At 43.9% G+C, this 122,305-nt stretch overlaps 1 protein-coding gene and 1 long non-coding RNA gene across 2 annotated transcripts in view; both read right to left on the reverse strand.

The window, feature by feature from the left end:
• Positions 1-8,489, reverse strand: part of LOC120997673 — a 22,773-nt gene extending 14,284 nt beyond the window's left edge. Inside the window, exon 1 of the long non-coding RNA XR_005778209.1 lies at positions 7,350-8,489. This is a non-coding gene — a long non-coding RNA (uncharacterized LOC120997673). The remainder of the gene's footprint in view (positions 1-7,349) is intronic.
• Positions 8,490-9,276: 787 nt separating this feature from the next.
• On the reverse strand, positions 9,277-57,519 carry KLHL6 (kelch like family member 6). Its single transcript, XM_040427879.1, has 7 exons — positions 57,208-57,519; positions 52,116-52,281; positions 42,396-42,845; positions 20,716-20,953; positions 17,775-17,977; positions 13,114-13,327; positions 9,277-9,723 (listed from the first exon to the last, which is right to left on the reverse strand). Exons 1-7 carry the CDS (start codon positions 57,465-57,467, stop codon positions 9,422-9,424), a joined length of 1,833 nt encoding a protein of 610 aa, XP_040283813.1. The 5' UTR covers positions 57,468-57,519; the 3' UTR covers positions 9,277-9,421.
• Positions 57,520-122,305: the final 64,786 nt, after the last annotated feature.

The following is a 122,305-nucleotide window of genomic DNA, read 5'->3' on the forward strand; positions in this document are numbered from 1 at the left end:
GGCCCCGGCACCCAGACAGAGGAGAGAGGTCCCGTAACAGAGATTCAGGCTTCATGTCAGCACAGAATCAGTCTTCATGTCATAGCAGAGAATCAGGCTTCACGTCACCCACCAGAGGAACAGGCCACTGTCACATATTTAGGCCCCGGCACCCAGACAGAGGAGAGAGGTCCCGTAACAGAGATTCAGGCTTCATGTCAGCACAGAATCAGTCTTCATGTCATAGCAGAGAATCAGGCTTCACGTCACCCCCCACAGGAACAGGCCACTGTCACATATTTAGGACCCGGCACCCAGACAGAGGAGAGAGGTCCCGTAACAGAGATTCAGGCTTCATGTCAGCACAGAATCAGTCTTCATGTCATAGCAGAGAATCAGGCTTCACGTCACCCACCACTGGAACAGGCCACTGTCACATATTTAGGCCCCGGCACCCAGACAGAGGAGAGAGGTCCCATAACAGAGATTCAGGCTTCTTGTCAGCACAGAGTCAGTCTTCATGTCATAGCAGAGAATCAGGCTTCACGTCACCCACCACAGGAACAGGCCACTGTCACATATTTAGTTCCCGGCACCCAGACAGAGGAGAGAGGTCCCGTAACAGAGATTCAGGCTTCATGTCAGCACAGAATCAGTCTTCATGTCATAGCAGAGAATCAGGCTTCACGTCACCCACCACTGGAACAGGCCACTGTCACACATTTAGGCCCCGGCACCCAGACAGAGGAGAGGTTCATTCAACTTTGGGTTGCCCCGCAATATAATGGTAAAATGAAAATAAAAATAGGATTGAATGAGGAAGTGCCCTGGAGTACAATAATATATTGTTAAGGGGAGGTAATTAATGTCTAATCTGCACAAGGGATGGACAGGTCCTGTGGGATCCATGCCTGGCTCATTTTTATGAACGTCAGCTTGTCCACATTGGCTGTAGACAGGCGGCTGCGTTTGTCTGTAATGACGCCCCCTGCCGTGCTGAATACACGTTCAGACAAAACGCTGGCCGCCGGGCAGGCCAGCACCTCCAAGGCATAAAAGGCTAGCTCTGGCCACGTGGACAATTTGGAGACCCAGAAGTTGAATGAGGCCGAACCATCAGTCAGTACGTGGAGGGGTGTGCACAGGTACTGTACCACCATGTTAGTGAAATGTTGCCTCCTGCTAACACGTTCCGTATCAGGTGGTGGTGCAGTTAGCTGTGGCGTGGTGACAAAACTTTTCCACATCTCTGCCATGCTAACCCTGCCCTCAGAGGAGCTGGCCGTGACACAGCTGCGTTGGCGACCTCTTGCTCCTCCTCTGCCTTCGCCTTGGGCTTCCACTGGTTCCCATGTGACATTTGGGAATGCTCTCAGTAGTGCGTCTACCAATGTGCGCTTGTACTCGCGCATCTTCCTATCACGCTCCAGTGTAGGAAGTAAGGTGGGCACATTGTCTTTGTACCGGGGATCCAGCAGGGTGGCAACCCAGTAGTCCGCACACGTTAAAATGCGGGCAACTCTGCTGTCGTTGCGCAGGCACTGCAGCATGTAGTCGCTCATGTGTGCCAGGCTGCCCAGAGGTAAGGACAAGCTGTCCTCTGTGGGAGGCGTATCGTCATCGTCCTGTGTTTCCCCCCAGCCACGCACCAGTGATGGGCCCGAGCTGCTTTGGGTGCCACCCCGCTGTGAACATGCTTCATCCTCATCCTCCTCCACCTTCTCCTCATCCTCGTCCTCCTCGTCCTCCAGTAGTGGGCCCTGTCTGGCCCAATTTGTACCTGGCCTCTGGTGTTGCAAAAAACCTCCCTCTGAGTCACTTCGAAGAGACTGGCCTGAAAGTGCTAAAAATGACCCCTCTTCCTCCTGGGCCACCTCCTCTTCCATCATCGCCCTAAGTGTTTTCTCAAGGAGACATAGAAGTGGTATTGTAACGCTGATAACGGCGTCATCGCCACTGGCCATGTTGGTGGAATACTCGAAACAGCGCAACAGGGCACACAGGTCTCGCATGGAGGCCCAGTCATTGGTGGTGAAGTGGTGCTGTTCCGCAGTGCGACTGACCCGGGCGTGCAGCAGCTGAAACTCCACTGTGGCCTGCTGCTGCTCGCACAGTCTGTCCAGCATGTGCAAGGTGGAGTTCCACCTGGTGGGCACATCGCATATGAGGCGGTGAGCAGGAAGGCCGAAGTTACGCTGTAGCGCAGACAGGCGTGCAGCAGCAGGGTGTGAACGCCGGAAGCGCGAACAGACGGCCCGCACTTTATGCAGCAGCTCTGACATGTTGGGGTAGTTGCGAATGAACTTCTGCACCACCAAATTCAGCACATGCGCCAGGCAAGGGATGTGCGTCAAACCGGCTAGTCCCAGAGCTGCAACGAGATTTCGCCCATTATCGCACACCACCAGGCCGGGCTTGAGGCTCACCGGCAGCAACCACTCGTCGGTCTGTTGTTCTATACCCCGCCACAACTCCTGTGCGGTGTGGGGCCTGTCCCCCAAGCATATGAGTTTCAGAACGGCCTGCTGACGTTTACCCCGGGCTGTGCTGAAGTTGGTGGTGAAGGTGTGCGGCTGACTGGATGAGCAGGTGGAAGAAGAGGAGGAGGAAGCTGAGGAGGAGGAGGAGGAGACAGGAGGCAAAGAATGTTGCCCTGCGATCCTTGGCGGCGGAAGGACGTGCGCCAAACAGCTCTCCGCCTGGGGCCCAGCCGCCAGTACATTTACCCAGTGTGCAGTTAGGGAGCTATAGCGTCCCTGGCCGTGCTTACTGGTCCACGTATCTGTGGTTAGGTGGACCTTGCCACAGATGGCGTTGCGCAGTGCACACTTGATTTTATCGGACACTTGGTTGTGCAGGGAAGGCACGGCTCTCTTGGAGAAGTAGTGGCGGCTGGGAACAACATACTGTGGGACAGCAAGCGACATGAGCTGTTTGAAGCTGTCTGTGTCCACCAGCCTAAATGACAGCATTTCATAGGCCAGTAGTTTAGAAATGCTGGCATTCAGGGCCAGGGATCGAGGGTGGCTAGGTGGGAATTTACGCTTTCTCTCAAATGTTTGTGAGATGGAGAGCTGAACGCTGCCGTGTGACATGGTTGAGATGCTTGGTGACGCAGGTGGTGGTGTTGGTGGTGCATCCCATGTTTGCTGGGTGGCAGGTGCCAACGTTCCTCCAGAGGCGGAGGAAGAGGCCGAGGCGGCGGCAGCAGCAGAAGAGGCCGAGGCGGCAGCAGCAGAAGAGGTAGCAGGGGGAACCTGAGTGACTTCTTTGTTTTTAAGGTGTTTACTCCACTGCAGTTCATGCTTTGCATGCAGGTGCCTGGTCATGCAGGTTGTGCTAAGGTTCAGAACGTTAATGCCTCGCTTCAGGCTCTGATGGCACAGCGTGCAAACCACTCGGGTCTTGTCGTCAGCACATTGTTTAAAGAAGTGCCATGCCAGGGAACTCCTTGAAGCTGCCTTTGGGGTGCTCGGTCCCAGATGGCGGCGGTCAGTAGCAGGCGGAGTCTCTTGGCGGCGGGTGTTCTGATTTTGCCCACTGCTCCCTTCTTTGCTACGCTGTTGGCTCGGTCTCACCACTGCCTCTTCCTCCGAACTCTGAAAGTCAGTGGCACGACCTTCATTCCATGTGGAGTCTAGGACCTCATCGTCCCCTGCATCGTCTTCCACCCAGTCTTGATCCCTGACCTCCTGTTCAGTCTGCACACTGCAGAAAGACGCAGCAGTTGGCACCTGTGTTTCGTCATCATCAGAGACGTGCTGAGGTGGTATTCCCATGTCCTCATCATCAAGAAACATAAGTGGTTGTGCGTTAGTGCATTCTATCTCTTCCAGCCCTGGGGAAGGGCTAGGTGGATGCCCTTGGGAAACCCTGGCAGCAGAGTCTTCAAACAGCATAAGAGACTGCTGCATAACTTGAGGCTCAGACAGTTTCCCTGATATGCATGGGGGTGATGTGACAGACTGATGGGCTTGGTTTTCATGCGCCATCTGTGCGCTTTCTGCAGAAGACTGGGTGGGAGATAATGTGAACGTGCTGGATGCACTGTCGGCCACCCAATTGACTAATGCCTGTACCTGCTCAGGCCTTACCATCCTTAGAACGGCATTGGGCCCCACCAAATATCGCTGTAAATTCTGCTGGCTACTGGGACCTGAGGTAGTTGGTTCACTAGGACGTGTGGCTGTGGCAGAACGGCCACGTCCTCTCCCAGCACCAGAGGGTCCACTAACACCACCACGACCATGTCCACGTCCGCGTCCCTTATTAGATGTTTTCCTCATTGTTCCCGTTCACCACAATTTTGAAAATGGCAAATTTGGGAATAGTTTTTCAACCCAGAACAAAAACTGTGCTTTTACGGTCACTACAAATAATTTGACCAGCTAAAACAGTACAGATTTGGTTGAATAGAAATGTGAGGCCTGTTTTTTTTTGCGCTGTGTGACAGGTATACGTTTAATCACAGAATTAGACTTGTATCTGCACGGTAGCGTGTGTGTTAAGTTTTTCTGAATGACACTATCAGCACCTTGAATCTAAGATATCCTTTTTGGGATAGATTTTAAGTAGGCCTGATATAGCATAAACTACTTATTTTGAGAATGGCAAATTTGGGAATAGTTTTTCAACCCAGAACAAAAACTGTGCTTTTACGGTCACTACAAATAATTTGACCATCTAAAACAGTACAGATTTGGTTGAATAGAAATGTGAGGCCTATTTTTTTTTGCACTGTGTGACAGGTATACGTTTAATCACAGATTTAGACTTGTATCTGCACGGTAGCGTGTGTGTTAAGTTTTTCTGAATGACACTATCAGCACCTTGAATCTAAGATGTCCTTTTTGGGATAGATTTCAAGTAGGCCTGATATAGCATAAACTACTTATTTTGAGAATGGCAAATTTGGGAATAGTTTTTCAACCCAGAACAAAAACTGTGCTTTTACGGTCACTACAAATAACTTGACCAGCTAAAACAGTACAGATTTGGTTGAATAGAAATGTCAGGTCTATTTTTTAGGCGCTGGGTGACAGGCTCAACTTGCCCCTGATGTAGTATATGGCCAAAAAATAACCACACTATTGATGGTTAAATGCACTTGGGTGACACAGGCTCAGCCTGCACCTGATGTAGTATATGGCCAAAAATTAACCACACTGTTGATGGTTAAATGCACTTGGGTGACACAGGCTCAGCCTGCACCTGATGTAGTATATGGCCAAAAAATAACCAGACTGTTGATGGTTAAATGCACTTCGGTGACACAGGCTCAGCCTGCACCTGATGTAGGATATAGCAAAAAATAACCACACTATTGATGGTTAAAAGCACTTGGTGGTAGCTTGTGCTGGCGCACCACAAGCCACAAAATGGCCGCCGATCACCCCAGAAAAAAGTGATATAAAAACGCTCTGGGCAGCCTAAAAAAAGTGAGCAATTCGATATTAGCACTTCAATGATCCACAGCTGGAGATCGATCACAGAATGAAGTCTTTTAGAGGAGTTAATCTGCCTAATCTCGCCCTAACGTCGCAGCAGCAACCTCTCCCTATGCTTGAATCAGCAGAGTGACGTGCAGCGCTACGTGACCCAAGCTTATATAGAGGCTGGGTCACATGCTGCACTGGCCAATCACAGCCATGCCAATAGTAGGCAAGGCTGTGATGGCCTCTTGGGGCAAGTAGTATGACGCTTGTTGATTGGCTGCTTTGCAGCCTTTCAAAAAGCGCCAAGAAAGCGCTGAACACCGAACCCGAACCCGGACTTTTACGAAAATGTTCGGGTTCGGGTCCGTGTCACGGACACCCCAAAATTCGGTACGAACCCGAACTATACAGTTCGGGTTCGCTCATCCCTAGTAGGGAGATGATAAGAATTTTTAGATATTGTTTATTTTTTTGTATTTTTTAAAATATTTTTTACACATATCTTAAGCCCCCTCAGGGGGTTTTAACAAGCGATTGTTAGGTCACTTGCCCCTTAGACTGCAATGAATTACCCATGCAGCCTATGGGAGTTGCGCTACGTTTGTATGGAGACTTGCCACCTGAAGACCTCCATAGTGACTACTGCTGTAGTAGCCTCGGTTCATTCAGAGGAACCAAGGCTACTACAAGGAACAAGCAGCTCCCCCAATCGCTAAGTGGGAGAATTGTTTGGGTCTGGGGAAAGCCACCTCAGATGCCATGGTCACAATTTACTGTGGCATATGAAGGGTTAAAGAGAACATGTCACCACAAAAATGCAAAATAATCTGCAGGCAGCAGATTGATATATCGTTTTATGGGAAAACATTCAGTAAAACTTGTATTTCATTCATTTAAATCCTTGCTCATTCTGGTCTTTGAAGTCCAGGAGGTGGTCCTATCAGTGATTGACAGGCTTCCTTCTATGACTGTGTATACGGAGAGAGCTGTCAGTCACTGATAGGACCGCCTACTAGACTTCAAAGCCGAGAATGAGCAGGAATTTAAATTAATGAAAGGACCTGCGTGTTACCAAATGCGTTTCGGGGTTAAGCGACCCACTGAGGAAGGGGTCGCTTTACCCCGAAATGCGTTTGGTAACAACAGTGAGGGATTATTAAGAAAGAACGCTCAAAATTGCATAACTTTATACCTGGGGAAACAGCAACTTTTGAAAAAAACACTCACGTCTAAAGATGGAATGAGGCTCCGCCCGAACTTTCAAATCACTTGACCTAGCAGTGAACCATGTGGGACGCCATGCAGGTCCTTGAAGGTCACAGCGGTGAACAGTGCTAAATTGCTTGAACAGACATCCAGGAGCGGGGAAGCCTTACACACAGGTCCTTGAAGACTACAGCGGAGACACACACCACGCCGTGCAAGCAGACCGGTGATAACAGATGCAGGAGTGGTAAAGTACTATACTAAAAGAGCACCATCTAACTCTTTCTGGTCCTTAGCATATGCGAACACATGATCCTAATGCTTAGTCTAACCAAGTGGACACCACTGTGATATACACCTTGTCTCCAATTGACTTACCCTAACGTATTGGGTCACATTTTCTAGGATACCATCCATCCAAGACTGTGGTGAACAGCCATCCTGCTAATTGCACTTTTTTTAGTGTACTATGAAATATGTTATATTAGTGATGTTGTTTTTTATTTGTTTTTTATTCATTAACTATATAAAGTTTCTATTTTGATATATCTTTGACTCCAGCGTATGCTTGCCAGATATTGAGTGACGCCCAATCCAACTTTTTCCTTCTCTTTCTACTACATCAGCATTCGGGAGTGCTGTGGGGTAGTGCACCTTTCCAGAAGTGGAACAGCGAGTGAGCCACCACCTTTTGCAATTTAAACAAAAATTGTTGCCTGATGTGTCGACAAACACTGTTACACTGAAGTGCCGCGCCATAGTGCCGATATGCCGTCACGCCACAGCAGTGTGACAGTGTCTGTTATCTATCCACTATGAGCTCTCCGGGCTTTCTTTAAATCACCACTCATAGAAAAAGGGTTTAATCCCTAGCTGGCAAATACTTGTCATTAATCTAGCAGTTACCAAATGATCTCTCACACCCCATTAATATGACACATAGCACCCTCTACCCTGTATTAATTAAATCAATTGTTGCACTGTGTACTCGACCTGGTAACCAATAATTGAGTCGACACATCAGGCAAAATGTTTTGTTTGTGTATATATGTGTGCTGACACAATCACTTGATTTTAATGGTTTGAATAAAATGTAATAGTTTTAGCGCCTCACCTTTCCATGATATTTGATTATTGTAGTTGCCATTTTTTATTTTATTAAATTCAATAAAAAAAATTCTGAATAAAAAAGACATTACAAAAAACAAAAGTGAACATCAAAGAAATACAATAGCTTCTTGGTCTATGACACAATTATACAATTTCATATACAGTACATTTTAATCTCACAAAATACATATTTGTGTGTGAGACAATTACATTTTATGGATGTGGTTGGATGTATTACAACATGACATTTACATGTGTTCATGATTGCCTTACCCATATTAGGGATAGGAAGTTACGGCAGACATTTTTGAGGCCATGGAGGTGAGTTTTATTGTCATTCAACCAGTAATACAATTAAAAACAAACCTTTTCCAGTTTCTCATTTATCTTGCACTCTTCTCTCTCCATGTCAGGGAATTTATAATTTATCTGTATATTACTTCTACAGGCAGGCTCGGACTGGCCCACAGGGGTACAGGTGAATCCCCCGGAGGGCCTCCGAACAAGGTAGGTACCTAGTCTACCACCCAGTGGAATGATTGTACTACATAGGCACACAAGTTAGGCAGCATACAACATCTCAACCAGTCTATGGTCATATAAAAAATTGGTAGATTATTTAAGAAAATACCCAGTTTATTATCCTAGATACATCAGGTGGCTGAGATGGCTTCTAGGTACAGAGACAGACCAACCAGTATCCTCTTTTCAGGTGGACCCACCTTCTCAAAGTCGCTGCAGGGACCCTTGTTTGCTGCTGTGTGAATTTGTCACAGTTTCTGGATGCCAAGCGGGGGTCCAAACAAGCAAATCTGCCTTGACATGGTTATTTACAAACAGAGCTAGGGCAGCAAAATTATCTTCTTTCCCACATAAAAGTAATAATAATAGACCCGAAGGTCTAACTAAAGACAGTCCCATGTGGCACCAACTTTGGAGTCAATTACTTACCATTAGAGTCTCTTATGAGTCAGTTCACAAATACTGGTTGTGTAATGATGATAGCAAAGTTTACCATACAGCGGATGTCAACCTGTTCTGTATAACGTAGGGTGGGCTCTCAGAATCATTTCCTCTGATGGGTCCAAGAAACCAAAATCTAACAACATCTTCTTTGTGGCTTTAGTATGGCTACATAATTGCCATGATCACCATGATCATAAGAGCTTTCTCCTCCACTTAGGATTTCTACGGAATCCAAAAAAGTTTAGGAAAAATGCTACAAAATGTGGAAAGACATGCAATTTCTAAATAGAAAACATAATGGGGCAGATAAGACTAGCATTTCATATGCCTAGCTTAGTAAAAACTTCAGTGCAGGTCTCAATAAATTTGTGGCATCTTTAGGATCTGGTGCTGTTTCCCAGGGTAAATATTTAAGAAGTTCGTGAGTGGCACAAAAAAATTAGAAGTCGCAAATTTTTACAAAAAAGGGATTGTACAAAAAAATTTACTTTCTGATACTAGAAAACCAGTGCATGGGACTTGGCAAGTTCCTCCATTGTTTTGATCAAATAACTGGAAATTTTTACAAAAAACATATATAGTCATGAAGACCCGTGTTTATGGCTAAGCTTTCAAATGCCTTCATCCAAATAAAATGTTACCCGTCCTGGCTCCCAATGTTATTTTCACAAATGATAGCAATAAATTAGAAATAATTTAAGGACGAGCCAATGGCCCCTTGGAGATCAGACAGAAACAGCTCCGGCGACGATCCTACGGATGTGAGTGTATGATTTTCTTATAGTGACGCTGCTATGATGGGAAACACCCCGAGGGAGGACACATTCCTCAGTCAGTTTTTCTGTCTCAACGTTCCAGCACATAACAGTAGCAATCACCTCGTTCCTCTCGTCTCGGCCACCCGTGATGAATATTTTATTACAACATGCTGCAATCCCGCAGCTTGCTCGTTCATGGTTAAACTTTGTTACTAAACTCCAGGAGTCATCTAGAGGGCTGTATGAATATAAGGCCTTCATTGCTCCACCTGTAAGAAAAAAACAAGTCACATAGGCATGTTGTATGGAAAAGGATCTGCTTTTTTCATGGGCTGTTTCAGAAATTACAGTGAATGTGGATGAGCTACAGTGCTAGAAAATGCCAACTGATCAGAGTGACGCCGTTTCATGAAGAAAAAAAAAAAGAAAAAAAAACTTTTTTCTAATGTCAACAGCCCCTTTAATGTATGGTCCTTCAACTATTGCCAAAGGGTTTTCCAGTCTCAGATGCAAAATCTGCATTGCTGTTATAATTAAAGAGACACTATCATCACACTATTTTCTCACATATTAACAGCTTATATGTAAATATTCTATTGCATTTTTTTACGAAAAAATGGGTGGATGGTTTTCTGGATATAATTTCTTGAAGTCCCTCCATGTATTCTACTTCCTGTCCTGATTCTTTAACTTCCTCTTTGTTTGTGCATTTTGCCCGGATAGTCTCTCAGTCAGACCATTCACTGTGACCACAGAGGGAAGGAAGATGAGTGACTCCATTAGTACCTCACACATTACACTGATAAGTGCAATTGTCTTATCTGGACATCATTATCTAGTCCTGCCAGGAGAATAATACAACAGTCATACTGTTATCCTAATTCTACTAATTTACTAACAGATGAAATGTTTCACTTACAGCAGCAGTAAACTAAACAATGGGTTACCTAACTATATTGGAATATATTGTATATAGGGTTACCTACTTATATAGCAGTATTTTAAGAGCACCTTTCATCAGTTTGTGCTTTCTAAAATTAATACCTCACGTTGTAGACCAAGATTAGGAGATGTCATTGCGCTCCATTGCCCCGCTGTGCCCCCCATTCTGTTTTGGCGCCCTATATGCTAATCATTAGCATCGGTACTGGGAGGAAGAGATGGCAGCTTTTCTCAGGGGGCATCTCCTTCTTCCTGGCTGTGAGCTGCCCAATCAAAGCAGAGAGCATCACAACCAGGGATAAAAAAAACTGCTTTTCTTCCTGGCTGTGAAGCTCTCCACCACTCACAGCCAGGGAGAAGGAGACGCCCCCTGAGAAATGCAGCCCTCTTCTCCTCCTTGTACCCATTCTATTGATTAAAATACAGGGTGCCAAAACGGAACTGAGGGCACAGTGAGCCAACGGAGCAGTGTATCATTAAAAAAAAAGAGTCCGATGACCTCTAATCTTGACCTACAACCTGAGGTATTGATTTTAGATAGTACAAACTGATGAAAGGTCCTCTTTAATCTTCAATGATATATTACTGATGAAATGAGGAAGAAAAAAAAGGCAATTAAAAAAAAAAATATGTTTTCTGATGGTAGTGCAGTGCCCCACTAGACGCACTAGGGTAAAATAGTTTTTTATGCTAATACATTAATCAGTGCTATTATTGCCTTTTAGTACTTTCTGTCTTTAAAATCAAGTTTTATATCTGAGGATCAGAGAATCCTGTGGATCATGTGACTTAATGGTGCCCCTACCTGGGATTTACTGGTGTCTCTGTGTTCAGAAGAGAGTCACCATCACCTGGCAAGACCCACTTCCAACTGGCTACAAGCATGCATTACTGCGCACTGCTCTCCTCACTGAAAGCCCCTACCTCTGTCCTGGCATCACATTTCGGCACAGGGCAAAAGAGGGAGCATTTCCACTTGTAGCAGAAGAGGAAGATACTCTAAAGATGGCTGCCATACATAAAAGAGAAAAAACTAGTGCAACGCTCCACACCCAGGGCCCTATCGCGTCCCGGGTTTTTAGTGGAATGCCGAGTGGTGTGGGGCGGCCTATATGTGTCACGGTGCTCCTACCTGGATACAGCGGGAACCCAGGCTTAGGCTCCAAAGCATTAAAAGGGGGAATAGTTGATTTAGGGGATGAAGAATGAAGAATAAATAACTTGAGTCCAGACCTTGGTATAAATTTCAACAGCAGCTTTACTTGGGTAAACTTGCATCCAAATGATTCAGGCTCTCTCTTGGTTCCAGCAGGCTTTGGCATAAACTGGCAGGCAAACTTGATAACTCTGCTTTCTTGCTGTCTCTGCTGGGTTGACAGGCTTGCTTAATTACTTTGCTTTCTTTCTCGATTCTGCACTAAACTCTGCTTAGGTCTGGGTACTGAACTTTAGGTCGATTCTGGTATCCTTGGATTGGGGTGCCTTTAACTGTTATTCAACCCGCCCCCCCCCCCCCCAGATGCGCGTCGGGGTTGGCGCCATTCTGGAGGAGACACAGCATGGGTAACCTTTCAATGTCCTTTTGATTGTGAATGAACATGTTTTTTGCACTTGCACTTTATTGTCAATCATATATATATACAGATGGACTGATTTATGGACGTAGTATCGACTGTGTTTATCCTCCAGATGATGTCGCTTTTTCCCTGCACCTATGCTCTTTTTAATCATGTTTGTGAAATATTTGTAATCATGTAATAAAATAACATTAATTTATAAGCGGTCTGGCAGTTATTTGTAGGTCTTATATTATGGTGTTTTGCCATAGGCTTATGCTTGTTATTTACTCTTGGAGTAGTATAAGAATCCCTGGTTGGGGCATATATTGGGTTTTGGCATTTATGGTAGCCCATTAGAGACAGTAGCAGGGTATAGGAATGGTAACACCACTGCGGTGTATTACACTAGTATAACTAATGCCTTCGAAGATACCCTGTGTGATACCTTCTGTTGGTGCCCTTCTTGTGGTGTACTGCACACAATGTATGAAAGACCATACCAAACAGTAGCTAATTATAAACACCATATACTGTGCTGCCCAACGTATACTGCCATACACTGGCCACAAAGCACTTACATACAGATCCCTAAATAACAATGATATGCAGTGATATCACCACCATATACTGCAAAAATAATAGTTCACCATATTTAAATAGCAATGCCACACAATGCATATGTTAATACCACCAAACAGTGCACAAATATTACCAGCAAACAGTGACTAAATGAACAGCTCTGTACATAAAGTAATAAACAGTGCTATAGAATGTCTACATTCAAGGGTCACTAGGCTTTTAGGAAGCTTGTGATATCTCATAGAGACATATCAAAAGTTTTGCTCAGTGGAGATCAGAGTGGTGAGACCCCCTCCTATCTGTCTGTATTGCTTCCTTTCCTCTATGATATATGAAAGGTTTTCTGAAAAATATGCGACCAGTGATCAGATTGGTGGTGGTCTCAAGCCATCTGCAATGTCCCCTTATACAGGGCCAGTCAATGTGCTCTGCTGTCTACCAGGACAGGTTCCTCCCTAAGACTGGCCCTGCCTGGACAATCCCAAAGTAAAGTGACTTGCCCGACACGCTCCTTTGCTTTTCAGAAATACAAGGTGATCTGTCTTAGAAACCATGCTATAAAATTACAAAACAACTTACCAACAACATAGACGTGATCGTGAAAGCTCACAGCATTAATACATTTTGCTTCGATTGGCATGGGTGACTTTATGCTCCACTTGTTGGTAGATGGGTCATAGCACTGAGTTTTATCCGTGGCCAGTTTTCCATTGGGTCCTCCCCCAATAACATAAAGCTTGTTTTTGTGACTTGCTGCAGCAAATGAACTCACACTGATTATTAATGGAGCCACCTGTATGAACACCATGAGAGTCGGTAGAAATTTCAGTGGATTACAAAAGGATCTTCTGCCACAGTTTTGACACGAGAGCTATATTCTTTATGCAGATTTTTATGTAAATGAATGCTATCATGTCAATACCACAACATGAATAAAAATGCAATAGAATAAGGCTAAGAAGATGCATCATACTATAGCTGTAAAAGATAGAACCACAGTGTGTAAGATTCAATAGAAATCAAGATGTTCTACTTGGTATAGCGGTATAGTTCTTTGTTCTGAGACCATTAGCTGAAATAGCTTCATTACTGACTCTTCCATGGCCCCTCTACTCACTCTAGACTCCTGGCTTAGGCTAGTTGCACACTAGCGGCAGAGACCTGGTAGGCTGTTCCCTGCCGGACCTCTGCGCACTCCGACAGGCTCTGTCCAGCCCCACTCACCATGATGGGGACTGGCGGAGATCCGGCCGCATTCTGGCAAACATGCCAAGAGGCGTCTGGAAGAAAACAGCTGCACACTATCTAAATAGGTTTCCACTATTTGCTCTGGTGCCATATTTGTTCACATTGGATTGTTTAATTATACTGGAGAGCTGGTGCTTGTACTGGTTTCCCAAGTCTGATGCCTCTAATGAATCAGATAAACTTAAAGAGGACCTTTCACCTGAAAATGCAAGTTAAACTAAAGCTATACCCTTACTTGCCGGCCCCCGGTGGTGCTTATTCAGTTCTTCATTTTGCACTTAGTGCCCCCGTTTGTCCGCAGTGCCCCCCGCAATATTTCCCACCTTCTATGCTAATGAGCCATTCGGCTCAACTGGGCGGCCCTGCAAAAGTTCTTCCGGGCGTGTCTTTCTTCTCCCTGGCACAGAGTGCATTTAATCAGCGCGCTCCACTCTTAGCCAGGGAGAAGAAGCTTCAGTTCTCGTGAGATTCGCGAGAACTGGAGCGATTTTATCCATCCTGACGCTGCTCCAATGCTCGCCGCGGGAATCCAAGATGGCGCCGGCTCAGGGTGGATGAAATCGCTCAAGTTCTCGCGAATCTCACGAGAACTGGAGCTTCTTCTCCCTGGCTAAGAGCGGAGCGCGCTGATTGGATGCGCTCCATGCCAGGGAGAAGAAAGACACACCCGGGAGAACTTTTGCAGGCCCGCCCAGTTAAGCCGAATGGCTCATTAGCATAGAAGGCGGGAAATATTGCGAGGGGCACCGCGGACAAACGGGGGCACTGAGTGAAAAATGAAGAACTGCATAAGCACCACCGGGGGCCGGCAAGTAAGGGTATATCTTTAGTTTAACTTGCATTTTCAGGTGAAAGGTCCTCTTTAAAGCCTGGCCAAAGCTGATACTTCATAAGCGCAGCACTGATTGGATAGTGTCAGACTGTTCAGGGACACCCCCTCCCCCAACTGGTAACATAGGTATCACTATGTCCCAAAATGTCCGTACAGTTTAAATATGAACATATTTATCCCATACGGTGAACGCTGCAATAGAAAAAAAAATTCAGCACTTCCCCTCCCAAAAAATTTGAATAAAGAGTCATCAAAAAGTCAAACTCAGTCCAAAATGGTATAGTTAAAAAACTAGAGACCGCCCTACATAAAAATGAGTCCTGACACAACTCTGTAGACATGTTAAGGGGGTCAGAATATGGTGATGCAAATAAAAAATCATTGTTTTCAAAGTTTTTAATTTTTATGTGTTAAAACTTAAAAAAATAAATATATAAATGTGGTATTTGTAGTAATTGTACTGACCTGGAGAATGCAGGTTACAGGTCAGTTTTACCACATAGGAAACACAATAAAAACAAAACCCATAAAACAGTTTTTTTTTTTCCAATTCCATAACATTTAGATTTTTTCCCCCTAGCTTCTCATTTCATATTACGCAATATTAAAAGGTGACATTAGAAAGCGCAATTTGTCCCACAGAAATCAAGCCCTCATAGATCCATGTGATTGGAAAAATAAAAAAGTTATGGCTTTGGGAAGGCAGAAAGTAAAAAACTAAAATGCAAAAACAGAATATGCAAGGTCCTGAAAAGGTTAAGCGACTTTTAAAGTTGTGTGCTGGTTGCACCTGTCACGTTATTTGTTGTATCACACAGTTATTTGGTAGAGAATTGCAGATTGCATCACGAGGAAGGGCAGCGCGGTGGCTCAGTGGTTAGCACCGGTGCCTTGCAGCGCTGGGGTCCTGGGTTTGCATCTGACCAAGGACAACATCTGCAAGGAGTAAGTTTGTATGTCCTCCCAGTGTTTGTGTGGGTTTCCTCCGGGTTCTCTGGTTTTCCCCTCCCACACTCTAAAAGACATACTGATAGGGAACTTACATTGTGAGCCCCATTGGGGACAGCATGATGCTAATATCTGTAAAGCGTTGCGGAATATAGTAGGGCTATAAAAGTATGTCAAATAACTTGCGTTAGTATCATTGACGTCACCGCCCTGCAGCATTACACATGGCTAGCTTTAGGGTTAATCCTGATAAATTCTACACAATACACAACAGACAGTGGTGCCAACCACCAATCTCATGAACGTGTAGGATGTAATACCGCCATAAGAGTAGTCGCCCAGCCTTTTAAAATGTTAATAACCCCATCACATCAGCATGACACATTAGGATCTTGGCGTCTGTTTGCTGTACCCAGCAGTGACAGATATGCAGAGGTCTTCAGATGACTGTAATCCTGTATACTCACGCCACTCATGCGTGAACAGCAAACATCAGCACAGATAATAATAGGCACTATAAAACCAATGAACCCGCAGACATAATTACAGAGAATTCTTTAGTCCGAAGCACCGGTGCCTATATTTTATCACTGCCACTTTTACTATGTCTCCACCAGTCTCCTTTGGACAGAACAAACTTATTGGATTTTGCTTTCCATTGTTTAACCCCTTCCTGAGGGAGCAATTTTCCATTTTTGTTTTTTCTTCCATGCCTTCCCAGAGCCCTTTTTTTAATCTCTTTTTATTTTTCCATTAACATCTGCCGTATGAGGGCTTCTTGTAACTTCTAATGACACCATTTAGTATTGCATAAGATGTAGTAGGGAGCTGTAAAAAAATTCCAAATGGCGTGGAATTTGGAAAAAATGCAATTCTGACGTAGTTTTATGGGTTTCATTTTTACGGCATTCCCTATGCGGTAATACTGACATGTTAACTTCATTCTCTGAATCAGTATGACAGAGATGCCATATTTTTCCAGTTTTATTTGTGCTTTAATACTTAAAAAAATTAACTGGTCTATGGAGCTTCGAGAGGGCTTATTTTTTTGTAGGGCAATCATTATTTTTCATTGATACTATGTTGGTCTGTGTATGCCTTTTTAATCACTTTTTATTCATTTTTTGGGGGGGGAAGTAAAGTAACCAAAAGGCAAATTGGCCATTACATTTTTTTACCATTATGCCATTCACTATATTAGATAAATACCTAAATATTTTAATAGCTTTTTTATTTTGGGACCGGCAATGCCTATGATTTTTATTTTTTTATTATTAATTTTTATTTTTGAAATGGGGAAAAGAGAGTGACTTGAATTTTTAGATCTTTTACATTTTCTTTGTATACAAAAAACTTTTTTTTTATACTTATTTCTTGTCCCCCTAGGTGACGTTGACATGTAATTGTCTGATCACTTCTCCCATAGACCGCAATGATTTACCATTGTAGCCTATTGGATATTCAGTATATTCTTATCAAGCGATAGGAACTTCGCTATGGCAGGCCTTGAAGCCTTCAGAATGCCCATGGCTGCCACAACAACCAAACGGCTCTAACAATCTCAGACTGTTCAGATACTGTGGTCGTAATTAAAAGTCTGTTATTGGCATTATCGACAATCATGGACTCCAGATGTCAGCAGGAAACTATAGCACTCACTCAGCTCCTGAGCAGGTGCCAACTTTAAAGGGGTTGGCCCATCTCACACTTTGGTGGCATATATCGCTAGGATATGCCACCAATTTCAGATAGGTGCGGGTCTCTCCTCTGGGGACTTGCGGCCGAATCTGTGACTTCTTCCCCATCCATGCCACGTACGCCAGTTCTAAAAAAAAGGGGGGGCATGGCATGGGCTGGGAAGGGGGTATTTATAATTTTCTACACCTGTTTTAGGAGTAGAAAATGATCTAAATCTATGCCAGCAAGGGAGCTGGCATAGATTTAGGCTGGCGGTGCATACGCCTAAGTTATGTAGAGGCCGGCGCCCCTACATAACTTAGGCGCATCAAGCGTCGGTCTTAATAAATGACCCTTTCATCTTTCATGGCATCCACTCGGTGACACAGTTCTCATATTTGACGGGCATTGCACTTGGAGGTTGTAGCATCATGTGCAAAAGGAATAATCTCTTTATATTTCATTATGAACCTGAACATCACAGGAAAACTGTGAAAGCGATAAAAGTCTACAACAGGAAAGAATAATGACGCACCTCTGTCCAGCAATTGTGGAACGGCTCATACGCTTCTACACTGTAAATCCTTTGGCTGCCATCAAAACCACCAATTGCATATACCTTGCCACATAATGCTGCCATCTTATGTCTCCATCTGCCCACATTTAAATATTCGATCTGTATCCACTTGTTAATAGAGGAATTATATTTCCACACTTCATGCTGCGTTTCTTTTCCACCTATAAAAATATATTTCTTTAGTTTTTTTTTCATAACTTGCATATATTAGCCAAGATTTACCAATTGTAAAGATGGCGTAACCTTAGACCAGCTGTATAGACCTGCACCAGATTTATCACAGTAGCTCAGGCTGGACTCGATAGCAACTATTGGTTGGCTTACTTTGAGAGTTTTATGCCAGAATTGCGCCAAAATTTTGGCCCAAAATTGTGCATTTTAGGCCCACCCACTTTCCTGTTAAGGCCTGCCCAGCTTCCGCTAAGACAAATCCCTTTTCCGAGTTGGAAAAAGTGTAGAAACTCTAGAAGCGCCAAATTGCACAATTTTTAAAAACTTTTTTAGGCAGATTTATGGCTCAGATACATTAGTAAATCTGGGCCATTGTTCCTACAGGTTATAGCAAGACCTTAAAAATATGTGTTCTCATAAATTTGACGGTTGCTACAATGAACCAGTTGTGTGCAAAATATAATAAAAAAATCTAATACTAAAATAAAAATTCTAAACTGACATTTCTTGTAGGATTACTTTTCTAGGACACCAAAATTTTATGATTTGAATCTTGTAAACCAAGGGAATTTTACAGTACAAGTAGATTATATATAACACATAGATTCAAAACCACATCAGAATTCATCTAATCAGGTTTATCAGGTTTAGGCCTCATGCACACGAACGTATTTTCTTTCCGTGTCCCTTCCGGATTTTTTGCGGACCATATACGGAACCATTCATTTCAATGGGTCCGCAAAAAAAAGTGACTCCGTGTGCATTCCATTTCCGTATGTCCGTTCTGAAAAAAAAAAAATCCTATTATTGTCCGCATTATGGACAAAGATAGTACTGTTCTATTAGGGGCCAGCTGTTCCGTTCCACAAAATACGGAATGCACACGGACGTAATCTGTATATTTTTTGAAGATTCGTTTTTTGCAGACCGCAAAATACATACTGTCGTGTGCATGAGGCCTTAGAAATAGTGAAGTGAATAGATGTGGATCTGCGATTAAAGTGTAACTGCCACTTATTTATATGAGAATGCTTGGACTAGGAGAAAACATCTGTATGTGGGTAAGTAACTAGCTCAGTGATAGAAAACAGAGGGTGGTTATTAACGGTACACACTCAGATTGGGTCACTGTCACTAGTGGGGTACCTTAGGGGTCAGTATTAGGCCCTATTCTCTTCCATATATTTATTAATGATCTTGTAGAAGGCTTGCATAGTAAAGTATCAATTTTTGCAGATGACACTAAACTGTGTAAAGTAATTAACACTGAAGAGGACAGTATACTGCTACAGAGGGATCTGGATAGATTGCAGGCTTGGGCAGATAAGTGGCCCATGAGGTTTAACACTGACAAATGTAAGGTTTGGGAACACATGGGAAGGAACAATGCAAGTCACCCGTACATACTAAATGGTAAAACACTGAGTAACACTGACATGGAAAAGGATCTAGGAATTTTAGTGAACAGCAAACTAAGCTGTAGAAACCAGTGTCAGGCAGCTGTTGCCAAGGCCAATACGATAATGGGTTGCATCAGAAGGGGCATAGATGCCCATGATGAGAACATATTCCTGGCGCTTTACAAATCGCTAGTCAGACCACACATGGAGTACTGTGTACAGTTCTGGGCTCCTGTGAACAAGGCAGACAAATCAGAGCTGGAGAGGGTTCAGAGGAGGGCAACTAAAGTAATAACTGGAATGGGGCAACTACAGTACCCTGAAGGATTATCAACAATAGGGTTATTCACTTTAGAAGAAAGACGACTGAGGGGAGATCTAATTACTATGTATAAATATATCAGGGGTCAGTACAGAGATCTCTCCCATCATCTATTTATCCCCAGGACTGTGACTGTGACGAGGGGACATCCTCTGCGTCTGGAGGAAAGAAGGTTTGTACACAAACATAGAAAAGGATTCTTTACAGTAAGAGCAGTGAGACTATGGAACTCTCTGCCTGAGGAGGTGGTGATGGTGAGTTCACTAAAAGAGTTCAAGAGGGGCCTGGATGTATTTCTGGAGTGTAATATTATTACAGGTTATAGTTATAGTTACTAGAGAGGGGTCGTTGATCCAGGGAGTTATTCTGATTGCTTGATTGGAGTCCAGCCAGAGTGCAGAACGGCTACGAGGAGTTGAGGAGTTTCTCATTATGGAGGACCTGGCATGTCTATGAACTACATGCACTGCCTACTTATTTCATTACCGACCATGCAATTCTCCTTTTCCACTGCGGTGGGACTTTGAACACTTGCTGGCTCATTTCTCCACAGATTGCGTCTGATCATTGGAGGTACAATCAACGAATCTGTATGAAGACAAGCGGTCTCTAGTTCCCATACAGTGGAGGTGTTGGCTGCATGTCAATGCAGCTCTCACCTCCTCTAACAAGCAGGCACTTATCAGGAATGAATGGTTTGTTCCCGATAATTGCCTGCTCAGTCAGCTTGTGTAAATGGGCCTTTAGACCTTTATTGCATATTCCATGATTGTCTGATAAGTAAGGGTCCAGAGATCTCTCAACCCTCATTCCGCCACACAAGGCATCAGCATCCAGGCGGAGAATGATTGAAAATGTGGTGACCACAGAAGTACTGTATTGTGGCCCTCTCTATTCAAGTCTAGGGGAGTTAAGGGGGAAAAAAATCCTTTCAGACAATTATTACCCCTTTAACAAAAAAATTGGACCTCAAATAGACTTCATAGTTAACTATCATTGCACATACCTGATATGTAGACCTCATTTTTGAAGGTTATACATGCAAACTCCACCCATTTCTTAAGTTCTCCTTCACCTTCTTGCTCACACATTGGCAGTTTTGCCACTTCTAGGCGACTTCTTCTTAAAGGATCAAGACAAGTAACCTCCGTGACAAACTTCTCATCTTTAGTGCAACCTCCGATTATCATAAACACTTCAGACTGAAATTCATGAATCCGCGGTTTTGTTCTCTCAGAAATTATCTACAAAAAATGTGAATTTTAGTGTTATAAGGTACTCACACAGAGAAGTCTGGGTCATTACAAGAAATATTTTTGAAATGACAGACTCAGCGTACGTTTTTGTTACATTTGGCAATGATCTCTGCACAGTATCCTTTATTATGTATAAAGAGCAGTCACTCTAAACTGTCAGCAGGTGGCGACAAAGGACACTAAACTGCGTATGATAATAGGAATTGACTATTTCAAAACAATAATTGGGCCTCGTCAAAGTCTTCATTCACACCTGTGCCATGGTTTCCCTCATACACCCTGACGCTGTGCCAGATCCATTGCATGATGGACACCAACGCGCTCCATTAACCTACACTGGAGTGTCTACCAGGATCCCCTCCGATGTCCATAGTTTTGATGGGAAAAACAGCGACGAAGATTTGAAAACAGCCCAACCAGAGGAGAGAACCAAGCAACCAATCACAGTGCAGATTTCATTTCTCCAGATCTTTGATTCACTCCCATGGCCAACCATGTCTCCAGTTTTTAATAAATCAGATCTAATTTGTCAATAGTCTTGTAGAATATATGAATTTATGGGTCAGAGAAAATGGCACAAATTGTTCGAAATTTATCAAGATATATTATGCCCGCTGCATAATATGTTTGACACATCTCGCTAGGAATGTTAGATGCTTGTGCCACCTTCTTTGCGCCCATATTTTGCATACAAAAGGAGCACGTCTTTACTAAATTTGGCTTCTTACTTCTTTCTTTGGTCCCTTTCTAGACACTTTTTAAAATTGTCGAAGTAGTCCTAAAAAGTCACTATAAGGCTACCTGCACACATTGCAGATTACGTACAAGAATAGGACATGTTCTATTTTTTTCCGGAGCTGCGGACCGGAAGATTGGGGGCGCGCTCCGGAAATGCAGATACGGAGAGCACATAGTGTGTTCTCCGCATCCATTCCTGCCCCATTGAGAATGAATGGGTCCGCACCCGTTCCCGATATTGCGGAACGGACGCGGACCCATTCCACGGATGTGTGAATGGAGCCTTATGTAGAGTTTTCTCCACAGACTTCAATGGGGTTGTTAACATAAACAGAAAATCTGCACCAAAATCCAGAACAAAAAAAGTTTAAAAAAATGCACAAAAAATGCAGCACAACTGCAATAAATAGTGCATGTTATGTGTGTTTTCATGCAGTTTTGGTGTGGATTTCATGCAGATTTTTTGCATACAAATAAACAATGTGTGCAGGTAGCCTAACACATAGTTAAGGGGGTTGTCTCACAAATAATATTCTACATTTTTCAAACCAGTAGCAGAATCTGAATACTTTGATCCATGTGAGGTACAGGGCTGATTTTAGCTTTTTTAGAAAGGGACTGTCATGTGTATTTTTTACTTTAACCATGGGACAACCCGTTTAATCTGGCACATGTCACATACTCTACTAATCTGTTGACATTTACTACAGAATTGAGTCTCATTTTCCCCGTCGGATATTAAATACTGTAGCTTGTATCTCTCTGATGAAATAGATCCAAGTAAAAACACAGGTGATGTAACAGAAATCAGTCATTATTTTTATGCCTCATGCTGTAAGTGTTGTGCGGTTTTTAAAATCGTGGATCCGCAAAACACAGATCCCAGCTGTAAGCATGCCGCCTATTTTATCCCCCCGTCTAGAGAAAGGTCCTATTCTTGTCCACAAAATGGACACGTTTGTTTTATTTTTTTGCAGCGCCGTGGAACGGACTTACGACTTGTGCTGTCGTCATTGCGGCCCCATTGAGATGAATAGGTCCGCATCCGATCCTCAAAAAACATGGATTGGAAGCGGACTGAAACTACGGCTGCATACATGAGGCCTTAGTAAGATTGAGTGACCCCACTGCAGACCGGTGAAAGGAATCCATGTTCTTTATTATGTCAAAATGAATTCTGCTTTTTGCTGAAGTTTTGTTTCTATGTTAGGTACTAACTCTGATTGCTGTGAAACTAATATACTGTAAGGTTTCTATTCTCTGTAACCCTGAATCTTATCTCTTTGGCACTACTCCCGGACAATATTCCTAATATGGAAGTTCCGTTTTTGTTTCTCTTTCTGTAAACGTAGAATGAAACGTGTTAATATGATAGGTTAAATACATAACATACGATGATATGCTAATAAAGAGGGTAAAGCCCCCTCTATATAACCTGTGTGCATTAAAAATAAACCTTAGAGTGTTCATTCAGTACATCACTGTTGTGTCTTTTGTTACCTACTGAGTGAAGCGCTCTCCTGACGTCAGAAAGGGACTCAAACCAAGCCGATACTAGAAGTTTGGTGCCAGGGGTACCAAGTGGGACTAAGAGATTCCTATCAGTTTGGGGGCTCATCCGGGATCGAGAAGGTTTTCCTCGTGTTCGGTAAGGAAGGCATCTGTTATTGTCCTCTGGCCGATCCGAGGACCACGTCTCGATCTAGTAAGTAGAACCTACAACTTCTAGTATAATTACTGTATCAGGGATACAGGGTACAGACTCTGGGAGTCTGGGGGAGTGACCCGTGGACTCCGGGAGTCCGCCGTGAGGATCACTCAGAGAAAATATAGTGCGCACTACATAATATTGTCTCAGGGAGACAAGGATGGAGCTTGGTTTGACTCTTTTAACGTTGTTTTAAAGTATAAGATTATTAGAGTTGAGATAAGGATACTGATGTCCGGGTGGTAAGTGTACGGACTGAAGTTCACTATTTGCATAGAGTTTTAAGGACATTGCATTGTTGTTTTACTGTGTTGCGGAGGTCTGCAATACGCCCCACCCCCGGCTGGGAGCAATCCATTAACCCGCAGATAGGTGAACACAAGCGGCAGACCAAAGCAACAAATTATATGTTTGATGAGACACTCTGATATTTTCTGATCAGACCTGAGTCCTTTGCCTAGTCGACAGCATTAATTTGTCGAATCCTTAACGCTTCAGTGCAGCCAGTCCTAGGAAAGTAGCATCATTAAAATATCAGACGGAAGGGGGTCACAAGGGTCTAAAACAAATCATCCCAAACCTGAGACGGGAGAAACATGCAAAGTTTATGTTGCACGGTGTAGTCCCACAAATTACTTCCTATTTAACCCATGGGTGGATAACTTAGCTGGATGGACTGAGTTCATGCAAGCTGCTAGCCCCTTTTTCCCAGGGATGGCGATAATAGCCCGTACCACATGGACATGATAAAGGGTCTTTGTCTGGGAGACAAAGAAGCATGGCCACATTTTGACCATGACCCGTCCTAGGATATGGATTACATGATACAAAGGAGTAGGGAATTCTGCAGAGTAAGTGATGTTATATGTGTAATATTATTATAAAAGATAAAAATTGTTCAATAATTTTCTTTCCCCAGCAGTGTAATGTGAGAATCCAGTTTTTAACATGAATTATTATATATGTACAACATTAACTAAGAACACCTGACATATAAAATGATTTGGGTTTAACAAAATGACTTTATGATTATAACATGTATATTGTCTTACAGCGACAGACCATCAGCAATTCTGGGTGTGGTGTGGAAAGCTGTGTTTGTCTGTGCTGCAAGTTTTGGGATGAAACAAAGACAATTGTGTGATTAGGTTGGAAGACAAATGATTCAGTGGAATGTGAATGGGTGTGGCTCTGAGTTGTAGTGGAGTTGAAAGTGTGAAAGAGCCCTAATGGATGCTTTAGGAGAGCTGTGTGTGCAATTCAGTTTTTATGTGTAAGGGCGTGGTTATGAGCAGTTTTGTGAAGATGAGTACATGAAATGTATATGAATGTGTATGGAGTACGATATTTGTTTTCATATAATATGCGCATTGAGAATTTTATTTTATTTTTCTTGGAAGTTTTTGGTTTTTATTGGTGCCAACAGCATTGATCAAGCTGTAAAAAATTTTTATTATTGAAGTCAATGAAAAGTTTTTATGGGCCTTTTGTGCGTTTATGTCTGTATTGTCAGATCTGTTTGTTTCAATGTTTGAAGTTATGTGTTACATGTTAAGTGTTGTGCTTCACATCAGAGCTCTGTTCTCACGGACAGAGGGTGGACCACAGCGTCCGACTAAAAGGGGTGGACTTAGATGACTGAGAGTAGGATTCATGGTAGATAGCAGTGCAACCTCAAGTGTGTTAAGTAAAGATTTGTTCATTAAGCTTGACTTACAAGTGTCAGCCAAAAATCAGGGCATAAGAGTACACTCAGATCTCATTCCAATCTCTACACCAGTGCCACTGATTCTTGCAAACATACAGAACCACCCAGAACTTAACAACATTAACCCTGCATTATGGTCTTCAAATGAATATGACACAGGATTCATAGATTGCACACCTTACAAAGCTACTGTAAAACCAGGTGTCATTTCAGTGTTCCAGAAACAATACCTACTGCCAAAAGAGAAACTCGATGGACTTAGGCCAATGATAAAAGAATTCCTACAAAAGGGAATCCTGGAAGAGGTGATTTCACCCTACAGCACGCCCGTGAATCCAGTGACAAAGGCAGATGGTACTGCCCGCTTTGTACAGGATTTAAGGGCCATCAACAACATCATTGTGCCTATAGCCCCTGTTGTACCTGATGTCACTTAATCATTATCTGCCATTCCAGCAGACGCTGTTTGGTTCAGTGTGATAGATCTGAAAAATGCATTATTTTCTATCCCAGTTGACAAGAAGACCAGACTAATTTTTGCTTTTTCCTTTGACAGATGTCAACTGACCTGGGGCAGAAATGCCTTAGGGATGTGCTGATTCACCCCCCCAAGGTTCCATGTTGTTGCAATACGTGGATGATTTACTGTTGTGCAGTATGTCAGTGGAGGCCAACATTGAGGATGGTATAACACTGTTACAATGGTTGTTTGAATGTGGACACAAAGTGTCATTAGGGAAAATGCAATGGTGTAAACAGCAAGTCGAATACTTGGGGTTTGTCCTGAAAAAGGGGGAAAGGAGGATCAGTCCAGGGAAAGTTCAGTCTGTAGCGGGATTGGTCACCCCGCACTCCAAGAAGGAAATGCTATCCTTCCTTGGAATGATAAACTACTGCAGACAATGGATCCCAGACTGTTCCTACTATGATAATATCTTGAGACAGGCAACACTGCAGGACAAACCTGATTTAATAAGATGGTCTTCAGAAATGTACAATGCATTTGATTATCTGAAATGTTCATTAATGTCAAGTCCAGGATTAGGCCTCCCTGACTACAAACTTCCACATGTTTGCACGACAAAATTGTAAAACCATGGCGGGTGTACTGACACAAGAACACGGAGGCAAGTTGCGTCCTTGTGTATTTTTCTCAAAGGTAATGCCCACCCCTGTTCAAGGGATGCCGGCATGTCTGTGTTCTCTTGCAGCCTGTGCTATGATGGTAGAGTTGGCAACTCCTTTCACAATGTGACGTTACACCATTTTTGCACACTACACATGATGTTATAGGCCTACTCAAGGGCATCCACACTCAACACAGCAGGCAGCTGAGCTCATTGCACTCACTAGAGCATGTATTCTACATACTGATAGATCTGTCACCATTTATACTGATAGTAGGTACGCACATGGGGTAGTGTGGGACCATGGTATGATTTGACAGAGGAGAGGATTCACGGCAGCAGATGGTAAGGATCATGTCTCACAGGGCAATGCGCTGGCAGATAAGGTGGCGAAACGAGTGGCCAAATGCAACCCCACAGGTCCATGTAACCATTGGGAGATGCCATGTTTGGCACCTCCAACCCCTGAGATGTCACAAATGCTTACTGATCTTCAAAGATATTCCACTGAACAGGAACAGCAAGACTGGTGTTATCCAGTATTGCAGAAAAATCCTAAGACAGGATTAGTCTGCAAAGAGGGGGTAGGATATAACAGTATTGAGAATCCTTACAGATACTCATGGGAAGGCCTTTCCCCACCCCCTGGGCAAGACGCCCAATGATAGTGCAGGAAGGTGATCTTGATTTAATAAGGGAAGAATATGTCACCAAATTGATACAGGTTCTTAATAAAACTGAGGAAAAAGTTGCTTGTAAGTCTCCCTCTCTTCCACAGGAACCCACCCACCCATACAGGGTGGGGGATGAGGTAGTGATCAAAACACTGAAGAAAGGAAAATCCCAAGGTGACTTCGCATATGGCCCACCCACTACCGTGGTCGCAGTAACCAGAACAGCTGTGCTGACTGAACAGTCTCCAACTTGGATCCACGCCACCCGAGTGAAGCTTGTGAGAACAAGAGAGGAGGCAGGAACGGAGGCAGACAGCCTTGGCCTTGAATAAGGACAAGAGGTACTAACGGGGGCAGACAGCCCTGACCTCCAACGAGGCCCAGAGGTACTAATGGGGGCAGACAGCCCTGACCTCCAACAAGGCCCAGAGGTACTAACGGGGGCAGACAGCCCTGACCTCCAACATGATGAGCTCCTCACCCCTTTCTGGGAAATGGTTGAATGTACTGACTAAGATTGCTTCAATAATCTTGTTGATTTTACCAATTAGTAGTAAGGGAGAAGTAGCCGCAACTAGCAAGGGCGGCGTCATCACCTTTTGGTATAATTCATCTAACACTCACGTAGCTACCTACACCTTTTGCCTTTGTGATATATTGAAAACATGTTCATATTATAACTATTGTTCCAACGACTATGTAGAAGGACAGGCCTATATATGTGTAACAGACTCATACTGGGGAAAAGGTTGTGGATACTGGGGATCAGTGGGATGGAATACAGGGACAAAATGGGGATATAAACCAGAAAGCGCCCTCAAAAGGAGGGATAAAAATTCTAAGTCCCTTTTGACTAGAATGACACTCCTTGAGAGAGGGACGTGTTATGTGGACACCTCTTCAATGTATCATTGCAAAAAAAGGTCAGCGGAAATGAAGATTGTATTGACAATAGACAACCCTGGTAAATATGATGAAGGAGATTATGTATTAGGATGGTACTTACATAACATGTGGGGAGCTGAGACTTCTCAGGTAACACAAATGTTCAAACTTAGAGATATGTATAAGTCTAAGGAATACCAGCCCATCACAGGTGTCCCCAAAAACCCACTAGCCCCGCATATAGTTTCTCTAAAAAACCTAAGGGCCATATCTAATCCCACATATGAGGATACTTTGGCCATGGGGACGGGTTTTTCTGACGCTAATTTGTGGCTGGAGTGGATGAAGTATAGTGCAGCCTCTGTGAATAAAAGTAACTGTTACATATGCGGTGCTGCCAAGCCACACCTAGGTACCGTACCCCTAGTGTTACCAGAAAGTGTTGAAGAATGTTTTTTGACTCTTTTTGTTAATATGTCTTATAACCACAGTGCATGTACAGAATGGAAATCAAAATACCCTCTTTTGTTAAAAAATCCTCGCCCAGGGGCAGGCATCCAGGTATATCCAGGTAACTACACATGTCACAAGGGGAGTACACATGGGAGGAATGTACAGAATTTCACCAAAGGTTATTGTCACAAATACAGCAATCTGAACATATCCCTCACTCAGAACCAAGTGTACTCCATAGGAGATGTGTACTGGATCTGTGGAGATGGAAAAATAAGATCCAGATTGGAAGGTGCCTGGAAAGGTGAATGTGCGCTTGCCAAAGCTATAATGAACATGCACATTTTTACTGAATCAGATATTATAGACAAAGGGGTGCTAAAGATAAACAAAAGAAGCAGCCCCCTTTCAAGTTTTGACCCCCATGTGTATATAGATGCAATAGGTGTTCCAAGAGGGGTCCCAGATGAGTTCAAAGCTAGAGATCAAGTAGCCGCCGGATTTGAATCAATATTTCCCATTATTACTGTGAATAAAAATGTTGATTGGATAAATTACATATACTACAATCAGCAAAGGTTTGTAAACTATACCAGAGATGCATTTCTAGGGGTAGCAGAGGAACTACAAGCGGACTCAATCATGACATTCCAGAATCGAATGGTGTTGGATATGATTCTTGCAGAGAAGGGCGGAGTGTGCCGAGTATTGATTGATCCAACCTCCTGTTGCACATACATACCAAATAATACTGGCCCCACTGGTAAGGTCACAATAGCTATAAAGAAGCTTGAAGATGTGTCAATAGAACTGAAAAAGAACTCAGGTATAAATGATCCATGGGATCAATACATTGGATGGTTCACAAGTTGGAAACAAGGTCTCATGCAACTAGGGATTGTCATACTAATAGTAATTGTAGTAATAGGTGTAGTAGCATTATGTGTTATTCCCTGTGTGAGACGAATGCTAGAAAAAGGGCTCTCTAATATGTCATTATATCAGACTACTGTACCCCAGGAGGATCGAAGCCCAGATGGGTATAAGAATTACCTAATATCATATAGAGAGAAAAAGGACAAGAAAGGAAAGAACCATGTAGTGTGATCCACTAAAGGTTCTTAAGAGGGGATTTGAAAGGAATCCATGTTCTTTATTATGTCAAAATGAATTCTGCTTTTTGCTGAAGTTTTGTTTCTATGTTAGGTACTAACTCTGATTGCTGTGAAACTAATATACTGTAAGGTTTCTATTCTCTGTAACCCTGAATCTTATCTCTTTGGCACTACTCCCGGACAATATTCCTAATATGGAAGTTCCGTTTTTGTTTCTATTTCTCTGAGCGTAGAATGAAACGTGTTAATATGATAGGTTAAATACATAACATACGATGATATGCTAATAAAGAGGGTAAAGCCCCCTCTATATAACCTGTGTGCATTAAAAATAAACCTCAGAGTGTTCATTCAGTACATCACTGTTGTGTCTTTTGTTACCTACTGAGTGAAGCGCTCTCCTGACGTCAGAAAGGGACTCAAACCAAGCCGATACTAGAAGTTTGGTGCCAGGGGTACCAAGTGGGACTCAGAGATTCCTATCAACCGGTGTACACTTGTAGAGAATCCCACTCAATAACACAGGCAGAGCGCGGTGTAATATCAGTGACTGGATCAATCCCTCCTTCCTTGCAGATTGCCAGCTTAGAGATAGATCCGTGTTTGTGCTGATCAGGCATGAGCTAAACGCTTTCTGGCATCTTTACAGCGGGTCTCATATTTCCCTCCCCACACACAACCCTGGAACAAAACATGATGATTTCCATGGATGGAAAAGAACACCAGTTGTAAGCTGGACATGGAAACAGTTTTGTAAGGATATTGTAATGTTAGCGTTCTCAATGGAAAGCCCACACAGAGCAGTTACAGTGCAGCCATGTGACCGGAATGTGCCGCACTTTTTGGCAGAAATGTGGTCGCATGGGCGTAACTATAGCCAAAGCACTTGCTATGGGGTCTAGAGGTTGGGGGGGGGGGGGGGGGGGGTTGGCTGTGAGGTGCAAGAACATTGTGCCTTTTTGTGGGAAATAACAATATTGGGGCTACTGCTGTTTTAATTTTCTTGCACTAGGTGGTAAGGGCCCATGTTATTTTGCTATGGGGGACCCTTTAAATCATAGTTATGCCCCTGTGTGGCCGCTATGTAAGGCCAACCCTGGTCTGATGTCTATATACCGATAGCGCTGGAGAGGAAAGTGATGCGTGCAGCGCTTTATTAACCGGTGCTATTTGACTTCCACCGTCTTCAGTGATGCGCTGGATGAAGATCAACACTCCCATAGAAAACCATGGGTTCAGTTCTAGCTTCAGTTACCATCTAGCATGTTCTGCACCTTGCCCAGGGTTGCCAACCGTCCGTAGATTTACGGACAGTCCGCAAAAACAGGGTATTTCTTTTTTCTGTCGTCCGTAGCGTCCGTGAACACTGTGTCTCGGTGGAGGCGGCGTGCCGCGTGATGAGGTCTTCATGCCAGAGTGCCCTGGATGACATCATCTCACGCCGTGCTGCCTGTGCTGGGACAGAGCTAAGTAACTTAGGCTGCAGGCTGGCCTGGAAGAGGTGTGCACCCTACATCACCAACAGCGGCATGGAATAAGTATTTCTTTTTTTCTTTTCTGTTCAACACAAAAATACAGATCACAGGGACCGTATGGGGGACTATTCACCCTACTGAGGGACACTACAGGCTATCATACAAACAACTGGGGCCATATAGGGGACCATTTATACTACTGGGGGCACTTTAGGGGACCATTCCTACTACTGGGGCACTTTAGGGGACCATTTAAGCTACCGGGGAACTATAGGGGACTGTTTATACTACTGGGGGCACTATAGGGGACCATTCATACTACTGGGGCACTTTAGGGGACCATTCATACTACTGGGGCACTTTAAGGGACCATTTAAACTACTGTGGGCACTATAGAGGACCATTTAAACTACTAGGGGCACTATAGTGACTTCCGGCAATTTGATGTACTAGTATGTCATGCTGATCGGGAAGCACTGGAGTTGTGCACGCCAAATCAGTGCAGGGGCCTGACAGTCACTGACAGCCGGGCCCCTGCTGTATCCGCCAGCATCACAGTAAAAGCCGATGCAAGTGGATTTAATAAAACCTGGATGTTTTTAATTCAATAAGATGCTGGATTCTTCATTTTTTGTTTCTACTCTGTTCCATCCGCACAGAATCCGTGAACTGTACTATTTCATATGTCTCTCTCTTTCTGCATGTGACTGGCCCTGCGGCAGCAAGGTCCAGGACCAGCACCCAGCACCTACTCAATTACACCTGAAGGAAATGTGGCTCTTTTTGTATATGGGTTTAACATAACCAAAGAAATCTTGACTTATTAGGGAATGATCACATCTGCATTTGAGGCTCCGTTTGGGGCCTCCGTCCTGCATGCAACCAGGCAACTGAACGGAAACCAAACGGACCTCATTATAGTCAATGGGATCTGTTCGTTTGTGTCCGTTTTGCTCCACTAAGAGTAGAACAAATAACTAGTGCTGATGTGAATGCGCCCTTAATGTGTAACCATTATAGGGACCCATATGTTGTTATACACAATGGCTATGATATGCACAAGTAGGCTCTGTGTTGTCTGTGTCTTCCCCAAAAAAAGCATACTACCCCCCACCGTAAAAGATTTTTTATTTTTTTATTAAACTGTCAATAATACTCCAGTTCTTATGGTGGAAATGTATGCTGTCATGTACAACAATGAGCTGCATACAGCTACAGAGTAGTCACCCATTAACTGCATAGCCTGTTACTAGAGAACAACGTGAACATGTGCTGCAAGAAATTATTCAATGGGATTTGGAAGGACTTTGTATCTAGTGTTGAGTGAACTTGTGTTTTCAAGTTCGGCATAAAGGTTCGGGTTATCTAAGAATCCTGCTATGGATTCCGCTACCATGGACCATAACGGAATCCTATGACGGAAGCCTATAAGAGGCATTCTGTATTGCATTCTGTAATAATAGAAGTCTACGCTGGCCTCTTATAAGCTTCCATGGTGCATGCCGTCATAGAATTCGGTTATGGTCCATGGTAGCGGAATCCTTAGATTACCCGAACCTGTACACCGAACTTGAAAACACAAGTTCGCTCAACACTAAGTACAATGAAAATAGTTTTACTTTACTGCCGTTCTCCCTTTAACCAATAAAAATGGTAAATATGTCATTACTACAAGGAGATTTTGAAAAAAAAATTATGGGAACTTATATATATTCAGCCAATTATATGGTTCTGTCGATCTCATCACGGCAAAATCATTGCTGTCTTTTTCAAAACTCTCTGCTTTGCCAATTGTGATGTAACTACACTTTGAAATATTACCTGTGTAAAAGAGGGGTCTGGGGTCATCAGGACTTTTACTTTCACTGGTCAAGTCACCGCTACAAGCCCACCCATCTCAATTTGATAGATATCTGCTTGCCTGCACCACCTCATCTCAGTGACTTCATGAGATAGATAGATAGATAGATAGATAGATAGATAGATAGATAGATAGATAGATAGATAGATAGATGATAGATATGAGATAGACATACATATAGATAGATAGATAGATAGATAGATAGATAGATAGATAGATAGATAGATAGATAGATAGATATGAGATAGACATACAGATAGATAGATAGATAGAAAATAGAAAAATCCAAGGCAGCACAAACCGTAACCAGAGTAAGGAGTAGCCGCAGTTTAGACGCGACCAGTCGTCAAAACATACAAAAGAAAAGGAAAAAACTGCAGCACTTCCAATAAGTGAAAAAATGTGTAGTCCTTTATTCACCCATGTGACGTTTCAGTCCGCTTTCTGGGACCATTCTCAAGCTTGAGAATGGTCCCAGAAAAGCGGACTGAAACGTCGCATGGGTGAATAAAGGACTACACATTTTTTTACTTATTGGAAGTGCTGCAGTTTTTTCCTTTTTTAGATAGATAGACAGAGATATGGTCAAGCTTGAGAATGGTCCCAGAAAAGCGGACTGAAACGTCGCATGGGTGAATAAAGGACTACACATTTTTTTACTTATTGGAAGTGCTGCAGTTTTTTCCTTTTTTAGATAGATAGATAGACAGAGATATGGTCACTTTATTAAAGATCTTGGGCTCTTCATATTGTGTCTACAGGTTCCAATGGGTAGGAAACCTGAGAGGCAATTAAAGGGGTTTTCCACAGTTTAAAAGACAGAAGATTGGCAGCTGCATATGTGATTGAGAGCATCACAATGATGGCCCCTGCATAAGAACACCAGAAACTATTGGTGCTGCTCATTCCTTTGCAGGAGAGCGATCTGCTTGGTCAGAAGCTACAGCAGGTATGTAAGGAGGTTCTCCAGCTTTCTCTATGCTAGCAATACATTAGGGGGATTCATTATTGGAGATAGAGAGAGTGATTTACCCTGCTCCTCCTTCTGTGTCAGTGGCCCAGACCAGAGCCATCTGTCATCCACTGCCCACCAGCAGCGGGTTCAGCCACCAGCATCCCACGTGTCTTCTTCAGGTTCAGGCCTGTGCTTCTCAGTGAAGACCTCCCAGACTGTCTCAAGTGACCCTACACTGACAGGTTCCCTTAATGACATAAAACATCCTTAAAGAGATTGTTTTGCAGCTCAGCATTAGCACTTGCTCTATAAATCTGCGGTTCTCAAAAGTTCCTCTTCGCAGAGTCATGTATTTGGAAATGTTGATGATGTATATGAGATGGAAACAAACATCTACAGATGTTCAATACATCAGCTGCAAGAAAGAGGAAGAGATGGGAGTCTAGACAGTTACACTGTGTACACATGCCCCACACAGGTTACAAATGAGGAAGTGGCAATATTTTTAGAAGAAACAACCTACATTTTTCTATAATGATTGAATGCAGCACATCTTCTAAATATGACAGTTTTATATGATAAAATAATATTCAAATAGTACTGCTCCTCCACATTTCTGTCATGTTGAGGTCCCAGACTATGCCACACCACAGTCACATTTCAAAAACAAATCAATTTTCCCTCAAGAACCTCTCATATCTGTCAGATATATAAATATAATATATTATAATGCATGGACCGATATTGCTTAAAACATTGAATTTGAGACAAAGCATCACTTTGTTTGAGGGGCACTTAAATGATTTGTTCAGCCTTTCACTATCTTATTGGTGGGGTCTGACACCCTACACCCCTGCCAATTAGCTGTTCTGTGAAGCTCCGTCACTGGAAGTCAGGAACTACACTGCACTGTCTACGCTGTAGTGGACAATGGGTGTCGGACTCCACAGATCAGCTAGTGATGGCCTATCCTGAGGATAGGCCATCACTTAAAAAGGCTGGACATTTATGGGACATCCGACTGTGAGAGGGGCATTTAGGTGCATCATACTCATGGGGGTCACTAAGGGAGCATCATACTGTTTAGGGAGGCACTAAGGAGGTATCATACTGTGTCAAGGGCACTAAAGAAGAATCATACTGTGTGTGGGCAACAAAAGTTCACGCTGCTGTGACAGAGGCACTAAGGAGGCCTCATACTCTGTGAGGAGCATCACACTGTCCAAGAGGAATTATTACTGTCTAGGGGGGCACTAAGGGGTATCACTATTGTGAGGTGGCTCTAAGGAGATCTTGTTACTGTGTTGGGGCACTAAGGGAACATCCTTACTGTGTGGGGACATATAGAGATTAGACAGGATTAGAGGCCCCTTAAAGGGTTTGTCCAGCTCTTTTAAATGAGGGCCAATACTCAGGATAGACCATCACAAGCTGATCCATGGGGTGCAACACCCATTGTCTTCTACAGTGTTGACAGTGTATCCACCTGAAAAAAGCTGCAAAGTCATGGCCACTTGGAGTCTCAATCACACCTAATTTACAGTCCACTGACTGTTGTCAGGCAAGATCCATCCCTGGTAACAGGGATGACAGCTGAAAGAAAGTGGGGGTATGTCAGAGCTAGCTGAGCTCCTTAGCCTAAAACAACTGCTTCTGAACATCACAGGAGTGTATATGTAAGTGTGATTTACCATTCTTTATCTGTTCTGTGAACTCCAGAGCTGAAAAAAAGTGAGAAGTGAAGGAAAGGACGTCACAGGAGTACAGTGCCGGAAGAAGGGAGAAGCACCTTGCTTCTAAGTGAAATGCATCTAGCTGAACAGGGAATAACGTGGCTGAAAAAAACATCAGGGAAGCCCAAAAATAACTGTTCCTTTACAGTTATGATTGTACAAAAAAGCACAAACTTTTTAAAAAAAATTCAGGCATGTTTTAAAGGGGTTTTCCGAGATGTTAATACTGATGACCTATCCTCAATGAGGCCCTATTCACTTCATTGGGGCTGAGCTGCGCCTAGGCCACGTGATAGATGAATGTGTTGTCATTTGGCCTAGGAAAAGCAGCGAGAAGGCCGTAGCGCTACTGCGAGCGCAATTGCCTTCTCAAACAGCTGATGGGCAGGGGTCCTGGGTGTCGGAGCGCAACCAATCACATACTAATGACCTATCCTGAGGATAAGTCATCAAGACTAACTTAAAAAAAAAAAACTTTAAACATCTATCTCCCAAAGACATGTGATCCATACACAGTTAATGGGGAAGGTGGGCCAGTGAAAAAGGCAGTGAAGACAGCTAGCCTTTAAAAATACAATAAAGGAAACCTCCAAAGAACCTTAGGTAAATAAGTTCTCTACTCATTAACCTCTTGCCTACTGCCATTAGACCCACAGATCCAGCTGTCTATGACCAGACAGGCTAAATACATTGAAGTAGAGAGCGATATTAGCATAGACTTGATAAGAATCAATTTTGTTAGGGTCAAGTTTCTTCTGTGTGGCTTTGGAGTGACTTTTAGGGTAGTGTACCTATGTTGGGCATACAGTAGCAGTGAAAGAGATATGTTAGGTTCACAAACAGTGTATTGTAGGACACCAAATTTTCCACTCAAGTGTCTGAACAAGAGTTCTAAAAACCTGCTCCTAACTATTTATGTAATATGGGAGGGAATGGTTATTTTATTTGCATACAATAAATGTTATATTATGTATTACACACGAAGGGAAATAAAGCTTTAAATAAAACAAAAATAACCATAGTATTCCAACACTACATAAAATGTCAAATCAATGTTTACTTTTATGTAACCTACTGAAACTTTCACTCCCCCATCCTTTCAAACTTAAAGGGGTTTCTCAGAGACTTTAGAAGTGGTGCCCTATTTCCCTAGGCCGACAACACATTCATCGGTCTCATGGGCGTAGCTTAGCCCCATTCAAGTGACCCCAAGCATAGCCTTTATGCAATGTACAGCGCTGTGCTTGGTGAGCACAGAGAAGGCCGCGGGGCTCACAGGAGCGCTGGTGCCATCTCAAACAGCTGATCGGCAGGGATCACGGGTGTCGGACTAACGCCGATCAGATACTGATGACCTATCCAGAGGATAGATCCTCAGTATGAAAGTCTTTGAAAAACCCTTTTAAAGCAGAGCCCTCGTCTCATGCTTTAGAGGCAGACTGGGTGTCTGAAAGGACCACACCTCACAGTGGGAATTTGTAACACCGCATTGTGAGTACAGAGGAGTGCAAGAGAAGTGCAAGAGAAGTGTTACACCCCATGTCTGGATGCTTGAGCTTGAGAGAAAAGTGCAGTGTTGGAAAGATTAACTCAGTGAGACAATACCTTGGGCCTGTGAACTACCTTCTCAGTCGATGAAACTGTAAGAACTGTTGCATTGCAAAACTGTGCAAGATGTGCTAGTCCATGCAACGTCTGAACTGTGACTACTGCTGTGAGGTCTATACTGGAACTTTAATTGCCAGGAAAAGCATTGTTCTGTGTTCTACTGTTAAACCCACCTCATATTTGCCTCACACCTTAGGGAACCCCTGCCTGGGACCTCAGAATTCATCTACACCAAGGTCACCCCACCTAACAAGCAGGAGCCCCAAGACCGTGAGGACTGCCACCATGAGTAACTACAACTACTGTTATTGCTAAAACCACACCTGTCCTCCACTCCTGTCCTGGACCCGCTTCATATACAGATCTGGATGAAATAAAAGAAAATTGTATATCCCCCGGTCTCCCCTTCTGTGATATAGTGCCCTCAGATAGAGTGGCATCTGAGACAGTTCTTTTCATGCCTTCAAGTTACAGCTGGGTCCTCGCATATAAAATGTTCTGACAAGAACCACTGGTAATTTGGCCCTTCAAAGAGACACTAAAATTACAACAAAGAACTACCTATTGACATCTTAGGTGCCTTTTAAATTATTTCTCATGCACATCTAAAGTAGCATGGGCTACAAGCCTACTATTAGAAAGGATTTGCCCAGAAAAGTAATCTCTGAGAAAGGGCTTCCTGCAGTAGATAAAGTCTAAACAAGTGAAAAAATGGGGTTTAAAAGATTTGGTGAAAGATAAAGTTGGATTGTAAGAGGGTGATAGCACCTATCCTACCAGAAATGCTATTGCAGGCAGTGATTTCAATTAAATATGTTATGTCATTCCCAGGCTCTTTAGAACAGTTTTTATGGTTATAAATAGTATTAGAAAACAAGAAGAAAGTGATTGTTAGCTGCCAAGTGGGAATGAGGGACACCCGCTAATTGGCACACCATCCTAGAGACCTAGTGAGAGGGTCTAGTATGACATCTGGCTAGCAAATGAGACCCTGATTACAGCCGGTATGGAAGATCAACCCACAGTCCCAGAGTGTGAATTGGCTGGGGGAATTACAAGTAAGATTAGTGGTGGGGTCAGGACAGGAGTGCACCACCAATGAGGCCAGGTGAGGCGATCACCTCAGGCAGCACCAGCACCAAGGAAGGGGCAAGAGGGGGGCAGCATGGGCAAGGAACGATTTCATTATGGAAATGCTCATCTCTACATATTCAACTGCATCGCTGTACTCAGAACAGGAATACAGTTGAATGCTGCGATGTCTCCCTGGCCCACCGTTTCCTCTAATAGGCTTTAGTCCTAGTTCCTGTAGCCTATCAGAGGCAGGTGTCATCATTATCGCGGTGCCTGAGCCTGGCGTTTCAGTTTTTGCCTTAGGCAGCAGAAAGGCTAGGTGCACCCCTGGGTCAGGAGATGTGTCACCCAGGAGGAGAAGTACAGAAGAAGGAGCCAGCATGCCTGACAGATGCATAAAGCAGCCCCAGAGGTCCACTTGTCTCAGAAACTGTGGAAAGCCATCATCAGCTGCACCTGCACCCAGTATTGCTGTGCTATAAGAAGGGTGCCCTCAACCTGTGGAGCGAACTGCAACTGCTCTGGTTATGCACATCTCATTAGTACAGCCTGCTTATGTTTGATTCGTACTAACTGTCTGATTATTACCAACACCCTTACCAGATCTGAACTCTACCTGCTGAGAGGGAAACACCCCTTACAGGATTTCTTTCAACCATGCATGGCTTGGTAGACAGCAATATAGTAACCATCAGATAATATTTTGAAGGGGTTCTCTGCATTCAGCAATCCCTACTTGTTAGAAGGCATCCTTGGTAGCAAGCAGATACCAAAGTGGTGCCTCCATGCTGGGAGTCAGAGTGATAAGCTGTGATCTGAGGGGGACCTGGACAGTAGGGGCTCATTCATACAGCAGATTTTGTTTGCAGACTTCCACACTTAAAACCAGTGTTCTCAATGGGAATCTGCACAGCTTTCCATTGCCTTCAATGTAAAAAACTCATGGTAGATTTTTTTCAGCAGCTACTTTTAAAAGTGCTTCAACAGTGACGTTACTTTTTTAAAATCTGATTTGATTGTGGATTTCCATAGAAGTCAATAGGGAAGCAGTTTAACCTCATTCCGAAACTCCTCTGAAACCACCACCAAATTACAAATCTGCCACAAATCACCTGTTTTCTGTTACTCATTTTGCTATTGATTTACTGCTGATTTTCTGCTATGCATTTTGCCGTATAAACATAAGCCTAATGTAAAGATGCGGGCACATTCGTAGCATGCGAAATGCAAAACCACGCCAGAAACCCAAAGGGAAGCCTTCACAGCAGATTTTTCTGGTGGAGAAATCCGCTGTGTAAACATTCACATCACGTTTTTTGTTTCAGGCAAGGAATCAGTTGTTGTTTTTTTGTGAAACTGGATTTTTTCCAAAAACTGATGCAAAGTTTGACTCATTTTTTGAGGACAAAAAAAAAACTGATCAAGTTTTACAAATTTTATCTGGAAACAAGACAAGTGAAGTTCACGATCCTCAGTTCTTGGCTGGTTTAGATAGCACTTAGGGCGCGTGCACGCAAACGTATTTTATGTCCGTGTCCATAAAAAAAAATTTGCAGCTTGTATGCAGAACCATTGACTTCAATGGGGCTGCAAAAAACAGAAATAACTCAGTGTGCATTCTGTATGTCTGCATATCAGTTCTGTAAAAAAATAGGGCATGTCCTATTATTGTCTGTATTACAGGTTAGGACTATTCTATTATCGGCCGGCTGTTCTGCAAAATGCGGAATGCACACAGCCGGTATACGTGTTTTGAGCATCCGCAATTTAAAGACCGCAAAACAACAACGGTCGTGTGCATGAGCCCTTAGGCTGAGTTCATATCTGCATTGAGCTTTCCGTTCTTCTGATCAGTCAAGTTAAGAGTACATTCATACGTATCTCCAGTGAATGTTTCACCATATCGGGCATTGCTGGATTCAACAGCTCACATGCCGGAAATAGGCTGGATCACCGCTGGATCCCATTATAGTCAATAGGGATCCGGCATCCATATTGACTATAATGGGATCCAGCTAATTTCCGGCATAAATGCCAATTTTCAGCCGGACAAATACCACTATTTTTTCTGTTCTTCTGACGGATGCAAACTGATTTCCATTCAAACAAATGGGGATTAAAGCTGATCAGTTAAGCCTCGTTCACATCTCCATTTGTGGACATGGCAGGCTGTTCAGGCATAGAGCAGCCTGCCAGATCCTCTATTTCACCGCCGGATCCTCATTGACTGCAGTGGGGTCCGGCGGAGATCCAGCCGATTTCAGCCAGAAGAAATCAGTTGCATGCAGTGGTTTATGTCCAGCCGAAACTCGGCATTTTGCCATAAATCGGCCATATTACTACCGGACCCCATTGCAGTCGATAGGGAACTGGCGGTGAAATATAGGATCCAGTAGGCTGCTCTGTCCCAGAACAGCGAGATGTGAACGAGGCCTTTGTTATGGTGATCCAGTTGCCTGATCCGGCGCAAATGCCTGCTGTCGGCCAGACAAAAAAAGTTGCATGCAACAGTTTTTGTCCGGCCAAAACTCAGCATTTATGCTGGAAAGCGGCCGGATCACCGCTGAACCTCATTGCAGTCAATGGCGATCCAGCAGTGAAGTAGAGGCCAGCAACGCCAGAATCTGAGATTTGGAAGGCTGCTCTGTGCCAGATCAGCCCGCCAGATTTCCTAACGGAGATGTGAACGAGGCCTAATTTTTCATTTTTCTGTTCTTCTGGTGAATTAGAAAAATGAAAATCTCTATGTAGTTGTGAACAAGTCACAGACTGAACTGCAGGGGGTACCCACCTCTTCCCTCTAGTAGTGACATCAGTGCTCTTACCAGTTGTCACAGCAGTGTCCTCCTTTCCCTAGTAGTCACAACACAACTCCCCCCCCCCCCCCTAAAAAAAAATCTGCATCCTATTGCTTCCAGTGTGCAGAATATGCAGCAACATGTTGCCTTCAACCTCTTTCTAAAGTCACCCCCCCCCCCTTTCCCGAATAGCCACAACAAGTCTCCCCCTGTCCACAGTAGCAGCAAACCCCATCCTCTTTTCCACCATAGTTAGTGCTGGCAGGATCTTTTTATACTAGCAGTCACAGCAGGGCCTTCTGTTTTTGCTAGTAGTGTAGTGTCCTACTAGGTAAAGGTGGGCACTACACAAGGGTTAATATGATCATTGTAATTGATATGAGGTGTTATGTATGTTTTTCCTGTGTTATCTGGGTATCAGGCCTGTTAGAGTGCAGTTCCTCCTCCTAGACGTTAGAGGGAGCTAGGGAACCCCAGATATATATAGTTAGGCCCAGACAGGAAAGAGTAGTGCAGTCCAGGAGGCTAGTAAGTGCAGTCTAGCCTGCCTGAAGTTCCTGAGTCTAAGTTTAGCTCAGAAGATTCACCCCAAGAGAAGAGTTTGCCTCCTGGGAGAAACCTGCAGTTCCCTAACCAGAGCAGAGCCAGTGTTCCAGCTAAGCCAAGTAAGCTGAAGGGCAGAAGGATCATTAACCTAAAGCAAGGGATATATACCTGAGGAGGATTGCTACCAAGGATAAAAGCCAGCATTAGGGCATACGGGCCTTGGGATAAAGACAGCTAGGATATCTGAGGAAATAGTGCAGCCTGGTCTGTGAGCGTTGATTTTACCCTCTGAGTATCTTGCAAAGAACATTATGCCATTGTTGTAAGAGCCTGCTATTGATTAACGCTGCAAAGAGTAACTGAACCTAAATTGTATAAAGTTTGAACTGTTTCCAGTAAATAAAAGTTTGGTTCACCACAACACTGTGTTCCTCACTTATTACAACTATAAATTGGTGTGCCACCGTTACCGGCACTGGCGTCACGAACCTTAAAGGGACCCTGCCCTAGGCACATTAAACATCTGCAACATCCAGGGAACCTCATCCACCATCAGGCCTGGTCCCTATATACAGAGAGTGCCCCAGAGGACTACTGTGCCAGCCTCTCCATCACTGCTATATGCTGCCCAGGGTCATCCTACAAACTGTGAGCAACCCATAGCAACCCTCGTTTGCCTAAGTAACCGTGACCTCACATCGCTATACCCTGCAGGCCTGCGTACTGCAGTAGTCACAGCATAGCCATAGGTACTGTATAGGTATAATGTTTTTGACTGTGCATCAGGTTGAAATATTTTTCCAAAGGCTAATACTCTTGTGGTTGACAGTACAAGTGCTTCTTCGGTTGTGTGACACATTCATACTTGTCTGGGAGAAGGACTACATGACTTATCAATGCATCTCAGTAGGCCTCCATAAATGTATGAGGGTAATAAGAAAGTTGGAAACTACTTTCTGCAGATTTACTCACCTCATTACCAGTCAGATAATACATGCGTGCTTCTTGCATTAAATTGAACACATCGGGACACCCTCTAATCAGTTCATTAGTTTCTACCGTACCAACGAGATACCAGGGATCCAGTAAGGGCAGGCGGACACACTCTAACATTTTTGGTAGAAGAGAAATCCTCTCTGGCTGCTTATACCGCACCCATTTTATGACCATCTCAAAGACTTGTGCTTCCTCTGTCACATACAGCTCATCGCTCTTTAGAATATGATATAGAATGTCAGATGTCAACTCGAGGAATTCTTCATGATTTAAAACCTGAGAAAAGTTTTGGATGATATAGTTCTGGACCTGCAACTTCAAAAAGTCCAAGCAGTGGGCATCTGCAAGTCTTAAAATTCCAACGCAGTTTTCGGGGTGAAGAGCTTCTGTAAGGAAACTGGAACAGGCGTCCACCATGCGGAGGAACTGAAAGAAAACCAGGAAGTTGTGAAACTTCAGCATCTGTGTACAATGGAGACTACAGCAGGATGTGCTGGACACCACATCTACAGAGATACAGAATGAGATAAGATGCCATAGTCAGGATATAGTGGCTGATGGTGCCCGAATTTCATTCTAAGGCCTCATGCACACGACCGTGTTTTTTGTTCGCATCCAATCCAATTTTTTTGCAAATCGGATGTGGACCCGTTCACTCCAATGGGGCAGCAAAAGATGCGGACAGCACATGCAGCGATCTCCTCCCCAGCATGGGGAGGAGTGATCTCTATGCCATCGCTCGTCCCCATGCTGTATAGTGGTTCGCCGGCGGCAGATTGTTCTTAGAAACCACAATCTGCCACCTGCAAACGATCATTTTTTAGCATGTCAACATGTCAGGTCGTGTGCATGAGCCCTATGTATTTTGTGGTCCGCAAAACATGGATCCGCAAAAAAAAAAATGGATGACATCCATGTGACATCAGTTTTTTTTTTGCGGATCCATTGTAACTATGCCTGTCCTTGTCCAAAAAACGGACAAGTATAGAACATGTTCTATTTTTTTGCAGAATGGAATTGCGGACATATGGATATGGAATGCACACGGAATAATTTACGAGGTGTTTTTTTTTTTTGCGGCCCACATTGAATTCAATGGTTCTGCATACAGGAAAAACGGAACGGACACAGACAAAAAATACGTTTGTGTGCATGAGCCCTAACAGGTAGGACAAACCGGCTAGAAGGTGGTGAGGGGACTGCAAAGAGTTAGGAAGGGCGATGAGTTTGTTCCAATTTAACCCAAAGTGGAGTATTGGTGGGCTTTTTCTGGAAGATTTTGGGGTGGCATCCCATGAGTAATGAAAATCATATTACATAGACATGACAATGTCTTTCTAAGGCTACTTTCACACTAGCGTTCTGCTGTCCGCTCGTGAGCTCCGTTTGAAGGGGCTCACGAGCGGAGCAGAACGCTTCCGTCCAGCCCTGATGCAGTCTGAATGGATGCGGATCCGCTCAGACTGCATCAGTCTGGCGGCGTTCAGCCTCCGCTCCGCTCGCCTCCGCACGGCCAGGCGGACAGCTGAACGCTGCTTGCAGCGTTCGGGTGTCCGCCTGGCCGTGCGGAGGCGTGCGGATCCGTCCAGACTTACAATGTAAGTCAATGGGAACGGATCCGCTTGAAGATGACACCATATGGCTCAATCTTCAAGCGGATCCGTCCCCCATTGACTTTACATTGAAAGTCTGAACGGATCCGCTCAGGCTACTTTCGCACTTAGAAATTTTTCTAAGTTATTAATGCAGACGGATCCGTACTGAACGGAGCCTCCGTCTGCATTAATATGATCGGATCCGTTCAGAACGGATCCGATCAAGCGCAAGTGTGAAAGTAGCCTAACAAAGCCAGAACCAGCCCTGTACCGCACATGGATCCAGAGATCTCCCCATTCATTGCTCTAATTGTCAACACTACTAGACTTATGTCAAGCTGGCAGCTCGGGGGGTATGTCCTTTCTCAGGTGACGTGTCCTTTCTGCTGCAGCTCTCTTCCTGTAACTGTCATAGCTTCTAACAGTTAAATGATGGAACTTAGCATGTGCATCCACCACAGCGATGTTACTGAGGTGGACAGAGAAATAAGGAAAAGAACAAACAGCAGGTGGCACTATGCAAATCTCTATGAACTCTATTTGCATCATTTTTATTTAAATGCAATGTATTCAGGTGCTGTTTTAAAAATTAAAATATGTTTCATGGGACAACCCCTTTAAAGTCCCACATTTTCTGGTCTTAAGGTATGCGTTAAAGGGATTCTGTCACCAAGTTTTGGGCTATAGAGCTGCGGACATGCACGGCTAGATCGCCGCTAGCATGTCCGCAATATACCGGTCCGATAGGGCTGTGTGCGTTTAATTTCTTTAAAAAAGGATTTTATAGATATGTAAATTAGTCTTGTAGGTGCCCAAGGGGCTGTACGAACCTTCCTGGTGCCCAGCCACGCCTGCCTGTGAAGGAGCCCAGCACCGCCTATGTCCTCCGAATCTCCTCCTTTCATCAACTATAGATTGCCGTAATCTCGCGATGCGCGAGCTCGCGCATGCGCAGTTCTTTCCCTGAGGCTGATGCCAGCACAGCACGCTTCCCTGACCATCCTATAATCCAACACTAGAAAAGTTGAATTTTTTTTTTTAACAAGGTTTACCTCCATAATAACCGGGCGATTTTCCAATTTTTTATTTTCGTTTTTTAATCCCAGCCTTCCCAAAACCATAACTTTTTTATTTTTCCATTTACATAGCCGTATGAGGGCTTTATTTTTTGTGGGACAAGGTGTAATTTCTAATGGCACCATTTACGGTTGCATGAAATGCAGTGGGAAGCGAGAAAAAAATTCCATATGGGGAGGACTTATAAAAAAACAACACAATGCCGCCACAGTTTTATGTATTTTTTTCTTACAGCATTTCCTGTGCAGTAAAACTGACCTGTTAGTTACTTTCATTCTACGGGTCAGTATGATTACAATGATACCAAATATGTATAGTTTTTCTTGTGTTTTAATACTGAAAAAAATTAACTTTGGAAAAAACTAATTTTTTTCTTTGCATCACCATATTCTTAACCCCATACCTTTTTTTATTTTTAGGGTGACTTCACACTTCAGTTATTTCCAGAGCACGGCCCCGATCTTCCGGTCTACAGCTCCCGAAAAAAATAGAACATGTTTTATTCTTGTCCGGAATTGCGGACAAAAATAGGCAGTTCTATGGGGGTGCCGGCCGGGTGTATTAAGGATCCGCAATACACTACGGACGTGTGAATGGACCCATAAGGTATAAGGCTACATGCACATGAAAGTTGTTTGTTTCCGTGTTTGTTCAGTTTTTTTTGCGGATAGGATGTAGACCCATTCATTTCAATAGGTCCGCAAAAAATGCGGACAGCACTCCGTGTGCTTTTCGCATCAGTATGTCCGTTCCGTAGCCCCGTTCCGTTTTTAAGTATAGCATATACAGTATACAGTAATTACATAGAAAAAATTGGGCTGGGCATAACATTTTCAATAGATGGTTCCGCAAAAACGGAATGGATACGGAAGACATACGGATGCATTTCCGCATGTGTTCCTTTTTTTGCAGACCCATTGACTTGAATGGAGCCACGGAACGTGATTTGCGGGCAATAATAGGACATGTTATACCTTTCAACGGAACGGAAAAATGGAAATATGGAACCGGAATGCATACGGAGTACATTCCGTTTTTTCCCCCGGAACTTTTGAAATAAATGGTTCCGTATACAGACAGTATACGGAACTCAAAAAACGGCCCGTAAACGAAAAAAAAAAACGGACGTGTGCAGGAGGCCTGTCGTTACTCCGAGGGGCTCTGCTTTCTCTGGAACTGCCGTGCCCTCTCCACTTTGACGGGGTCAGGCAGTGTAAACATGGTCACACCTGTCTGGCCCTGTCAATCAAAGTGCAGAGGGTTCGGCAGTTGCAGAGAGAACAGAGCCTCTAGGTGTAACGGCAACGCCCCCATTGCTCCTAGAGCCTCATTTGCATATATTAAAACATAATTTTGCAGACACATATGAACATGGGACCAACACAGATGTCTTCAGCTGCCAAGTGCACATGTAACAGGTCAGCAAGTGTCATGTCTGCTGACAGATGCCCTTTAAAAAATATATATAGTTTTTCATGAGTCGGCCATTAAACTGCAGATTTTATTTTGACTATAATTCCCCAACATGGTTGCAGCCCTATACATGGATATATCTGTGTGAGCTGTTTTCCTATTGTTTAGGCTTATCCCCCCAATGACACAGCCAATACAGATAAGACAGTCGGCTGAACACACACAGATAGCGGGATAAAGAGGACAGCTACAGGAAGTGACGCAGCAAGAAGTCTACACATCTTCTGTGGGTTCTGTCTGTAGGACTGTGGAAATTTCACCCAATTGTCTGTTTAAAAAGATGTCATAATCCAGAAGAACGTTAAATATTTGCAATGATCCAAAGCCATCGTCCTATAGAAATAAGAAGCAGAAAAAGTAGCACCCATCAGGCTATGAAGCAATAAGCTACCATGGCTTCCGCCCTTCCACATGTTCCAAATTACCATGTTGTAATTCAGTCCTTAAAAAGTAACTAAACTTTTAATGATTTTTTTTCAAATGTCCCAAATGCCCTAATAATAATTTTTCTAATAGTAACATAGTTTGTAAGGCTGAAAAAGACATCTGTCCATCCAGTTCAGCCTGTTATCCTGCAAGTTCATCCAGAGGAAGGCAAAAAATGTATATTATCAATGTATTTTATATTTCTACTAGAGCTATTCCCCCCCTAAGGCCTCATGCACACGACCGTGGTGTGTTTTACGGTTTGCAAATCGCGGATCTGCAAAACACGGATGGCGTCCATACGCGTTCCGCAAATTTGCGGTACGGCACGGACAGCCTTTAATATAACTGCCTATACTTGTCCGTAAAGCGGACCACGGAACGAAGCAATGGATGCAGACCGCACATGGAGTGCTGTCCGCATCTTTTGCGGCCCCATTGAAGTGAATGGGTTTGCATCCGAGCCGCCAAAACTGCGGCTCGGATGCGGACCAAAACAACGGCCGTGTGCATGAGGCCTAAAGCGCAGACTTCCTGCGCGCATTAAATTCACTTTTCTGTACACTGCTGACTTCTCAGCGGTGTACGGAGTCTACACTTTATGAAAGTGGCCGCAGCGCAGTGAGTACGGGCAGGAGCGCATATTGCCCCCCGGAGGTTTACTAACTCCTGGCATAGCATGTGTCTGCTCCGCTAAGCTGAGAGTCCTGCATGTCAGCTCTTAGCCTAGCGAAGCAGGCATAGACAGGGTACCCATGTGCTGTGCCAGGAGTTAGTAAACCTCCAGGGGGCACGGGCAGGAGAAGCAATATGCGCTCCTGCCCGTACTCACTGCGCTGCGGCCCCATTCATAAAGTGTGGACTCTGTACACCGCTGAGAATAGTGAATTTAAGGCCCACAGGAAATCTGCGCTTTAGGGGGGAATATGTCTAGTAAAAATACTAAATCCATAAATAAAATACATGACAAAAATTATTATTAGGGCATTGGGGACATTTAAAAAAAAAATATTAGGTTTGGTGGAAGCCCCGTATTCTGCAACTGACTCCAAAAGTATAAAGGTCAGTACCGTCAGTATGTGATAGTCGTATGTCTTATTCATTTGTTTTATCTTTTTACTGCTGTCTTATGATAACCACATGATTTTCACCTTGTATTTGGGTAATGGGGGCAGAATTATTTTTTTATTTGGATTAATATTCAACTGATACCTATCTTCCTTGACCGCCTCATAAACATGTTCATTCCTTTAAAGAGGACCTGTCCCCTCTCTTGACTTGTCAGTATAAGGCTACTTTCACATTAGCGTTTTTTGCGGATCCGTCATGGGTCTGCAAAAATGCTTCCGTTACCATAATACAACTGCATGTATTCATCATGAATGGATCCGGTTGTATTAGGTCTTCTGTAGCCATGATGGATCTGTCATGAATACCATTGAAAGTCAGTGGGGGACAGATCCGTTTTCTACTGTGTCAGAGAAAACGGATCCGTCCCCATTGACTTACATTGTGTGCCAGGACGGATCCGTCTTGCTCCGCACCACATTGCGGACAGAAAAGAGCTGCTTGCAGCTTGTAGCGTTATCCTGTCTGCGATGGGGACACAACCAAACAGAACCGAATGCATTCTGGTAACTCTGTTTCGTTCAAGTTCAGTTTTGTCCCCATTGACAATGAATGGGGACAAAACGGAAGTGTTTTCATCCGCTATTGAGATCCTATGACGGACAACAATAGCAGAATTGAAAACGCTAGTGTGACAGTAGCCTTAGTAATTACTTGCATTCCCCATGCAATAACAATTCTGAAGCATCTATTCTTAAGATCTATGTTGGAATAGTCCTCTTTTATTCCCCCTAGAAGTTCATGAATGAATTGCTAGCATCCTGCAATAAAGGTCCATGGGGGTGTTGACAATTGGGGAAGGGGGTCCCTGCACAGTTTGACACTGGCAGCGCTCAGTGGATAGTGTCAGACTGTGCAGGGACACCCCCAAATGTTAACATCCAGTTGGACCTTTACTGCAGACTGCTGGTAAATCATTAATAAACTTCTAGTAGGAATAATAGAAGAATGGCACTAATATAGAGTTCTATGAAAAGATGCTCCAGAATCATTACATGGGGAATGCAAGCAGTTACTACAGACATGTCAGAAGAGGTGACAGGTCCTTTTTAACCCCTACACAACAATCGTCGCACATACGTACATCCGTTGTTGGCACTTTAAAGATGTTCACATAGCACTCATATGGCTACGTTAGAGGAAAAATAAAAAAAATGTATGGTTCGGAGAAGTGGGGAGTACAAAACAAAAATGGAAAATTGCTGCATCATGAAGGGGTTAAGCAGAGGAAGATAATTCCCTGTAAGACACTCCTGGCAGCCTTTACGGCCTAACATAACAAGGATCAGCCATGTTGTAATCCAACATGTTCAGTCCTTGTTTGATTTAACAGGAGACATAAGGTGACGTTCACACCACCTTTGGCCGCTTTCAGACGAGCGTATTTGCAATGCGTATACAGTCCGGGTTTAACGTACCAAAATCCGCTGCTAATGTTAATGAATAGAGCTATTCACACGGGCGTATAATTTACGTCAGTATTTAAAATATTTTTTTTTACAAATACGCACATTACAGGCAGTGCATAAATAATGAAGGAAAGAAGAAATACGCATTGAAATCCTGAATGTATAAATCCTGGTATATCATCAGGATCCTGAGCCAGAATACTGACGGATTTCGATACGCTCGTCTGAAAGATGTGTCAACGACCACGCTATGAATGAGCAAACATTCATTCATTGGGTGATCGGACCTTTTCTGGCCTGTACCCAAAATTATTATTTCTAGGCAGTAGATTGTCCTTAGGGATAATTACTTGTTCGCATGTTAAACTGTATTACCATATTCTTTGGACTATAAGATGCACTTTTTTAGCAAGAAAAACAATCTTGGTAAAAAGTGCCTGCCCTTATATTCTGCAGTCAGGGTGCTCCAGCAGTGCCAGACCTCCCCGACTGCTTCCTTAATAATCCAGCAGATCGCTCATACAGCGATCTGTTGTATCAGTGAGAGAGCTGTGCGGCACTGATCTCTATGAGGAGAGGATGGAGGGGATTATTAGAAGTACAAACCTCTCCATCTTTAAACTCTGATTAAACTGCAGCTGAAGGACCTTTAATGATGTCACAACTGGGCGGGGCCAAACCAGGAACACAGTCCAGTGCTTAGTGTGTGTATGTGAGATAGAGATGTGTATGTAGCAGGGCTGTGTGTGCATATGTCAACTGTGTAGCAGAGCTTTGTTTGTCATTTGTGTATACAGCAGAGCTATGTGTGTCTATTTCATCAGTGTAGCAAAGCTGTGTTTGTCAGGTGTGTATGTAGCAGGGCTGTGTGTGTATATGTCATCTGTGTAGCAGTGATGTGTTTGTCAGGTGTGTATGCAGAAGGGCTGTATGGGTATATTATATATAATGTATTTGCATGTATGTTTAATATGTGCATGTATAATGTGCGTACTGCACTGCTCTGGGTGTATAATGTCTATACAGCATATGTGTAATGCAGAGCTGTGTGTGTATAATTTGAATGCTGTAGAGCTGTGTGTGTATTTGTACAATGGCATGATCATGAAGAGTAAAAAAAAAATACCAAACAAATCTAGCAGAAGAAGCATGGCAAGACACCGCGGGGCAATGACAGGAGACACATTTACCTGGATAGGCACATTTAATGAGCTGACAACATGCACCATGGCTGTTTGTTATAATGGTCAACAGATGATGCACTAAGGTTAACAGGAGCTCACCAAAACTATTAACCCCCTCTATGCTGGACCCCAAAGTTAGTGACCTGGACCCCTCCACTTCATTAAAACCACCAGGAAAGGTTGAATTACATTTTCGAATTTTCTGTTGAGCGTCTTATAGTCCAAAAAATTAAGTTAAATTCTTATGTAAGAATACCAACCCAGGATTTTCTTGTGCCTAAAAATCTCTTGCGTTTCAAGCCTCCCTGACACGGGCCAGCAGTATGTATCCATTGTGCAACACAGAAACCAGAAATGAGGCAATAGTTGCTGTTTTTCCCACAAGTGCCCTTCTCAGAATTGACCAGTACATAACCTGCCGATTCACTCTGTGCATAACCCATCTGCTCCAGCGTGCTCTTGGCTTTCTGCAGCTGCAGACCCACATCCCAGTCTGGTACAGCAGCTGCCGTGTGTGACCACCGCTGACAAAAATGCCCACGCCTCTAAAGGTGTATTTAAAGAAGCTTTGTCATAGCTTTTTCATATTTCTCAAAATCACAGCAAAACTGCTGCATCTCTGAAATGCTGAAAAAAGTCTCTTAAAAAACATTCTTAGGATCAAATTATAATTTTTACTTTAATTTCCACAATGGAATTTTGTTGTAATTTAGTTAAAAAAAAGTAGATAATCACATTAAAAAAACACAGCAGGACTGCACCGTGCGAACAGATGTGTACACAACTTGGGCTTGTTCCGGCACAGAATGGCGGTAATCAGCCGGACAAAAACCTCTGCGTGCAGCAGCAGTATTTCTTCAGCCGATTCTCTGCATATTTGGCGGATTGCGGCTGGATCACTGCCGGACCTCATTATAGTAAATAGGGCCAGGCGGCATTTAGGTAGCGTCTGGCAATGCCGGATCCGACAGGCTGCTCCCGGCCGTAACAGCCTGCCAGATCGGCAAACGGAAATGTGAAAAAAGCTTTAAAGGGATTTCTAGGATTTTACTATTGATGGCCTATCCCCAGGATATCTGATCAGTAGGGGTCCAACACCCCACACCCCCGCTGATCAGCTGAACAGGAGTAGTTCTCTCACTGTAAAAAAAACGTCCTGAAACTACACAGCTCCATCCCTTGTGTAGTGGCCAAAGCTGGTAACTGCAGCACTGCTTCCATTCCCTTCAATGGGAGAAGCGCTGCAGTAACCAGCTCCATCCACTATTACACAATCTGGTATTGGTGGCCTATCCTAGGCCATCAATATAAAAATCCCTTTACTTGCATGCACACGCTCCAATATGAATTGAATGACTAGTGATCGTTATTACAATGCGTGCACCATGTTACTCTGGCACTTACCTGGAATAGACTGGCGGCCTCTAATATTTTCTGCACATTTTGCTTTGTGATGACTACTTTGCTCGTGTAAGTATAATCTAAGATGGTCTGCATGGTTTCTGCTTCCACTCCCTGGATTATAATCTTGTCTTCGTACTTTTCTTTGAGATCATTGCAGAACATGGCTCTAAGGAACAAAGACACAGCTGTGTCAGGAAAAGCAGCATCAGCGCATATTGTAAAAAATGTCGACTCTGATGTCCAGGGTCTGCAAAAAAAAACAGTGGATCAACTGGTATCATCCCTCACATGTTATACCGCAGAGGCTGCTTCTGGGTTATGTAGTATTACATGGCGCCCACTCGTATACATAGGTGGCCAAGTAATACATGGCTGGGTAAGAGTATGGGTGCCACTCTTTCCTATATTCCGCTGCCCTCCATTCATTTCTATGTGCCTCCGTTCTAGAGATGCGGTGCGGGGTCCTAACGATATGTTCCCAATGTATGATATGTGCCAGCCCCTTTAAGGCTCTATTATACTGAGCAATCATCGAGACACTCATTCCCGATAATTGCCCTTATAATCGTGTTGTTGATCAACGAGCAAACTCTCATCGTGTGACTGATTTGCGTCTTTCATCAGGATGTCCGATTATTGGCAGCAGGTCTACCTGTGTAATCAGGGGTGTGCTGCCGATAATCAATACTAGGATAGACTGCGGAAGCAACCCCCCCCCCCCCCCATTCACTTTGCATCGGCCTGTCAAATAGGTTGGGGAAATAAGCGCCATTTGACGTGTTAATTATCAACTGCCGCTGATGCCTGAAAATCCAGCGGTCTAATAGGGCTTTAAGAGCCAAGCTTATGCATGTCTTTAAAAGGGCTCATATAGACGGCCGCAAAAAATGCAGATCCGTTTTTTTGCGGATTAGATGCAGACCTATTCACTTCCTTTTCTTCTGTTCTACGGCTCCGCAAAACAAATAAAACATGTCCTATACTTGTCAGTGAAAATCAGGATGTGGCCACATTAAAGTCTATGGGTCTGCGGAATGAAATCCGTTTTTTTTTTTGCGGACATGCTGAACTGTCCGCAAAAAAACGGATTCGTATTTTTGTGGACAGCATAAGGTCGCCTGAATCTAATGTAGATTAGAGAAGTGCTGGTAGAGTGTATGGCTGATGAGCGGGCGTCTTTTTCCTCTGACGTATATGTGTAGTATGTAAGGACCCAGCCCCTTGTCACGTGCACAGCGGCCATAGATGTAGTATAGACACGTGCAGGCGTGATGATTGTGATGTTAGATAAGCAGCCACTGATGGCTCAGCAGGTCGGGTTTGTCTATGGTCATCAGTACGTTATCTCCATAGTACAAGACCCGGAGACCAGACATATACTGATGACCGCTCTGCCACGTCATTGCTGCAGATCTGCCAAGGATTCCTATCGGTTCTTTCCATATAAAACTATTGGCAGCAGCTGTTGGGAAAAATATTTTGTGGATTTTAACGAAATGCAGTAAATTAATAGCAGAAGTCTGTGCTGTTTCTTTTCTATTAGCGCCACATTCCAGTTGTTCAAACTGTGGATAGGGGATAACTTTTAATAACTGGAATACCCCTATGGAGTACCGTCTCGCCTATATAGAACATATCACAAGGGCACCATAGCACGTAAATGACATAGGAGGAATCACATGTCAAATAATGTCTAATTGTATTTGTCGCTTCTGTGGTGGGATGGACAAACTGTGTCCCTTTAGTCATATGTTTACAATTCACTCAATGCAAGCACGGGTAACATCCCAGCTTTTTAGGGGCCAAACATGTTGTTGAGCACTCTTCTGTAAACCTATGTCATTATTCACCAATCTATCCTTCAAAGGACGTGGTCTTCTATAAGACATTAAAGGGGTATTCCCATCACAGACAATGGGGGCTTATCGCTAGGATATGGCCCCATTGTCTGATAGGTGCGGGTCCCAGAGAACAAGAGCTAGGACCTGCACCTACAATGAGAACGGAGCGGGGAAATGGACGGAGGGCGCACTGCGCATGTGCAGCCGCCCTCCATTCATTTGTATGGGGCCGACGAGAATAGCCGAGCGCTGACTCGGCTATTTTCGTCTGCCCCAAAGAAATGAATGGGAGCAGGGGCTGCACATGCGCAGTGTACTCCCATTCACTTCTATGGGAGCAGCAGGGAGCAGCACTTGGTGGTGGACGGACCCCTGGGTCCTCCAGCCACAGCTCTCCCTGCTCCGTTCTCGTTGTTCTCTGGGACCCGCACCTATCAGACAATGGGGGCATATCCTAGCGATATGCCCCCATTGTCTGTGATAGGAATACCCCTTTAAGGGTTTTGATTTATCCGTATGGTTTCTGTATGCGATCCGTTTTTTGTGGATCGGAAAGGGAAACAGTAACTTATTAATCACCAAACACATGAGCAATATGGGCTGGGCATAGCATTTCTACAGTATGGATCCGCAAAATACAGATGAAATACAGATGACATACGGATGTGTTACGTTTTTGTTTTTTTTGAGGACCCATTGACTTGAATGGGGCTTTAAACCGTGATTTGCGGACAATAATAGGACTTGCGCTACTTTTTTGCGGAATGGAAATACGGAAACGGAATGCACACAAAGTACATTCCGTTGTTTTTGCGGACACATTAAAGTGAATGGTTCTGCATGCTGTCCGCAAAAAAAACCCAAAACGGAAGCGGAAAGAAAATACATTTGTTTGCATGAGTCCTAACTCTGATAGTGTACCTTTTCTTGTTCTCCAACTATTTATTTTGAGCTATTTAATTATACGGAGTTGATGTTAAATGTGATATAGGGGATTTCATCTATCGTTACTTGTACGCCTGCAGTAAATATAGGATAAAGTGCTGCTGGGTTATTCACACTTTCGCTCCGTTTTTCTGCAAGTGTTAAAATAGGTTCCGTATCTGAATACCTTATTTACCATGTTTACGCTATGATCCTGGCTCAGCCCTCGGCCGCTATCACAGGGTCACTGGTTTGGTTGGTGAGTACAGTACATGACGGGTAGAAGAACACTCTCTGCCATGTGTACACACCGCCATTGGGTACGGGTAAGTGCGCGTGACTGTAGCATTGCCCGTCCCTCAGTGTTTCTATTTCCCTTGATGAACGCTCTGTTTCCAGGTCTCCTACACTTTTATAATACCCTACTAATTAGTTATTTTGTTTAATTAAAGAAGTTACTGTGTTTATTTTGATCATGTGACTGACGCGTGCTGACATGCGCAGTATGTCTCTATACACGCCGAGTAGCCATGGTGATTGATTTCGGCTTTGAGCGCTGTACAGGTGAGCGGACCTAAGGTACCACAGGCCACTATGGAAGATGCCGTGGTCTTTTTTTTCTTTAATTAAATTTTTATAGTGCTGCTCTGACCTGCATTTATATACAGTATATATATACTGTATATATATATATATATATATATATTTTGCAGTTAGAGTATATAGAGAGAGAAAATGTTATTTATATATAAAAGGTATGCTTTCAGTCAGCACGATCATCCCTACCAGACATTATGCCTGGTTTAATAGGGTTGATTCTGCTGACAGGTGCTCTTCAGGTTATGCACGTTACCGCCAGTACCTTATCCAAAAATAATATATTACAAAACAACCCAATAAACTGACATCAAAACGGAATTTAAAGAATTCCCTTCATAATCTAACTATACTATGTGCCCCAGGTCTTACTTTATACAGATACAGTATACAGATATATAGGTATTGCCCCATTTTGAGACCCCGCTTTCTGACACTCACTCACAGACCCTATGGACCAGCGTTAGAGGTTTATCATTCAAGCCTACTTTATAGATCTCTCCTGCCGATAAGAAAACTCAAATGCCCTCATTAGATTCAGGCCTCATGCACACGACCGTTGTGTGTTTTGCGGTCCGCAAATTGCGTATGCGCAAAACACGGATGGCGTCCGTGTGCGTTCCTCAATTTGCGGAACGGCGGGGACAGCCATTAATATAACTGCCTATTCTTGTCCGCAAAACGGACAAGAATAGGAGAGGTTATATTTTTTTGCAGACCACGGAGCAACGGATGCAGAATGCACACAGAGTGCTGTCCGCATTTTCTGCGGCCCCATTGAAGTGAATGGGTCCGCATCCAAGCCGCAAATACTGCGGCTCGGATGCGGACCAAAACAACGGTCATGTGCATGAGGCCTTACTGAGTACAATTTTGGTACTTTCATGATGAAGGTGGATTAGATATTTTAGGCTTTGATCCTCTGTATAACACTTTGGCAGACGGCTGGGCGCGCTCCTGCAGAAGAGGCTCCTCAGTTTCCCAATGGTTATGGTTAGATATAATATAATGTAAATGATTGTAGATTGCATCCAGTATACATAATCCAAGGTATGAAGCAATTATGGGCACTCTGCCATATACTATACCATGCATATGATATTCGACTGCACTGACCTATCAGTATATTTTTGGATAAAGGTGAAAGGAAATAATCTTAGTGCATCTGACTATATATTATTGTGAATGATATAGATATTATCCATATTAACATCCATCTCAGATGAAGTTTTGCAATTGACTGGATAATGGTCATTGCTATGTATCAAGTCACACTAGGTGCTGTTCACACTTGCCTTTTCCTCTTTCTATTTAGGGTTCTGGGATTCTTGAAGGCAAGAACATTGCAGTCTGTAGCGCTCCATCCAAAATACTGGAGTGAAAATGGAAACTTAACAGAGCCCAATACAAGTCAATGGCACCCGTCAGAATTTGATGGGATCCATTCTAGTTTTCATGGGTTCACTCTGAATGATATGAAGTGTGAACAGACAGTGGATTATTTTTTTGAATATTTTTATACATTTTTTATAAATTAAATTTTTAACTACTGTTAAACAAATCTTTTTGGCCAATAAGAAATAACATCAATTATTCTAGGCAGCAACATCCAGAAACTTCATTATAATAAAAAGGGTCATCGTGTCCATCATTATTAAAAATTAAAACTGAACGCTAGAACTTCTCTTCTCTATTCTCATCACAACTTAGCAATGGGGTCAGCATCTTACCTAAAGTAATTGCTGGCGGCCGCCAGTACAACGCGGTGGCATGAGAATGCGCTATTGCCGACAAGCAGCACTACATCTGTCAGCGACTTCTCCAACCTCAGGTTTTCGAGCCCATTCTGAAGAGACAATGTAAATCCAGTGTCATCAAATCTTCGGACATCTCCACTGGATTTTTCAATGAGTTCCTCCAATTCTTTGGGACATTCCCTGTTAAGTGAAATGATAAAGTCATCAGTGCTGTTTTCCACTGATTCTCCCATAATTGCGCCCTGTGGGTGGCTCGGAGTGACTACTACTGTGCTTCTGATGCCGTTAGGTCACACTTAGCAAGTGGAGCGGATTTCCTGCCCATGACTCTAAACTTATCTAAAACTGTCACACGCAAAACAGGAAATCTTACACTTTCTCAGTTGACAGTCAAAATAGATTAATTGTATGGGTTAGTGCAGTTTGTGCCGGGTGTAAAGCACAGCAACGTACACCAGCAGATAACATAGGAAATAATACAGACTGCCTTCGTAAAGATGAATACACAAGAATTCAAGGAGGCTATCCAGGATATTTTTTTTATGTCCCTACCTGTTAAGAGAGCTATGCTTACCCGCTCCAGGCCAGTGCGTTCAGGCACAATGGTTTCCGGACCGTAATGTAATCTTTGTGCATGGAAATGGTCATGTGCGCTGCTGCAGCCAATGACTGGCCTCAGCAGTGATATGTCCCCAAGCAGCACATCACTGAGAACTGCGATAATGAATACAGTGTTGTCACAACTAATGACTAAGGAGTGGACCATAGTGATGTCACCATACAAGTACATTAACCCTTTCAAGACTGGGCGATTTTCCGTTTTGTTTTTTCTTGGTTTAATTTTTTTACTCCCAGCCCTCCCAAAGCCATAACTTTTTTATTTTTTCATTCACATAGCCAATGGCACCATTTACGGTCGCATACACTGAGGGGAGCAGGAAAAAAATTCCAAATGGCATGGAATTATTTAAAAACCAAAAACAACATTCCGCCACAGTTTTATAGCTGTTGTTTTTTTTACACCGTTTCCTATGCCGTACAACTGACCTGTTATTTTTATTCTCCGGGTCACCACGATTACAACGATACCACATATGTATAGTTTTTCATGATTTTTTAATACTGAAAAAAAAAAATTAAACTTTGGAAAAAACTATTTTTTCCTTTGTATTGCCATATTCTGACCCCCATAACTTTTTTATTTTTTGTGTACTGAGCTGTGTGTGGGGGGGGGGGGGGGGGCTCAGTTTTTGCAGGATGATCTGTACTTTTCATTGATACCATCCTGGGGTGTGTAAGATTTTTTGATCACTTTTTATAAAAAAAATTTGTGGGAGGTGAAGTGACCAAAAAAATGGAGAATTGACCATTTTGACCTTTTTTTCCATTTCGCCATTTGCCGTATGGGATAAATATTTTTATGTTTTAATAGTACGGGCGTTTTTGCATGCAGCGATGCTCATGATGTTAATTTTTAAAATTTTTTATGTATTTTAATTTTAATTTCGGGCAAAGGAGGTGATTTGGATTTTTATATTTCTTATATTTTTCAAAACTTATTTTTTTTTACACTTTTTAATAGTTCCCCTAGGTTACTATAGCAAGAAATTATCAGATTGCTTCTCTAATAGACTCCAGTGCATTGGAGTTTATTAGAATTAGGGCTCATGCACACGACCGTATGTATTTTGTGGTCTGCAAAAAACGGATCCGCGAAAAATACAGATGACGTCCGTGTGCATTCCGTATTTTGCGGAACGGAACAGCTGGCCCCTAATAGAACAGTACTATCCTTGTCCGTAATACGGACAATAATAGGACATGTTCTATTTTTTTGCGGAAAATAAATATGGACATACGGAAACGGAATGCACATCAAATAACTTACTTTTTTTGCGGACCCATTGAAATTAATGGTTCCGCATACGGTCTGCAAAAAAATGGCCTCCTGCACACAAACGTTTTTTTTTTAGATTTACGTTCCGTTTTTTGCGTTCCGTATACGGACCGTATACGGAACCACTCATTTCAATCAATCCGCAAAAAAAAACAGAAGGTACTCCGTATACCTTCCGTTTCCGTATTTCCGTTCCGTTCAAAGATAGAACATGTCCTATTATTGTCCGCATAACGGACAAGGATAGTACTGTTCTATGAAGGGCCAGATGTTCCGTTCCGCAAAAAAAACGAAATGCACATGAATTTCATGCGTATTTTTTGCGGACCGCAAAATACTGAAAAAGCCATACGGTCATGTGCAGGAGGTCTTACACTGTGTTCCTGTTAGTGTTGAGCACTATTTATCGCGAATATCGCAACTTCGAGAATTCCCAAATATTTTGAATATAGTGCTATATATTAGTTTTTTAGAATATTCGTCATTTTTTTCCATCTGAAGTTATGATTCCTCCCTGCTTAAGTTGCTTGACAAGCAACTTAAGCAGGAAGGAATCATGACTTCAGATGGAAAAAAATGGCGAATATTCTAAAAAACTAATATATAGCACTATATTCAATTTAGTGCTTGTTGAGGAAGGGTTGAGACGTATGCATATATATATATATATATATATATATGCATGCAAACACGTGCATGCATGTATAATATATATGCATGCATTAACAGCCACATTATAGGATGATGTGCGCAGATGTGCCCAGCATATGCGCACATCTGCCCTTAGTGGTCAACAGGGGCTCATTGTGACCCCTGTGGGGAATATGTGCCCCCTTATATGTCCCTTTTTATATATATATGTGCCCCCTCATATGTGTCCCCTTATAGTATAGGCCCCATTGATGGGAAAAATGTCACCAAAACCAGAGGTATCAGTGTGAATGTGCCCCAAGCATTCACACTGATGCCTGCTGGTTAATTGCATCAGAATGACCAAACAAGAGTCCGGTCATCCTTAGGCTTCAAAGAACTCCTATTCAATAGAATCGGAGTCCTTTGTATTAATTATCTCCAGCGCCGCTGAAGATAATTATGCATAAATAGGAAGAGGGGAGAAACCTCCCCTCCTTCTATTATGTGCATTCCGGCAGCGCGATTACTATCGCGCTGTCCGGAATGCGGAGTGTTGCAGGCGGGAGATCAAAGGTTTCTCCTGCCTGTAGATATCCAGAAAAATAAAAAAATGGAGACAGCACGTCCAAAAGGTGCAGAAGGTTTCTCCTGCCTGTCAGGTGGCGCGGGCCCGACACGCTCGTCCGGGGACGTGCGGGCTAGCGCAGTGACGTCATCTCACTGCGCTGGCCCACGTGTCCATATATCCGGCGGCCCGCACTGCCGCATGCGCCACAGTGTGGGCGGTGTGGCAGTGCGGGCCGCCGGATATAAATATCTGGCGGCCCCTGCACTAAGGTAGAAGAGCCGAGCCACCCCCCCCGAGGAGGTTCACCCCTAGACGAACGAGCATCCCCTAGACAACGAGCGCTGAGTATCATTAACCCCTATACCACCAACGATATTTACCCTTACCTTCTTCCTATACCACCAACGATATTAACCCCTACCTACCCTATCCCACCAACGAATACCTACCCTATCCCACCAACGGATCACCCTGATTACCCCCTACCAACCCTATCCCACCAACGGATCCCCCTGATTAACCCTTACCAACCCTATCCCACCAACGTACCCCTCCATATAACCCTCACCAACCCCTATCCCTGACACCTGTACCCCTGCTACCATTAACCCCTATCCCATTGCCATAAATCCCTATCCACTGCTACTATAGTCATCTCCCTGTAGGGATAGTTTTAGTCCAGGTTGGGTGGTCTGTTAATGTATGTGTGTGTGTGTACTGTATAGTTAGTTTGTGGGTGGAATTTGGGATTGTGTAGTGTAGTTTAGTACTGTATTTTTAGTACTGTATGTATTGTTAGTGCATTGCGTGCGTTGTGTACTGTAGGTGTTAATAAATACTGTGTGTTATTTGTACCTACTGTGTAACGTGGGGTTACTAGCGGTGGTTAGTAAGGCGCATGCAGCTAGTTTAGTGATTAGCGTAAGGTAAAGTGAAAGTGTTATTAATTTATAAAGGTATAAATAACATAGTACATAAGGCCGAAAAAAGACATTTGTCCATCCAGTTCGGCCTGTTATCCTGCAAGTGTATCTAGAGAAAGGCAAAAAAAAAAAAACTGTGAGGTAGAAGCCAATTTTCCCCACTTTAGGGGAATACAAAATTCCTTCCCGACTCCAATCAGGCAATCAGAATATCTCCCTGGATCAACGACCCCTCTCTAGTAGCTATAGCCTGTAATATTATTACACTCCAGAAATACATCCAGGCCCCTCTTGAATTCCTTTATTGTACTCACCATCACCACCTCCTCAGGCAGAGAGTTCCATAGTCTCACTGCTCTTACCGTAAAGAATCCTCTTCTATGTTTGTGTACAAACCTTCTTTCCTCCAGACGCAGAGGATGTCCCCTTGTCACAGTCCTGGGGATAAAAAGATGATGGGATAGATCTCTGTACTGACCCCTGATATATTTATACATAGTAATTAGATCTCCCCTCAGTCGTCTTTTTTCTAAAGTGAATAACCCTAATTTTGATAATCTTTCAGGGTACTGTAGTTGCCCCATTCCAGTTATTACTTTAGTTGCCCTCCTCTGAACCCTCTCCAGCTCTGCTATGTCTGCCTTGTTTACAGGAGCCCAGAACTGTACACAGTACTCCATGTGTGGTCTGACTAGCGATTTGTAAAGTGGTAGGACTATGTTCTTTTCACGGCTATCTATGCCCCTTTTGATGCAACCCATTATCTTATTGGCCTTGGCAGCAGCTGCCTGACACTGGTTTTTGCAGCTTAGTTTGCTGTTTATTAAAATTCCTAGATCCTTTTCCATGTCAGTATTACCGAGTGTTTTACCATTTAGTATGTACGGGTGACTTGCATTATTCCTTCCCATGTGCATAACTTTACATTTGTCAGTGTTAAACCTGCCCAAGCCTCTAATCCATCCAGATCCCTCTGTAGTAGTATACTGTCCTCTTCAGTGTAAATTACTTTACACAGTTTAGTGTCATCTGCGAAAATTGATACTTTACTATGCAAGCCTTCAACGAGATCATTAATAAATATATTGAAGAGAATAGGGCCCAATACTGACCCCTGAGGTACCCCACTAGTGACAGTGACCCAATCTGAGTGTGTACCGTTAATAACCACCCTCTGTTTTCTATCATTGAGCCAGTTACTTACCCACATAGACGGCTCCTCCTATTTATGAATATTAATTATTGATATTTGCATAAATATTGGTAATTAATATTCCCCCTTTACAGTGCTATATATTAGTGTTTTTGAATATTCATCATTGACTGCTGGCTTTCTTCCTTCGGCGCAGTGAGGAAGCCGGTGTCACGGCTGTATGTGAGCAACAATAGTATACACAGTAAAAGAGCTACTGACCGGACCCAAACTAGGGAGGATAAAGGGTGACCCCTGTCCGACCCTCAAAGCTCTCCCTATGCTGCTAAAGCACATGCCCGGATCCAAATGGCGGAACGAGGCATGCCCACGTGCCTAAGACTGATGACCACTGTAACCCCTACAATAGTGGAAGGGGCACGGCCACCGGTGCCCTACTCAGTATATGGAGGGAACCGTGGCCACCTCAGATCCTGTCAGAAAATAATCAGGTACACAACAATATCTGTACACTTAGCTGAAGGTGTTGCAGCCGCAGAGAAGACGGATCCAAGGACAGCTGGCAATATCCGGAGCGCTTGCAGCAGCAGAACACAGGTCCAGTGAACTGATAGCTACAAGTGAAGATACTAAAGCAAGAGCTACAACTGAAATGAGAAATATAATCCACGCCCTACAATAGGAGGAGGGGTGATATAAAGAGAGGGAAATCAAACGCATGAGGAACAGCTGGGAGGAAGGAAACCAAAAGTAAACAGAGGAGTGAGAACTCCTCCCAGCTCTAGTAGTGACATCATCACAGGGGTGGAGAAACAGAGCTGTGAGAACGTCCCAAAGCTCTGGTAGTGACAGTACCCCCCCTCTACGGGTGGACTCCGGACACCCAGGACCCACCTTCTCAGGATGAGCCCTATGAAATGCCCTGATGAGGCGAGTGGCTTTAATGTCCGACACCGGAACCCACATCCTCTCCTCAGGACCATAACCCTTCCAATGAACGAGGTACTGAAGAGAACCGCGGACAATGCAAGAGTCCACAATTCTGGAAACCTCAAACTCCAGATTGCCATCAACCAAAATCGGAGGAGGAGGCAAAGAGGAGGGTACCGTGCGCTGGACATATGGTTTTAAGAGAGATCTGTGAAATACATTATGTATCTTCCAAACCCGTGGAAGATCAAGACGGAAGGCAACAGGATTGATGACTGACAAGATTTTATAAGGCCCAATAAACTTGGGACCCAATTTCCAGGAGGGAACCTTCAGTTTAATGTTTCTTGTAGACAACCACACCAGATCACCCACATTCAGGTCCGGACCAGGCACACGTCTCTTATCAGCCACACGCCTATACCTCTCACTCATCTTTTTAAGATTACTCTGAATCTTTTGCCAAATGGTAGACAAAGACGAGGAAAATCTCTCCTCCTCAGGTAAACCAGAAAGAGCCCCTCCCGAGAATGTCCCAAACTGCGGATGGAACCCATATGCACCAAAGAATGGTGACTTATCAGAAGATTCCTGACGACGGTTGTTCAGAGCAAACTCAGCAAGAGGGAGAAATGAACACCAATCCTCCTGGTTCTCTGCCACAAAACAGCGCAAATATGTCTCCAGATTCTGATTGAGGCGCTCAGTCTGACCATTCGACTGCGGGTGAAAAGCAGAAGAGAAGGACAGCCGAACCGCCAGGCGAGAACAGAAAGCCTTCCAGAACCTGGACACAAACTGCGTGCCTCTATCGGAAACAATATCAGAGGGAATGCCGTGCAATTTAACAATATGGTCGACAAAAGCTTGCGCCAACGTTTTAGCATTGGGTAAACCAGGGAAAGGTACGAAATGAGCCATCTTGCTAAAACGGTCCACCACCACCAGGATCACCGACTTCCCCGAGGAACGAGGAAGATCCGTGATAAAGTCAATGGACAGGTGTGTCCAAGGACGGGAAGGTATGGGTAACGGGAGAAGGGAACCTGAAGGCCGTGAACGAGGGACCTTAGCGCGAGCGCACGTCTCACAAGCAGCCACAAAACCCTCCACCGACTTACGAAGAGCCGGCCACCAAAATCTCCGAGCAATGAGATCTACCGTGGCTCTACTCCCGGGGTGACCAGCAAGAACCGTATCATGATGCTCCTTAAAGAGTTTGTGACGTAGCTCAGGAGGCACGAACAACTTCCCAGAAGGACAACGGGCAGGTGCCTCAGTCTGGGCAGCCTGGACCTCGGCCTCCAAATCGGAATATAGAGCAGAAACAACTACCCCCTCCGCCAAAATGGGACCCGGGTCCTCGGAGTTTCCTCCTCCCGGAAAACAGCGAGAGAGAGCATCAGCCTTCACATTTTTTTATCCCAGGTCGGAATGTAACAACAAAATTGAATCTGGAGAAGAACAGAGACCATCTGGCCTGTCTCGGATTCATACGCCTGGCCGACTCCAAGTATGCCAGATTCTTATGGTCGGTAAAAACGGTGATAGGGTGCCTGGCCCCCTCCAACCAATGGCGCCATTCCTCGAAAGCCAACTTGATGGCCAACAACTCCCTATCTCCCACATCATAGTTTTTTAGAGAAAAAGGCACAGGGTCGCCATTTGGCAGGAGAAGGGCCCTGGGACAAAACCGCACCCACACCCACCTCGGAAGCATCCACCTCAACAATAAAAGGTAAGGAAACATCGGGATGCACCAAGACGGGAGCAGACGCAAAACTCTCTTTAATCTTAGAAAAGGCTGCAAGCGCCTCCTCCGACCAAGAGGAAAAATCCGCGTCAAACGCGCGTTTACTATTGCAAAAAACGTGCATAAAAAAACGCGCGACAAAAACGCGCGTTAAACGCGCATATAAAATGCGCTCAAGTGTGAACCCAGCCTTAGGGCTCTTTCACACTTGCGTTGTTCTGTTCCGGCATAGAGTTCCGTCGTTGGGGCTCTATGCCGGAAGAATCCTGATCAGGATTATCCCCATGCATTCTGAATGGAGAGAAATCCGTTCAGGATGCATCAGGATGTCTTCAGTTCCGGACCGGAACGTTTTTTGGCCGGAGAAAATACCGCAGCATGCTGCACTTTTTGCTCCGGTCAAAAATCCTGAACACTTGCCGCAAGGCCGGATCCTGAATTAATGCCCATTGAAAGGCATTAATCCGGATCCGGCCTTAAGCTAAACGTCGTTTCGGCGCATTACCGGATCCGACGTTTAGCTTTTTCTGAATGGTTACCATGGCTGCCAGGACGCTAAAGTCCTGTTTGCCATGGTAAAGTGTAGTGGGGAGAAGGGGAGCAGTATACTTACCGTCCGTGCGGCTCCCGGGGCGCTTCAGAGTGACGTCAGGGCGCCCCACGCGCATGGATGACGTGATCGCATGGATCACGTCATCCATGCGCATGGGGCGCTCTGACGTCATTCTGGAGCGCCCCGGGAGCCGCACGGACGCTAAGTATACTGCTCCCCCGCTCCCCACTACTACTATGGCAACCAGGACTTTAATAGCGTCCTGGCTGCCATAGTAACACTGAACGCATTTTGAAGACGGATCAGTCTTCAAATGCTTTCAGTTCACTTGCAGTGTTACGGATCCGGCGGGCACCTCCGGCAAATGGAGTACACGACGGATCCGGACAATGCAAGTGTGAAAGAGGCCTTAATTACTTTACACAGTTTAGTGTCATCTGCGAAAATTGATACTTTACTATGCAAGCCTTCTACAAGATCATTAATAAATATATTGAGGAGAATAGGGCCCAATACTGACCCCTTAGGTACCCCACTAGTGACAGTGACCCAATCCGAGTGTTTGTACGTACCATTAATAACCACCCTCTGTTTTCTATCACTGAGCCAGTTACTTACCCACATACAGACGTTTTCTCCCAGTCCGAGCATTCTCATTTTATATACTAACTTTTTATGTGGTACAGTGTCAAATGCTTTGGAGAAGTCCAGATATACGACATCCATTGATTCGCCGCTGTCAAGTCTAGAACTTACCTCCTCATAGAAACTGATTAAATTAGTTTGGCATGACCGATCCCTCATGAAGCCATGCTGATATGGCGTTATTTGTTTTTTTTCGTTGAGATGCTCTAAGATAGCATCTCTTAGAAAACCTTCAAACAGTTTACCCACAACAGATGTTAAACTTTCCGGCCTATAGTTTCCAGGCTCTGTTTTTGGACCCGTTTCGAATATTGGCACCACATTTGCCATGCGCCAATCCTGTGGGACATTCCCTGTCAGTATAGAGTCCGCAAATATCAGAAATAAGGGTCTGGCTATGACATTACTTAATTCCCTTAGGATACGGGGGTGTATGCCATCCGGTCCTGGCGATTTGTCTATTTTAATCTTTTTAAGTCGCTGTTGTACTTCTTCCTGTGTCAGACAGGACACTTTTATTGGGGAATTTATTATGTCATCTGACAGTTTATTTTCCTCAGTGAATATATTGGAGAAAAAGATATTTAATAGCTTTGCTTTCTCCTCGTCAATGCTTCTGTGCTACCCTCCTGTTTTAGTGATTTACATGCTTTATTTTTGTCATTTATTGCTTTCTTTACAGTTCTATTTATCCACATTGGTTTCTTTTTGTTCCTTAACCTTTTATTCTCATTTTAGGATGCTTTTAAAGATATCACATTTTGTGGCTGTATTTTTATTTTTGAGGACTTTGTCCCAGTTAGTTAGGCCTATGGCCTCTCTTAGTTGGCTAAATTTTGCTTTTTTGAAGTTTGTGAGGTACAATACTCTCTATGCTCACCAGAATGAGCAATGTAAATGCCCAATGCACTTGATTTTTCTGTTGAAAAAACAGAGTGTCACATGTGTGGAGTATGAGGAGCCTGATGAAGGTGACGGACCGGACAGTTTGTTTGTTCTTTTTTTGTATATTTTTTCACTTCTCTAGCAACTTGTAACGGCTGCTGCTCTCACTGTATGGTCCCGAGCTTCGGATCCACATCAACATAAATAAAAGAACAGATTGTGGAGCACTGCCACTCCATAAAATACAATTTATTAAAACAAGTAAAACAAAATAATACAACCTGTGTGATTTCACTAGAGGACAACTGGCAAAACGCATCACACAGGTTGTATTATTTTCTTTTATTTTGTTTTAATAAATTGACCCTCACTCTTTCCTATTTTTTTGGGTTTGAATTCATATAATGATATCACAGTAGAAATATAATATACAGACAGTGATGTCACAGTACAAGAGTAACAAACAGTGATGTCACATTACAGAGATAACAAACAATGATGCCAGAGTACCTGCTAATAAACAGTGATGTCACAGTACAGGGATAATAAATAATGAGGTCACAGTACAAGGATAATATACAGTGATGCATAAAAGGCATATACTGTATTTTTGGACTATGATATGCTCTATTTAGCAAGTGTCTTATAGTCCGCAGTCCAGCAGTGCAAGACCTCCCTAACTGCTTTCTTAATGATCCAGCGCTCTGCTGGATCAATGAGAGAGATATGCATCTGCACCCTTCTCTATCCCCTGCCCCTGTATGATCAGTGCAGGCAGGAGAGGAGGTTGAGCGATCATGGAGAGGACTGTGAGAAACATAGCCCTCTCCATCCTGAAGGTCCCCAAGATGCATGGCGGTGTCTAAATCCTATGAGCACTTATTTTTTGCAGGATAAGTTGTATTTTTTATGGCACCATTTAATGCCTTTTACTGGAAAATGGGGAAAAATTATTTGTGGAGGGAAATTGAAAAAAAACCCACTATTGCTACAAGTTTTTTTGATTTTTGATATTGAGGCATTCACTGTCTGCTAAAAATGACATGATATATATTTATATAAAAAAAAATCACATGATGTCCTTATTACAGCAGTACCAAATTTGTAACGAAAGCCATTTTCAGACACCAATAACTTTTTTATATCTTGGGGTACATACGACTTTTTGATGTTATTCAATTCTTGAGGGGGGCAAGGTGCACAAAAATGGTGAATCATGTTTTTTCCATTACGGTATACACTGCACAGAAAAAAATATTTTTATATTTTAATAGTTCAGACATTTTTGGACATGGCGATACTTGTAATGTTTATTTTTTTAAATTGTTTATTTTTAGATGAAAAATTGGGAAGGAGGGGTGATTTGAACTGTTAATATGTTTATTTATTTGTTATTTTTTTACTTTTTTTCGTACATAACTTTAGGCCCCCTTAGGGTCCTGGAACCTGCGATCTTCTGATAATCTCATAGACCATAATAGAGAACTATTATGGTCTATGGAACTCTGACACTCTGCCTTCTGATCTGTGCCTCATGCACAGCTTTATAGGCAGGTTACCATGACAGGCCTGGGAACATTCAGCAAGCCCAAGCTGTCATGGCAATTGGTAGGAAACCCGAGATTTCACTGTGGGGGCTCTGATCAGAGGTTAGAGTGAGCCCCCTCCCTCTTCCTATCTCCACAGATGCCGTGATCGCTATTGACCTTGGCATCTGAGTGGTTAAATGACCACTTTGCAGACAAGTTTGTCAGTTGTGTCAGCAGCCCAAGAAGGATATATATAAAGTTGCAAGAAAAAGTATGTGAACCCTTTGGAATGTTATGGATTTCTGCACACATTCGTCATATGAATCTGATCTTCATCTAAGTCACAACAATAGACAATCACAGTCTGCTTAAACTAATAACACACAAAGAATTAAAGAACTAGCTGACTGCCTCAATGAATACTTCTGTTCAGTTTTTACAAAGGAAAATGAAGGAAAAGGACCTCAGTTAGGAAGGAAGACTAATAAATCTTTTGATGCATGTGTCTTTACAGAGGAAGAGGTTCTAAGTCAACTGTCTAAAATTAATACAAATAAGTCACAGGCGCCTGATGGGATACACCCAAAGCTATTAAAAGAGCGGTGAACTAGCAAAACCATTAACAGATTTATTTAACCAATCACTGGTAACAGGAGTCGTCCCAGAAGATTGGAAATTAGCAAATGTGTGCCCATTCCCAAGAAAGGTAGTAGGGAGGAATCGGGCAACTATAGGCCAGTAAGCCTGACATCAATAGTGGGGAAATTAATGGAAACCATACTTAAGGAGAGGATTATGGAACATCTAAAATCCCATGGATTGAAAGATGAAAAACAGCATGGGTTTACTTCAGGGAGATCATGTCAAACTAATCTTATTGATTTTTTTTATTGGGTGACTAAAATAATAGATGGCGGAGGTGCAGTAGAAATCGCTTATCTAGACTTTAGTAAGGCTTTTGATACTGTCCCACATAGAAGGCTTATCAATAAATTGCAGTCTTTGGGCTTGGACTCCCATATTGTTGAATGGATTAGGCAGTGGCTGAGGGACAGACAACAGAGGGTTGTAGTCAATGGAGTATATTCAGACCATGGTCTTGTTACCAGTGGGGTACCTCAGGGATCAGTTCTGGGACCCATATAGTTTAATATCTTTATCAGCGAAATTGCAGAAGGCCTCGATGGTAAGGTGTGTCTTTTTGCTGATGACACAAAGATTTGTAACAGGGTTGATGTTCCTGGAGGGATACACCAAATGGAAAAGGATTTAGCAAAACTAGAGGAATGGTCAAAAATCTGGCAACTAAAATTTAATGTTGATAAGTGTAAGAGAATGCACCTGGGGCGTAAAAACCCAAGAGCAGAATATACAATCAGTGATACAGTCCTAACCTCAGTATCTGAGGAAAGGGATTTAGGGGTCATTATTTCAGAAGACTTAAAGGTAGGCAGACAATGTCATAGAGCAGCAGGAAATGCTAGCAGAATGCTTGGGTGTATAGGGAGAGGCATTACAGTAGAAAGAGGGAGGTGCTCATGGCACTCTACAGAGCACTAGTGAGACCTCATTTGGAGTATGGTGCTCAGTACTGGAGACCATATCTCCAGAAGGATATTGATACTTTGGAGAGAGTTCAGTGAAGAGCTACTAAACTAGTACATGGATTGCAGGATAAAACTTACCAGTAAAGATTAAAGGACCTTAGCTTGGAAGAAAGACGAGACAGAGGGGATATGATAGAAACTTTTAAATACATAAAGGAAATCAACAAGGTAAAAGAGAGAATATTTAAATGAAGAAAAACTGCTACAAGAGGACATAGTTTTAAATTAGAGGGGCAAAGGTTTAAAAGTAATATCAGGAAGTATTACTTTACTGAGAGAGTAGTGGATGCATGGAATAGCCTTCCTGCAGAAGTGGTAGCTGCAAATACAGTGAATGAGTTTCAGCATGCATGGGATAAGCATAAGGCCATCCTTCATACAAGATAGGGCCAAGGGCTATTCATAGTATTCAGTATATTGGGCAGACTAGATGGGCCAAATGGTTCTTATCTGCCGACACATTCTATGTTTCTACCATGTTTTTTTTTTACACACCATGTAAACATTCACAGTGCAGGTAGAAAAAGTATGTGAACCCCTAGACTAATGTCATCTCCAAGAGCTAATTGGAGCAAAGTGTCAGCCAACTGGAGTCCAATCAATGAGATGAGATTGGAGGTGTTGGTTACAGCTGCCCTGCCCTCTAAAAAAAAAAACACACACCAGTTCTGGGTTTGCTTTTCACAAGAAGCATTGCCTGATGTGAATGATGCCTCGCACAAAAGAGCTCTCAGAAGACCTACGATTAAGAATTGTTGACTTGCATAAAGCTGGTAAGGGTTATAAAAGTATCTCCAAAAGCCTTGCTGTTCATCAGTCCACGGTAAGACAAATTGTCTATAAATGGAGAAAGTTCAGCACTGCTGCTACTCTCCCTAGGAGTGGCCATTCTGTAAAGATGACTGCAAGAGCACAGCGCAGACTGCTCAATGAGATGAAGAAGAATCCTAGAGTGTCAGCTAAAGACTTACAAAAGTCTCTGGCATATGCTAACATCCCAGTTAGTGAATCTACGATACGTAAAACACTAAACAAGAATGGATTTCATGGGAGGATACCACAGAGGAAGCCACTGCTGTCCAAAAAAAACATTGCTGCACGTTTACAGTTTGCACAAGAGCACCTGGATGTTCCACAGCAGTACTGACAAAATATTCTGTGGACAGATGAAACCAAAGTTGAGTTGTTTGGAAGAAACACACAACACTATGTGTGAAGAAAAAGAGGCACAGCACACCAACATCAAAACCTCATCCCAACTGTGAAGTATGGTGGTGGGGTCATCATGGTTTGGGGCTGCTTTGCTGCGTCAGGGCCTGTACAGATTGCTATCATAGTAACATAGTAACATAGTACATAAGGCCGAAAAAAGACATTTGTCCATTCAGTTCGGCCTGTCATCCTGCAAGTTGATCCAGAGGAAGGCAAAAAAACCCTGTGAGGTAGAAGCCAATTTTCATCACTTTAGGGGAATAAAAAATTCCTTCCCGACTCCAATCATGCAATCAGACTAACTCCCTGGATCAACGACCCCTCTCTAGTAGCTATAGCCTGTAATATTATTACACTCCAGAAATACATCCAGGCCCCTCTTGAATTCCTTTATTGTACTCACCATCACCACCTCCTCAGGCAGAGAGTTCCATAGTCTCACTGCTCTTACCGTAAAGAATCCTTTTCTATGTTTGTGTACAAACCTTCTTTCCTCCAGACACAGAGGATGTCCCCTCGTCATAGTCACAGTCCTGGGGATAAATATATGATGGGATAGATCTCTGTACTGCCCCCTGATATATTTATACATAGTAATTAGATCTCCCCTCAGTCGTCTTTTTTCTAACGTGAATAACCCTAATTTTGATAATCTTTCAGGGTACTGTAGTTGCCCCATTCCAGTTATTACTTTAGTTGCCCTCCTCTGGACCCTCTCCAGCTCTGCTATGTCCGCCTTGTTCACAGGAGCCCAGAACTGTACACAGTACTCCATGTGTGGTCTGACCAGTGATTTGTAAAGTAGTAGGAATATGTTCTCATCACGGGCATCTATGCCCCTTTTGATGCAACCCATTATCTTATTGGCCTTGGCAGCAGCTGCCTGACACTGTTTTTTGCAGCTTAGTTTGCTGTTTATTAAAATTCCTAGATCCTTTTCCATGTCAGTGTTACCGAGTGTTTTACCATTTAGTATGTATGGGTGACTTGCATTATTCCTTCCCATGTGCATAACCTTACATTTGTCAGTGTTAAACCTCATCTGCCACTTATCTGCCCAAGCCTCCAATCTATCCAGATCCCTCTGTAGTAGTATACTGTCCCCCTCGGTATTAATTACTTTACACAGTTTAGTGTCATCTGCGAAAATTGATATTTTACTATGCAAGCCTTCTACAAGATCATTAATAAATATATTGAAGAGAATAGGGCCCAATACTGACCCCTGAGGTACTCCACTAGTGACAGTGACCCAATCTGAGTATGTACCGTTAATAACCACCCTCTGTTTTCTATCATTGAGCCAGTTACTTACCCACATACAGACGTTTTCTCCCAGTCCGAGCATTCTCATTTTATATACTAACCTTTTATGCGGCACAGTGTCAAATGCTTTGGAGAAGTCCAGATACACGACATCCATTGATTCGCCGCTGTCAAGTCTAGAACTTACCTTCTCATAGAAACTGATTAAATTAGTTTGACATGACCGATCCCTCACGAAGCCATGCTGATATGGCGTTATTTGCTTATTTCCGTTAAGATGCTCTAACATAGCATCTCTCAGAAAACCTTCAAACAGTTTACACACAACAGATGTTAAACTTACCGGCCTATAGTTTCCAGGCTCTGTTTTTGGACCCTTTTTGAATATTGGCACCACATTTGCCATGCGCCAATCCTGTGGGACATTCCCTGTCAGTAAAGAGTCCGCAAATATCAGAAATAAGGGTCTGGCTATGACATTACTTAATTCCCTTAGGATACGGGGGTGTATGCCATCCGGTCCTGGCGATTTGTCTATTTTGATCTTTTTAAGTCGCTGTTGTACTTCTTCCTGGGTCAGACAGGACACTTTTAATGGCGAATTTATTTCAACATTCAGCATTTCATCTGACAGTTTATTTTCCTCAGTGAATACATTGGAGAAAAAAATATTTAACAGCTTTGCTTTCTCCTCGTCGCTCTCTGCGACTCCCCCCTCATTACTCTTTAAAGGGCCGACACCTTCAGATTTATACTTTTTAACATTTATATAATTGAAGAACATTTTAGGGTTAGTTTTACTCTCTTTGGCAATTAATCTCTCGGTCTCTAGTTTGGCCGCTTTTATTTGTTTTTTACATGTTCTGTTTTTTACATTGGTTTCTTTTTGTTCCTTAACCTTTTATTCCCATACGGTATGTACCTCTCACAATGAGATTTTAGGATGTTTTTAAAGATATCCCATTTTTTGGCTGTATTTTTATTTTTGAGGACTTTGTCCCAGTTAGTTAGGCCTATGGCCTCTCTTAGTTGGCTAAATTTAGCTTTTTTGAAGTTTGGTATTTTTGTTCCTCCCTGTAGAAACGCTCTTTTGAATGATAATTGGAAGGTTATTACTTTATGGTCACTATTTCCCAGGTGTCCCCCAACCTGCACGTCTGTTGTTCTGTCAGGTCTATTGGTTAATATTAAGTCCAGTATGGCTATCATTGAAGGAAAAATGAATTCCCAAGTTTATCAAGACATTTTGCAGGAGAACTTAAGGCCATCTGTCCATCAGCTGAAGCTCAACAGAAGATGGGTTTTGCAACAGGACAACGACCCAAAGCATAGAAGTAAATCAACCACAGAATGGCTTAAACAGAAGAAAATACGTCTTCTGGAGTGGCCCAGTCAGAGTCATGACCTCAACCCGATTGAGATGCTGTGGCATTACCTCAAGAAAGCGATTCTCACCAGACATCCCAAGAATATTGCTGAACTGAAACAGTTCTGTAAAGAGGAATGGTCAAGAATTACTCCTGACCGTTGTGCACGTCTGATCTGCAACTACAGGAAATGTTTGGTTGAAGTTATTGCTGCCAAAAAGGTTCAACCAGTTATTAAATCCAAGGGTTCACATACTTTTTCCACCTGCACTGTGAACGTTTACATGGTGTGTTCAATAAAACATGGAAACATTTAATTCTTTGTGTGTTATTAGTTTAAGCAGGCTGTGATTGTCTATTGTTGTGACTTAGATGAATTTGTGCAGAAATCCATATCATTCCAAAGGGTTCACATACTTTTTCTTGCAACTGTATATATATATATATATATATATATATATATAAAATCAGTTCTGTATGTAGCAAAGGTGTGTTTGTCAGCTGTGCATGCAGCAGATCTGTGTGTATATACTGTGTCTGTATAAGGCGGTATCATGATGGATGAGTGAAGCACCACCTGTTGGCAGCAACCTAAATACAGGTTGTGTGTGTAAATACAGAGCTGTCTATGTATGCACTGTTGTGTGTTGGTATGTATTTGTATAATGTCATGATCATGGAGAGTAAATAAAATACCTAAAAAATAACTACCCTAGCAGAAGAAGTATGGCAGGACACCGCAGAGCAGGCAGCACATTTACATAGATAAGTACATTTAATGAGGTGACCACACTAAGATTAACAGGACCTGACCAAAACTATTAATGCCCTCTACACTAGAACCCAAAGTTACTGACCTTGAGCTTTCTACTACATTAAACTACTAGGAAAGGTTTAATAAGTGGAAAGAAAAATGTCTAATTTTCTGTTGTCTAAACCTGGGGTGCGTCTTATAGTCCAAAAAATACGGTCTTTCACGTTGAGAGATGCTGTTTTCAGCAATGCCCACTCTGGCTAAGAGAGGCTGCTCCCTAACAGATCATATGGAAAGAGCCAAGGGTTTTCAGGGATTTACATATTGATGGTCTATCCTCCAACTCCAAGTACACCAGCCAAACTGATTATTTGACTTGATAATTAACTTTATAATTTTTCAGAATCTGTGAGCCCAAGTTGGTGGACCACCACAATTGGATTATTTTACCCAAGCAGGTAAAGAGAATTTATCCTGAAGTAGCATTTTTATTCTCGTTTTTGTCTTCTCTATCATTATATACCCAGAGCTTAGTGTATGCAGTAAGAGGAAGCAGAAGTGCTGTAGACACTATTGTCCCTAGCAGTGACCTGATCTCTGGGACATCTGTGATGTGTCAGAGCTGCTGGGTCTACCTAAATGTATATAAATTAGAAAATTGTGCTTTATTGCATATTTATGGCCAATGCCGGGGAAGGGGGGGGGAGTGGGGGGAGGCAGCAACGAACCTCAGTATTAGGGGTTAAGTGAATAAATTACAGCTTTGATTCTGTAGTTGAAGTGGGTGGATTTATACACTGAGTTCTTATCACAAGGACATGTGTTTGGCTGCAACAGTTGTCACCAAAATCTGCCATGTAACCCTAATTCACATTCAGCTTGTAAGAGCTTGTATTAACCAGTGTATAAATAGAAGTGCACGGTTCACATGATGTACTCTGCCACATGGGGCTGAATATCAAATACTACTAATGCCACTTCAAACAGCACTGCTAGAATGCTAATCCTCCACAATCCTAGCCAGAGAGCGAGCATGGACACATTCACTACCGACGTGGTCTTATTAGCCGAAGGCAGCAGAGACACATATCTCTCCCGACCTCCCCATACTAGCTTATTAGCTTACTTGGCTTATCTCTCCTGAATACAAAAGGATCAGGCCTGTTGAGATCCAACTGCCTGACTCATATTCTCTTGGGGAAAGTCAGAAAGCCCCCATACACAGTTAATCTAATGTGGATAGCCATCTTAAATTCACAGACATTATATTGGTTGTGGAATGGGGATTTCACATGCAGCATAAAAAATTCCCCAGTGCACGGTAGGCAATGTGTAGAAACCAAAGTTGTAGACTTCGCTGCCGTTTTCAACCATTGTAATGCCAAAGCAAAATCCACGTAGTGTATCTAACTCCTTAGAGTGTAACTGACATTCTATTTTTATTTGTGTAATGTGTAGAAGGAAGTGATACTGACCATTTTTGCAATAAACTTTAATTACTGAAATCGTACATTTCTATTAGAAAAATAGCTCTAAAGTGGCCCATTTTGAGCCTTAGCAACACTTCTCTGTCTTCTGTTTACATAACTGTGGAGACTTGCTAACACTGACTGTATTATGTAAACAGAAGACAGAGGAGCGTTGCTAAGGCTCAAAATGGGCCACTTTAGAGCTATTTTTAAATAGAAATCTATGATTTCAGTGTACCTGTACCAATAATTTTGTGACTACAGTTGGGAATTACATTTATGCTCTGTTCACACCTGCATCGGAGGCTCTCATACAGAGTCCATCATATTTTATACGTTTTTTTTTTTTTTTTTTTTACTTTTCTTTATTGAAAGAAAATGACATTGACATGCTTCAAAGATATGCATTTTCTTTTACATTATATTCATTATTTTCTTTTTTTTTTCTTTTGCAATTTCCCCCCCTCCCCCACCCTCTCATCTCGACTCTTATTAAGGAAAAGATTTCAATAATGCATACAATGTCAACCATCAATTGATGGAGTCCTATTTTTGGACCATTCAGTGTCTGAGGTCCCTAATTTCAAGAACCAATCTGTTTGGACAAAGGGGGTAATAGTTGTTAAGATCTCTTCATCTGCGAAAAAAAGCCTCCATATATGGTCTCCACTTTTTGAAAAAAGGCGTTGCCAGCTCCGATTTACAGCTTCCCGCATCAATGCGTTCTAGCATCAAACAGTGTGTGGTTAATCGAAAGGCTTCATCTATACTTGGTACATTGGAACGAAGCCAATGAGATAGTATACTTCTCTTGGCCGCTAATAGAGTCACATGTATTGCAGCTGCTAGTCGTGATCGAGTTTCCGATCTCCCCACATGGAATAAAATTAATTCTGGATCCATTGGGATCTTCGCCAGGCATTTGGCATTAATCGCGCCGCCTGCCAGCCTCTGATAGGCTGCAGGCACTAGACCGGCAGCCTATCAGAGGAAGGGAAAGGGACACACCTCTCCCTCCCCTGCCGCACAGCCATCTGTATCGCTGTCCTGAGGACATCTCCGTGTGACTGTCCTGCCTAAAGTTAGTTGCGGGCCGGCGCGGGGGGGCCCCTAAGGACTCGGGGGCCCGGGAGCAATTGCCCCCCTTGCCTCTATGGAAGCGCCGGCCCTGTGACCTTTGATATACCCTTCTGCGCCCACTGTACAAATTGTTTATTGGTTGTGGCAGCTTCAAATTCAGGGTGACCCCATAACATCATGTTTTTTGAGATCCCACACGGAAGGTCAAAAATTTTCCTGGTTGCTCTCCAAGTCGCGATAGTATCCCTAAGAAGGATACTCTGTTTTACAGATGGAGGCAATCGAGGAAACTTAGTATGTAACAGTGCGTTCAGTCTCCAGGGTTTAACTAGTTCTTTTTCCACATGGAGAACTGAATAATAAGACGTGTCCTGCATCCAATCCAGACCATGTCTCATCAAACTGGCTAAGTTATATTTTCTAATGTCCGGGAAACCCAATCCCCCTCTTGACTTAAGTCTAATTAGTGTCCGCATAGATATTCTACTCCTCTTAGTCTGCCAAATAAAAGAGCGAAATGCCTGTGATAGTTGGTGGACGTCAGTATGTTTCAGAAGGAGTGGCAAGGTCTGCATGGGATAAAGGAGCTAGCTGAAGCTCCTCGTTTTTATCATATAGCACCTGCCCAGAAAGGATATAGGTAAATTCCTCCACGATGTCAGTTCTGCTACAATTTTCTTAATTAAAGGAGGGTAGTTTAAGGAATAAAGCGTATCCGAAGTTCTACCAATCTTTATACCCAGGTATTTGATGTATTGGGTAGCCGTCAATACTTGAACCTCCATCTGAGCGGCCTCCTTCTTGCTCTAAGGAGGGGACAAGTCTAGCAATTCAGATTTGGTCGTATTAACTCTAAAGCTGTCACGAGGGTGTCGAGGACCACGCCTGACTCCGTTATACCCGGGGTCAGGAAGTCGCAGCGGTTGGCTGCACGCTCTATTTAAGATAGGGCTGTTTTCCTTATGGTAGCTTTCTGGGTTTGCTTAGCAAACCCTTTTGGCTCACTCAGGGATCCGTAGCTCCTTCTCCTCAGCTGTTCCTTGTCCAGCACTCCCAGACCTCCTTATATTTCTCTCTCACACTTCTCTGGTTGCCAGAGATAGAGCTTCCTGCCTGGACATCTATTCTGACCTTCTGGAGCTGTGTTGCTGCGTTCGCTGGTAGTTGGTCCAGTACGCTACCCTCCAGATCCCTGTTGGACCTTTTTGGTTTATTGTGGTCGCCCACCTGGGTGTATGTGTTTGTATGTTTTGTCTGTCCTCTCCCTGGTGTTTCCCTCTTAGTGATAGTGGTGTGGACTAGCGATCCCACCGGCCTGTTCACTATCCAGGGCTCATATTAGGGAAAGCCAGGGTTTAGGCACGCGATCGCCGCACGGGTGAGGAACCCGTCTAGGGACGTCAGGGCAGTCAGGTGCCAGCCGCAAGGTGAGTTAGGGGTCACCACCTTTCCCTCTCCCTTGGGCAGGGCTTTCCCTGTTTTCCTCCCTGTGCGTGTCGTCGGTCATTACAAAAGCCTGATAATCGGCCAAAATAGAAGAGGAGATCGAAGAGCACCGGGCGTCAGATCTGGGATGGGCTAAGAACACCAGCAAATCATCAGCAAACAACGCATGTGTTAGGGTCTGGGAGCCTATAGATATGCCTCTGATTGAAACGTTTGCTTGCAGTGCTTTCGAGAGTGGTTCCAATGCGATATTAAAGAGCAAGGGAGATAAAGGACACCCTTGTCTGGTGCCTTTTTGTAACTGAAAGGGAACTGATAAGAAGCCCGGAATAGAGACCCTAGTCATCGGTGCACTATATAGGGATGTTATATATGTGCGGAATTCTCCTGAGAACCCCATGACGTCTAGCACCTCATCCAGCCATCTCCAGCTCACATTATCAAAAGCATCAATTGGCATCAATAGCTAGTAGAGCTGGAGATGGGTGAAGTCGTGGGTTGGCCCTAATGTCATCTAATAACGCCATTACTGTTCTTATGTTGTAAACAGCTGATCTTCCCTGTACGAAACCTACTTGGTGGGGAGAGATAAGCTTTGGTAGGAAATTTGCTAGCCTGTCTGCTAGCAAATTTGAGAGGTATTTTAGGTCATTGTCTATAAGAGAGATGGGAAGATATGACGATGCTAGCATACTATCTTTACCCTCTTTGGGTAAGACCTTTATATAGGCTGTATTCATATCAGTGGGTATCTGCTGTCCTTGTAATATCTCATTATATAGTTGTGTAAGTGCTTTGGTTACGTTCGGGGCCATAACTTTATAAAATTCATTGGTATAACCGTCGGGACGTGGGGCCTTCTCATTGCTCGAACTCCTAATTACCTCCAGGACCTCTTCTTCTGTGACAGCTCGGTTCAGTGCTAGTAGATCCTCCTGCGATACCCTTGGCAAGTTCAAAGCTTTCAGCCATCCCACGCCTTGTGTATCTTTATTCTCATCTCTAGAATAAAGGGTTTTGTAAAATTTACTTAATATATCTACTATCTCGCGCGGTTGGTGGCATAGGATCCCCTGATCGTTCTTTAGACCCGTTATATGTGTGGATGGGCGTATTCCCCTTGCTAATGAGGCCAGCATTTTTCCAGACTTATTACCATATCTAAAGTACTTTGCTTCACGTCTTCTACCCTCTAGCTCCTCTTTTTGTCTCAACCAGTGTCCATATTCTAACTTCTTTTCCTGCCAGTCCTTCTTAGTGTCTTTTGAGGGTTTCCTCTGGTGGGCAGTGTAGGATCCCCTTAATGCGGAGGACAATATTTTTAGTTTCTGTGCTGTAGTCTTCCTGAGTCTATTTACGTAAGCTAGAATGTTACCCCTAAGGACTGCTTTTCCCGCTCTCCATACCAACTGTATATCTCCTGAACTTGAGTTTGTCTCCCAATATTCCATCCACCAGTGTTTCAACATTTCTGTAAATTTTTCATTTGAGGCCAGGTCCGATGGGAATCTCCACAAGAAATCCGTCCCCCTTGTGATACTATCCGTAAGATCCATAATCACAGGGGAGTGGTCAGATATTACTAGCTCTCCTATTTCCACCTCTCGAGTTCTGTGTAGTACCGATTCAGAAACCAATAGGTAGTCCAAGCGGGACCAGGAATCGTGTACTAGGGAAAAATGGGTATATTCCCTATCTTATGGGTGTTTGACTAGCCAGGTATCATAAAGCCCCAGATCCTCTACCACTTTACTCAGGGTCTTATCCCTATGACAGGGTTTTATATATCTCCCCTTTGTACTACGTCTATCTTCCTCATGATACATAACTGTATTCATGTCCCCTGCAACAATTTTATGGGATATCGTGTCCTGTAGGACTATGTTTCTTATGAACGAGTAGAACTCTGCATTAGCTTCATTAGGAACATATACATTATATATGCTAAAGGATTCTGTCGGGAATTGCAGAACCACATTCAGCCACCTTCCCTCTTTATCTTCCATCATGGAGGTAACCTGGCATTTCAGATTTCTATGGACTAACAGCAACACCCCTCCTTTATTGCCCGCTGGTGGAGAGCCCAAAACCTGCATGCGAGGGAAGTCTTTTCTGTCTAAGTGAGTCTCTTGGAGTAGAGCTATATCTATCTTTAAGCGTTTGAGGTGTCTGAGTATCATCATACGTTTTTGGGGAGACCTCAGCCCTTTAACGTTCCAAGTAGCGATCCTTGTCATTTTGCCCTGTCTAAGCTACTTGGCTGATACATAATACTATAGCAGTCGAGATGAGTTAATCTTGAACTAAGCGTAAGTTGTTCCGACGGGAACGATTTTCCAGATCTTCTATCTTGGCCTTCATCTGCTTGTTTTCCAACTGAAGCAGAGAGCCGGTAGCCTTACTGTCACGACTGCTACCCCAGCAGCAGTCGTGTCGCACCAGATGGAGGGGAAGGGGGACCCTTATCTACGGATGAGAAATAGAACGGCCACCCCTGATTAACCCTAAGCTGGCACCTGTCTGCCCTGATACCCTAGACGGGGTGTGAACCCGTGCGGCGAGCAGGATGCCTAAACTCTCAGTCACCCTAACAAGACTAGACTAGGGAAAGGCAGATGGGAGCACTAGTCACCATTACTCGTGTCTAGGAGAACAACAGGGGAAGACAGCAACAAACAAACAGTCTACAGCAGAGATAGACTTATCCAGTCACGAGCAGAGAAGGTGATCCCAATGACGACAGTCCACGCCAGACAAGAGCTCCACAGCAACACCGTCAAACGATCTCCTTCAAAGGTCAGAATAGCATTGGAAGTAAGGACTATATCTGGCAATAACTGCAAGTGAAACTGAAACTAATATAGTAGCTGGGAGTGGCAGACAGGACTCACCTGAGAAGGATGCCTACAAACTCCCAGTCAGGACAAAAAGGTTCACAAGGCAAAACCCCGATGACATACCCTGAACCACGGAGCAAACTCACAAGCTATCGCGAGTAGCAAGTCGCTGCGACCTTCTCCTCCCAGACCTGTCTGGATCAGTCATAGTCGTGACACTGACATTGAGCCTGTGCCTCTTCCAGCGTATTGACTCTCTCCTCCACCGAGTCGATACGACGGCCTTGTTCTGCAATATCTTGGTGGAGGTGCGCCAGGGAGGCCGAGTAGTAGCTAATGATTCTTGTAAGTTCGGCAAAATTCGCGCCGCTACTTCTAGCGCCAGACTTTTATAATCTATTACTGCAGACGGCAGTTTTTTTTCTCCCTCTCCATTCGGAGTGCAGGTGGGTCATGATTTGATAGTGATTGTAAGGAAGGCGGGTCCGCCATTTCGCGCGGTACCGCCAACGGCTGTGCTGCTTTCAGTTGTTTTTTTTGCTTGTTTCTGCTCCCCATGGTCACCAAAAACCGGTCCATGCACCCCCGGCGGGAGATGAGGTACCGACAAGTTCGGGTTCTGACGGGATTGCAATCCGGATAGCCAGGGAGCAGAGATTTGCAGAGCATCACTCAGTGCTTCCGACCATGCTGGCGCTGGAACCGGAAGTCATATTTTATAAGTTTTTCTTGTCAAAAGGATGGACAACAAAACAGAATCAGATGGACCCCGTGTACAAGTCAATAGGGGGTACCGTTGCTATTAAGACCCCGCACTGTGTCATGGTTTCTGTTATAAGCAGAGGCTACTGCTGTGAATAGAACATTTGACCAAGGGCATGAATCTATCTGGCTTTGGGTTCAAGGTGTCGGGGGGTAATAATTCAATTAAGAATTATTAATTATGGTCATAAAAATAATTAACCATAAAAAAATAAAATTGATAAAATTTGTCATAAATTCTTAAAATCATGACCTGGTGAATTGTAGACAACCTAATTGATACAATTCACATCTGAGTCCGACTATTTCCTCAGATAAATAAGATCTTTTTGACGTGAGATGACGTTAATGATAAAATGTAGTTCTGCATTATACAATAATACACAGGTATTATAAAAATATGCAGATTTATTGGTTGCAAGGTTATAAACATATATAAGTAAATAAACACAATGATACATGCAAATGAATATATATAGCGTTAATATAAAGCATTACAAGCTTAACAATACATGTGAGTGGAAATAACTTGTCACATTATAACCAAGCTATTATTAGGTTAGGATATCAAAATATGAACATAAGTTATATACATTACTTCTGTTCAGAGAAAACCTCATGATATCAAGATGGGCATGTCTAATCCTAGACATCATTATAGAATGCTAAATACATTCTGCCCCCCCTAACCAACTACACATCACATGACTTCAAGATGGGCAAATCCATTCAAGGATATAACTTAGAAGAGACAACTATCTTTTCCTGACACTTTTAATTACCTATATCCTGGACTTGTTGGAGTTGACTGTCTTCTCCTATCTTTTTGAAATATAGGTTGACTTGATGAAAATTTTATATAGCGGCTTTGATGCTTGGCATCGGAACTTGTACATTTCACTTATCTACATCCATGAATAACTATTGTTTTGAAATAACATTTACTCTTCCCAGAAATCCAATTAACATAAACGTACTTGTTTCTGTACCTTCTACAATACCTTCTAAATGGTGAATACATGGTATAACATATATATAAATCGATACATTGTTACACATAGATAACACATTATATGAATTATTAACATATGTTGTAAACTAAATATACCATGCAGAGATATACATAATATAATTATGAATATATAAATTGAACCTCATACAGCAGGTGTGCCTCAAGGATATGAGTCCTTATCAAGTAACCTTGTTCCCTCCAGACAGACATGTCTTAGGAAGTTGGCTTAGTCCTTACAGATAGTCCCATATCTTTAGCAATAACTTTTAAATACAATGTCCGTTTATGTTCACAATTATTTTTATATAAACTGAACTTGCCATGAACTCATCTTGGCTTCCTCAGCCACATAATAGAACTTTGGTTCAGGCTGATTTTATTCTTAAAGGCAATGAGATGAGCATACATTTTGATTATAATGTCATTAGATAATATTGTATACGTATGAAAATGCACAAGAAAGGGAATGGAGAATAAAAAATTCTGTAGCCTAACAAGCAATGGTTTCCAAAAGTGTGATGAGAGACTTTAGGACAGCAGGGGACAGAGGACATCATCCCTCATCTCCTGACCATCAGGCTGCTACCTGACACCTCTGGCGATGGCTTATCTCCTTTCAGAAAAAGTAGTAGGCATGTTGAAATTTAACAAATCAAATCCTTCTTTCTGTTGTGGTGGTGGTCTGTGCATTTAGAATCTGATAGGTCTGGGTGGTCTTTGTTCTACACCTGCAGCCTCTCCTCTCCCTGTGGAGTGCCTCTTGGCATCTTAAAGGGCCAGCACAAGCTCCCTCAGCTGCTCCCAGCCTCTGGCAGAGTGTTTTGGGTATATAAGGCACTCTCCTACAGGGAATGGTGCCTCAGCAACAGTTTTTCTAGCTTGCTAAACCCTGCAAAAGTACACCTTTATTCTGTTTGACTACTCCTGCTTGACCACTGCCTGACTACTGGATATTGAAATTAGAAAAAAATGTACACATGGTGCCACGTAGCGCATAAATCATGACTGTAGAGAAGGGATGGGGGAGCTGCTTATTTTGTAGAGTTGTGTAATTGAGGCCCAACACTGAACAGACATGTAGTATAGAACGGGAATCTTGAGCTGCAGCCAGGAGTACAGTGGAGAATCCGTGATAACCGTTGGATTAATGTAACAATTCATACAGGAAAAGGAATTCCAGAATTTCCAATTATATTACAGAAAGGACACACGGCGATGCATTTTGGGGTATCAAGATGCTTATGGCCTGAGGAAAATGTGATGCACACATCGAAACATGTTGCCATGTGTCTTTACTATAATAAAATCGGAAATTCTGGAATGTCAGCAGCGCTGGCCTTTTTTCAGTATGAATTGTGACTGGATATGACCTTCTGCTGTCTGACCTGAGTTCTCCCTGATTCCAGGATTTGTACCTGTACCCCACATTTTGCTATAGGTTCCGGTAATTCTATGCAAACACAACTGCCTGTACATATCCTATGTTCTTTGTTTTCATCATGTCCACCAAAACACATATGTACTACGTTGTGAGGTGGGAGCTGCTTCTTCAATTCAATGGTCGGCTGCTTTCTACAAATGTCCCTATGTGAACTTGTGAGTTGTGAATACGATTCCATTAAAAAGCAGATGAACGCTTGTACCACAGCTGCTTTCACAGTGAACTTGGCCTAATGACAGAGGAATGGGTAATGAGGGATTCATTGTTACAGCAGATTTACACTGACATGGAATGTGCTTTTTATTTTTAAAAGAAAAAACTTTGGAAGCAATGATGTTGTCCAGTATCCATCCCTGACATCTTCATATCTCTGCTCTATCTCAAGAAAACAAATGGAAAATAAGACACAAACATTGTACAATAACTGGGAAGACCTGGCTAAATAAATGGAAAAAAACACAAGAGAAAAGGAATCAAACACAATGTCAAAATGTCCAAATGTTAAACAATGTTCTCAACCAAGAAAGTCAAAATTGTCTTAAAAGGGTTGTTCACCCCTGAGGGCTTTTCAGGCAACCTTCCCCAGAGGGGTCAGACCTGCAGAGGGAATCATACTTACCTGATCCCTGCCGCTGCGTTCCGGCCCCTTCGCTCCCCTAGCGCCACTGCCGATCTCTGGTTTCCCCAGGTCAACATCTGGTTTGATGTGAATCATGTGGCCGCTGCAGCCAAAGACTGTTCTTAAGGCTATAGTCACATGAACGTATTTTGTTTCTGTGTCCATTTTGGTTTTTTTGCCAATAGGATGCGGACCTATTCATTTCAATGGGTCCGCGAAAAATGCGGACAGCACACCGTATGCTATCAGCATCCGTATGTCCGTTCCGTAGCCCCGTAAAAAAGATAGAACATGTCCTATTCTTGTCTGTTTTGCTGACAAGGATAGGCATTGAGACAATGGATCCACACAAAAAAACGGATGCCATACGGAAAGTCACCATTTTTTTTTTTTGCGGATCCGCAATTTACGATCCGCAAAACACATAAGGTCGTGGGAATGTAGCTTAACAGTGATGTGCCCAACGGGCACATATGAACACAGTACCAACACAGATGTCTTCAGCTGCCACGTGCACATGTAACAGGTCAGTGTCATAGGAACAAATCTGCTGACAGATGCACTTTAATGGTACACATCTGAACATACAAGATCTTACAGGTGGTTTATGAATCCACCTAAAAGTAATAAGCCCTAGTGGTAGGGGCTCATGCACACGTAATGCCCCTGTAATGCACGAGTACTGTCCCTGTGCAAGCAGTTTGCGGTTGCGTACCCATTGACTTGAATGGATCCGCGATCCCTAAGAGATGGCCCGCTCTGCAAAAAAAATAGGACCTGTTCTATATTTCTGTGGTGCGTAGCCACGGGCCAAAATCCCATGGAAGCGCTTCATAGTGCTTCCAATCTGTGCCTCTGCTCGGCACCGATCCATATCTTGAGGATTGCAGACCCATTCAAGACAATGATACAGAGTGCACACTGCCGATGCCCGTATGTTGCGGACCCACTGTTTGCAGTCTGCAATACGAACAAGGGGCACACACGCTCGTGTGCATGAGCCCTAAGAGATTGGTCCAAAGTCAGTTGCTAATTGGGTTATGTTTGCAGGGATTTTGGAACCGTTTTGTATAAGGCCTCTTTCACACGGGCATCGCGTGTAAGGGCTGGACAAGATGCAGGAATATGCGCGATTTTTCCACGCAAGTGCAAAGCGTTTTAATGCATTTTGCACGCGCATGAGAAAAATCTGCATGTTTGGTACCCAGACATGAACCCGGACATCTTCACAGAAGTTCGGGTTTGGGTTAGGTGTTCTGCAGATTTTATTATTTTCCCTTATAACATGGTTAGAAGGGAAAATAATAGCATTCTTAATACAGAATGCTTAGTAAAATGTCCATTGAGGGGTTAAAAATAATAAACTAATTTAACTTACCCCATCCACTTGGTCGCGTAGCGGATCTCCTCTTATTTCTACTTTCTTCAGGACCTGGCTAAAGGACCTTTGATGACGTCATCACAGGTCCTTTAGCCAGGTCCTGAAGAAAGTAGAAAGAAGAGGAGATCCGCTACGGATGTGAATGTGGTGAGTTAAATTTGTTTATTATTTTTAACCCCTCAATGGACATTTTACTAAGCATTCTGTATTAAGAATGCTATTACAGTCCTGATCAAAAGTTTAAGACCACTTGAAAAATGGCAAAAAATCTTATTTTACATTGTTGGATCTTAACAAGGTTCCAAGTAGAGCTTCAACATGCAACAAGAAGAAATGAGAGTGAGACAAAACATTTTTTGAGCATTCAATTAATTGAAAATAACGATTAAGCTAGAACAGGCTGTTTTTCAGCTGATCCAAATTTTAGGACCACATGCCTTTAAAAGGCCAAATCTGTGCAAAGATGTGGATTCATTGTCATTTTCTGTCAGGTAGTCACACGTTGTGATGGCAAAGGCAGAAAAAACTCTCCCTTTTTGAACGTGGTCGGGTTGTTGAACTGCATAAGCAGGGTCTCTCACAGTGCGCCATCGCTGCTGAGGTGGGACGTAGTAAGACAGTCATTTGGAATTTCTTAAATGATCCTGAGGGTTATGAAACAAAAAAGTCAAGAGGAAGACCCAAAACAAGTTCATCAGCACTGAGCCAGAGGATCCAATTGGCTGTCCGTCAAGACACTGGACGATCCTCGACCTAAATTAAGGCCCTTATTGGTGCTGACTGCAGCCCCATAACCATCAGACGGCATCTGAGACTGAAGGGCTTCAAAAACAAAAAACGTCTTTAAAGACCTTGTCTCCTTGAACGCCACAGAACTGCTCGTTTGGACTTTGCAAGAGAGCCCCAAACATGGGACATTCAAAGGTGGAAGAAAGTTTTATTCTCTGATGAGAAAAAATTGAACCTTAATGGTCCTGATGGTTTCCAACGTTACTGGCATGACAAGCAGATCCCACCTGAGATGTTTTCTACGCGCCACAGTGGAGGGGGCGCCATAATGGTCTGGGGTGATTTTTCCTTCAGTGGAACAATGGAGCTTCAGGAAGTGCAGGGGCGTCAAACGGCTGCTGCCTATGTCCAGATGTTGCAGAGAGCATTCCTCATGACTAAGGGCCCTCGTCTGTGTGGTAACGACTGGGTTTTTCAACAGGACTACGCTACAGTACACAATGTCCGCAGGACAAGGGACTTCTTCCAGGAGAATAACATCACTCTTTTGGCCCATCCTGCGTGTTCCCCTGATCTAAATCCAATTGAGAACCTTTGGGGATGGATGGCAAGGGAAGTTTACAAAAATGGACAACCGTTCCAGACAGTAGATGGCCTTCGTGCGGCCGTCTTCACCACTTGGAGAAATGTTCCCACTCACCTCATGGAAATGCTTGCATCAAGCATGCCGAAACGAATTTTGGAAGTGATAAACAATAACGGCGGAGGTACTCATTACTGAGTTCATGTTTGGAAGTTGGATTTCTGTTTTGGGGGGGTTTAGTTTTTTTTGGAGGTGTGGTCCTAAACTTTTGATCAGCTGAAAAACAGCCTGTTTCAGTTTATTCGTTGTTTTCATTAAATTGAATGCTCAAAAAATGTTTTGTCTCACTCCCATTTCTTCTTGTTGCATGTTGAAGCTCTACTTGGAACCTTGTCAAGATCCAGCCATGGTAAATATGATTTTTTGCCATTTTTCAAGTGGTCTTAAACTTTTGATCAGGACTGCTGATGGGCCAAATGGTTCTTATCTGCCGACACATTCTATGTTTCTATGGCCTCTTTCACACTTGCGTTGTTGGGATCCGGCATGCACTTCCGTTGCCGGAGGTGCCCGCCGGATCCGGAAAAACGCAAGTGTACTGAAAGCATTTGAAGACGGAACCGTCTTCCAAATGCTTTCAGTGTTACTATGGCACCCAGGACGCTATTAAAGTCCTGGTTGCCATAGTAGTAGTGGGGATCGTGGGAGCGGTATACTTACAGTCCGTGCGGCTCCCGGGGCGCTCCAGAATGACGTCAGAGCACCCCATGCGCATGGATGACGTGATCCATGCGATCACATGATCCATGCGCTTGGGGCGCCCGGGGAGCCGCACGGACGGTAAGTATGCTGCTCCCCCGCTCCCCGCTACACTTACCATGGCTGTCAGGACTTTAGCGTCCCGGCAGCCATGGTAACCACTCTGAAAAAGCTAAATGTCGGCTCCGGCAATGCGCCGAAACGACGTTTAGCTTAAGGCCGGATCCGGATCAATGCCTTCCAATGGGCATTAATTCCGGATCCGGCCTTGCGGCAAGTGTTCCGGATTTTTGGCCGGAGCAAAAAGCGCAGCATGCTGCAGTATTTTCTCCGGCCAAAAAACGTTCCGTTCCGGAACTGAAGACATCCTGATGCATCCTGAACGGATTTCTCTCCATTCAGAATGCATTAGGATAATCCTGATCAGGATTCTTCCGGCATAGAGCCCCGACGACGGAACTCTATGCCGGAAGACAATAACGCAGGTATGTAAGAGCCCTATGACTGTATTTTTCCTTATAACCATGTTATAAGGGAAAATAATAAAGATCGGGTCCCCATCCCGATCGTCTCCTAGCAACCATGCGTGAAAATCACACTGCATCCGCACTTGCTTGCGGATACTTGCGATTTTCACGCAGCCCCATTCACTTCTATGGGGCCTGCGTTGCGTGAAAAACGCAGAATATAGAGCTTGCTGTGATTTTCACGCAACGCACAAGTGATGCGTGAAAATCACCGTTCATGTACACAGCCCCATTGAAGTGAATGGGTCCGGATTCAGTGCTGGTGCAATGCGTTCCCCTCACGCATTGTACCTGCGCGGAATTCTCGCCCGTGTGAAAGGGGCCTTAGAGGTCCATTATCATGTAAGATTTGGGCTGGCCACAGGAACCTCTGGTGTTCTGGTCCTGTTTGTACGTATCAGCCCAATACTTATTAACCATAGCATTTACACTTGCTGATTAACCACCTCCGGACCGCCTAACGCAGGATCGCGTTCCGGAGGTGGCAGCGCTGCGCACAGTCACGCATATACGCGTCATCTCGCGATGGCCGAGATTTCCTGTGAACGCGCGCACACAGGCGCGCGCGCTCACAGGAACGGACGGTAAGAGAGTTGATCTCCAGCCTGCCAGCGGCGATCGTTCGCTGGCAGGCTGGAGATGTGTTTTTTTTAACCCCTAACAGGTATATTAGACGCTGTTTTGATAACAGCGTCTAATATACCTGCTACCTGGTCCTCTGGTGGTCCCCTTTGTTTGGATCGACCACCAGAGGACACAGGTAGCTCAGTAAAGTAGCACCAAGCACCACTACACTACACTACACCCCCCCCCCCCCGTCACTTATTAACCCCTTATTAGCCCCTGATCACCCCTGATCACCCCATATAGACTCCCTGATCACCCCCCTGTAATTGATTACCTCCCTGTCATTGATCACCCCCCTGTAAAGCTCCATTCAGATGTCCGCATGATTTTTACGGATCCACTGATAGATGGATCGGATCCGCAAAACGCATCCGGACGTCTGAATGAAGCCTTACAGGGGCGTGATCAATGACTGTGGTGATCACCCCATATAGACTCCCTGATCACCCCCCTGTCATTGATTACCCCCCTGTCATTGATTACCCCCCTGTAAAGCTCCATTCAGACGTCCGCATGATTTTTACGGATCCACTGATAGATGGATCGGATCCGCAAAACGCATCCGGACGTCTGAATGAAGCCTTACAGGGGCATGATCAATGACTGTGGTGATCACCCCATATAGACTCCCTGATCACCCCCCTGTAAAGCTCCATTCAGATGTCCGCATGATTTTTACGGATGCACTGATAGATGGATCCAATCCGCAAAACGCATCCGGACGTCTGAATGAAGCCTTACAGGGGCATGATCAATGACTGTGGTGATCACCCCATATAGACTCCCTGATCACCCCCCTGTAAAGCTCCATTCAGATGTCCGCATGATTTTTACGGATGCACTGATAGATGGATCCGATCCGCAAAACGCATCCGGACGTCTGAATGAAGCCTTACAGGGGCATGATCAATGACTGTGGTGATCACCCCCCTGTCATTGATTACCCCCCTGTAAAGCTCCATTCAGATGTCCGCATGATTTTTACGGATGCACTGATAGATGGATCCGATCCGCAAAACGCATCCGGACGTCTGAATAAAGCCTTACAGGGGCATGATCAATGACTGTGGTGATCACCCCCCTGTCATTGATTACCCCCCTGTAAAGCTCCATTCAGATGTCCGCATGATTTTTACGGATGCACTGATAGATGGATCCGATCCGCAAAACGCATCCGGACGTCTGAATGAAGCCTTACAGGGGCGTGATCAATGACTGTGGTGATCACCCCATATAGACTCTCTGATCACCCCCCTGTCATTGATTACCCCCCTGTAAAGCTCCATTCAGACATCCGCATGATTTTTACGGATCCACTGATAGATGGATCGGATCCGCAAAACGCATACGGACGTCTGAATGAAGCCTTACACGGGCGTGATCAATGACTGTGGTTATCACCCCATATAGACTCCCTGATCACCCCCCTGTCATTGATCACCCCCCTGTCATTGATCACCCCTCTGTAAGGCTCCATTCAGACATTTTTTTGGCCCAAGTTAGCGGAATTTTTTTTTTTTTTTCTTACAAAGTCTCATATTCCACTAACTTGTGTCAAAAAATAAAATCTCACATGAACTCACCATACCCCTCACGGAAACCAAATGCGTAAAATTTTTTAGACATTTATATTCCAGACTTCTTCTCGCGCTTTAGGGCCCCTAGAATGCCAGGGCAGTATAAATACCCCACATGTGACCCCATTTCGGAAAGAAGACACCCCCAGATATTCCGTGAGGGGCATATTGAGTCCATGAAAGATTGAAATTTTTGTCCCAAGTTAGCGGAACGGGAGACTTTGTGAGAAAAAATCAAAAATATCAATTTCCGCTAACTTGTGCCAAAAAAAAAAAATTTCTATGAACTCGCCATGCCCCTCATTGAATACCTTGGGGTGTCTTCTTTCCAAAATGGGGTCACATGTGGGGTATTTATACTGCCCTGGCATTCTAGGGGCCCCAAAGCGTGAGAAGAAGTCTGGTATCCAAATGTCTAAAAATGCCCTCCTAAAAGGAATTTGGGCCCCTTTGCGCATCTAGGCTGCAAAAAAGTGTCACACATCTGGTATCGCCGTACTCAGGAGAAGGTGGGGAATGTGTTTTGGGGTGTCATTTTACATATACCCATGCTGGGTGAGAGAAATATCTTGGTCAAATGCCAACTTTGTATAAAAAAATGGGAAAAGTTGTCTTTTGCCAAGATATTTCTCTCACCCAGCAAGGGTATATGTAAAATGACACCCCAAAACACATTCCCCAACTTCTCCTGAATACGGCGATACCACATGTGTGACACTTTTTTGCAGCCTAGGTGGGCAAAGGGGCCCACATTCCAAAGAGCACCTTTCGGATTTCACAGGTCATTTACCTACTTACCACACATTAGGGCCCCTGGAAAATGCCAGGGCAGTATAACTACCCCACAAGTGACCCCATTTTGGAAAGAAGACACCCCAAGGTATTCCGTGAGGGGCATGGCGAGTTCCTAGAATTTTTTATTTTTTGTCACAAGTTAGTGGAAAATGCTGATTTTTTTTTTTTTTTTTTTTTCATACAAAGTCTCATATTCCACTAACTTGTGACAAAAAATAAAAACTTCCATGAACTAACTATGCCCATCAGCGAATACCTTGGGGTCTCTTCTTTCCAAAATGGGGTCACTTGTGGGGTAGTTATACTGCCCTGGCATTCTAGGGGCCCAAATGTGTGGTAAGGAGTTTGAAATCAAATTCTGTAAAAAATGACCTGTGAAATCCGAAAGGTGCTCTTTGGAATATGGGCCCCTTTGCCCACCTAGGCTGCAAAAAAGTGTCACACATCTGGTATCCCCGTACTCAGGAGAAGTTGAGGAATGTGTTTTGGGGTGTCATTTTACATATACCCATGCTGGGTGAGAGAAATATCTTGGCAAAAGACAACTTTTCCCATTTTTTTATACAAAGTTGGCATTTGACCAAGATATTTATCTCACCCAGCATGGGTATATGTAAAATGACACCCCAAAACACATTCCCCACCTTCTCCTGAGTACGGAGATACCAGATGTGTGACACTTTTTTGCAGCCTAGGTGGGCAAAGGGGCCCATATTCCAAAGAGCACCTTTCGGATTTCACAGGTCATTTTTTACAGAATTTGATTTCAAACTCCTTACCACACATTTGGGCCCCTAGAATGCCAGGGCAGTATAACTACCCCACAAGTGACCCCATTTTGGAAAGAAGAGACCCCAAGGTATTCGCTGATGGGCATAGTGAGTTCATGGAAGTTTTTATTTTTTGTCACAAGTTAGTGGAATATGAGACTTTGTAAGAAAAAAAAAAATAATAAAAAATCATCATTTTCCACTAACTTGTGACAAAAAATAAAAAATTCTAGGAACTTGCCATGCCCCTCACGGAATACCTTGGGGTGTCTTCTTTCCAAAATGGGGTCACTTGTGGGGTAGTTATACTGCCCTGGCATTCTAGGGGCCCAAATGTGTGGTAAGGAGTTTGAAATCAAATTCTGTAAAAAATGACCTGTGAAATCCGAAAGGTGCTCTTTGGAATATGGGCCCCTTTGCCCACCTAGGCTGCAAAAAAGTGTCACACATCTGGTATTGCCGTACTCAGGAGAAGGTGGGGAATGTGTTTTGGGGTGTCATTTTACATATACCCATGCTGGGTGAGAGAAATATCTTGGCAAAAGACAACTTTTCCCATTTTTTTATACAAAGTTGGCATTTGACCAAGATATTTATCTCACCCAGCATGGGTATATGTAAAAAGACACCCCAAAACACATTCCTCACCTTCTCCTGAGTACGGAGATACCAGATGTGTGACACTTTTTTGCAGCCTAGGTGGGCAAAGGGGCCCATATTCCAAAGAGCACCTTTCGGATTTCACAGGTCATTTTTTACAGAATTTGATTTCAAACTCCTTACCACACATTTGGGCCCCTAAAATGCCAGGGCAGTATAACTACCCCACAAGTGACCCCATTTTGGAAAGAAGAGACCCCAAGGTATTTCGTGATGGGCATAGTGAGTTCATAGAAGTTTTTATTTTTTGTCACAAGTTAGTGGAATATGAGACTTTGTAAGAAAAAAAAAAAAAAAAAAAATCATCATTTTCCGCTAACTTGTGACAAAAAATAAAAAGTTCTATGAACTCACTATGCCCATCAGCGAATACCTTAGGGTGTGTACTTTCCGAAATGGGGTCATTTGTGGGGTGTTTGTACTGTCTGGCCATTGTAGAACCTCAGGAAACATGACAGGTGCTCAGAAAGTCAGAGCTGCTTCAAAAAGCGGAAATTCACATTTTTGTACCATAGTTTGTAAACGCTATAACTTTTACCCAAACCATTTTATTTTTACCCAAACATTTTTTTTTTATCAAAGACATGTAGAACTATAAATTTAGAGCAAAATTTCTATATGGATCTCGTTTTTTTTGCAAAATTTTACAACTGAAAGTGAAAAATGTCATTTTTTTGCAAAAAAATCGTTAAATTTCGATTAATAACAAAAAAAGTAAAAATGTCAGCAGCAATGAAATACCACCAAATGAAAGCTCTATTAGTGAGAAGAAAAGGAGGTAAAATTCATTTGGGTGGTAAGTTGCATGACCGAGCAATAAACGGTGAAAGTAGTGTAGGTCAGAAGTGTAAAAAGTGGCCTGGTCTTTCAGGGTGTTTAAGCACTGGGGGCTGAGGTGGTTAAAACAGCGTTTTCCTGTTTTGTATTATTGCTGTCAAAATTATGGGAACCACAACACCCGACGGACTGCTGTAAGTCAAAGATTCGCTGGGGTCCATTTGAAACTGGATTTGTCATCTCTGTCATGGCTTCGTAAAGGACCTAAGTCAGGCCGCTAGTGGAAACAGAGACTAATGAGGTTTTATCCTAAAAATGGCAATAACCATTATCTGACAGCAGTTGGCAGCCAGTGACCCCTAGTGGTTGCTATGTGAAATAACATTGATTTACAGTGACCAGGCAGACAGTACTTGGCAGTGTGTCTGTAATAATAGAAATTACAATCTGTGCATTACCAGTATTACTCCCAGCACCTTCCAGCACCTCTGTTTGGAATGGTTTTCTTATATTAAAGGGGTTTTCCAAGTGTTTTTTTACTGATGACCTATCCCTGTGATAGCTAACCTCCAGCACTCCAGCTGTGGTAAAACTAAAACTCCCAAGATTGCTTGGCTGAACTCCATAGAAACGAATGGAGCATGCTGGGAGTTGTAGTTTCACCACAGCTGGAGTGCCGGAGGTTAGCCATCACTGAACTATCTTCTGGAAAGGTCATCAGTATCTGATCGGTGGGGGTCTGACTCCTGGGACCCCCACCAATCAGCTGTTTGAGAAGACAGAGGCACTTCCAGTAGCGCCACAAACCAAGCACAGCGCCATCAACTGTAGAGCGACTGTGCTTGGTATCGCAGCTCAGCCCAATTCACTTCTATATGACCAAAGTACGTGATGTCAGATGACCTAGGGAAAGCTGGAGAAGACTGTGGTGCTACTGCGAGCACTGCTGCCCTTTGAAACAGCTGATCAGCAGGGGTCCCAGGTGTCGGACCCCCACCGATCAGATACTGATGACCTATCCACAGGACAGGTCATCACTATAAAAACTCTTGGAAAACCCCTTTAAAATAAAAAGCACCAAAGCTTTAAATTCAGTCATATTTGATAGTTATTTTATTGTGGTGGACATTTTTGCAAAAGTGACAAGAGCTGCCCTATCTGTTGTCACTTAGAGGAAGACTAAAGATAGAAATATATGTTAGAAGTATCAGGAGATATTCCTGCCTCCACTGCTCATCAGTCTGCAGGATTTTCTGCATTATCCTGAAACAAATCATCTCATAGAAATCCTGCAGAGAACACAGGAGTTCATCTCCAGCTGATCGCTTCCATCTTGGACTGGTGGCCAGATGAGGAGGCGGTGTCTAGTCATTGGGGCAGGTCTTAAACTTTTCGTCCTATGACAGACGAGCCAGAGGGTGGAGCCAGGAACTTACCCAGGGCAATGAGAAGAAGGGGAACATGGCTGAGCTCCTGGGACACATGCCTGTTCATATAGTTCTTGGTTATAATTATAATATGAGACAATAAAAGGAAAATAAAAAACAATAGAAAGGAGGAGATTGTGGGAGACGTTGCTGGAATGTTCTTTAAACTTTTTGTTAATGTGATTTTCTGGTACACAGATATTGATGGCTTGTCCTCAGGATAGGTCACCGATATCAAATCTGTGGGGGTCCTACACCCTGTATTCTTACCAATCAGCTGTTTCAGGCAGCCACAAGAATTGAAAACTATACAAACTGAGTTGGAAAGACAAGGGGGCAGAATTATCATTAGTATACGCCAGATTCTCTGGCGTGAAAAAGTCGCAAGTAGTGTTTCTCCGACACTTTCACCACATTCCCAAAAAGGGAGCATGGTGAGGGCAGGGAGCGGGCGGAGCCAGCCCAGTGGCGCCACAATAATTATCTTTTGTGCCAGTTCTCTGGTGTAAAAGAACACTGAAATGTATGCCAGCTGGGGACTGGCATAGATATCAGTATACGTGCACAGACTGCCTCCGGCAGCGCACCTGTTTATCATAGACCGGCGTGCGCTGCCTGTCTATCTTAAATCTGTCCCAAGGTTCTGTCCACTGTGGTGGTCATGCTGGGTACTGCAGCTTAGCTACCTCCCAAGTGAATGGGAGGTCAGCTGCAGAACACCAATATCAGAAACTACAAAGTGGACAGAGTCATCCATTCTATGTATAGTTTCTGGCACTGTCAGCTGGTAAAACAGCTGATCTGTGGGAGTGCTGAGCATCCTGAGGATAGGCTATCAATATCCCCAAAGGGGGAAAAATGTCAGTGCATCTTATGGGGCCAATACTAATGAGTGCTTTTATTACAGGAGGAACACATACTTACATTTCAGTGGCTAAAATTGGGGACTATAAGCCCCAACCCATGGAACGTCCCAGACCCACACAGGAACACCTATTTGTGGGCGGGGTTTGTGTTAACCCCACCCATTTTCAGACCGGAACAGCACGCATTTGTCGGGGACAGTCCCGGCAAATTTGGGACAGTTGTCAGCTATGGGAGTTGGGAGTGGTGAACGCGGTGCTCCCTGTACAGGCTCTGTACTCACCGCTTCCTGGTCTTCCTTGGCCACGCGCAGTGCAGGGTGTTGGCACACTCGGTGACCTCACACTGTGTGACGTCGGGTCACAGTACAGCATAGCAGGAACACCAGGAAGAGCGCTGTGTCTCAGGAGCACTGGAGGTGTCTGGAGCAGGAGATGTAAGTTGATTTTCTTGTGTGTGTGTGTGTCTGATCTGGGGTCTCAATGGGGGACTTTTTCACATTGGGAGTCTGATCTAAGGTCTAATTGGGGTCTTATTAACATTACGAGTCTGATCTGAGGTATGATTAGGGGTCTTATAAACATTGAGGGTCTGATGTGAGGTCTGATTGCAGTCATTAACATTGGGGGTCTGATTGGAGTCATTAACATTGGGGGTCTGATGTGAGGTCTGATTGCAGTCATTAACATTGGGGGTTTGATCTGAGGTCTGATTGGGTTCTTATTAACATTGGGGGTCTGATCTAAGATCTGATTGGAGTCATTAACGTCGGATCTGAGGTCTGAATAACATTGAGGGTCTGATGAAAATGTTTTTTTTCTTATTTTCCTCGTCTAAAACCTAGCTGCGTCTTATAGGGCGAAAAATATGGTAAGTTATTTCAGAGCTGGAAACTGGTAAATCTGTGGGGATGCTGAGAAGGATAGAATAGGCCATCAATATCTAAGTACTGGAAAACCCCTTTAAGTTACCTTCTCAACAGCTGATAGAACAACCGTCAGTTGGTTATTGGTAGAACATGTTGGTTGGGTGCAGTGGTTGCAGGCGTCCTAGTGCTTGAGAGGGTTCAATGACCCTCATTATCATAATGAAACAGCAGATTTCAAAATTTGAGAGTGTATAGGGCACTGTGACATTTTTATCTGTGCCAAGCTTCAAATTAACACCTTAATGACCAGCCTGTTTTGGGCCTTACTTACCAAGCAATTTTTTCCCCCATTTTTTATCATCTTCTTCCAAGAGCTATAACTTTTTTTTTTTTCCCTCTATGTAGCCATATGAGGGCTTGTTTTTATTCAGGACAAGTTGTAATTTTAAATGGTGCCATTTTGGGGCACATATATAACCTACTGATTAAGCTTTATTAACTCTTTCTGGGAGTGGGATCAGAAAAAACAGCAATACTGCTAATGAGTTTTTACATTATAAATTTTACAGCATTCATTTTTTGGCATAAATAACATTATAACTTTATTCTCTGAGTAAGTACAATTACAGCGATACCAAATATATTTTTTTATGTTTTACAACTTTTGCACAATAAAACCCCTTTAAAAAAAAAGAAAATCTTTTTGCATCGCCGCATCACAAGACCCATAACTTTTTTATTTTGCTTTCTACAGAGCTATGTAAGGACTAGTGTTTGCCGAGCATGCTCAGCAGAAGGGACAGATAGTGTAAAGACAGGAATGTTTTTTTTTTTTTTTTTTGCCAGGGTTTAGTGTTGAAAGGTGTTAGAGACCCAAAAGTATTTTTAAGGACTATTGTTTTTACTGGCTGCAATATATATTATTAGCGCAACCTGCGCCAAATTGCGTGCAATTGTTTGGCCGCTGCTGACAGTGACACAACCTCTGCTACATCTGTTGTGTTACATTTGCGCATCCTAAATATCTGTGACATTCAGTGCAATTGTTTGGCCGCTGGTGACAGCGACATTACCTTCACTACATCTCCTGTATAACGTTTGCGCATCCTAAATATCAGTGACATTGAGTTTAATATTTTCGCCACTGGTGACAGCAACATTACCTGTGCTAAATCTCCTGCATAACGTTTGCGCATCCTAAATATCTGTGACATTCAGTGTAATTTTTTCGCCGCTGGTGACAGCGACATTACCTGCGCTACATCTCCTGTATAACGTTTGCGCATCCTAAATATCTGTGATATTCAGTGTTATATTTTCATAGCCGCTGGTGACAGCGATATTACCTGTCCTACATCTCCTGTATAACGTTTGCGCATTCTAAATATCTCTGACATTCAGTGTAATTTATTTGCGCATACACTTACAAAACCTGTGCTACTGTATGTGTGACATACTAGCAAGCATATATGCCATTTAATATGCTCAAGGCGAGCAGTAAGGAACGGAGAAGTGGCCGTGCTGCTGATGGTGCACGCAGAGGCCGTGGCCCTGGGCGCGGTGAAACTGTGCCTGCTGCCAGAACACAAGAAACACACTCATCCACGATACCTAGCTTCATGTCCCAGTTTGCAGGGCGGCGCAGGACACCACTCTCGAAGTCACACCAGTGCGACCAGGTAGTCGGTTGGATTGCAGCAGATAATGCTTCCAGTCGGTTAAGCATCACCCTGTCTTCCACAAAGTCCAGTCTCAGTAGCCAAGAGTCTGGTCAACAGAATCCTCACCCTGATCCTCCTTCCTCCCACAGTATTGGCAAACAAGTGATCCCACACTCAGATCTTCCGAGGAGCTCTTTTCATCGCCATTCCTTGATTTGGGCCTCTCGCCAAGCCTGCTTGAAGAGGGACATGAGGAGATCTTGTGCACTGATTCCCAAACTCTTGAGCATCCACAATCAGAAGAAGATGAAGGTGGGGAACAGCAATTAGTGTTTCGCGAGGTGGATGATAATGATGAGAAACAGTTGCCAATAAGTAAACAGCAATTAGTGTATCAAGAGGTTGATGATAAGGATGAGACACAGTTGTCAATAAGTGAGGCTGTTGTTAGGTCAACAAGTCAGGAGGATGACCAGAGTGAGGAAGTAGAAGAGGAGGTGGTGGACGATGAAATCACTGACCCAACCTGGGAAGGTGGCAAGCCGAGCGAGGACAGCAGTACAGAGGGGGAGGGATCCGCAGCACCACAATAGGCTGGAAGAGGCAGTGGGGTGGCAAAAGGGAGAAGGCGGGCCACATCAAACAGGCCCACAACTGCACCCCTTTGCGGCAATCTCCCTTGCCAAGGGGTAGGTGTTCCGCAGTTTGGCGCTTTTTTGAGGAAAGTGCGGACAATAAAAGATTTGTCATTTGCAACCTGTGCTGTACCAAAATGAGCAGGGGTGTGAACACTAGCAACCTCACCACCACCAGCATGATCCGCCACATGGCATCAAAGCACCCTAATATGTGGGCCGAACGCCTGGGTACACAGTGTCTCTGGGTCACATCACTGCCTCCTCTTCCCCTGTGTTACGTGCTGGCCAATCCTCTGTCCAAGATGCAGGCCTGGATGCCTCCCGCCCTGCACCTGGACCTTCGCAAGCACCATCAGCTAGCACATCCACTTCTGTGTCCCAGCGCACCGTACAGATGTCCATACCCCAGGCCTTTGAACGAAAGCGCAAATACCCAGCCACTGACTCACAGGCCATAGCACTATATGCGCACCTTTCCAAATTGCTGGCCCTGGAAATGTTGCCATTTAGGCTTGTGGACACTGAGGCTTTCCGCAGCCTGATGGCGACGGCCATCCTTCGTTACTCAGTCCCCAGCCACCACTATTTTTCCTGGTGTGCCGTCACCGCCTTACACCAGCATGTGTCCCGTAACATCACCCGTGCCCTGACCAACACAGTTATTGGGAAGGTCCACTTAACAACTGACACATGGACAAGTGCTTTTGGCCAGGGACGCTACATTTCCCTGACGGCACACTGGGTGAACGTTGTGGAGGTCGGGAGCGAGTTGCACCCTGGGATGGCACAGGTGCTACCGACGCCAAGGATTGGGGGTCCTACTTTTATCAGGATTTCCGCCACCACCTACATTAGTGGCTGCAACCCCCCTTCTCCTCCCCCACCTCCACCTCTGAATTCTCATCTTGCAGCACCAGTCAACCATCAGTCAGTAGCTGGAAGCAGTGTAGCACTGCAGTGGAGAAGAGGCAACAGGCCGTGCTGAAACTAATTTGGTTAGGTGACAAACAGCACACTGTCGCAGAGCTGTGGCAGGGGATAAGGGACCAGACTGAGCTGTGGCTCTCGCCACTCAACCTACAACTAGGCATGGTTGTGTCTGATAATGGCCGTAACTTGGTGGCGTCTTTGGAGCTCGGCAAGCTCACATACATACCATGCTTAGCCCATGTGTTCAACTTAGTGGTTTAGCAGTTTCTCAAAACCTACCCCAATTTGCCTGAGCTACTGGTGAAGGTGCGCCGCATGTGTGCCAATTTACGAAAGTCATCTACAGCTTCCGCCGGACTGGCAACGCTGCAGCAGCGCTTGCAATTGCCAGCTAACCGACTGTTGTGCGACGTGAGCATGCGCTGGAACTCCACTTTTCACATGTTGGCCAGGCTTTGTGAGCAGCAGACGGCAGTAGTGGAATACCAGCTGCAACATGGTCGTCGACTTTCCAGTCAGCTTTCGCTCTTCACAAGCGACGAGTGGAAATGGATGTCTGACCTCTGTGAGGTTTTACGTAAGTTTGAGGAATCAACACAGATGATGAGCGGTGATGCCGCTATTATCAGCGTAACCATCCCACTTCTGTGTCTACTGAAACGCTCTCTGCTCACAATGAAGGTGGAAGAGGTGGAAATGGGGGAAGACAGTACACAGGGTGATAGCCAGACCACCCTCAGTTCGTCTTCTCAGCACAAATTGGATGACTAGGAGGAGGAGCAGGAGACGGTTGCCTCCGCTACAGAGGGTAGTACCCATAGCAGGTTTATCCCATCTGTTTAGCGTGGATGGGCCGAAAAGGAGGAAGAGGATGAGGAGATTGTGAGTCTTGTCTGTTGGGACTCTGTCACACATGGCTGACTTTATGTTATGCTGCCTTTCCCGTGACTCTTGCGTTATACGCATTTTGGCCAACACCGATTACTGGTTGTTCACCCTTCTTGCCCCCTGCTACAAAGAGAACTTCTCATCTCTCATTCCTGTGGTGGAGAGGACTGGCAAAATGGTGCAATACCAGAAGGTCCTTGTAGAAAAATTGCTCCAAAAGTTTCCAGCTGACAACGCTGGCAGCAGAATACGTAGTTCCTTGGGCAACCGAGGAGGGGAGACAAGGGGAACATACAGCAGTTCCAACAGAGGCAGGGCAACGCTCTCCAAGGCCTGGGACAATTTCATGACACCCCACCAGCACTCTCACCCTGATGCGTGGCCTAGTGTCACAAGGAGGGAAACGTTTTGAAAGATGGTGAAGGAGTACGTAGCAGACCGTGTTAGCATCCTCAGTGATCCCTGTGTGCCTTACAACTATTGGGTGTCCAAGCTGGATACGTGGTACGAACTGGCGCTCTACACCTTGGAGGTCCTGGCCTGCCCTGCCGCCAGCGTTTTGTCAGAGCAGGTATTTAGTGCTGCTGGGGGTATAATAACTGATAAGCACATCAGCCTGTCAACTGAAAATGCTGACAGGTTGACTCTTATAAAAATGACCAAGGCCTGGATTGCCCCTGACTTCTCTACTCCACCAGAGGAAAGCGGCTGAACATAAAGGCACTTTAAATGTGGCTTTTATGGTGTATTGAATACACTGTATTCTCATGCACCCCTTCCACCACAAAAAAGGGTATATGGTTCAATCTCCCTTTTCTCGTCCTCCTCCATTATATCAACATGCTTATTAGGCTGCCCTCGCTCCTAATGTTTTAGAGGGTCAGCTCAGCAGCAGACCCTCACCCCTAATGTTTTAGAGGGTCACCAGCAGGCCCTCGTTCCTAATGTTTTAGATGGTCAGATCAGCAGTAGGCCCTGGCCCCTAATGTTTTAGATGGTCAGATCAGCAGCAGGCACTCGCCCCCAATGTTTTAAAGGGTTAGATCAGCAGCAGGCACTGGCCCCTAATGTTTGATAGGGTCAGCTCAGCAGCAGACCCTCACCCTAATGTTTTAGAGGGTCAGTTCAGTGGCAGACCCTTACCCCTAATGTTTTATAGGGTCAGCTCAGCAGCAGACCCTCACCCCTAATGTTTTAGATGGCAGATCAGCAGCAGGCCCTCGCCCATAATGTTTTAGATGGTCAGCTCAGCAGCAGGCCCTTGCTCCTAATGTTTATGAGGGTCACCAGCAGGCCAGCAATCATAATTTTTCAAGGGTGTGTATGATGCCCTCCTTTATGTGTAATAAAGGGTGTATTGAAGTGCTGGTTCCTTGTAATTTTTGGCAGCCCTTTCACTTAGTGCATAGGCTTTATGAGTGTTGGAGTCCCACTACCTGAACAATTGTACCACAATGTGAATGAGGCCCTCCTTTCTGTGATATACAGGTTGTATCGGAGTGCCTCTTCCTTGTAATTTTTGGCAGCACTTGCACTTTATATACAAGTAAATATACAGGAAAGAATGTTTCCTAACAATTTTTCCTCTAAAACCGATTTTATCTTATTTTATATTATTGTCAGTCTGTATAAGTGGCGTAGTACTCGGACAACATCGTTCTCAGCAGCAATCTGGGAGTCCAAGATGCATCCAGACAGCCTCCCCATGCTGTTCCCGAACCATATCAGTGGTGTTTTCATCAGTTTCTGGCCCTTTGCTATGAACCAGACACCCTCCACTCTTCAGACCAGGGAGTGCCTGGTTTAATGCTCGGGTTCTCGCATTGACTTCCATTGTGCTCTGGTGCTCTGTAGAGCACCCAAGCATCCCAAAGTGTTCTACTCGAGCACCAGGGCACCCAAGCACTTTGGTGCTCGATCAACACTAGTAAGGACTTGATTTTTGCGGGACGACTTGTAGTTTCCAATGGTATCATATTGGGTACTGGGTGTGCATGACACTTTTTGATTGTTTTTTATTCTGTTTTTTGGTGGCAACTATGCAGAAGGCAGCAAATCTGGCATTTTATTTTACAGTGTGAGATTTTTTTTTTACATTGAAAAGCATTTTTTGAGTGGAAAAAAGCGTACTTTGCTTATTGGAATTTTTTTCATTTAATAATAATATTTTTTTAAAACTTTTTTAACCATTTAATAATCCCACAAGGGGACTATAATAGGCAATCTTAAAATACTTTGCACTATTCCTATAGTGCAATGCATTTTAATGTCAGTGCTATACTGACATTGACCAGCAGGATGCACCAGAGAGGCATAGCCTGCCGGAAAAAGCTGGAGGCAGGCCTTGGGCCTACACTAGGTACCTCCCTGCGTTCACAGGCATTGGCACCCCACAATCTTATTTCAGGGTGCTGATGGAATACTGTGAAAAAGCGGCGGCCCAGCTTAAGGCCCTTTAGTAAAAAGGCCTATGGGTAGTCACTAAGTTAAAGGGGTGTTTCCTATTAACAATGAGAATGGAGTGGTCGTATGCATGCATAATTACCTCTTCATTTACTTTGATGGTATGGCCACAAGTGCTGTACTCAGCAGTCCCACAGAAGTGAATGGAGAATTGTGTACATCATCACTTCATTCTCATGGGGCATTCTGGAGCATGAGTCATCCATACATTACATGGCCAGCCATACATGTACAGTGCATTCAGAAAGTCTTCACACCCTTTCACTTTTTTCATATTTCGTTATGTGCTAAAATAAAAATAAAAAAATCACTTTCTTCCCCATCAATCTGCACTCAATACCCACTAATGACAAAATAAAAACAGAATGTTCAAAATCTTTGCTAATTTATTGAAAAGGAAAAACTTAAATCTTGCATTGACATAAGTATTCAACTTCACCTTTGGCTGAGATAACAGCCTCTAGTCTTTTTGGGTGTGATGCCACAAGGTTTGCACACCTGGATTTGAGGATTTTCTGCCATTCTTCTCTGCCGTTCCAAGCTCTTTCAGGTTGATGGGGACCACCGATGGACAGCCATTTTCAGGTCTTTCCAGTGACCTGGGCCACTCAAGGACATTCACAGAGTTGTCCCTAAGCCACTCCTCTGTTGTCTTGGCTGTGTGCTTAGGGTCACTGTCTTGTTGTAAGATGAAGTTTTGGCTCAATCTGAGATCCAGAGCACTCCGTATCAGATTTTCATTAAGAATATCTATGTATTTGCTTTATTTAGCTTTCCCTCAACTCTGACTAGTCTCCCTATCCCAGCTGCTGAAAAACACCCCCACAGAACAATGCTGCCACCACCATGCTTCACTATGGAGATGGTACTGGTGGGTGATGAGCAGTGCCTGTTTTGAGGCCAAAAAGTTGGTTTCATTAGATCAGAGAATATTGTTTCTCACAGTCCAAGAGTACTTTAGCTGCTTTTCTTGTAAACTTTAATGTGTCTTTTACTGAGGAGAGGCTTCTTTCTTGCCACTCTGGAGTGCTGCAGTGATGGAAGTTTCTGCAATCTGCATACAGGATCTTTGAAACTCAGCCAGAATGACCATTGGGTTCTTGATCACCTCTCTTACCTTGACCCTTACTTAGTTGTAACGGGTGCCGAAGGCGCACTCGCGGTCTCCCATCAGCCGCAGACCTGCTGCTTAGCTTCGGGAGCGAGGATCTGTGTTCGGCCTCGTTCCCAGGGCGGCTTTGCTAGCTGGGAGGCTCCCTGCTCCTAAGTCTGCCTTGGGCGCCACTCGGTGCTCGACTTGTCTGTCTGTCGTTCATGTGACGCTGGCCACATCACATGACCCTGACTCCCCACTATAAATACAGGCAACCTGCTGGCTACAGGTTGCCTGTGATACTGGTCCATTGGTGCTTCCTTGGTTCTAGTCTGCGGCTGCTTGTTCTGATTGACCTCCTGACCTCGGCTCGTTGTTTGACCTCGACTTCGTCTCATCCTTAGTACGTATTGCTCTCCTGGATTGACCTCGGCTCTGACTGTTGACTTTACATTTGCCCGCTCCATTTGTACTACCGCTTCTCCTGGTTCTGACCCTTGGCTTGTTGACCTTCCGTATCTTTCCTCTGTGCACTTACGTAAGTAAGGGACCGTCGCCCAGTTACGCCCCATCGCCTAGAGCGGGTAGTGTAAGTAGGCAGGGACAGGGGTTGACGGTGGAGTCAGAGTGCATCCTCTTTCCTTCCTCTCTGTTCCCTGACATTAGTGTAGTGGGGTGGCCAACTCTAGAAAGAGTCCTGGTTGTTCCAAACTTCTCCCATTTAAGAATTATCAGGGCCATTGCTTTTCGAAGCTTTCAGTTCTGCAAAAAATGTTTGATACTCTTCTCCAGATCTGTTCCTCCACACAATCCTGTCTCTGATCTCCACAGGCAGTTCTTTCTTCCTCATGCCTTGGTTTTTGCTCTGATATGCATTGTTAGCTGTGAGACCTTTTACAGACAGGGCTGTGTCGTTCCAAATCATGTCCAATCACCTAAATTTACCACAGGTGGACTCCAATCAAGGTGTAGAAACATCTCAAAGATGATCAACAGAAATGGGAGGCCCCCAAAGCTAAAGTGTCATAGTTAAGGATCTGAAACTCTGAATAACTATGTCCATGTGAAATTTTAGTTTTTCCCTTTTAATATATTTGCAAACATTTCTAAAATTCTGTTTTCACTTACTCATTGTGGGGCATTGAGTGCAGAATAATGGAGGAAAACTTGAAAAAAAATAGTACAAGAGTGCAACATAACAAAATGTGAAAAAAGTGTCTGAAGACTTTCTTAATGCATAGCATAATTTCTGCCGCAGGGGAAGCAACACACTCGATGTGGCTTCCATCAGGTTCACACACCTTATTATGAACCACTCTATGAAGTAAACCTGTCGGTTTAGGCGCTGTAGAAACTATACGTCTTCTGGGCTGCTCATCTGAATGTGTCAACTGTTGTTAGGCAAATGAGGGCCTGCAGGATATGTCATATTCTTCTGCGCACACCTGCGAAGCTAAAACAAAGAGAAGACTTGCACAATAACTGAACAGATAATTATAGATTTGATTATTTCAGCAGTACGACCGGTCTGACTACTATGGTTTCCTATAAACTTATATTGTTTATCCAGGTACCTAACCGAAGCATTCTGGCTAGAAAACCAACCAACCACGTCTCTTATTTCATTCTGCCAACAGTTCAGCATAGAATGCGTTATATTGATGATGTGCTCCTTCTATCTCAAAGATCACGCTAATTTGGTGCAAAGGAATTTCATAACAAATTCATTTTTTTCCTAAGTGATGCCATCTAGTAAAACAAAAAGAAATTACATTTTTTCCTGGAAACAGGATGTGAATGATGAGTTTCAGGAAATGTTTTTTATTTTATTACCTTAAAGGGGTTTTACATTTTAGGACATAAACACCTTTTTGTTAAAGGTAAAAAATATTCTATTTTCCAACATACTTTCTGTATCACTTCTGAATTATTTTTAAGAGTACACTGAAGTGTCCTGGCCATGTTCTCCATGGACAGAACACGTATCCATTGACTTTTAATACATACATCACTATAGAAACCAAGGAGACATGCAGTATTTTGGTCCATGATGCAGACCTAACTCTCATGGAAGTCTATGGGTCCGTGGAAAACCACTGACACAACACAAATGGCATTCAAGTTCCGTCAGTGGTTTTCACGACCATTGGTAGGAGATGCTCTGGAAATTAATTTCCATCTGAGCAGTGTATGTGGAATACAGATGACACATGAAGGGCAAAAAATATGGATTCTTCTCGGACAACTTTACAGATGAACCACTGACCATCTTGTCATAGATGTCACCATAAACACAGATATGGATAAGGCCTAACCGTTCAGCAAGCTATTCCTTAGTATTCTGAAATTGTCAAAGATGTTGCCCTTGTGGTCACTGCTTTGCCACCAATCCACGTTAGTGTAGAAAGGTTGTTCTCTGTTCCAAAATTACCATATTTTTCACTTTATAAGATGCACCAAGTTTTTAGAGTAGGAAAATCAGATAAAAAATGTTTCTTCAATCCTTAGAGCCGACCCCCGATCTTCATCAGACCCCCAGTCTTCATAAGACCTCAGATCAGACACCCAATCTTCATCAGACACCAAAGTCAGACCCCCAATCTTCATAAAGCCTCAGAAATTGTACTCCTATAAATCTGCTGTGAGTTCTATCTAAGTAGCCTGATTATTTACATGATGGCGAGAAAAGGCCTGATGTCTTACAACAGTAAATTTATGAAGGAGCTGGAGTCAGAGTCAGAGCCGAAGTCAGAGCTGTAATGTGATAAAATAGATGATTTGGAGTCAGAACTTTGGCTTCCTGACTCCACAGCCCCGATCCTACGCATGTGAACAGGGTTTCAAAAACATCATTCATATGCATTGGTTAAGGATTGCACACAGATGTTGGTGCGGAATACCAGCCAAAATCTGAGTGAAATTTCCATATTGCAGGAGAAAACTATGAAGCGATCATGATGACTATGTCAGCAGAGCGCAGGGTCCATTTATATCGGCTTGTGTTCAGTCCTGGTCCTGAGCTACAGAGGGATAGCATGGAGAAACTGAAATATACCGTAATATGTGATAGGTGTATGGTCAATGTGCACATCCAAATCAGGTATCACGAGCATTAACAGTACAAAGAATCCAAATAGATGGACACCGTTTTAGTGCATCCCATTATAAATGATCTCATGCAATATTAGTATGTCAGGTAATTGCTGAAATAGCAATTTCCTTTTACAATGTTACTACTAGAAACAATAACTGGTGAAAACTTTGTGATAATCCCAGGAGGAATTCTGGCTGTGGTTGTACTGCACACATAACAGCAAGCGAGTCACTGGACTCCAGGCTATAGTCCTTCATGTCCTGTGTCTGCTGACTGTTCTCAAGGGCAAGAGAGGGGAACGCCCCACAATCTGCCTACACGCCCACTGCTGACGGAGACTATCTTATGGATAGAAACAGGGGACCTGTTTTATTTTAAAAAAATCAATAGCCTCATAAAGGGGTCTTCCGGTTCTTCTATATCAATTAAATGTCCTCCGGATAGGCCATCAATATCTGATCGGCAGTGATCACACAATAGATGGAGCTGTGTAGTTCTGGGATCCACTTCCAGAATCGGAGCTACTCCAGAACAGCAAATCGGTGAGAGGGCAGGGTGTCGGATCCTTGCCAATCCCGAGGATAGGCGATCAATATTAAAATGCTAGAAAACCCTATTAAAGTGTAACCGCTTTTTTTTTAAATCAAAAGATCAGTTTTAGCATATGTTACTGCTGGTACAGCATTATGCATAAAGCAATCTTTAGTTTCTTCACATACCAGTTTTCTTTGAGTTTTTTCCTTTGGTACAGCTGTTTTAACCTCTACAATATGAGGACCTTCTCAAGATGGCTCCTCTGCCAGTTCTCTGAGGCCAAAACTGCCTTCCCTCACTTCCCATACACACTTGCTGTAGCCAGCAGCTCCCTGCCAGCCAATCAGATTGAATTACTGAGAGACATGCCTCCTCACTCTGAAGCCTAATGCAGCCATGCAGTGTGGAGGACCGCCCCTCTGTCTTCTGTTTATACTAAAGGGAAGACAAATAAGCCATAGCAATGGTCTTTTAACCCCATCCCGACCAGCACCATAATAGTACAGCTCTGCGGAGCTGCACCCACTCGATCATCTGCAGGGGACCGGTTGTTCCCTTTAGCCAGACCCCTGCTGTATGCGCCGGCATCAGTGAAAACATAGATGCCGGCGCATTAACCCTCACTAGGCCGCTGTCAGTGCTGACCGCGGAATGTGCGGGGTGTGTGCAGGGAGGGAGCTTCCTTCCCCATCTGGTCCCCGCGCTGCTGTGACGGGGACCCGATGGCAGTGACGGGGACCCCGGGGCTGCCTTCCATGTAAGCCTTTGAGATCCAGCCCCCTGGATCTCACAGCCAGGAAGGCTGTAAGTGTATTAGTGTGTAATACACTTACAGCCAATGCATTACATCACAGAAGTATTGTAATGCATTGAACAGGGGATCAGACCCCCAAAAAGTTTTGGGGAAAAAAAAAAGTTTAAAAAAAAGTTAAAATAAAGTTTCAAGTAAAAAAAATTTAATCGTTATTTTCCCATAATCAAGTAATGAAAAAATTATAAAAAAATAGGAAAAAAAGAAAAGTATATATATTAGGTATTGCTGCGTCCGTATTGACCGGCTCAATCAAAATATCACATGATCCAACCTCTCAGGTGAATGCAGTAAAAAACAAACAAAAAAAAGTGAGAAAACAGCCATTTTTTGGTCACCTTCCGTAACGGGGAGCCGGCGACGCGCTCTTCCCTCTCAGTGCCACCGGAATCCCACTAGTCAGGAGGAGCGAGGACGCGGCCGGCGTCCTCATTTCCATGGTGACAAGGGGTCGGGGAGGACCCGGCCGCGCACGATTCCACAGCGTGGCTGGAGACCTCTATCCCCTAGACAACAAGCAGCTGGGGAACTGAGCGCCGACGTCAATGAATCGGCGCTCAGCTGTACTGAGGTGCGGGACATGGGTTATGTGACTCTGGCTACATCACATGATCCATCTAGTGGACCTATTTAAACAGGTAAACTGCTGGCCACAGGTTGCCCGTGATTGGTCTTACTTCATCTAGTGATTCCTGTTTGTGCGACTTCTACCTTTTTACCTCGGCATGAACTTGACTCTGACCTGGTTCTACCCCCTGTATTGACGTGATCTCTTGGCGCCTGATCTCGGCTTGTATTTGACCCTGACCTGGTGTTACCCCTGGTACTGACGCGACCTCCTGGCTTTTGACCTCGTCTTGTATTCACTTGGCATTATAGTTTATTGTGTGCTTTTGTACCCTCCTATCCTTTACCTGGGTCCTTTGCTCTATTGCTATTCTGTGCCGGCCTGGAAGCCTCGCTTCTGTGAGATCTGTCTCACTATTGTGTACACTTTGTGTTGTTCCTTTTCTTAGGCCCCTGCACGTACGTAAGCTAGGGACTGCCGCTCAGTTGTACCCCGTCGGTTAGGATGTCCCGTGCAAGTAGGTAGGGATAGAGTTGTGGGTGGAGATTAGGGCATCACTCAGAACTACCTTTCGTGACACCTTCCCTCACAAAAAGTGTAATACCAATCGATCAAAAAGGCGTATTTAGCCCAAAATGGTACCAATCAAACTGTCATCTCATCCCGCAAAAAATGAGACCCTACCTAAGACAATCATCCAAAAAATAAAAAAATATGGCTCTCAGAAAATGGCAACACAAAAACAAGATTTAATTCTGTTCAAAAATGCATTTACTGTGTAAAACTGAACAAAAATAAAAACGATAGACATATTAGGTATGGCCGTGTCTGTAACAACCTGCTCTATAAAAATATCACATGAGATGCCCCCTCAGGTTAATGCTGTAAAAAAAATTTTTTTTTAACTATGCCAAAACAGCCATTTTTTGTCACCTTGCCTGACAAAAAGTGTAACACCAAGCGATCAAAAAGTCTTATGTACCCCAAAATGGTACCAATCAAACCACTATCTCATCCCACAAAAAATAAGACCCTACCTAAGACAATCGCCAGAAAAATAAAAAAAAATAGGGCAGTCAGAAAATGGCCACACAAAAACAAGATTACATTCTGTTCAAAAATGTATTTACTGTGTAAAACTTAACTAAAATAAAAATAATAGACATATTGTATACATATGAAAAGGTCACCTAATCCTGCCAAAAATGAGCCCCCCACTCAAAAAATAAAAACCAATGGCGACCATAAACCAATCCATCAAAATCTGCGCTGCAAAAGCCATATGGCGCTCCTTCCGTCTTGCCATGTGCCCCCACAGCAGTTTACCACCACATAGGGGGTGTTGCCGTATTCAGAAGAAAATGGGTAACAAATTATGGGGTACTTTTTCTTCTGTTACCCCTTGTGAAAAAGAAAAATTTGGGGCTAAAGCAATTTTCAAATTCCGTAAAACGCTTAGGGGGTCAAAGTGCTCAGTACTGTCCTTAAAGGGGTTGTCCGGGATCAAAATTATTTTTTCAAAAATAGTTTACTCACTAATACTAGCCAAGTCAAGGTTCCCCCAATGTTTTTTCTGTATTTTTCACATTGCTGCATGGCTCGTACAGTCCCCCACAGACCATTTGTGTGATGACTTCCTGCCGCACTGCACTGTGGGTCCCAGCGCAGTACGGCATCTCCTGGTTTCTACTGTCTTTCAACTCGTCCATGCACCCGCCCTTTTCATACATATTCTGCCTCCTGCCGCACATCGTCCACTCCTCCATCTATCCTCCCCCTCATACATATTCATCCTCCTGCCGCACATCGTCCACTCCTCCATCTATCCGCCCCCTCATACATATCCCGCCTCCAGCCGCACATATTACTCCCCCATTAAAAAGATCCATCCCCGGTGATGTCACCGGACCGGAGGGGCGTGGCTTAGCGCGATGTCTACAAGCCTAGTTACCGCCCGTCCGTGCTCTCTGCATAATGACTTAGACTGCCGGTGACGTCACCGGGCTCCCTGCGAAGTGGAAGAAGAGGCTTCGTTCGCCTGCAAGGGATCCGGTACGTCACAGATTTTACAAAAATAGTCACTTCCGGCCAATAATTTGCAGTATCAAAACGGGGCTTCAGAAATATGTGGTGCAGGTAGGACATGCATTTGTGAAATATGTATGTCACTCTAGTACTATTACAACAATGTCCCCAATCCCGGACAACCCCTTTAATATATTCTTTGAATGGTGTAGTTTCCAAAATGGGGTCACTTTTTGAGGGCTTCCACTGTAGGGTTTATGTTTGGGTCTCTTCAAATACAAAATGGTGTCCACAAACCATTTTAGCAAAATCTGCCTCCAAAATCCATATGGCACTCCTTTCCTTCTGACCACTGCCAAGTGCCCATAGAGTATACCAACACATATGGGGTATTTATGTAAACTGCAGAATCAGAGGAAGGCCTCATGCACACAAACGCATTTTGTTTCCGTGTCCGTTCCTTTTTTTTTGCGGATAGGATGCGGACCTATTCATTTCAATAGGTCTGCAAAAAATGCAAACAGCACACCGTGTGCTATCCGCAACCGTGTGTCCATTCCGTAGCCATGCAAAAAAAATAGAACATGTCCTATTCTTGTCCGTTTTGCGGACAAGGATAGGCATTGTTATAATGGGACCGCAAAACACATACGGTCATGTGCATGTAGCCTAATGCATATTGAGGTTTAGTTTGCTGTTGACCCTTGCTGTGTTGCTAGAAAAAATTGATTAACATGAAAAATCTGCATAAAAAAATGTTTGTCTCCATTTTCCTTTAATTATTGTGGAACACCTAAAGGGTTAACAAAGTTTGTAACATCAGTTTTGAATAATTTGACGGGTGTCGTATTTTTCGTCCCATAAGACGTACTTTTTACCCCCCAAAAGTGGGGGGAAAGTGCCTCTGCGTCTTATGGGGCGACAGCATGCCAGACTGCGATGCATTAATGAGGAGGGAGGAGGGTCTGTAGTAGGCGGGGAGAGCGGCGGGCACGTGACCTCAGTGAGTTACGGAGCAGGCAGAAGCAGGCGGAGCAGGCACGTGACCTCAGTGAGTTACGGCCGCCTGCAGCCCAGCCTGCCTGCTAGCGCTTACTACAGGAGACGGAGTGTGACATGTGTACCGGTAAGTACGGTACAGATGGGGAGCAGGGGGAGCGCAGTTTAGATATTATGATTAACACTAGGTATAATACAGTACATACTGAGCGGCGGACCAGAGTACAGTGCCTGCACTGCCCGCCGCTCTCCCCGCCTACTACAGACCCTCCTTAGGGATCTATGGATAGGATAATGATGGGGGGGGGGGTCTGTGGATGGCATTATGATGGGGGGGGGTCTGTGGATGGCATTATGATGGACCCATTCAAGCGAATGGGTCCTCGAACCGCATGCGACTGCCCAACGGTCGGTTCCCCCTGCATCGCGGACCGCAATTTGTCGTCCACAACACGGGCCTAGGCAGCACACGGTCGTGTGCATGAGCCCTTAAAAGTAGAGAAATTCAAATTTTAAAACTTTTTTTTATAAATAAAGCAAAAATATATTGACTCAAATTTTGTCGTGAAGTACAATGTGTCATGAGAAAACAGTCTCAGAATGGCCTGGATAAGTAAAAGTGTTCCAAAGTTATTACCACATGTCAGATTTGCAAAAAATGGCCTGGGCAGGAAGGTGAACACTGGCCCGGGATAGAAAGGGTTAAGGGAGCAGTGGAAAGGGACAGGGGACATTAATGAAAGCTGTTGTTATAAGGTAATTACAGATCTACTGACAATCATTGACAGACTAAGGCTACTTTCACACTTGCGTTCAGAGCGGATCCGTCTGCATCAGGGCCGGTACAAGGCAGGGGCCGAAGGAGCGGGTGCCCTGGGCGCTACCATTTGCGGACAGGAGGGGGGCGCAGGTGAAGTGCCAGCCACGGCCCCCCCTACATCATGCTGTGCCCCCCCAACTAAAATGACCCCCCCCCCCCCCAAGTGAGCAGCCGCCGCCGGGCACAGGGAGATGAGCGCTTCCATTGCGCTCATCTCCATTGTAAACTGTCTGTGCCAGCGGAGGTGCAGGGGAGGGAGAGGCGTGTCCCTTCCCTTTCCTCTGATAGGCTGCAGGCAGGCACCGAAGTGGAGGAGAGGCCCCGCCCCCTAATTACTCCTGTTTACCTTTCTAAAGCTAAAGGACCTTTGATGATGTCATCACAGGTCCTGTAAGGGAACTGCACAGTGTAAAGTGTAGTTCCCAGGTTAGAACAGTGCATCTGCCAGGACCTGTGATGACATCATCTTCAACATCACAGGTCCTGCAGAATCTAGCAAAGGAACTGCACCAAAAATGGTGTAGTTCCTAGGTTTCAAAGGTACATCTGCCAGGACCTGTGATGACATCATCACAGGTGCTTCAACCCCTAACAGCAAGTATTAAAAGTTCACAAGCAGCTCTGTATTGATCCATACAGACTGGAATGGAGAGGTAAGAGGAGGTCCTCCACTTTTCATCATTTCCCCCCCCCCCCCCTCCATGCCCTGTTTTTACTCATTGCTCACTCATGTATACTACTTCAGACAGTTACCACTACCTCATGTACCTCACAGTGACTATAATGCATAACTGACCACATATTTCTATAAACACTGCATCTACAGTATTATACCTTCTATGTGTCACATCAATACACTGCTCTGTATATATATATATATATATATATACACACACATACATGCACACACACTGCATATATTACACAGTATTATACATGCAATATGTACAGATATATAGTATATACCGCAGTGCACTGATATGTGAGGTATGAGGTATAATAGATGCTGTGTGTACAGATATCAGTACACTTCTGTATATACTATATATGTGAGGTACGAGGTATAATAGATGCAGTGTGTACAGATATATAGTATATACAGCAGTGTACTGATATGTGAGGTACGAGGTGTCAATACACTGCTGTATTTACTATATACCTGTACACACTGCATCTATTATACCTCGTACCTCACATATTACACTACTGTATATACTGTATACACTGCATATATTATACCCCGTACCTCACATATCAGTACACTGCTGTATATACTATATACCTGTACACACTGCATCTATTATACCCTGTACCTCACATATCAGAACACTAGGGAATATACTATATACCTGTACACACTGCATCTATTATACCGCGTACCTCACATAACTGTACACTGCTGTATATAATATACATCTGCATCTATTATACCTCTTTTGTGTGCCAGGGCTGTTTTGTAATCCCATTCCGGCCCTGATGGCATAAATTATAAAACGCAGCAGCAAGAATAGTTCATGGAACAAAGGGAGGGGCTATAAAAGGGGAATGGGGGCCCAATTTAGATTCCTGCTATGGGGCCCAGTGATTTTTATGTACGCCCCTGGCACTAGGGCGGCAGCCTATCAGAGGCCGGCGCAATGACGTCATCGTGCCGCCTGAGCCTTACATTACAGCGTGGGACACAGGAAGAGGCTGCATCGCATCGCTGACACTTAGGTAAGTATAAGTGTTTTTTTTTACAATAGTGTTACTGGCACATTGGGGGGGCTTATTACAAAACTGGCACATGATGATGGGGGGGACTTTATAGTGTCTGTGACTTTCAAAGTCCCACAGTCCTTTGTTCTATTGCTTTAAGTATATTCTTGTTTTGAAACAACATTGATTCTTTCTTAAAAACGGGGGGGGGGGGGGGGCGCAGTTTGCCATCTTCGCCCTGGGCACCAAATGGCCTTGTCCCAGCCCTGGTCTGCATTATATTGTAGAAAAAATTCTAAGTGTGAAAGTAGCCTGAACGGATCCGTCCAGACTTTACATTGAAAGTCAATGGGGGACGGATCCGTTTGAAAATTGAGCCATATAGTGTCAAATTCAAACGGATCCGTCCCCATTGACTTACATTGTAAGTCTGGACGGATCCGTTTGCCTCCGCACGGCCAGGCGGACACCCGAACGCTGCAAGCTGCGTTCGGGTGTCCGCCTGCTGAGCGGAACGGAGGTCAAACGGTGCCAGACTGATGCATTCTGAGCGGATCCGCATCCACTCAGAATGCATTAGTAGCTGGACGGATGCGTTCGGGGCCGCTTGTGAGACTCTTCAAACGGAGCTCACAAGTGGAACCCCGACGCTAGTGTTAAAGTAGCCTTACTCAGGTATACATGCCTAGCTCTAATAAACTAGCAAATAGTTACACTTTAAGAAATAAATATTTTTCTAAATACGTTATTAAAAATGTTTCAAAAAAAGGACTTTAAATAAGACGTTCATCCAGTATGCAAATTACCCAGCACTCTGCAAAAATCTTGGTCTCAACTTCAGGGCTCTTCCCACAACCCCCAATGGCGGTGACTAGGGATGAGAGAATCAACTTCGGATGAAACATCTGAAGTCGATTCGCATAAAACTTTGTTCTAAGGGTCTATTCACACATCTGCAAAATGGGTCCGCATCTGTTCCGCAATTTTCAATGGGGCCGGAATGTGCTGTCCGCATACGCATTTACAGTACCGCACTTCCGTTCCGCAAAAAAATAGAACATGTCCTATTCTTGCCTGCAATTGCGGACAAGAAAGGCATTGTCCATGAGAGTGCCGGCGATGTGCGGTCCGCAAAATGTGGAACGCACATTGCCGGTGTCCGTGTTTTGGGGATCCGCAAAACACATACGGACGTGTGAATGGACCCTTATACTGTACGGAGCAGGAGCGCCGTACAGTATTAGAATGTATTGGCTCCGATGATTGAAGTCTCGCGAGACTTTGCACAATAACTTCATAAATTAATTTGTACTGTAAAAAAACATTTCCCCGAACTCGGGTTCGGTTCCAAGGTACCACTTGGAACCAAACCCGAGTTCAGGAAATGTTTTTTTACAGTATAAATTAATTTATGAAGTTATTGCGCAAAGTCTCGTGAAGCAATAACTTCGGCTCATCGGAGCCAATACATTCTAATACTGTACGGAGCTCCTGCGTTTTATGCAAATCGACTTTGGATGTTTCATCCAAAGTCGATTCGCTCATCCCTAGCGGTGACACTTATGGTCATGTAAATGTCACTTTATAGTGAGACGTCGGGGGTTGGGGAAAGATGGTCCGACTGATGTACTTTGAACTTGTCCACTTCTTTGTCTCCTACTCAGATCTGCTTATGGCACTTTCCCTATTGACATACAGTAAACATGTATGCTCAGCTGATCCGAGAATGCATATTTATAAAGGGGGGAGGCATGGAACATAGTTGTCTTTTGCTGCCAGCTATTAAAGGGGTTTTCCGAAACTTAAATACTGATGAGCGCCGGTGCCTTCTCAAAGAGCTGATCTGCGGGGGTCCCAGGTGTCGACCCCCCACCTATCAGATACTGATGACTTATCCAGACAATATAGGTCATCAGTATGTTAGGCCTGTATTGCACCAACATATTATGTGACCAATATCTGTCCAATCAGATCAATAGTTGGTGTGTATAACAAAAGATCTGTGGGTGTAATTGGCCATCTGACCAGATAATCTGTTGGTGTAATACAGGCCTAAGTCTGGGAAAACCCTTTGAAGGGCCTTTTACATAGGGTGATAGCCGTGCTGTGCACTACAATCAACTGCATTGGTGTCCCCAGGACGTTGATACAGTTGTATACTGTGGCGAGGTACAAGAACCAATGGCTGCCAACACCATCCACTCTCATGCCACAGGCCACTGGATCTGAAGCTCATGGCAGGACATATAAATACCCCAGACAGCCCAATGATGGCATCTCAGGTTGCGGGCCAGAAACGGCCTGTGCAGCATCGCAGATGGCGGCATGGAATGGAAGTCAGGTGAGTGACTTTTTTTCTTTGTCACTGGGTGGGAGCATACTGCAGGAGGCCATATTACAGCCCCAATTCCAAAAACATGTCCTACATATTGTGTACATAGAACATACATTCCAAATCAGATAATAAAAGTGAGACATTTTACCATTTCATAAAAAATAATAATATAAAAAAAAAATTATTCAGAACTTGATGGCAGCAATGCATCTCAAAAAGTTGGGACGGGGGCAATAAAGGCCGGAAAAGTAAGTGGTATCAATGAAAAACAGCTGGAGGAGCCATTTACTGCTAAGTCACAAGACTGGGTATAAAATGGGCATGGTAGAGAGAAGCAAAGATGGGCAGCGGTTAAACAATCTGCGAAACACTGCATCTAAAAACTGTGGTACAATTTCAGAAAAATGTTTCTCAATGTAAGGCCTCATGCACACGACCGTTGTTGTGTTCCGTTCCGCAAAATCGGGTTCCGTTTCCGTGTGTCTTCCTTTATTTTTGGAGGACCACCAGACATAAAGGAAGGTAAAAAAAAGTCTAAGACAGGTTTTCCATGCAAATGATAGGAAAAAAAATGGACACGGACGCGGATGACAATCTTGTGTGATTCCGCGTTTTTTAGCGGTCCCATTGACTTGAATGGGTCCGCGAACCATTTCCCGCGAAAATAATAGGACAGGTTATATTTTTTTGACGGACTGGAACCACGGATTACGGACGCGGATGGGAAACGGTGCATTAGCCGAGTTTTCAACTGACCCATTGAAAATCAATGGGTCCGCAGAAAATCACGAAAGACGGCGCAACGGACACGGAATGAAACAACGGTCGTGTGCATGAGGCCTTAAATTGTAAAGACTTTGAATATCCCCCCCTCCCCATCTATATTCCATAATATCATCAATATATTCAGAGAGTATGGAGAAATCCAAGTGCGCAAGGCAGGGGCGTAGCTATAGGGGGTGCAGAGGTAGCAGTCGCCACCGGGCCCTGGAGCATGAGGGGCCCAAAGACCCTTGTGCCACATAAGAAGACACCAGTATAGAGAGTGCATGCTGGTCAAGTTACACCTCCGGCTAGAGGGAAGGGGTTAGGTCAAGAAATTGGCATGGTGGAGGGGGTGCCGTTTCAATTTTTGTATCAGGCAGCATGAAAGCTACAGTGCTGCCCATAATTATTCATACCCCTGGCAAATTTTGACTTAAAGTTAGTTTTATTCAACAAGCAAGTAATTTTTTGACCTTGCAAAAGCTCATCTGGACAAAGAAGAAGACTTCTGGTCTTCTGTGTTATGGTCAGATGAAACAAAAATTGAATTGTTTGGTCACAATGATGTTTCCTCCATTTCGCAAATAAAAGGAGAAGCCTTCAACCCAAAGAACACCATCCCCACTGTCAAACATGGTGGTGGGAACCTAATGCTTTGGGGGTGTTTTTCAGCCAATGGACCAGGGAACCTAATCACAGTAAACGGCACCATGAAAAAAGAGCAATACATGAGGATTCTCAACGACAACATCAGGCAGTCTGCAGAGAAACTTGGCCTTGGGCACCAGTGGACATTTCAGCATGACAATGACCCAAAACACACAGCAAAAGTGGTGAAGAAATGGTTAGCAGACAACAACATTAACGTTTTGGAGTGGCCCAGCCAGAGTCCAGACCTGAATCCAATTGAGAATCTGTGGAGGGAGCTAAAGATCAGGGTGATGGCAAGAAGACCCTCCAACCTGAAAGATTTGGAGCTCATTGCTAAAGATGAATGGGCAAAAATACCTGTGGAGACATGCAAAAAGCTGGTCTGCAATTATAGGAAGCGTTTGATTGCTGTAATAGCCAATAAAGGCTTTTCTGTTGATTATTGAGAAGGGTATGTGTAACAGAACGCCTAGCACCCCGACCGGGTACCTCCGTCAATAGATGCTCCTAGTGCTTCCAGAGGACTCCAAGCACTCCACTTGACACCGTCAGCACTGCAGACCCCACGAACCGCCGAAGCTTGGTGGAGGTCTCGCCGTCTCCTACCCACCCTGGATCTACGACAAGGCTCCAGTGGGTGAACCTCTCCTAAATCCAGAGACAGGAACCAGGAGCAAGCTCTTACAAGAGCTTATACTCAGGGGAGTATTATGATATAGCAATCCCCAAGAGTGTAGTTATCCCATCCCCCAAACAAGAGCCAAGACTTCATGAAGGTATAAAAACAGGAACACTTTATTGAGGGCTACCAGCCCGTATTTATGCAGGTCCCCATCTGGTGGACACGCCCCTAGGGGACCAGAAGGAAGACTGTGACACAGGACAGATACGTAGCACTCAGGATACACAGACACAACACATCCCCACAATGCATCATGGTTTCATCCTCTCTGCCCTGGAGACACCCGAGGAGCAATTCAATTATCTCTCACGACAAAGGGAAATCGCCAATACACATGTGGGGACAACTCGGCGGAGCTGATGTTGTGTTTCATCCTAATGAGAAAGATTTCATAATAAGGATTTGGAGAAGGGGCAGTGGGATAGCAGAGCAGGGAGAGGCTGGTGCTGCTACTAGGGGGTCATACCATGGGGGAGTAAAAAAGCCCACCATAATGCCCCCCCCCCTAGCAGAAATAATTCTCCTTTTAATGTGACAGTGCAAAAAATACCCCCTTGTAATGCCCCCAGTTGAGCTAATGTCCCCATAGTGCCTCCATAATGTCCCAGTATAAAATACCCCTATATAGTGCCCCCAGTAAATTCCCCCATAGTGCTCCTCTCCCCCCTTCCTGCTAGTGCCCCCCATAATGTACCAGTATAAAATGCCCCATATATAGTGCCCCAGTAGATGCCCTCAGTGTCCGGCCTCTGATAGGCTGCCAAGTGAAGAAATTCGTGGCACACCAGAGTAGATTTGATGCAATTTAATTAATTCATTGATGTTTTACATCATTTCATAACTTCATGTATATATACATAATTGATACATCCGGATAGCAAATTAGGCTTGTATAACGTGTCCCAACGTTACGGCCATATATCTGGCCTTTGTCAAGGGATCTGTGGTTATAATAGTGGAGACCTCGTCCGGATGACATCCGGACGAGGTCTCCACTATTATAACCACAGATCCCTTGACAAAGGCCAGATATATGGCCAAAACGTTGGGACACGTTATACAAGCCTAATTTGCTATCCGGATGTATCAATTATGTATATATACATGAAGTTATGAAATGATATAAAACATCAATGAATTAATTAAATTGCATCAAATCTACTCTGGTGTGCCACGAATTTCTTCACTTTGCTACGTGACGATTCCTCGTCCTCCGTGGGCACCCACCACCCAAACAGGGTGTGCGGATCTCATTATCCCCTATTCTGATAGGCTGCCGGCCTAGTGTCCCCCATAATGCCCCCCAATAATGTGCCAGTAAGTGTCCCCATAGATGCCCCCCCATCATGTGCCAGTATCAAGTGCCTCTCTCCTCCCCCCCACATGTCCCAGTATCATAGTGCCATCCCCCCCAATGTGCCAGTATCAAGTGCCTCTCTCCTTCCCACCCCCATGTGCCAGTATCATAGTGCCAAACCCCCCATGTGTCAGTATCAAGTGCCTCTCTCTTCCCCCCATGTCCCAGTATCATAGTGCCACCCCCCCCCCCAAAAAAAAGTGCTAGTATCAAGTGCCTCTCTCCCTTCCCCCATGTGCCAGTATCATAGTGCCTCTCTCCTTCCCCCCATGTGCCAGTATCCTAGTGCCAACCCCCCTCCCCATGTGCCAGTATCAGGTGCCAACCCAACCCCCCTCCCCCCATGTGCTAGTATCAGGTGCCAACCCCCCCCC

Source organism: Bufo bufo, chromosome 4 (assembly GCF_905171765.1).
Source record: "Bufo bufo chromosome 4, aBufBuf1.1, whole genome shotgun sequence".
In the NCBI taxonomy this organism is placed as follows: domain Eukaryota; kingdom Metazoa; phylum Chordata; class Amphibia; order Anura; family Bufonidae; genus Bufo; species Bufo bufo.

Bases quoted from the DNA above. Each gene is read 5' to 3' on its own strand.
- KLHL6 (XM_040427879.1), bottom strand. From the start codon at position 57,467: ATGGGAGAATCAGTGGAAAACAGCACTGATGACTTTATCATTTCACTT. The intron at 20,954-42,395 runs GTGAGTAAATCT...CATTTTTTGTAG, and splicing joins ATTATCTGACTGGTAATGAG to ATAATTTCTGAGAGAACAAA. The intron at 13,328-17,774 runs GTGCGTCATTAT...GTGTTCATACAG, and splicing joins TCCACAATTGCTGGACAGAG to GTGGCTCCATTAATAATCAG.